This window comes from Pinus tabuliformis, chromosome 8, assembly GCF_031772625.1.
Source record: "Pinus tabuliformis cultivar Carrire ecotype Pingquan chromosome 8, CPIR1, whole genome shotgun sequence".
Taxonomy (NCBI): domain Eukaryota; kingdom Viridiplantae; phylum Streptophyta; class Pinopsida; order Pinales; family Pinaceae; genus Pinus; species Pinus tabuliformis.
This window is the reverse complement of record NC_142294.1, coordinates 1050494998-1050639176: the sequence shown is the minus strand read 5'-3', so window position 1 is coordinate 1050639176 and position 144179 is coordinate 1050494998. Positions and strand designations below refer to the sequence as shown.

Below are 144179 nucleotides of genomic sequence, written 5' to 3'. Positions count from 1 at the left end.
AGTAATTGACCCAAATCAACCATCGATCAAACTCACTATCTCTGAATGTGAATCCCATGAGTCTATACTTGACCCACCACAGGTCGAGGTAACAGTTGACCCGATTTCACCTTCAATTAATCGTACCGTTCTCGTAGAGAGTGATTATGATACCACTCAAGTTCTTTTTATTTCTTCAGATTCCAATGAGCTTAGAGACAACCCTCCTGTTCCATTAAGACAGGAGGAAACTCCTCCCATTCCCATAACTCAAGGGGATAATTCTCTTATTCTTACAGTACCCCCTCCAAGTAGTCTAGTCACTTCCATTGATTGGAATCGACTGGAAGGATTCTATTTTCCTTCTTATGTGCCTTTTAAGATCATAGTACAGGTTTGTAATATGATTGTACCTAGAACTATTATATATGAAGGTGCATCTGTGAGTATCATTTCCTCCACTACTTGGCAAGCGCTCAGTTCACCGCCATTGGTGCCTATTACCCGAAATTTTTTGGCTATTAACAGAGGAACCAGTCAACCATTAGGGATCCTTCCTCAGTTTCCTAATACTTTGGGAGGAAATTTTTTTTATCTCAATGTGATGGTAGTCCCAAGCCCTTTAGATTGCAATTTACTTCTCGGGCGCGACTATGTTTATGACATGGGAGCTATTGTTTCAACACTCTTTTGAGTGACGTGTTTCCCACATGAAGGCAGAATTGTCACCATTGACCAGCTTTCATTTCCCAGTCCAAATATGGCTTAACCATCTTCCTTAAATGGTCATATTGTCCCAATGGTATCTTCCCCACCATGGGTCAATTATGTGGCAACCAGTTCCATGCCTACATCAACAGACAATCAATTCCATGATGTTGTATATGATGTGCTGGGGGCATTGGAACTAGATCTCTCTAATGGATTCCTCGCTACGTATCCCTTCCATACCATTGTTCTCCCATCTGATGAGAACCTCTTGGAAGTCATGACCTCTTATTGGTCGTGATCAAGGAATATGAGGATAGTTCCTTGTCTTGTGTCAACCTTGTTAAAAAATGAAACAAGGAATATGAGGATAGTTCCTAATATTGTGTCAACGTTGTTAAAAAATGAAACAAAGGGAATGAGGACAGTTCCTTGTCTTGTGTCAACCTCATTAAAAAATGAAACAAGGAATATGAGGATAGTTCTTTTACTGTGTCAACCTCATTAAAAAATGAAATTGGTCCCTGAGCAGAGTTCCTTGTCTTGTGTCAAGCTCATTAAAAAATGAAGCAAGGACCCTTGGAGCAATGTTCCAATTCGAGTTTTGATTAGATCTTGTAAAATCCCAGTCGATTCTTTCATTTGATCTCATAAATGAACCTTCATTCCATCCACCTGATAGCCACAAGTAGCCTACTTAGGTGAATGCATCTAGAATCAAATCATCATGCTAGGGGCATGTAAACCAATCTCAAGCATTGTTTTTCGTTTCAAGCTTGTGCAAAAACGAAACTGAATCCAATCATAGTTTTTCATTTCAATCTTGTGTAAAAATGAAACTAAATCCAAGCATAGTTCCCTATGGTTCAAGCTTGTGTAAAAATGAACCCATTGTTACCGGGAATAGTGTCTATGCAGAACTTCTAATCCCACTAAGGTTGGTAGCTACCTTAGAAACAAACAAACTAAAACTACTTTTATTTTCCTTTATGAAAGATAGATGAGAGAAGAATAAAGGAGACCAACCTCTGTCTTGCGCTTGGTTCCTTGTTCCATTCCTCTCTCTTCTGATAGTCCTTTGCTACTTGTTTTCGTATCCAGCTTCACAGAATACCTATAGAATCAAAGCAGCATAACACTATATGAGAACATGGATCTATTATCATAAGCAATATAGGATCAGATGTATATTAACCACACAAATGCATAAAACATCAATCACACAAGTGTATGGAGGAAAACTTGAATAGTTTTATTGATAATCAAGAAAGAGCGAAGAGAATTACAACCAATTGTTTTGACCTAGCATCATCCTCTCAGCAAGTAAGCCCTTCTTCACCTAATGAAAAGCTTAGATCACCCAACACTATGATGTTGTCTAAAGAAACCAACAGCAATTCCTTACAAGATGCAAAATTCCAGCCTCTGGATCTCTGGGATGAGGGATCCATACATAGATGTCTACAAGGGAGGTGAGTCAGCTTGAGATTTGATTAGTGTCTTCCCTTTGATAGTTCTTGATTGCACTTGGAGATTGATGATCTCTTACTCATCCCTAGTCGAATTCAGAGAGGCAAGTGTCATAGGAGAAGTTTCTGGAAGATTCCATGCTTCTCCACCTTGAGGATTGACCCTGCCATTTGTCCCTTCTCGCCCATCGCACCCCATAGAAGGGATTTTTGAAATGCAACGCACCTACTGTGTGTATTTAGGTGGGATGCAATGCACTTTGCCTATGGAGCAGATGAAATGGTCCAATTTTGACCAGTTCTGAGTAGTTTTTCATGGAGAACTTCTGGGAGATGCTGTAATCAGTTGACCTTGTTCGTTTAGGGGTTGGAACAACACCTTTAGGGACTTAGGAGCCCTTTGTTTATGGATGTTTATGTTTGGGGTTGCAGTGCGCAAAAATGTCTATAACAGTTGCCCCCTAAAGCATGAGGTCGTTAATCTTTTGATGTCGGGTGAAATGCTTTATCATGAGGATCCGAAGTTCTTTCAAGCTGGAAGGAGACCTATAATAAGATACAATACAATATATTATCTTCATAATATTTTCATGATCTAGCTGAGGCGGGCATTCCCATGCTCATCTTTATAAATTCATTTTCATCTATATAGGACAGACAATCGTCTGAGTGTAGACTGATGATTCTGGTAGAGCCATCATCCCTTAGATTGGATGATTATCTGTGCAACAATGATGTACATTTGATGTCTTTATTTTCCTGAATATATATCGCAACCCCAATGGATGAAACTAGATCTGGGGTCTTCAATCTCGTTCAATCTTCACTTAAAGTACAAGTCGATCCATGTGAGAGATGTTCTGGAGTCGAACATGAAAAGACATCGCCTGATTACCAACCAATGATGTAAGTTGTTAACAGGCGCGAGAGGAATCACTGATAATGATAATGATCCTGAAGGTACTGTAGTACAATTCACGTGGTGTGAATAAGGGACTTGGCGTCGAACACCACGTAAAATCTTTCGTTCGAAGGCCATTGATGTAATCCTGTCACCGGAAGTGAGAAACTTGCCATTGAGGCATGCAAGCTTCAAAGTACTGAAAGGGTTGTTCCTAGATCGACTTCTTGGATAATGAGCTGATGTCAACAAGAATCGATCCGTCATAGGAGGGCCTTAATGAATTCCAAATCAATGACACGGAACAGAGCAAATGATTTTAATGGAGGTGAAAACAATCTGGTGATATACGGTTCAGGGTGGCGGTCATGAAAGAATGGAGCGAAAATGTATTATAGTGGGTGAGACACAGGTGAATTCTCTGAGTGACTTCTCTTGAACATATTGGCAACACTGACATGATGGATTGGTAGCATTAACCCCAAATGTGGATGGTGTGATGGAACCATGGTGATATGACCAGTGAATGGAACAACCCAACCCGAATAGGATGTGGAGTGAAAGTGTCATGTTCAAGAGTGACTTGCTACCAACAAAGTTTCTTCAAGTTTTCTTCCCAATTTTTCCCCAGTCATTGCTGACCAGTACCTCTTTATTTTTGTCAAGCTTGAGGAGGATAACATATGCTTATTCTATAATTTTCCCTTCGGGAAACCCATCGCTATGTTTTAACGAGCCTAGCGATAGTGAAACTCATTCTTGTCTGTTATGGACAAGTTTGTCGCTATTAGGTTTTAACGAGTTTAACGACAAAGATAACTCGGTCCTTTTCAATTTTAGAGAGTCTGAAAAGGGACATAAAGGAAACTCTAAAAAATCCTTTCTTGTCATCTAATCCCTTAAGTCTGAAAAAGTATAAAATAATACGAAAGGGATGAATTTTCAGTAATTTTAATGAGCCGAACAAAACAAGCGCTCGATCTTTTTGTGTAATAATCCCTCAGGTCCAAAAAGATTAAAATTTGAAGGAGGGATAGCACTTCCGGTCACTTTAACGAGCTGGAGAGGCCAATAGCTCGGCAATCTTTTCATATTTTACGAGTCAGTTTAAAATAGCTTAAAGGAGACTCGTTTTTTGAGGAACGAGTGATAGGTTCGGGTAGCAGCTGATTCCAGGTAAGGTTTGGAATTTTCTAATCATAGCAGTGTCACAAGGATGGCTAACAAGATCACTCTTTGGAGCTATTCCTCAAAAGGGGTAAACAATCAAGTGGAGGTGAATGATTGGCCAATATAGAGTGGAGGTGATGATGAGAACATGACCAAGGCTTTAAAGGCTGAAGTACTACATTCACGATGGTTATTTACCAGAAATCGGTTCATTTTTTATTTTAAAATGAGCTTAAACGCTGGTGGAAACACTTGCTCATTGCTTATGTTTATTTTTTAACGAGCATGAAGTCTGTGTTAAAACTGCTCGATATAATGGTCATTTCCTGACTTTACCATTAATGACTTTGTTCTTTCAAAGGTTGTGCTGCATGCTCAATTGCTTCATCAAACTAGTTAGAAATGAACAATACACGTTTAGAAAATGAGTTAAGACACTAAAATTTTACTTGAATTACGTAAAAAGTAATTTAAAAGTGCTTTTACCCCTCATTTTACCATTTTGTTTGAACTTTGGCTTGTTGGAGCTTTGGAGGTGTTTTCCCCCTTTGATTTTCACCAGCTGATTCTAGGAGATTCTGCGGACGATTTTTGGCACCGTCTGGACCAGGTAGGAGCTAAACCTGAGCTCTTTCATTTCATCCTTTCCATTTTGCATTCTGAGCTTGATTTCTGGTTTTTCTGAGTCCCTGGGGTTTGAAAAACTCACCCTGGCTCCATCGCACCCTTTCTATATCGAAAGGTGTGTTGCATGTTGGTCTACCCACTGGACAGTTAGCATGCAATGCACCCAGAACACTGCTGGAGGTGCGATGGGCGCAAGGAGGGAAATTTGTGCACAGTTTTCAATGGAAATTTTTGCCTGTTTCTCACCAAATCAGGATCTAACTCCTCTCTTGTTTGTTTTCAGAGATTTATTGGAGCAAAATGACTATTACATGGTGAGAACGTGAGCATGAAGAAGAGGACATGCTTGCTTTACATGATCCGGTTACAGTAAACGCACTGCGGAACTATGGCCTGTTGAAGTTTTTCCGCATTTCTAGCATGAGGCAACAAATCAACTTGCTGCAGTATTTGCTCGATGCTTGGGATCCTATCAGCCAGGTGTTCCAGATTAGGGGCAAATCCATCCCCTTGACTGTTGTGGACATCTATTTTTTGACCGGCTTATCAAGGCGGGGTGCCCCTATCTCTTTATCAGGTTCGGCCCGTGGAGGCGAATCTGTGAGAGATTATGTTCGCAGGTATTGCAGAGAGGGATCTTAGCTGAGTAAAGATGGCAAGATCATCATCCGAGATGTCACTGACAAGTCTTTGAGGACCATTCTGTTCACTTTTGGTAGGATGGCTGGTGGTGCGACTCTCCATGTGGCCAACCGGTCTTATATGTAGTACGCCTTAGAATGTCTTGAACGGAAGGTGTTCAACTGGTGTGATGCAGTACTCCTTGTGATGAAAGAATAGTTGACCAAGGTGAAAAATGGGAGATTGAAGAACTTTGGATATGGTTCTATTTTGACCGCCTTCGCCTTGGAAAAGATCCCGCTGATGCAGCCGCAGTATATTTTACTTGGTTTACCTCCACCGACTGAACCACGGATGCAGAGATGTGTCGACCATATGTCCAGACATGCTGGTCAGTCTCAGATTTCCTTTTCTGATACCTTCTTCGAGTGATTCGATCATAAGGAGATGGTTTTTTCCGAGTATCCATATGCTGGTATGGACTTCCGGGGTGACCCGGATTTGGTACTGCCAGCTGACGAGCAGTGGGGTTCCATTGGTAAATTTTTTGACCATTTTTCTTTTTATCGTTTCTCTTTATAATGTCCTTGTGCTTTATTCTATCAAGACTTATCAGAACTCATGTGCTCATGTAGATATTGGTCCCGTCCGGCCAGTAGTACGCCTGAGAGTGTCGGCCGCCGCTCCGACAGGAGAGGCTATGGGAATGGCTATCCTTCGCGACCTTGATGTGGCCGAGACTCTTTCAGCATTACAGGATCAGGTCGAGGGCCTCACTCTCGGTATTCTAGATGTGAGGACTGACGAGCTGCCTCTGAGGTTGCAGCGACTGTTAGGTCTCTAAATAATGAATCCATACAGGTGAGGATCGTTTTATAGATGAGGAATGAGGAATGACCTGTTATAGAGTTTTTTGAACCCAACGTTTCGGACTACCAAGTGAGTCCATCATCAGGGGATGCGTCAATAGATATTCACTAGATTTTAATGATTTATCCAAGAGCTCAATTTAGGGTATATATAGGTTTTTAAAGGAAAGATATATGAAATTTAGTCGGCCATTATCTTATTAATTTTTCATTTATTATTATTATTATTATTTAATTAATTTATTAATTTGTTTAATTAATTAGTTAATTAATAAGATTAAAGGGATAAATTAATTAATTAATTTTATTCTCTATTGGATTAATTATTATGTTTATTAATTTTATATAAAATTAATTATTTAAATAATTTGTTTAGTTAATTCATTAATTTGTTTAGATGATTAATTAATTTATCTCATTAATTAGATAAAATAATAGATTAATTAATTACTTTTATTATTTATTATTTTAATCTGTTTATTAATTATTAATTTATTAGTTTGATTAATTAATTAATTAATGAGGTAAAGGGATAAACTAATTGAATTTTTTTTATTATTTATTGATTTAATTAAATTTTTTTTTATTAATAATTTTATGTAAAATTAATTTGCTTAAAAGTTTCAATGCTTTGTTTGATTAATTAGCTAATTTATTTGATTAATTTATTTTATTGATTAATTAATTTAAGTAATTAATTGTTATTTAATAAATTAATCAATTAATAACTTAATTAATTAATTGATTGATTGATAAATTAATTGATAAATAATTAATTAATTAATTAATTGATGACCTAATAATGAGTTATTTATTGATTTTTTATGATTTCAAGTAAAGGTTTCCATGTGTTGCTTAGCTTTAAACCATCATCCCGGTTTAGGTTATTCTTCCTTTTTTCCTCATCTATAAGACTGTTAGGTCCCTATACTACTAGTGTAACCCCTTATTGTTATTAGTACAACCCACTTATTATATTGATGTACCCATGTAATGCCCATATTGTTACTATTGTGCCACATAGAAGCCCACTATTGTTATTATTGTGTCCTTACATTATTATTGTTATGTCGGCTCTAATTATGTTATGACCCCTTAGACTCCTATATATAGAAAGGAGGTCTTTTCATTTGTATCATCGAAGAATTGTTCATTTATGTAATGTAAAGGAGGTTGCCCCCTCGAAGAGGCTGAATTCTAAGGTGTTGATCTATCTTTTCTATCTTTTCTTGAGCTGATTTCATAACATTTGGTATCAGAGATTTGGATTCTAGGGTTTAGCTGCTCCAAACAGGTCATCGTGGCATTTTCGCTATAAACTTTTTCTGCGATGTTTCAGAATTTGCAAAAATAACCCATTTGAGAAGAAATTGTGCTGAACCTCACTTCCGAATTTCAAAGCTTTTTGCGTTATATTTGGGGAAATATGATCTGAGGAAGTTGGTCTTTTTGCAGACTCCTGAATGACATTCCAAACAGGTGACTTGGGAAAAATCGTCATAACTTTCTTTCTGAGGATCAGATTGAAATTTCATAAGAAGGTACAGAAAGAGGACGGACTGTAGTTTCTTGTATGCATTTTTCAAATCCAAAGGTTGAAACAGTGACTCGTGGCATGCCATACAAGTTCGCTCTACTGAAATAGTCTATAATCAAGTCATTGTGGGAGATTTCGCATAACTCTTCCTTGGAGAATCCAATTTGGGTCAGACTTGTGGCATTTGAAAGAGCACACAGAGGACTACTACAAGTTGTAATTTCAGAACTTAAAGATCCAAAAGTACAGAATTACAGTAATTTCAAGATTGAGCTCCTAAAATCAAGAAAAAGCAAGATGAGGAAGTTTGATGGCAAGGATCTGGTAAATTGGATACTTCAGATGGAGCAATATTTTGACCTACATGGTGTACCACTATTACAAAAGGTATGTATTGCATCTTCATATTTAGAACCGGATCAATTTTTATGGTATGAAGGGCTTTGTTCTCGTAAAAAACTTGTTACATGGTCAATTTTCACAGAGGAAATGATAGCACCTTATGAGGATACAAAGAGCAACACCTTCTTTAGAGCAACACCACAACAATTGGAAAGAGTAAAAGGGCTTTGTAACATAGTGGAAAGAAAAATTATGGAAACCAAGAAGCATACCCCTCACAACTATAAAGGTGGAAGTGTTGTTTCTCCTAGCCTTCCACAACCTACAAGGGTTACACCACAACAATTGGAAGAAAAGAGAGAAAAAGGGCTTTGTTACAATTGTGATAGCAAATGCACTAAAGGTCATAAGTGTGCTGAGAGGAAATTATTTTACATAGAATATGAAGAGGAGGAAGAAAAGGATCAAGAAACATCAAAAGAAGAAGATATACACCAGGACCCCACCCCAAAGAAAGAAGAAATGAATCAGACCATATCTTGTAAGGCATTGGCAAGAATTACCAATCCTCAAGCTCTCAAGAAAGAAGGACATATCAAGAAGAAAAAGGTGCAAGAAGTGAAAGATCACATTGAGAAATAAGAAATGAACCCAACCATATCTTGTAATTCATTGGTCGAAATTACCACTCCTCAAACTATCAAGATAGAAGGACATATCAAGAAGAAAAAGGTGAAAGGAGTGAAAGATAACATCGAGAAAGAAGAAATGAATCCAACCATATCTTGTAATTCATTGGTCGAAATTACCACTCCTCAAACTATCAAGATAGAAGGACATATCAAGAAGAAAAATGTTCAAGAAGTGAAAGTTCACATTGAGCATCAAGAAATGAATCCGACCATATCTTGTAAAGGATTGGAAGAAATTACCACTCCTCAAAATCTAGAGATAGAAGGATATATCAAGAAGAAAAAGGTTCAAGCAGAGAAAGATCACATCGAGCATCAACAACAAGTTCTCCAACTTTTAAAGGATAAGGCCACTTCAGTGCAAAATCAAACGAAACAACAGGTAGATCAACATCGTAGTGAAAAATGTTTTGATGTAGGTGATTGGGTATTTTTACTGCTACATCTCAATAAAGCTACTTATGAGAAGGAAATGTTGGCAATACTACATGCACTTAAAAAATGGCGACCTTACCGAATGGGAAGACTCTTCAAGGATGAGGATGTGGAAGCATTGTTTTGTGCTATTTCTATTATCCAACCAGATTGGATAAACGAAGCAAGGCATGAATGGAAGAAGGACGAAGAAGTATGGCCATTCATTCAAAAGTTGCAAAAGATCCCAATTCAAACAATATTTCCAGAAATTGAAGAAGAAGGAAAAATCGTATTGGAACTTGGAGCAGTCATAGAAGCAAGAACCCAACAGCTATGAAAACGATTAATTTCAGAGTATCTCATCAAGTGGAAGAACTTTCCCGCTGAAGATTGCACATGGGAGGACAAGAATTTTATAAAGAAGCATCAAGAACTACTCAAACGTTGAGGACAATGCTTTTTGAAGGAGAGGGGTATGTTAGGTCCATATACTACTAGTGTAACCCCTTATTGTTATTAGTACAACCCACTTATTATATTGATGTACCCATGTAGTGCCCATATTGTTACTATTGTGCCACATAGAAGCCCCCTATTGTTATTATTGTGCCGTTACATTATTATTGTTATGTCGGCTCTAATTATGTTATGACCCCTTAGACTCCTATATATAGAAAGGAGGTCTTTTCATTTGTATCATCGAAGAATTGTTCATTTATGTAATGTAAAGGAGGTTGCCCCCTCGAAGAGGCTGAATTCTAAGGCATTGATCTATCTTTTCTATCTTTTCTTGAGCTGGTTTCATAAAAGTGACATACTACTAGCGTGCCAAGTCGATGGACTAGGCTTTTACACATGATTGCACAGGTGATGACTTGTTATCACCAACATCATTAGACTAGGCTGCCCCCTAGCGTTTTGAGTTTTGGGTCATTTGACCAATTTTGTCTTGGTTACAGAAAATTATGTATAAACCATAAACAGTTATATATATATATTTTTGATTTTCGGAGTTTTATTTTGGTTAAGTTATATGACCCGCATGCAAATATTGATGAAATGCTTCTTTTTATAAATGTTGCAAATGACTATCTAATACATAATTTGCCAATGAGTCAGTTAATGTGTTTAAGCTTCTAGAAATATGCTGATATTGAATAAAATCAAATTGCCTTTCCAAAATCTTGACCCTTAGGAACATGCAATAGATAGTTGGATTTCAGATAGAGTAGATACCAGTGAGTTGTAGTATGACGAGCTGTCAGTCTAGCCTAACCACAAGTCGGCGTATGCCATGTGTGATGGCATCAGAGAGAAGTTCTATCAACGCGCTATATTTAGCGATGTTATTCGTTGATTGACCAATACATACCCCTCTGAAACTTACTAACTCGCTGCTTGGATCAAAAATGGCCCAGGCTGCAGAAGATAGGTTTCATGAACTACGACTTGCTCCGTCGGCATATCCAACAAAAGATTCCAATAGGTTCGACATCTGCGAAAAATGTAAAAAGTGGATTTAATTGACCAAAACAATTACCCTTAGTGAAAAGAAAAATGTAACAAAAGCATATAGGTTACCATACTGATTATGCATAGTAACGCTTAAGGTACAACCCGTTACAGGGTTGCGCCAGTGGAATTCCATCGTAATCCATTAACTCGTAGGCTCCTCTTACTAATACACGTTTAACAATATAGGGGCCCATCCATAAAGACTTGAATTTACCTGCTCCCAATTTATCAAATTCTTGGTCATAAAGTAAGACCAGGTCACCTTTTGAGAAGACACGGGGTTTGAAATTCTTGTCGAACTGCGCCTTGACTTGTTTCTTATGGGCTTCGTTAGCCAAAGCGGCATCACGACGGGTTTCATCCAATTGGATTAGTTCCAATAAACGAGCCTCCTCTTCTGAAATTGTGGGGGGAAGGTCGATTGCGAGTTTGAGGGACGCGATTTCACACTGAACTGGTAAGATTGCTTCTAGGCCATACACCAGTTGGAAGGGTGTAAACCGGTTGCATTCCTTACCGATGTTCGGTATGCCCACAAGGCTGAGTACAGGATCAGGTGCCAACTCCTTTTGTGGACTCCAATCATCCTTTGCAGCATGTGCTTCAGGACTTTGTTGATTGCTTCAACTTGTTCGTTGGCCTGCGGGTAGTATGGAGTAGAGCTGTCGTGAGACAACCCTAATTTGGCAGCTAATTCAGCCATCATGTGATTGCGAAAATGCGATCCATGATCTATGACTATAGCTTGTGGGACGCCGAATCTGGCGACTACATGATTGAAAAAGAAAAGGGCAACTATTTCACCAGTGTTATCTAATGTAGGAATCGCCTCGGCCCATTTGGTAAAATAGTCCATTGCGACTATGATATACCCATGCCGCCCGGTCAAGGTGGGGTTACATGTCACGAAATCAATGCCCCATTTGGCGAATGGCCCAACAACAACTATTCGCTGCAGAGGTGCAGATGGTCTTCTAGTTTTGCTATCGAAAATTTGACAGGCATGGCAACTTCTGACTGCGGTTATGCAATCTTTGAACATTGTTGGTCAGAAGTACCCTGCTCGTAAAATTTTTGTGCCGTAGCGTAACCGGATTGATGCCCCCCACACGTGCCTGAATAGCAATCATTCAGGACTTTTTCGGCTTCCTCATGGGTGAGGCACCTCCTTAGAACTGTATCAACACCACGACGGTAAAGCGTGTCACTGACGATCATGTAGTCTTTTGATTGGTATTTAATACGTTTTTGTTCGGAGCAGGAGGTATTAGGCCTATATTTTTGGGTTTGGAGATAAATGATTATATCTCCATACCACGGATTTCTTGAAGATATCAAAAACAAAGATTAGTCCATGATTGTTTCTTCGGATTTTTCATCGTTGGACGACGATGGGAGATCAAATAATAATTTTGCGAAAACTAGGGCTTTCTTTGACTTGGATTTTACAAATTCCAAATCAAACTCTTGTAGAATTGCTATCCATTTTGAATATTTGCCCCCCAGCAACTGTCGCGACAATATATAAGTCATGGGGTTGCAATATGACAGAATGGTAGTTTTTCGAAAGAGGACATAGTGTCGAAATCTCTGTATCGCTTGAATAGCTGCGAGCGCTAGCTTTTCAACATAAGAATATTTTCTTTCTATATCATTTAAGTTCTTACTTAAATAATATATAGGATGTTCAATTCCGTTATCTTCTTGAACTAAAACCATTGCGATGGTTGTATCCGCTGCAGCCAGATACAGGTTAAAGTATTTTTGATAATCAGGAGCGTACATTAATGATGCTTTCATTAGGGTTTCCTTTAAAGCATCAAAGGAAGCTTGCACGACCTAATCCCAGACGAAGGGCACTTCCTTTTTCAATAGACGTGTATAACCTTTAGCAAGTTTGGCGTAATTTGGAATGAACCTCCTCAGAAAGTTTGATTTCCCTTGGAGTTTCTGAATCTGAAGCAAATTTGAAGGTGGAGGCAAATTTATGATTGCCTGAACCTTGCATGGGTCGAGACGAATCCCATCCTTTGAGACTACAAAGCCAAGTAAGCGACCAAAACTGACACAGAACACACATTTGTGTGGATTGAGTCGTATCTTGTAGTGTCGGCAACGTACAAATATCGCTCTTAAATGTTGCGGATGATCAGTCCGCTTTCGCAAATGAGCCAGAAGGTCGTTGAGATATGGTTGAACGATGTTTTTGATGTCATGGACGGCATAATTCATTTCCCTCTGAAACGTTGCCCCTGCGTTCTTTAAACCAAAGGGTAATTTGCGGTATGCGAATGTGCCCCACGAAAAAATAAATGCAGTCTTTGACTGGTCCTGTGGGCGGATATTTATTTGATTATACCCGAAGAATCCATCCATGAATGAAAAGATTTCACATCCAGCGCATTCATCAATTATCTGGTCAATAAAGGGTGTAGGGTAGTTGTCTTTTGGACAAGCTTGATTTACATCCCTATAATTGACGCAGACTCTAATCGTTCCTTGTTTTTTCATAACAGGAACAATGTTCGATACCCAATCGGTTAGAGGAACCAGGTAAATGAAACCAGCATGGAGAAGCTTTTCAACTTCTGCTTTGATGGCAGCGGCTTTCTTGGGGTGCACTTGCCGTAGCCGTTGTCGTACTAGTTTGACATCTGGATACATCTTGATTTCGTGTTCAACTATACTTGAGTCAATGCCTGGCATTTCATCATATGACCAAGCAAAGACATCTCTGAATTCGCGAAAAAGAGCGTTATATATTTCTAGTTCTGAAGGAGAACAACATTTTCCAACATAAATATTCTCTACAACATCTGTTTTGGTGGAGATATTTATGGCGATAGTCTCTTCAATGTTGGACAAGTTTCGCTCGAAATCCACCGTGTTTACAGTATTTGATAGGAAATCAAAAACTGAAGGATGATGAAGGTCATAAGGAGTATCTTCTTTATAATCTAGAACATGGGTACAATGGTTTTAATCATCCCATGGTGCCCCTTCAATTACCATTGATTGAACGATTCCTTCGTCGGTGTAATGCACTTGCAACCAAGGATCTGAAGGGGTGCCATATTCCTTAGACCTATCTATCCAAACGCTTGATGAGCGTTGATTTGGGTTTGCCTCCCATGCCAAAAACATTGATTGCTACAATATTTCTATTGGGCTTGGAGGCAATACCTGCGTATGATCCATGTTTATATTGTTTTCTGAGATCTTTTCAATTGAAGATATCATATTGCAAGTTCCTACCGATGCTACTTCCGCCAGATTGATTGGAGGTGGAAGGGCAAAAGTTCCCATTAATATAGGGTTTTTTAGTAGGCCTACTCCGATATTTTGAAGTGAATGGGGGCTTCCATGGATCATCAGAATGCTTCCTGTAACTTCGGAACCATTGGGGAGGAAAGTTTGTTGATCGACGATTGTAATCCCTCCTTGAAAGGGAAATGCAATCTTTCTAAAGTAGGTCGACACAACCGCAGCCATAGCATATATCCATGGTCTTCCCAGTAGGATGTTGTAATCGAGGTTTCTGTCGATTACTTCGACATCTATTTCTACTGTTTTCCCTCCTAGTTCAACTTGCAAGTTACTTAGAATACCATATGGGGTATATGTTCGTCCGTCAAATGCTTTTAATGTTGTTGAAGACCTCGACAAGGTTGGAGATCCTAAGGTTTTCCGGCAACTCATTGACATAATATATGTAGATGCCCCCTCATCAATAATTGTTCGATGAACAGTTTTGTTGAGGGCTTTCACTTGAATGAGGAAAGCTAGTTGAGCTGGTAACTGAGGATCGTATCCTTTATGATTAAAGGACACAAGATTAGAATCCTTTGGGTCTATCCCACTGATAGCTGATAATAAAGCCTGCTTTTGGGATGGGCAATTTTGCAGTACCTCAAGTGTCGACATAGCGGATGGCGATTGGGCCAGATCTTCCACTATATTATAATGTTGTGCTGCTCTGGCACGAGGATTAAATGTCGACTTGTGTACTACTCCCTTTGGCGGTTTTATTGTCAGTTCAGGAATGATGGGTGGCGCAACTTTTGTCGAAGTTGTTGTCGAACTACTAGGTTGATCTTTATCCTTGTTGTTCGACAGCTGTGGATTCCCATAATCTTTATTCCTTGTCGATATCAAAGCATAATTTTGTTGTTTCGAGACCGACAACATCAGCACTTGAGACGGGGAAGCATTTCCACTGTCAACTAGATTTGTTCCTGGATTTGGAAACGGATCAGTTAATACAACTGAGTTTTTTGAATTCTTGCAGAATTTTTTAAGCTCAGCGTTAAATGGACAAGTTTTCATCCAATGATCCTCATCACATATTATGCATGGATTTCTTGGTTTCCTATCTCTAGGAGGGTTTGCAGAAGATTTTTCAGGCGATGATTCCTTCTGTTTCTTCTTCTTCCCTTTGTTTTTCTTCTTGCCTCCTGGTTGCTTGGTTTCTTTGCCTTTATTAGTCGAGATGGCATTTACTTCCGAGGCAAGAAGTTCTTCTTTTGCATTTTGACTGGAAATCTTACGGGCCTTTTTAGATGTAGCCTTTGTCGATTTCGTGTCTGTCGCGCCAATCACGCCATCGCCGGCATGAGAGTCATTGTTTGATTTAGGAGGAGGGGGGACCGAAAATTCTGGTCTGGGAGCATCAGGTATTTTATCGTAGAGCATGCCAGACTGAGTGTAAATCAAGTCTAAATATTGCGCACGAGCAATAACTTGCTCTTCGGTGACGACTCCTCCTTTTTCCACATCTTCCGTGATGGAAGGTAATAATGACTTAATAAAACATTCAGCCAAAAGTTGATCGGGAAGATACGTTTTTATCATTCTACGATGACGTCGCCACTCATGAATATGATCGGATATGTGAGTGGCTGTTGTTTGCTTGAAATTGGTAAGAAGTTCTGTTCCCGTTTCGTACCTTGTCGGTAACTGAAAATGGGTTAAAACGGTTGTGGCTAGGGCACTGAAGTTGTCAAACGAAGCTCTGGGTAATTCGATATACCATTTTGTTGTCGGACCAGTTAACATCATTTGAAAAAGGTGAAGCCTAATCGAATCATTGTTTAGGGTGTTTGATGAACACCATAGATGTAAGGTCATCACATGATTCGACGGATCTTCACCCGGATTTCCATTAAATTTAGGAATATTTGACAGAAGTTTATGCAGAATCGTTGGCTACCAAGGGGCGTAGGCGATTGGATCGTTTGTTAACCGATTTAGATCCCGTAACTCTAAAGTTACCACGAAGGGTAACTGTTGATTCAGGTTAGGTGAAGCATACCCAGGATAAGATGGAATCGCCTGAGCAGTTGGTCTCTGCATACCAGCATAATGCATTTGATGCTGGTAACTTTGGTAAGGTTGATGGGCATAACCATTGTAGAATGATTGATTTTGACCATTTTGAATATACGGTTGCCTACTATTTGGAAAGATTTGTTGCTCAAATCCTTGGTATACCTGTTGGAATTACGGTTGTTGGTATTGTACCAGCCATGGTTGCGAAGCCATGTGCTGTTGTCCAATACTAACTGTTTGACCAACATGAGGGGTAATTGTACCCGTTTGGGCCTGTGTCATTCCACTAGTTGGCGATTGTGGCTGAGTCACAGGGATAAGAGGTTGTTGCATTACCACCTGAGAAACCTGAGGTTGGCATACAACAGGCAGCGCTTGTACTTGAGACACCGTCACAATAGCTAGCGTAGTCGGTATATTTGACATAGGTAAGCATTGTTGCATCAAATATACAACTCTTGGTTATTGAGGTAGTATCGGCACCCAACCGCTAGATGTAATTCTAGCATAACCTGAATTTTGTTGTGAACTCCCGTACGGTTGTCCTCCCGGAGGAGACAATGAAAGGGTATATTGCCCCACATACTGCGGTAATCTGGTACTTAAAGGAATTATTTTCCCTTGAGGACCAGACTGCCCAAATTGACACCCTGAAGGATCAATTTGCTGAGACTCAACATAAGAGTTTCCGAATACTATTCTGGATGAACAAACAAGAACGGACCATACTGTCAAAATAGCCCCTGAGTGGGCCCCTTCTAGCAATTGAGAACTAGTTGGGACAGATGGTATACCGGCAAACATTGTTGTAGTGACAGCAGGAAGTTCTACCGTCGCTGTGTCGGATGACACAGTCCTAGATGTTGACAGTTGTTTAGACATTTCTAGTCTATCCAAAAAATTGCCTAGAGATTCTACAGGAGCTTCCGATGGCGGTCGACTAATTTCTAATGAAGAAGGATACAGAGTGATCCCAACTCCAAATTGTGATGGAGTACTAGATGGAGGATCCTCCACAATCTCTTCTATAGCAATCAGACCAGGTGGAAGAGGTAGACCGTCTGGTCCGTAAAATATTTCTGGTGCCGAAGAAGGTATGGAATCTGCAGTGATAGATGCTTGGGGAATAACACCCTCCGAATCAGTTGTAGATGGAACTAGTTCAGTAACACAAGTGTTTACCCTCACACTAGGATCAGTGCTACTGTCCTTCGGTGGCTGCTAAACTTCTTCTGTAAAGGCAGGGATACCAGAAATGTTTGGAGTAACCGGAGTCTCTGATGGTGTTGGAACACTTGTTCTAACTTTACCAGGGGATTTGGAACCGGTTAAACGAGTTCGCTTTGTCCGTAACAGTTTCAATTCCGGAGACAAAGACGGTTGACTTGTAAGCCTCCGCGAACGACAGGGTTTCAATTGACTTTCTTCCATGATTTCGGATTACTCGATCAACTAAAAATCAAGGGGAAGTATTTTTCTGAATTAGATGAATTTTAGACGCTTTGACACAACTTGTTTTTTCAATTTTTAAGAGTCGAGAAAAAACAAAAGATGACTCTAGTCGCCTTCGATTTTTAATGAGCCTGCAGTGACAAGTGCTCAGATGGACCTTTTCCGTTAAGGAGTCTGAAAAGGAACGAAAGGGACTGCTCTAGAAATCTAGACAGAGGGATTACCAAACCAATTGCAAAACTGCAAAATACTTTTTATGGTACGGCAGTCAATCTTCCCGAATGCTGTGTTCAATGCATTGCGATCGATAGGGTGGCAGACACGGCTTCCTATGGATAAAGGATTAAGCCTATTGTGGTCTCCCAAAATATACTCGATGGTACGTGGGAGCACAAATCTGTACTAGCACTTATCGTCTCAAAGTGGAGGAATCACCCAACCAACAGTGAAAGCAACAGTTACCAAGCTTTACGACGCCGAAATACGTCTCTAGCCTAGACTTCTAGATGTTGTGCGTTAGGTTCCAAAGCGTTTTTAGATTCATTAAATTTATTTTATAGTTGATCTTGCTTAAGAAATTTTCCTTTTAGGTTCACCGCGTGATGTAGATGTACAATTCCTAAAATGAAATCTAAGATGATAAACAATTGTTTAATCTTCTTTTTGCAAATGAAAATCCTAGCTACTAAGGAAAGAGAGATGGCGTTCTTTCAACAAAGAGCAAAGAGCACACACTATATGCATTGTCCTAAATCAAACCAACAAACAATCTAAATGCAAATGCACGTGCATGTATTTGTTTTCAGACTTCTTAATGTGTAAATGATAGAAAGAAAGCTAATGCACAAATCTGAATTATTTTTCAAAGCGACAATTACTAACAAGCTTCTTTTCAAAACAAAATGAGGACAATGACAACACTTTGCGATTTGGAATTGAAAATTTTCTTTTGACACTAGACAAACTACTACTTCAGATCACATACAATAGTAACAGGGTAATCAACTATCAAGAGCAATCAGACTCTCTTCTATGACTGAAAACGACACTTGCAACACTTTCAAATCAAGAAACGACAGTACAATTACACTACTTCTTTGTAAAGGAGAATTGAAAATGACTCAAAAAATACATAAAAAAATTTATAGTTCTTTGCACAATGGAGGCGGAATATCAGTAAGGAAAGGGGTTTCAAACAGAGGTATACTGACTACAGGCAGCAAAACTCCTGAATAGATCTGAAAATAGTGAACACAGAGACCAAAATTTAGAAACAAGGCCTTGTCTGATCAGCACACCTGTAACACAGTGAAACTGAAATGCAACGCAGCTACTACACTCGGGAAGTGCGCTACATTTGAAGTTCAGAGAACAGACAATGCACTGGACCAGGGACGAGACTTTGATTGGATTCCGGGTCACAGTTTGCAGTTCAGTTCAGGGATTTTGGCCGAGCAAGTGGTAATCAGTAAGTCAATCACAGGGGTAGATCTAAGGAGGTTACTAGAGCCACCACAAGGGCAATTCGAGAGCTTGTAAATCAATTGTTTAATTCATAAAAAAAACCCAGAGAATGACTGAAGCAGTGTTGATCTACTTTGCACTTGCATAGCAAATGCAGTTCGAAGGCTAGCTGGCTTGACTTTAGGCTCCGTCTGTAAGTTTATAAAGTAAAAAAATGTAGATGAACAAACAATCTACTCACTCCCCAGCGGAGTCGCCATTTTGTTATCGAGAATAGTGTCTATGCAGAACTGCTAATCCCACTAAGGTTGGTAGCTACCTTAGAAACAAACAAACTAAAACTACTTTCGTTTTCCTTTATGAAAGATAGATGAGAGAAGAATAAAGGAGACCAACCTCTATCTTGCGCTTGGTTCTTTGTTCGGTTCCTCTCTCTTCTGATAGTCCTTTGCTACTTGTTTTCGTATCCAGCTTCACAGAATACCTGTAGAATCAAAGCAGCATAACACTATACAAGAACATGGATCTATTATCATAAGCAATATAGGATCAGATGTATATTAACCACACAAATGCATAAAACATCAATCACACAAGTGTATGGAGGAAAACTTGAATAGTTTTATTGATAATCAAGAAAGAGCCAAGAGAATTACAACCAATTGTTCTGACCCAGCATCATCCTCTCAGCAAGTAAGCCCTTCTTCACCTCATGAAAAGCTTAGATCACCCAACACTATGATGTTGTCTCAAGAAACCAACAGCAATTCCTTACAAGATGCAAAATTCCAGCCTCTGGATCTCTGGGATGAGGGATCCATATATAGATGTCTGCAAGGGAGGTGAGTCAGCTTGAGATTTGATTAGTGTCTTCCCTTTGATAGTTCTTGATTCCACTTGGAGATTGATGATCTCTTACTCATCCCTGGTCGAATTTAAAGAGGCAAGTGTCACAGGAGAAGTTTCTGGAAGATTCCATGCTTCTCCACCTTGCAGATTGACCCTACCATTTGTCCCTTCTCGCCCATCGCACCCCATAGAAGGGTTTTTTCAAATGTAATGCACCTACTGTGTGTATTTAGGTGGGATGCAATGCACTTTGCCTATGGAGTAGGTGAAATGGTCCAGTTTTGACTAGTTCTGAGTAGTTTTTCATGGAGAACTTCTGGGAGATGTTGTAATTAGTTGACCTTGTTCTTTTAGGGGTTGGAAGAACACCTTTAGGGACTTAGGAGCCCTTGGTTTATGGACATTTATTCTTTGGGTTGTAGTGCCCAAAAATGTCTATAACACCCATCTCCATTTTAACCCTAATGATTACCATTCTATCAGCCTCTTCCATCATATGAGCCTTGGTTTTTTCTCCTTCCATCATCACTATATGCTTGGCCGATCATACACTTTCACATGGTTGTTTTACCCTTTTCGAGGAACAGTTGCAATGAGTGGTCTTATTAGCCAGCCTCTTCACAAAAATCAACATGTTTTGAGAAGTTCCAACATCACTGGAACTAGTTGTTATCCTAGAAACCACTCATTCCTCAAAGTGGAGTCCTCTTTAAGCTCTTTTCAGACTCTCTAAATATGAAAATATTGTCGGGCGCTTGTCCTTTTTAGCTCATTAACGGATTGGAAATGATATCCACTCAGTATAAGTTTAACCCTTTTTCAAGCTAAGATAGATTATTTACGAAAAAGGAATACATTGACCAAACATGGTCAATAGGTTCTCTCTCATATTGTTTTACGCTTTTTCGGGCTTGAGAGACAAATCTACGAAAAAGAACTTATGGAGTTTTCTTTTCATCCTTTTCAAACTCTCTAAACATGAAAAGGACTGAGTTATCTTTGTCATTAAACTCGTTAAAACACCAAATAGTGACAAACTTGTCCATCTAGACAAGACAACTCATTAAAACATCACATAGCGATGGATTCACCCGAAGGGTGGAATTATACAACAAGCATATGTTATCCTCCTCAAGCTTGATAAAAAATAAAGAGGTATTGGTCAAGAATGACTGGGGAAAATGGAAAAAGGGGTAAACCACTTTATGGTAGCAGGTCACTTTGAACATATCACTTTCACTTCATCACTGTGACTACTTGGGTTGGGTTATCAGCTTGATGCTTATCATACCATTGGCCTCTCATACCATCCATCACTTTGTTTTGGGTCAATACTACCAATCATTTCAGTGTCGCCGACATGTTCAAGAGAAGTCATCTAGTTAAAATTCATCATTTGCAATACCATAAGCCTTCATTTTCATGACCGCCATTCTTGAACCTTGTGCCATCAATCAAATTCTGTCTCCAAAATCATTACACTCATTTCGTGTCATTGATGTGGGATACATCAAGGCCCTCCTGCGACAAGTCGCTTCTTGTCTACATCAGCACATTATCCAAGAAGTTGACTTAGAAACACCGTTCCAATACCTTGAGGCTTGCATATGTCAATGGCAAGTTTCTTGCTTCTGACGATAGGTTGACATCACTGGCCTTCGATCGAAAGACTTTGTATAGTGTTCGGCATCAAAACATCCATTCACACCATGTAGAATGTACTGCAGTACCTTGAGGATCATTATCATTATCATTGATTTCTCTCGCGTCTGTTAACATTTTACATCATTAGCTGGTAATCAGATGGTGTCTTTCCATGTTCGACTTCAAATCACATATTCGCATGGTTAGACTTTTACTTAAGCGAATGATTGAACGAGATATAAGACCCCAAATCTAGTTTCATCCATCTAGGCTGCGATTGCAGGAGTACTAAATCATATGTACAATGGCCTTACACTGATAGTCATCCATTCATGGGTTTATATCTATAGACGACTGTCTCTGTACATGTAATGAAATTTTATATGTTGAGCATGGGTATGCCTTCCCTCAGTGATTCATGAAAAAATCAAAATATCATGATATATGTATTGTAATTGATGCATGTCACCTTCCACTTCGAAACCTCCTCATCACATCATAAAGCATTTCATTCAACATTTATATTTTTTCGACTTCATTCTTTAGGGGGAATTTGTTACAGATCCATCATCCAAATCAGTGTTTTAGGGCTCATTAAACCCTAATTTCAGTTGCTACATGCCCTAAAAAAGTCAACCTTTTGAATGCTTCCTTCCCAGACAGTTTCATGACTTGAATACATCCTGACATGATCTTTAAAGGGACCAACATAGGTAGGCCCATGTAAGGGTGTGTTGCAGAGTAGTTAAGTCCATGCCAGGGTGCTCTGCAGAGCACTTAGGCCCTCCTTGACCTACGCTGGGCGAGATTGAGTGAAATTCGCATAGGGTTTGGGAAATATTATTATCTCTTAGAGTCTTCTAGAAGTTTCCCTCACTTATCAACTCCTATGAGCTCAAAAATGGATGAGGAATGAGTTAAGATGTATCCTATCCTCTCATCCCTTCCTCCATGGAACTAATTCTAAGTATGGAAGGCCATTAAATACCCTCATTTATGACATAACCTCCTCCATCTTCCTATAAATTGAGAACTCATCTAAGTGATAAAGGGTTGGACTTTGATGAATTGTAAGGAGATAATGTTTCTATGAGAAATGACTTTGAGAGAAGTATTGTTATGCTACCGAAGTGTCATGCTTTTGATGTGATGTGGATGGGATCAAAGCTGGAGGAGTGACTTCAAATCAGACTTCATGGTTGTAATTATTCCTTCTATTCAATAAAGTATTTTAACCCTTTTCCCATATGCTTATCTTGTTATATGATGCTTATATGTGTGAATGTATCTGATTCCATTTAATTGTAATCAATAGATCTTTTTCTTTGATTGGTTCTTTGTCTTATGTTGATGTTTACAAGTACTTCTCAAGCGTGTTAAGTATGGGAAGGAGCGACGGGAATGATATAAAGGAGACAAGAGGAAAGCGAAACTACAAGTAGGTCTTATCATCCTCTTTGTCTTATATATTTCTTATAGTAAAAGGCTAAAGTGCTTTAAACTGTTGTTCTAGATATGCCTACTTATGTAGGGAATTAGTATTTATCCGTGGATACCAAATTCTCCAAAACAGGTCATGATGAAGACCACTGCTGGAAATTACATCTAGAATTGAGACCAAAGAAGTTCAACAACAAGGGGAAACAAAAGACTAATGCTACAAATCAATAATATCTAGGATCTAATTCAGGTGATGAAACCAAAATGAAAGCCATGGGAATGAAAGGTATAACTTCTAATGCAAGTAATAGTTATTCTAGCAAGCTTATTGAATCTCAAAATGATAAATAAAGAAGTGAGTTTTTCCATATCCAGGTCATTACAAAACATACAATTATTGATACATTATTTTATAGTGGATCTCAATTCAATCTTCTCTCTCAAGAAATTATCAAGAAACTTAATTTAGAGACTACACTCATGTGAGACCTTACCCTTTGGGTTGGGTATGTGATGATGCCAAATTGAAAGTGAATGTAAACTCAAATTTTGTATCACTTCTAATTTTATGGATGAGGTAGAGCTTGAAGTTATACTACTTGATATTTGTGGGATTGTCTTAGGGAGTCCATATTTATATGACCGAAAAGCCATATTCTATCGGCATAAGAAAAAATATCATATTTTTAAATATGGAGTTGAGTATATTGTTAGATCACATCACAAGAAGATGAATTCGTCTCCTGTCAGCGTTGATCAAATGAAAAGGCTTGTGAATGCTATTAATACTTTTGTGTTGTTGATGATTAAAGCTAAAGATATTGTTGCATCTGAAGCTTTCTTAGGATTTTATTCTAAACTCAAGCATGAATTGGTTGAAGTTGTTAGCACTTATGACAAGATGTTTCAGTAACCTAAAGGGTTACCTCTAAAAAGAGGAATCCAAAATGAGATTCAATTGCAACAAGATACACCACTCTTGAATATTGGCATGTATAGAATGTCAGTTTTGGAGAATGTAGAGATTAAGAAGAAAATTCAAGGGTTGCTTGACAAATGGGTCATTAGACCTAGTACATCTATTTATGGTTCTCCTATTGGTTTTGTTTCAAAGAAATATGGTACATGATGCATGTGTGTGGATTTCCGAGCTTTGAACAAGATCATGGTAAAGAATTGTCATCCTCTTCCTCACATTGATGATTTTCTAGATTAGTTAAAGGATGATGTTTATTTTACCAAGTTAGACTTGAGAAGTGGTTATCATCATATAAGGATTGTTGAAGATGATATTTGGAAAACAACTTTTGTTATCACCAAAAATTGATCACTAGCCGTAACCTACTAGATGGATCGAAGTACACCATGTAAGGAAAATTTTACCATAGTAAAATTGCTTTCACTATAAGAAATTACTTAATAAACCACATTTGTTAAGTTATTTCTCGTGAAACCCATGAAGAATAATTAAATAAATCATTATTTGTTTAATTATCATCTAGGAATAATTAATTAAACCACTGTTTAACTAATCTTCCTTGTTATATTTGACCCAATCATGAGAAATAATTAGATAAATCATTATTTTTCTTATTTTTCTTTAGGAATAATTAATTAATCATCATTTAGTTATTATTCCTTGTCAAGTTTGACTAAATCCTCTAGGAATACTTAAACAAATCATTATTTATTTATTATTCCTTAACCACATTCCTTGAGATGATAAATAAATCATTTATTTATTTATTATTTCTAAATAAAAGTATTTAACCAATTTAAATACTTTTTCCCTCCAACCGAATATAATAAAATATTCCAAACGATTAATTTTAGATTTTGGTTAATAATATTATATCATTTTCCATTATTCGAGAATAACCCAATATTTTGTTATAATTGGAGGGTTTTACATCCATTCTTCACTTTGGATCATTTTCATTGTTGCATTCACTGTATTAACTTTGATTATAATCATTGTCACTTACCATTTTCTTTTTCCATTTGAGCTCCCATCGAGCTCAAACATTTTTTGTTGTATTTACACATTGTAGAGAAGAGAGACTCTATAGAGTTGAAGACATTGAGGATAGCCAAGAACCCATCCCACAGAGGGGGACTGGTAACATCATTTGTTCCCTTCACAGGTGTCATATAAGAAAATCTATTATTTATATCTGGTTTCCATTGAGTTATTTGAGTTATTTGCGCTTAATTCCTTATTTCATCTTGTTGTTTAACTATTTCGGTTGCATTGATCAAGACTTTGCTAGGTTTTGTTTCTATCATTTGTTATAGATCCACACTGTTTTACAACCATTTTTACTGTTAAGGCTATTTGTCATTCGTAGTCTAAAGTGGTTTCTTTTCATACACTCTCGATAAGAAAACACTCCAATAAATGGCCACTCCACTGGGGATTTCATTTTGATTCAGAAACCTAGGTGACCTTCAGTTTTTAGCTTATGGATTTTATCTTTTCAGTCCCTTAATGTTGTTTACTATCATTCTAACCATAGATCAGTCAAATTTCTAACTTTTGAAATTTTTCTGGCTATTTTCGCATGTGACAGGAAACAACCGCACCAGAGACGACAAATTTTTTCGCGACTTGCCACCCAAGAACTGAGGAGAAAAAACCACACTTTTCAGCCCCAAACCTACAATCTGGAGGTCCATAGCACACTTTCTGGCCCAAAAAGTGTGATATCCCCTAAAACAGGTCAATACCTACGATTTTAGGGTTTCGGGGAAATTTTCTGATCATTTTATGGGTTTTGCTGAGAGCACTCTGCTGGGTTGGTTGACCACTATCTTAGCCCGCTTAGGCCTTGATCTACTCTGTTTTGCTAGTCAAAGTGGAATTTAGCCCCCTAGGGCTTCTACTAATCTTCCACCTTTATAGGAGGAGTTCAGCTGAGTAAGAAGTCTGAGTTTTTGCAGAGCTTTCAACCATACATTTTAGATTTGTACCTTTCTTTTTTAGATCTTTAAAGATATGTTGTTTCCATCCAAAGTTCCCTCTTGAAACTTGTTTGGTCATTTTCCTTAGGGTGCCATAGTTTTCCCTTGATTCCACACTCATCGCCCTATCTTTTGCAACAATGTTTCCACTAGTTTTTTGTTGTTGTTGCACCACTTTCCAACAACATAGTGTCATTTGATCCCAGACACACTGACGCTTAGATATCTTAGCCATTTTAGTGTGTTTTCAATTGATTTCACCACCAACCAACACAGTTTTTGCAAACCCAGTTTGGGTGGGGTTTAGATCGTTGATTTTCTATTTATTTTATGTTTTTAATTTCAGTTTATTTATAGTATTTCAGCAATATTTTTCTTTTTCTTTTTTTCAAACATGATTTGGGCTTAATTAATAAACAGACACACAATCACACCTTAAGTTAAGGGCGTTTGGTTAACAGCCCTAAGCCAAGACTTAACTTAATTAATTTATCTCCCCAACAGAGACAGAGACATTTTGTTTATCTCCCTTTATCATTTCCATGTCACTTATGTCTTACAACCATTGTGCCACCAAGGTGTTTTTCGGAGAGACTTTTAGGTCTTCATCCCCATTTTCCACTTGGACATATTACTCCTCCTCGCAAGGTTCAAGTTAGTCCTCCCCCGAGTCCCCATATCGACTCTTCTTCTGGGTCATCTGATTCCTCATATGATTCTAAGCCTCCTTCATCGCATACCATCATCACGTCAGGACTCGTTGTAGGTGCAAGAAACGGGCCTGGTGGTGGCTCCAGTTCTACCTTGGTAGTCACATCCAGAGGAACCATTACAAGAACCATCCCGACAGCTCCTTTTCTACCTTTCATGGCTGGGTCATGTCTCTCAGATTTTCGCCAATTGATTAACAACCCCATACACCACATCGTTGGTTGGCCATCTATGCTGACTAAGCTTCCCTCAGACATTCCCAAGTTTGAGGGTAATTCTGGAGAGGACCCCACTAATTACGTCCACTCCTTCCATATGTGTTGTTTGTCTAATTCCATCACCGATGACTCCATTCATCTTTGGTTGTTCCAATGCACGCTCATTGGAGATGTTGCGAAGTGGTACATTGATCATCCCTCCACTTCTCATTCCACTTTTACGATGCTTCCTAAAGAGTTCCTTTCATATTTTTAGTTACCTCTCTGATACGATGCTGGTACGGAGCTCTTGCCCACATTTTGTCAGTCCTTTTCCACCCGTCTTTCTGACCATGTCCAAGAATGGCGTAGAAGGAGGAGCATGTGTCATGCTCCTTCCTTCAAAGACCATGTCTACCTCGATTGGTTTCTTAGGACTCTTTTAGCACCCATTGCCAAAGATCTCGCATCTCACTTTCCTCAAACAGAGGAAGAGGCTCTCTAGACTACTCTAAGATATGACTTGATTTATGCTCAATCCGGTTATGTCTATACCATTATACCATACCTCCCTCGTCCTAGTGGTGCCAATGCACCAGGGGCATTTTTCGTCGTCGACGGTATAATTGGAGCTATTTCACATCCTTCACCATATACTCAACAGAATTATGGCTATCCGTAGGTTAGCACCAGTTCCTTGAAAACGTATCCCCCTCCTGCCAACAACGTGTATTCAGGACAAAGCACATCATATGCATTCACTCAACCACATCAACAAATGTCAGGGCTAGCTAGTGCTCAACCTATCTAGCAGACTGTTTCCCCTTCACCATCTTACACCTATGCACTGCTGAGTACTCTATCCCCTCAGGCTTTAGCGTAGCCTCCCATGCATCCGCAACCCCAGCAGCCACCGCCCCCTCAGGGTCAAGCGTATGCACAGTAGAGTGCGACCAATCCACAAAATTTGAAGAAAAAGAATAAGGGGAAAGGTAACAAAGGTAACCAAGATAACCAAGGTAATTAACCTAATCAATCCCATGGGAACCAACCTAACACCAACAACCAGCAACAAGGAAACCAGCCCAAGCAGAACAAGGTTGTTCGTATGAACAAGCCTTGTGCATGTTGTGGTGTACATGGCCATTATACTCATGAGTGTCCCCTCTTACCTCAGATGCGCCAAATGTCGGAAGCCTAAGCAACTTCTAGAGGTCAACTACCCATGCAACAACCGCCTCAGAATCCTATGCCATATCAATTGATCGTGCTTACAAATCCTTTCCCTCAGCAAGGATTTTTTGCTGCTCAACCTCAACAAGGTCAAGCAACCCACCCTCCCAAACCTTCTGGTCCTAGTGACTACCAGATTCTCATGATGAATTTTGACGGGGTCAGCACCTTCGATGTCAACTTGCAAACTCGCTCACATCAACATGACAAGCCATCGACTTCATCCACAACCGAGCCCAAAACCAAAGAATCTAATGAGTTTCTTACGACATCAAATGGTCCTTTACAAATCCATCAGCCCAAGTTTGATTCAATTCCCAAGATCCCCAAAGGGCCATTGCATTGTAATGCGGCTTCTAACTGAGTTGCCCACGCGTACAGTATAGTAGATGACTTGGCACAATCACCTACCACCATGTCGACACTGGAGGTCCCCCAGTCATGCCCATCTCAGAAGAAAGCTCTAATAACTACTTTGGGCACATAGATCCTTCAGAAAATTGTTTGATTGTCTTTCCTATTGATGCGTCATAACATCCTCCATTACCATCATCTGTTGCCTTCCAGATACTAGTCTGAGTCCGTAATGCCATCATCTCCTAATGCATTATTGATGAAGGTGCATCCACCTGCGTGATGTCCATTGTCATTTGGAGGAAACTCAAGTCACCTAAATTCTCCCCATCCACCATCACTTTGCGTGTTTGGGATGGTCACCCCTCCCAAACTCTCGGCATGTATCGCAATTTTCTAGTGACTCTTGCAGGAAATATTGTTTCTGTAGACATTAAGGTTATCGATGCCTCTCTAGACTACAACATTCTATTAGGTTGTAGTTACACTTATGCCATGTCATCCATCGTGTCTGCTACTTTCGCATGATGTGCTTCCCCCATGAACAGAAGATCATCACTATCGATTAGTTGACGTACTTCGAGCCGTCATCCTTGACCTCACCTAATTCCATTATATCATCAATGTTCGACAAGCAGTCTTCCACCCCTCTCACAAGTGTTTCACCTGGAGTCTACAAAGATTCCACCTTGTTGGGTTCCTTCCCTGGTCCTCCCCCTCCCATCTTTAAGCCCATCTCATTGAGTGTTTACATGTTACAAGCATCATGGGCTGCTCAAAAGCAGTCTGGTACCTCTGGTCAACAGTCAGTTCCACAACACCCTATTGTTGCGACTTTAGCTGAGCCATCAGGATCTACCCCTCTAGGACCTCCTCCTTTTGTGGGTGCCTCTCCTTTGTTCCCACTAGCAACTCTTCCTCCAGGTCTTAACCATCTAGGAACCATTCTGCCGGGACATTATCCTGCAGGAAAAATACCCTTCTTGTTTCCACCTCCTGGAATCTTTTTTGTCCCTGTCATGGGTTCACTGAGTCTCCCTAATATGACTTTGGGGATTCGAGTCTAGTACATTGATCCTCCAAGGAGCACTCTGCCTAGTCAGCTCATACCATATCATGCTTTGACCCCAGTTCAACCGGTCCCTATGACCCCTGCTGCTACTTCAGTTCCACCGCAACCTCAACAAGAACGCACTCCTATTGCGAAAGATTCCAGATAGGGGTGCAAAGCCAAGAAGAAGGAACCTAAGTAAAAGGCTCCCCATACAACATCAACTGCTCCCAAGCCTCCAAATTCGACACCTCCGTGTGCTTTGTGTGATTTTGTTGGGCATGCCACAAATAACTGTATGGAACTTCCCCACCTCAAACCCTTGGTTGATGAAACGTTTCCTGAATCTAACATACTTGAGGTCCAAGTTACCTTACCTGATTCAACCAAGAAAATTAAATTGTTGTGTACAAATCACCTGTGTGCTTTGTGCGATCATTACAGCTGTTAGTGTCAGTCTTTCCAGCCTTCCTCCAGTGATCAAATATGCTCTTACAAAGTGGTCTCAGAGTGTCAAGGTCAAATTTTGTCATTTCAAAGAGTTTTCAAGCAAAATTTGGTCACTAGGCATTAGGTCTAGGGTTTGCTTTCACTCCTTCTAAAGTTGTCCAAATGTCAGTCTATGTCATCATTCAGCTGATTCTATCATCATTCATAGGGTTGTCACTATCATGTCAATGTCTAATGAGTCATTTTACATCTTGTTCATGCTTCAGTTGCACCTAGGCAAGGTCATTTTCCTCTCCTAGGGTTTTGAAGCCATTTTCTCTTGGACGATCAAATCATCGAAAAAACTTGTTTCCTGATGTTCATACACCTTCCCCTATCCTTAAAGTACCTTATCAAACACTTCCCATCCCTTAGATCCGCCAAATTCCTCATTTTTGCACAAACCCTAGTTTCTAGCTACAACTTGGCAATTTTCTAGGTTTGGCCTGTGTTTTTCCCTTTTGGACCCCTTCCCCTCACTCAATCTCTGAGATTCCACTATCCCCTGCTTCCTAACATCCCTCCCCACTCCCAAAAATTTCCCCAAGAATTTAGAAGCCTCTTATCCCCTTCATTTCGCTCCATTTCGACAAAATTCCTTGTTTCACACATCGGGACAAGTCACACTCAAATGATGTTCCAGAGAAATCAAAGATGAATTTTGGAAAACTGAGAGAGGTTTTTGTCCAAAATATGCCAAAGAAGAAAAACCTCCTTCATTTTTTTCACCGGTGTCATGGTTTTAGAGAAATGTCAAAATTACAATCGCCGGATCCAAGGAGGTTGGCCAAGGCACTAAAACGACAGAAAAGGCCCGATCCACTCCAAATTTTGGCCAAAGCCTCTTTGACTGAGCATGGTACTTTATTGGGGACTCTCAGCCCAAATTTCAAGAAATTTGGAGAAAATTTTGTCAATTGTGAATTTTTTGTGCCATTTACAGGTTTTCTCCATTAACGGGTCTCACCCCCCGCGCGACCCTTCATCATGGCAACTCCATTTTGCAAAAACTCAGCATTTCCAGATTTTTCATGAGAAGTTACATATTCTCATCAATGGACTTGAGATTTTATGAAGTTTTGGGCCTCCAGAAAGTCAAAAAACAAGCAAAAAATGACTTTCTGCCACATTTTTGAGTTGCAGAAATTAGTCTTGGGAGATTGAAATTTTGGAGGAGAAAATGACCACCAAATTCAGAAATTCCAGTTGGGTTGGAAAGTAGACTCATAGACCTTTCCAACAAGCCTACTCTTGCTCAATTTGGACACCAGGAAGTGCCCCAAATGTGGTCCCAAAGGCGCGCAACCTGTCAGGCAAACTTTTCCAAATTTCACTGTACAGCTCAGAAAAACGCAGTTTGACCCTGTTTGACTTTTTGGAGTGGATTATTATGTTATTTGATGAAATTAATGTAATTTTATGACACTTTTACTCTTATGTACCTCTTCTAGAAGATTCATTCATGAAAAAGGTGAAAATTAAATGAATGAATTGGTTTCCTAGCTTATAGAGGCAAGTTGTTTTGACTGCCTAGATTTTAGTGCTCAGTTTAGAATTGGTTGAAACAGCTCCTAGAAGGATGAGCTCGACCCCTAGAGGAAAGGGAAGAGGTTGGCTTGCCTATATTATGTATTTTCTCAATCATTTTCAGAGGTTGGAAGGTTGGACTCTTGAGGGATAAGCTATCATTGTATTATTCACTGTATCTCTGCAATTTTTGGCTAAGGATGACCAGGGTTTTGCAGTCCTCTTTGGGATTGTGGACTCATGTGTTGATGGTGTGTTTCTCAATGTACTTGTAAGTGTGTTATGTGACTCACTTCCTTTCTTTAACTTCTTCACATTAAACAAATGAAGTGTTAAAGTAAGAATTCATGCCTGCCATGCTCTGCTTTTAAGTTTGTTTAAATTCAATGTTTTCTACTGTCTAAAGAGAATTCAAAGTTATTGTTTGCTCTCTTTAGCTCTTCACCTTTCATTCCTGACCATCCACCTCAATCAAAGGCATCAATACTGTCTCCTACCTCGCCCCAAGGAACCCCCTGCAGAAACTGTGTCCAATCCCCGCACCCAAAATTGCCCTCTCCTCAATTTGCCACCAAAAACCCAAAAAACCCCAAATCAAACTCTTTGATTAGTTTACTAGCCTAATATCAGTGTTACCTTATTGGTCATCTCATCTATTGAAGATTTTACCGAGATAGACCAGAGAGAGCCTTCTCCTGCCCCGTAGGGCTAGCTACGAGGCTAAATGGTTTGATGTTGCCTTGAGGTTTACCTTTCTCAGCCTGAGGTGAAATTTCAAGCGCTAACAACAGCCATTATTCCCATTGTTTACCTCGTCTCAATGAATTTCACGATTTCCTCCATGTGCTTTGTGACTTCGAGGCCACTCATAGTGGATCATCTATTCCTCTACCTATGGATTCTGGTACCACTAGTACACCAGAACAGGGGGAATATGGTACACCATTGTGATCCCTCCCCTCCATGTCGAGATGATGAAATCCACAGTCCATATCCTTTACCTGTCATCATCCTTGAGATCCTCGCAGGAAAACCTCTCTGAGTTTCCTACGTGTGCTTTTGTCGAACCTCCCTGATTAGAAACTCAGGTCTCAACATTGGTAGATCTTCCATCTACTATATTTTCATCGACCACCTCAGACAATGCGTATGTGAACCTTCTTTCTCAGGATAATGCACCAGGTACTACTGCCGCATCATGTAGTCAATCTTCTTCCCATCCACCCATATTCCATTTTGATGAGGACATCGCAGAAGCCATGTCTACCCCTGATTACCATTGGGATGATATGCACCATCGTACATACTTCCTTCCGTAGCAGTCTCATGACCAATATGATGTGGAATCTAAAGACTTCATTCATGGTGAAGTCGATTGGTTTAGAAATCCCATCCTTGCACTAGACGCTTTCGAAGAAGGGAATATGGCCAACGTCTCTCCTACTATCAAAATAAATATTTCCGATAAACCAAGAATCAAAGAAAACATTACCTTGGGGGCATAGTGCACCCTGGAAGAAATTGAGGCTTACACCAAGCTCTTCAAAGAATTCTGTGATGTTTTTTCTTATTCTTACTTAGATATACCTAGACTTGATCCTGCCATTTTTGAACACCATGTCGACACATGGCCTGATGTCACTCCTTCCCGTTAGAAGTTGAGACCCATTCACCCTTCTCGTTTTGAGGCCATCAAAACCGAGATCAACAAGCTCAAGCAGGTTGGTTTCATCTATCCCATCGAGTATACCACATGGGTATCCAACCTGGTTCCTGTTCTCAAGAAGCAAGGCACCATTCGTGTCTACACAGATTTTCACAACCTAAACAAAACACTTCCCAAAGAAAACTTTACCACACCCTTTATTGATCATATCATTGATGAGTGTGTGGGGCACGAGGTTCTATCCTTTATGGATGGATTCTCAGGGTACAACCAGATTAGTATCCGACATGTCAATCAGTTAAAAATTGCATTCATTAGTCCATGGGTAACCTTTGCGTATTGGGTCATGTCATTCGATTTGAAGAATGTCGGCGAGCCACGTCATATTTCTTTCATAACTTGGCACGTATTATACTTGCTTACCTTGACGATCTCACTGCTCGTTCTAGGTCTCGGGCGCAACATATTCACAATTTGTGTACCATTTTCCTCTGATGTCGCAAGTATAACATCCACCTTAATCCATTGAAATGTGTCTTTTTTGTTCCTATCGGCCATCTATTAGGCTTCATTGTGTTGAAATATGGTATCACACTTGACCCCCTTAAATTTCAAGCCATTCTTGAGTTGCCACCTCCTCGTACCTTGCGCCAGTTACAAAGCCTCCAAGGCAAAGCCAACTTCCTTCACAGTTTTGTCCCTGACTATGCGACCACCGCACATGGGTTTCTTAGGCTCCTTTGCTCAACCATTCCATTTGTTTGGGATGATTACACTCAATAATCTTTTGATTCCCTGAAGCATGCTCTCACTTCTGCTCCCTTGATTAGTCCCCCTGACTTCACGAGGGATTCCATCATGTACATCTCAGCTTCAACCTATTCGGTAGCTAGGGTCCTTATTCAGGAATATGACAATCAGAGTGAGCACATTAGCTACTATGTCAGTAAGAATCTCATAGGTCCCCCCGTGAACTAATTTCATGAAGAGAAGTTGTTGTTGGCTATTGTGTTCTCGAACCAGAAGCTTCATCACTATAACCTTACACGTACCACCATGGTCGTGACAAACTCCAACCCCATGACCTTCCTATTGAGTAGATGGAAAATTAATGGGAAGTATGCCCATTGGGTCACAAGAAAGGTTTGGCCCTTGCCGAATTCATTTATGAATTCCCCACTGGTGCATGTGATCCATCGATTAATGACGATCTCCCTGATGAACATTTATTTGCTATCACTTTGGATGATCCTTGGTACGGGTATATTCTCATATATTTGTGAACCCAAAAGTTCCCCCCCATCTCACTCATGATGATTGATGATGAATTCAATACCAAGCCCCTCGCTACCTACTCATCGGAGATGATATTTATCGCCGTAGTGTTGATAATATCCTTCGTCATTGTCTCACCCATCCTGAAGTAGAGCAAGTGCTCCATGCCTGTCACAATGGCGCTTGTGGTGGTCACCTCTCTGGTATTGCCACTTCCCATAAAATCATGCGCGCTTGTTACTTTTGGCCTTCTCTCTTCAGTGATTGCATTGAGGCAATCAAACATTGCCCCAATTGCCAACATTTTTCCCCCAAGGCAAGAGCCCCACCGACTCCCTTTCATCCTGTCATCGCAGCCAATCCTTTCTGCAAATGGGCCATTGATTTTATGGAGTGTTGAACACCATTTGTTAATAACCATAAGTATATTATCGTGTTAGTTGACTATTTTACCAAATGGGTTAAGGCCATTGTTAACGGGAAAAGTGTCTACTCAGAACGACCCTATCCCACTAAGGTGTGACAGTGACCTTAGAAACAAACAAGGAAAACTACTTTCGTGTTCTTCTTTATCAACTATAAACGAAGAGGATTAGGATGAACCAACCTATGTCTTGCGCTAGTCCTTTGATCCAATCTCTCTCCTCTTTGACAGCTTCCAGCTACCTGCTCCCTTACTTTCCCAGCTTCACCAAGTTCCTGTAAGATCATAGAAGAAGAAAACTACACAAAAACATGGATTTATATTCATAAATAGCTTAGGATCAGATTTAAGCTAAACATACAAATGTAACAGACATCAATGATACACAAGCATGTAGGAGAAACTCAAATAGTTTTATTGATATAACAAGAAGATCCAGGAGGAGTTACAACCGATGATTCTTGATCCAGCATCAACCTCCCAGCAAAGAATCCCCTCTTCACCTCCAACAAAGCATAAATCACCCAATACTCTGATATCTATCTCAAAACCAACAGAAATTCTCTGCAATGTACAAAATTCCAGCCTCTGGATCTCTAGGATGAGGGATCCATATATAGATGTATGCAAAGAGGATGAGACAGCTTATGATCTAACTAGTGTCTTCTCTCTGTCAGTTCTTGCTTCCACTTGGAGACTAAGAGCCTCTTACTCATCCTTGGTCGAACTCAGTGAGGCAAGTGTCATTGGGGAAGATTCTGGAAGCTTCCATTGTCTGTCCACCTTGCAGAATGACACTGCCATTTGTCATTTCCCACTCAACGCACCTTGGTAGTGCATTTAGGTGCATTGCAACGCACCTAGCTAGTGTACTTGGGTGCTATGCAACGCAGCTAGCTAGTGGAGCAGCTGAAATGATCCTGATTTGACTGATTCTGAGCAGTTTCTGGTGGAGAACTTCTGGGAGAAGCTGTAATTTGTTGACCCTGTTCCTTTAGGGGTCAGAACAACACTTTTAGGGACTTAGGATCCCTTGGTTTATGGACATTTCATGCTTAGAGTTGTAAGGCACAAAAATGTCTATAACAGTTGCCCCCCTAAAGTATGAGGCCGTTTATCGGGTGAAATGCTTTATTAGGAGGATCTGAAGTTCTTTCAATGCTGGGAGGAGACCTGTAATAAGATACAATACAATACATTATCTTCATACTGTTTTCATGATCTAGCTGAGGCGGGCATTCCCATGCTCAGCTTTATAAATTGATTTTCATGTACATAGGACAGACAATCGTCTGATGGTAGACTAATGATTCTGATAGAGCCATCATCCTTTTGGTAGGATGATTATCTGTGTTGCAATGTTGTAAATTTCAATGTCTTTATTTCCTGAATATATATCGCAGCCCGGATGGATGAAACTAGATCCGGGGTCTTCAATCTCGTCTGATCTTCACTCGAAGTACAAGTCGATCCATGTGAGAAATGTTTTGAAGTCGAACATGGAAAGACATCGCTTGATTACTAGTCAATGATGTAAATTGTTAACAAGCGCGAGAGGAATCACCGATAATGATGATGACCCTCAAGGTACTGCAGTACAATTCACGTGGTGTGAATAAAGGATTTGGCGTCGAACACCACGCAAAATCTTTCGGTCGAAGGTCATTGATGTATACCTGTTGCCGGAAGTGAGAAACTTGTCATTGAGGCATGCAAGCTTCAAAGTACTGAATGGGGTGTTCCTAGGTCAACTTCTTGGATAATGAGCTGGTGTCGACAAGAAGCGATCCATCAAAGGAGTGCCTTAATGAATCCCACATCAATGACACGGAACAAAGCAAATGATTTTGATGGAGGTGAAAACGATCTGATGATATATGGTTCAAGATGGCGGTCATGAAAGAATGAAGTATAATGTATGGTAGTGGATGGGACACGGGTGACTTCTCTGGATGACTTCTCTTGAACATGTCGACGACACTTATGTGATGGATTGGTAGCATTTACCCCAAATGTGGATGGTATGGCGTGACCATGGTGATGTGACCGGTGAATGAAACAACCCAACCCGACTCAGGCACGGAGTGGAAGTGTCATGTTCAAGAGCGACTTGCTACCAATAAAGATTCTTTGAGTTTTCTTCCCAATTTTTCCCCAGTCATTGCTGACCAGTACCTCTTTATTTTTGTCAAGCTTGAGGAGGATAACATATGCTTGTTCTATAATTTTCCCTTTGGGCAAACCCATCGCTATGTTTTAACGAGCCTAGCGATAGTGAAACTCGTTCTCGTCTAAAGACAAGTTTATCGCTATTAATCTTTTTAACGCGTTTAACGACAAAGATAACTCAGTCCTTTTCATTTTTAGAGAGTCTAAAAAGGTATGTAAAGGTAACTCCAAAATTCCTTTTTCGTCATCTAATCCCTTAAGTCCGAAAAAGTATAAAACAATACAGAAGGGATGAATTTTCGATAGTTTTAACGAGCCGAAAAAAACAAGCGCTCGATCTTTTTTGTGCAATAATCCCTCAGGTCCAAAAAGATTAAAATCTAGAGGAGGGATAGCACTTCATGTCGCTTTAACAAGCTGGAAGACCAAAACTCGGCAATCTTTTCATATTTTACGAGTCAGTTGAAAAGAGCTTAAAGAAGACTCGTCTTTTGAGGAACGACTGATAAAATGGGTAGCAGCTAATACCAGGTAAGGTTTGGAATTTTCCAATCACGGCAGTGTCACAAGGATGGCTAGTGAAATCACTCTTCGCAGCTGTTCCTCAAAATGGGTAAACAATCAAATGGAGGTGAATGATCGGCCAATGGAAAAGTGGAGGTGACGGTGCAAACACGACCAAGGCTTTAATGGCTGAAATGTTACATTCACGGTGGTTATTTACCGGGGAATAGTTCATTTTTTAACGAGCTTAAACGCGGGTGGAAACATTTGCTCATGTCTTATGTTTATTTTTTAACGAGCTTGAACTATGCGCTAAAACTGCTCGATGATAAGTTTGCATGCCCCCAGCATAATAACGCAAATCGAGGTGCATGCCCCCCAAGCTTCATTGCATTCAACTCAGTGGTTGGAATGAATGTTTACCTTTGAGATTTGAAAAGGGGATTTGTTTCATTTTTTAATGAGGTTGACACAGTAAAAGAACTATCCTCATGACTCCTTGTTTCATTTTTTAACGAGGTTGACACGAGATAAGAACCGTCCTCGGAGTCCAAATCCATTAGATATAGAAGGTTTCATATTCCACTGTGGCCACTTCTGCCAGATTACTCGGAGGCGGTAGGGAAAACGTACCTATTAAGGCAGGGTCTTTTAGGAGACCTACTTCGATATTTTGGAGTGAATGATTGCTTCCATGGATCATTGGAATGCTTCCCGTAACTTGTGAACTGTTGGGGAGAAATGTTTGTTGGTCGACGACTGTAATTCCTCCTTGGAAGGGAAATGTAATCTTCCTGAAGTAGGTCGACACAACTGCGGCCATGGCATATATCCAGGGTCTTCCCAATAGGATGTTGTAATCAAGGTTTCCGTCGATTACTTCAACATCAATTTCTATTGTTTTCCCTCCTAGTTCAACTTTCAAGTTACTTAGGATACCATATGGTGTATATGTCCTTCCGTCGAATGCTTTTAATGTCGTCGAAGATCGCGACAAGGTTGGAGATCCTAAAGTTTTCCAGCAACTCATCGACATAATGCATGTAGATTCCCCCTCATCAATAATTGTTCGATGAACAGTTTTGTTGAGGGCTTTCACTTGAATAAGGAAAGCTAGTTGAGCTGGTAACTGAGGGTCATATCCTTTATGATCAAAGGCCACAAGATTGGAATCCATTGGGTCAATCCCACCAATGGTCGATAATAAAGCCTGCCTTTGGGATGGGCAATTTTGTAGTACTTCAAGAGTCGACATAGCGGATGGCGATTGGGCCAAATCTTCCACTATGTTATAATGTTGCGCTGCTCTAGCACGGGGATTAAATGTCGACTTGTGTACTACTCCCTTCGGCGGTTTTATCGTCAATTCAGGAATGTTGGGTGGTACAACTTCTGTTGAAGTTGTTATCGAACTACTTGGTTGATCTTTATCCTTGTTGTTCGACAGCTGCGGATTCCCGTAATCTTTGTTCCTTGTCGAAATCAAAGCATCATTCTGCTGTTTTGAAACCGACAACATTAGCACTTGAGACGGGGAAGCATTTCCACTTTCAACCAGATTCGTTCCTGGGTTTGGAAAGGGATCAGTCAACACTGCTGAGGTTTTTGAACTTTTAAAGAATTTCTTAAGCTCAGCTTTCTATGGACACTCTCTCGTCCAATGATCCTCATCACATATATGACACCCTGCAAGGGGTTTCCTATTTCCAGGAGGGTTTGAAGAAGATTTTTCAGGAGATGACTCATCCTGTTTCTTCTTCTTCCCTTTGCCTTTCTTCTTGCTTCCTGGTTGTTTGGTTTCTTTGCCCTTATCTGTCGATACGGCATTTACTTCCGAAGCAAGAGGTTCGTCTTTTGCATTTTGATCTGAAATCTTACGGGCCTTCTTGGATGTAGCCTTTTTCGATTTCGTGTCTGTTGTGCCAATCATGCCATCGCCGACGTGAGAGTCATTGTTCGATTTAGGAGAAGGAGGAATTGAGAATTCTGGTCTAGGGGCGTCAAGTATTTTGTCGTAGAGCGTGCTGGACTGAGTATAGATCAAGTCCAGATATTGTGCACGAGCGATAACTTGCTCTTCCGTTACGACTCCCCCCTTTGCCACATCTTCCGTGATGGAAGGTAGTAATGACTTGATAAACCATTCAGCTAATAGCTGATCGGGAACGTACATTTTTACCATCCTACGACGACGTCGCCACTCATGTATATGATCTGATATGTGAGTGTCCGTTGTCTGTTTGAAGTTGGTAAGGAGTTTTGTTCCCGTTTCGTACCTTATTGGTAATTGAAAATGGGTTAAAAAGGTTGTGGCTAAGGTACTGAAGTTGTCAAACAAAGCTCTAGGAAATTCAATGTACCATTTTGCCGCTGGACCCGTTAACATCCTCTGAAAGAGGCGAAGTCTTATCGAATCATCATTTAGGGTGTTTGATGAACACCATAGATGAAATGTCATCACGTGATTCGATGGATCTTCACCCGGATTTCCATTAAATTTAGGAATATCTGATGGAAGTTTATGTGGAATCGCTGGCCACCAAGGGGCGTAAGCAATTGGATCGTTTGTTAACCGGTTTAAATCAGGCAACTCTAAAGTTGCCACGAATGGTAACTGCTGATTCAGATTAGGTGAAGCATACCCAGGGTAAGATGGGATTGCCTGAGTAGTTGGTCTTTGCATGCCAGCATAATGCATTTGATGCTGGTATGACTGATAAGGTTGGTGGACATGACCATTATAAAATGGTTGATTTTGACCGTTTTGAATGTACGGCTGTCCACTGTTCGCAAAGATTTGCTGCTCAGAACCTTGGTATACTTGTTGGAATTATGGTTGTTGGTATTGCACCAGCCATGGTTGAGAAGCCATGTGCTGTTGCGCTATACTAACCGTTGGACCAAGGTGTGGGGTAATTGTACCTGTCTGGACCTGTGTTGCCCCACTAGCTGGCGATTGTGGTTGAGTCGCAGGGTCAAGGGGCTGTTGCATTACAACCTGAGAAATTTGAGGTTGGCATACAACAGGCAGCGTTTGAACTTGTGACACCGTCACAATAGCTGGTGTAGTCGGGATATTCGACATAGGTACACATTGTTGCATCGAATACACAACCCTTTGTTGTTGAGGTATTATAGGTACCCAACCACTTGAGGTAATTCCAGTATAACTTGAATATTGTTGTGAACTCCCGTATGGATATCCTCCCGGAGGGGATAATGAAAGGGCATACTGCCCCCCATACTGTGGTAATCCAGAACTGAAGGGGATTGTTTGCCCTTTGGGACTGGACTGCCAAAATTGTCCTCCAAACGGATTGATTTGTTGAGACTCAACATAAGAGTTTCCAGATATTATTCCGGATGAACAAACAGGAATGGACCAGACTGTCGAAATAGCCCCTGAGTGGGCTCCTTCTAGCGGTTGAGAGCTAGTCGGGACAGATGGTATGCCGACGAACATTGTCGGAGTGACAGCAGGGAGTTCTACTGTCGCTGTGTCAGATGACACAGTCCTAGATATTGACGGTTGTTCAGACATTTGTAGTCTATCCAATAGATTACCTAGCGATTCTACAGGAACTTCCGTTGGTGGTAGACTAACTTCTGATGAAGAAGGATATAGAGTGATCCTGACTCCAAAGTGCGTTGGAGTACTTGTTTGAGGATCTTCTACAATTTCTTCAATTGCAATCAGACCAGGTGGAAGGGGAAGACCTTCAGGTCCGTAAAATATTTCTGGTGCCGAAGAAGGTGTGGAATTGACAGCGACAGATGTTTGAAGAGTGTTTACTCTCAGACTAGGATCAGTATCATTGTCCCTCTGTGGACGTTGAACTTCTTCTGTAGAGGCAGGGATTCCAGAAATGTTTGGAGTAACCGGAATCTCTGATGTCGTTGGAACACTTGTTCTAACTTTAGTAGGAGATTTTGAACCGGTTAAATGAGTTCGCTTTGTTCGTACTGGTTTCAATTCCGGAGACAAAGACGGTTGACTCGTAAGCCTCCGCGAACGACGGGGTTTCAATTGACTTTCTTCCACGATTGCGGATTACTCGATCAACTAAAATAAAAAGGGGAAGTATGTTTCCGAATTAAATGAATTTTAGACGCTTTTGACACAACTTGTTTTTTCAGTTTTTAAGAGTCGAGAAAAAACAAAAGATGACTCTAGTCTCCTTCGATTTTTAATGAGCCTGAAGTGACAAGTGCTCAGATGGACCTTTTCCATTAAGGAGTCTGAAAAGGAACGAAAGGGACTGCTCTGGAGATCTAGGTAGAGGGAGTACCAAACCAATCACAAAACTACAAAATACTTTTTACGGTACGGCAGTCAATCTTCCCGAATGCTGTGTTCGGTGCATTGCGATCAGTAGGGTGGCCGACATGGCTTCCTATGGATAAAAGGTTTTAAGCCTATAGGGGTCTCCCAATATATACTCGACGGTACGTGGGAGCACAAGTCCGTACTGGAACTTATCGTCTCAAAGTGGAGGAATCACCCAACCATCAGTGAGGACAACAGTTACCAGGATTTACGACGCCGGAATACGTCTCTAGCCTAGACCTATAAATGTTGTGCGTTAAGTTCCAATGCGTTGTTAGATTCATTCAATTTATTTTAAGTTGATCTTTCTTATGAATTTTTCCTTTTGGGATCACCACGAGATGTAGATATAATTCCTAAAATGCAATCTAAAGATGATAAGCAAACTTTTATCTCTTTTTAGCAATGAAATCCTAGCTACAAGGGGAAAAGAAAGACACAATCTTTTCTGAAAGAGCAAAGAGCACACTGTAAATGCACTTTTCCTAAATCAAGCCAAACAGATTGTCAATATGCAAATGCACATGTGCATGTATTTGTTTTTCACTTTCTTAATATTGATGCCTAAAAAGAAAGTTGATGTACAAATCTGAATTTGCTTTCAAATGACAAACACAAACAAGCTTCTTTTTGAAATAAAAAGGTAGAGATGATTACGACACTTTACGATTTTGAAATAAATACTCGTTTCGACACTAGAAAGTCACAAATTCAAACCAAAGGCAAAAGTAAAAGTATAATCGACTGTCAACAACAAATAAACTTTCTCCTAAGATCAAAATCGACAGTTACGACAGATTTAAATCAAAGGACGACAGTATGACTATTCTACTTTGGCAATGGAAAACTGTAAATGATGTAACAAACACACAAAAACATCTACAGTCTTTTTGTACAAAGGAGGCAGAATTAAGGCAAAGAAAAGGGGTTTTTAAACAGACACATATACTAATCACAGGCTACAAAAATCAGAGACAAAACTGAAAAATGAAGCAAAGAACCTCAGCTGCACAAGGCTAGGCTAATCAGCACACCTGTTACACAGAGAAACTGCATTTCAGCGCAGGTAGCCCTCTCGGGAAGTGCTTTGAAATGCAGAACCTCTTCACAGAGCCTACGCTGGGGCAGAAACGAGAATTCTATCCAGGTTCTAGGTCACGGTTTGCAGTTTAACCTATGGTTTTTGGCCGAGTAAAAGCAATCAGTAATGCACAATCAGAGGGTAGATTTAAAGGAGGTCTAAGAGCTATCACAAAGGGCAATCAGATCATTTGTGAATCAGCTGTTTAAATCATAAACAAATCCAATGAATGGATTGAAGTAGCAGATGTCTACTTTGCATTTGTTAATGGCAAATGCAGTTCGATTGCTACTTCTATGTTTATGAAACAAACAACAAGAGAAACACAAACAAACTAATTAGACACGATCCCCAACGGAGTTGCCATTTTGTTAACGGGAAAAGTGTCTACTCAGAACGACCCTATCCCACTAAGGTGTGACAGTGACCTTAGAAACAAACAAGGAAAACTACTTTCGTGTTCTTCTTTATGAACTATAAACAAAGAGGAATAGGATGAACCAACCTGTGTCTTGCACTAGTCCTTTGATCCAATCTCTCTCCTCTTTGACAGCTTCCAGGTACCTGCTCCCTTATTTGCCCAGCTTCACCAAGTTCCTGTAAGATCACAGAAGAAGAAAACTACACAAAGACATGGATTTATATTCATAAATAGCTTAGGATCAGATTTAAGCTAAACATACAAATGTAACAGACATCAATGATACACAAGCATGTAGGAGAAACTCAAATAGTTTTATTCATATAACAAGAAGATCCAGGAGGAGTCACAACCGATGATTCCTGATCCAGCATCAACCTCCCAGCAAAGAATCCCCTCTTCACCTCCAACAAAGCATAAATCACCCAATACTCTGATATCTATCTCAAAACCAACAACAATTCTCTGCAATGTAAAAAATTCCAGCCTCTGGATCTCTGGGATGAGGGATCCATATATAGATGTATGCAAAGAGGATGAGACAGCTTATGATTTGACTAGTGTCTTCTCTCTGTCAGTTCTTGCTTCCACTTGGAGACTGAGAGCCTCTTACTCATCCTTGGTCGAACTCAGTGAGGCAAGTGTCATTGGGGAAGATTCTGGAAGCTTCCATTGTCTGTCCACCTCGCGGAATGACACCGCCATTTGTCATTTCCCGCTCAACGCACCCTGGTAGTGCATTTAGGTGCGTTGCAATGCACCTAGCTAGTGTACTTGGGTGCTATGCAACGCAGCTAGCTAGTGGAGCAGCTGAAATGATCATGATTTGACTGATTCTGAGCAGTTTCTGGTGGAGAACTTCTGGGAGAAGCTGTAATTTGTTGACCCTGTTCCTTTAGGGGTCGGAACAACACTTTTAGGGACTTAGGATCCCTTGGTTTATGGACATTTCATGCTTAGAGCTGTAAGGCACAAAAATGTCTATAACATCCATGCCTACATTCGGCAACATGGCGGCTACCGTGGCCCTTTTATTTTTTCACCATGTTATCGCTCGATTCGGGGTTTCAAAATAATTGGTCTCTGACCATGGCCGACATTTTGAAGATGGGGTATTGCGTGAGCTATCCTTGTTTTTGGGCTTCTAGCACCAGTGTTCATCATCTTATCACCCCCAAGGTAATGGACAAGTTGAAGCAATCAACAATATTCTCAAAACAATGCTTCAGCGGATGGTGAATAAGCACAAGACCAATTGGTACCTTATGCTCTTCCTAGATTTGTGGGCTTATAGAACTTCTATTAAAACCGTGACCGAGTTTACTCCTTTACACCTTGTTTTTGGAAAGGAGGCAATCTTATCGATCGAGTGTGAGATCCTTTCCCTTCACTCAGTTGTCGAACTTCTCCCTGACACCCAACCATTAGCACAAAGACTTATCATGCTTGAGTGCACCTTTGAAGACCGTCATGTTTCTTTGAAAACCATTGAAGCAGCCAAAAAGTGACCCAAAGCCCAATATGACCGAAATGTCCATCCTCGTACCTTCCACGAAGGTGATCTTGTTCTGGTGTATGAGCAGGTCCACGATGTCCTGGGTCATGGGAAGTTCGAATCATTATAGCTAGGACCTTACATCATTCGTAAGGACTTAAGCAAGGGGGCATATCTCTTAGAGGATTTTGAAGACCAACTTCTTCGTAATCCTCACAATGCACTCTACCTCAAGAAATTTTACCCATAGCATATCCCATTGATTTGCATGTATTTATTTTTTTCATGCAATTAGGTAGGTTGCATCCTCTCATTTTTTGTATTTTTCACCTTTCATATGGATTCATCATCCACACTGTATATCAGTTATGTCAATAGTGTGAATCACTTCTCCAGCAATCTAGCCTCGAAAACATGGGCCATTTTCACCCCCTTGCATACATTATTCCATGCTAACGGCGTGTGCATTAGATATTCACCAATAACCAGGCCGAATATGATGCAGTGATAGGTTTGTTAGTCGATGGCCTTGCTCGTTGCATCCTTCATCTTCATGTTCATTTAGATTCCTTGCTTCTCATCATACAATTAAATGGTGTGTATCATGTGCATAAACAAGTCCTATTTAGAAAACATCTATGATTTAAGTTGTTGGTACGTGAATTTGAAACCATTACTTTCAGTCATGTTCCTAGAGCCCAAAATAACTATGTAGATACCATTGCAAACAATATTCTAGATTGGCATTTATCACATGTATACCACAGAAGACAACCATAACCAAAACAAATGGTGAACCACAATCGTCATATAAAATATGCATAACCACATTATGTATCGACATATAAAAATAAATGTGTTTGGAGTCTACCACTCTAAATACATCCAATATGCCCATAATATACTAGGCGACACATAGGCTCCTACATCTCCTTATCATCCTTTGGAGGGTCTCGTGCCAAGTTGGGCCTAGATGCTTGAATCCCTTTTTTGAGCACTCGAAACACAATGGCGCTCCACAACCCCCTCTTACTAGGGGCCATCATTCCCACCTTTTCATGCCAGATCAGTCCCCTCCATCATATATGCTTGCGCGAAGTATCCCATGATTGGGGGCATGATGGTTTTACCCTGGCCATCTTCTCAATTGATTAACATAAGTCTTGGCCTAGATCCCACCCGATCTAGGTATGGTTGATTATCCTCCCATTCCTTGGATAGTTTGTCCTACAGGGCTCTCCGGCGAGCCATATTCACATCGCATATTGTAGAAGTTTGATCCCATATCTTCAAATATTCTACTTTATGTCATACCACCTTTACCACATAGTCCCCATTATTGACTTAGTGGGTGAGGATGATTCTAGACCTCCTCTAGTAGTTCATTCTCGTTTTCCTCTTCCCTTAATTCTTCATCAGGAACCATCGGTCCAAGAAGCATTAACACCATCTTTAGACAAGTAAGGCCATTTTCCTGAAAGTCACAAATCCTTATTCAGATGGTTGGTTTGTCCTCTACAATCTCCATAAGGTTTAGGGCCTTTTCCTCCTCTCCAAATTCACCAAATCTCAGTGTGCAAATTAATTAAATTAGAGGGAAAATTCCCTTTTATAAGAAAACCCCTAGTTTTTTTGTCACCCATTGTCACCAAACCGCAACTTGATTTAACAAACCATTAACACCATTATAAATCTCTCATCGAGTAATATAATGGGTCTCTCTTCATTTTTGATGATTTGACACTTCACCCGGAAGCCATTTTTCCAAGAAGGGTCACTTCGTCGCCTCTCAAAATCGAATTTATTCATATGTGATGCCTGTACTTTTGGGACCACCTTCCCTTGGCACTTGTCATCTCACAGGTCTATTTTCCGCATGAGAAACCATTATATTCTCATGTTTTCATGGTCCCTACCGGGCCTATTCTGTGTGGCAACATCATCGAGTCACCCTTGTTCATAGCATCCGTGGTGAGTCACCTTTGCATCCATGGAGTCTGTTTCACGTCCCATTGTATCATGTCACAATATTCCATCGATATTTGCATACCATTCATCTTGTGTTGCCCATTTTGGCCTTCAGTCACAATGTCCACCATCCCCTTCAGAGTCGAGTCAACCGCTGCCAGGTCAACCATGCACTTTATGCTCTAACAAGGGAAGTCGTTTGTTTTTCCCTTAGTCCCATTTTCCCTTTTTCCTTAGTTGAGTATCCTCATTGCCTCACCTATTGCAGGCCCTATTCGGTCGACATTAGCACATCTATTCCAGAAGAACAACCTAGAGGGCAGTGTATATTGGTTCCATCTTCCACTCTTGTTTGGTGCCTCAGATCAAGCAAAGGGAATAATTATTTCCCTTTGACTTGATTGTTTCATGCTTGTGATTCATACACTTAATGGTCCAGTGATGCAACAAATTGTACCAGTGATTCCCAGATGTGTGTGAGATGTTTCAGACCTCATGAGGGGGTGGCCCTTCAGGTAGCCCCCACATGCCCGAATGACTTCATATTATGCTACAGCCTCAGATGCAGTTCTGCAAATTTGATGGGTTTGATTCATGTCGCTTATAGTGCGCATAGCATGCATCTCTCCTTTAGATGATCCATTCAGTTTTGTAGAGCCCTTTCCTATTCAGCAGGGCTTCTTTGGTTGTTATACCCTCCCTCCCACCCATTTTTTGAGGGAAGGGCCATTATGTCTCATGTACTCAGATGCTATTGTATTCAGTCCTGGCTCATGTTTTTTCAAGTGTATTATGTATATGGGATACCTTGTATTATTTTATGGCTCATTTATGCCAGCATGTCATGTACCATTCAACATGTACTTTAGTGCTCAGTTTCATTGTGTTGGACACACCATTATTATTTGTACTCATTTATCTCAATGGGTATGGGTATGCCTCCCCCGCCTCATTTGATATCAGGTACCACAGCATAAAAGGAGATTTACATCAATTAGTTGGTCTCACCCCCTCAGTCATTATCCTCTTTCCTTTCAACTCCATTGGTCTCTCTCCCTCCCTGACACCCCTTCGTGTCTAGTGATTGTATTCTTACATCGTACTTTGGTCATACGTTTTGCTCCTAACACTTGTACGTTGGGGAGAAATCTGTTATCACAAAAAATTGATCATCTAGCCATAACCTACTAGATGGATCAAATTACACCATGTAGGGCCAATTTTACCATAGTAAAATTGCTTTCACTATAATAAATTGCTCTATAAACCATATTCGTTAAGTTATTTCTCGTGAAACCCATGAAGAATAATTAAATAATTCATTATTTATTTAATTATCTTCTAGGAATAATTAATTAAACCACTATTTAACTAATATTCCTTGTCATATTTGACCCAATCATTATAATTAATTAGATAAATCAGTATTTTTCTTATTTTTCTCTAGGAATAACTAATTAATCATCATTTAGTTATTATTCCTTGTCAAGTTTGACTAAATCCTCTAGGAATACTTAAACAAATCATTATTTCTTTATTATTCCTTAACCACATCCCTTGAGATGATAAATAAATCATTTATTTATTTATTATTTCTAAAATAAAAGTATCTAACCAATTTAAATACTTTTTCCCTGCAACCAAATATAATAAAACATTCCAAACAATTAATTTTAGATTTTGGTTATTCGAGAATAACCCAGTATTTTGTAATAAATTGGAGGGTTTTACACCCATTCTTCACTTTGGATCAATTTCACTGTTGCACTCACTATTGTAACTTTGATTATAATCACTCTTGCTTACCATTTTATTTTTCCATTTGAGTTCCCATTGAGCTCAAAAAAATTTGTTGGGTTTACACATTGTAGAGAATAGAGACTCGACAGAGCTAAAGACATTGAGGATAGCCAAGAACCCATCCCATAGAGGGGGACTAGTAACATCATTGTTCCCTTCACAGGTGTCATATAATAAAATCTATTCTTTATATATGCTTTCCATTGAGTTATTGGAGTTATTTGCACTTAATTCCTTATTTCATATTGTTGTTTAACTATTTCTGTTGCATAGATCAGGACTCTGGCAAGTTTTGTTTCTATTATTTGTTGCATATCCACACTATTTTACAACCATTTTTACTGTTAAGGTTGTTTGTCACCCACATTCTAAAGTGGTTTATTTTCATACACTCTCGATAAGAAAACACTCCAATAGCTTTCAAGAAAAAACAAGGTCAGTTTGAATGGTTAGTTATGTCATTTGGGCTTTGTAATGCACCTTGGCACATTCATGAGAGTTATGAATGATGTATTGCAACAATTCCTTCATGATTTTTTCATATTCTACTTAGATGGTATTCTAATTTTCAATAAGACTTGTGAAGAGCATGTCAAGCATGTAAAGCAAGTTCTAGATGTATTGAAAAATAAAGAGTTGTATTTGAAGATGTCTAAATGTGAATTTGGGAGGACCACTTTGGTTTATTTGGGTCATATTGTAGAAGGTGGTGAACTGAAGATTGATCCCTCCAAAGTTGATGTTATTGTGAATTGTCCTAAACCCAACAATGTAACATAATTTAGGAACTCTGACACTTTGAAAGAGAAAATTAGTAGAACTCTAGTTCTATCACTTCCAGATCTTAAGCATCCATTTGAAATTCAAACCGATGCAAGAGAATATGTTATGGGAGCAGCTTTGATGCAGCATTGTAAGCCAATATGTTATCATTTTGAAACATTTTCCAATGCAGTGATTAACTATCCAACTTATGATAAAGAGTTGTATGCTTTGGTACAAATCATGCAGAAATGGAAGCACTATTTGATGGGTAAAGAAATGATTATTCATACTAACCATCAACCTTTGAAATATTTACAATCGCAAACCAAGCTACAACAAGCTAAACATTTTAGATTGATGGGAATCTTGCAACAATTTAATTTGGTAACCAAGTATAAGAAAGGTATATACAACAAAGTTGTAGATAAGTTATCAAGGCCTATTGTTAATGCATCTATCATTCTTAAGCATAACTCAATCATGCATGAAAGTTATATTGAACAGTGTGCTCAAGATGAAGATTTTAACGATGTTTATGAAATTTTGAGTCAAGGAAACCATGTTGAAGAGTTGGATTATCATGTTCATAACAAATTGTTGTATCATCTTGGCAAGTTAATGTTCCAATGGATGAAAGAGTCAATGTCATAAGGGAAGCCCATCTCTTATTATTGGTCATTTTGGTGTAGGAAAAAAAATTGGTCAATTACAAAAGTATTGGTATTGGCCTCACATGAATGAAACTATATCAAGATATGTAAAAGGATGTTCTATGTGTGCTACTAGCAAGCCAAGCAATAGTTTGGGTTTGTACACTCCACTTCCTATCCCTTCTCATCCTTGGGAAAGTATTTCTATGGATTTTGTTGGGGGACTACCAATGTTTAGGAAAGGTCATGATTATTTATATGTTGCAGTGGATCTATTGTAGTAGCTACAACCACCCTCCAAAATTTTTCCTTCACTTCATTTTGGAGCCTCCCTCCTTAAATCTTAGCATCTTGTCTTACATTGCTAGGGTACTTGTGCTTTCATTTGAATTTATCTCTCTCTTTGCAATTTGTGTTCACCTACTTGATTTTCTATCTAACCACAAGATAAGCCCCTGTGACTTGGTTGATCAGGTTCTTATACTGCCTTGGAAAACTGTGCAATCCTAGAGGGCAACGAACCTTGCTCTCAAGAATTAATCAGAGCAGCCCAACAGTGAGCCTTACTCTCAAGAATTATGTATATTATCCCAACAGTGAGCTTCGGCTCTAGAAATGCATAGACCCAGCTGACAACGTGTCTTCAATTAGGAAATTGCACAAAGCATGAGAGGAAGTTAGAGCCACTTAGCCCAAGAATTGTACAGAATCATTCCTTCAATTGTTGTCCAATTCATGTGCCAGTAGGTTGCCGGTTCCCTCTAGAACTATGCAATCTCTCCATGCATGGATGGAAGCCCTTTCTTGAAAAATAAAAAAAAATCTAAAAGAAAAAAAGCATCCCTAAAAAATAGGGATCTATTTTTAGTAGTGGGAGTTATAGTCGAGCTATATAGAAACTTCTACGACTTGTCGCTTTTTCCTAGATTTTTAGCATGCGCATCATAAACTCTAAATCGGCCAAATCTATTTAATGGACACTGCCAAAGTTCATTTTCACATTTGATATTGGAGCTATGGAATTCCTGAGGCATCTAGGAACCTCCAGCATGATCGGCACAACTTTTCTAGGTAAGTTTTTCTTTTCAAGTCTTTTGTTTCTTTTTCTGTTGCTTTTGTTTCCTTGGCTTGTGTGAGTGTTGTTTTGCATGTTTTTTTGTTTCAATGTTGGCATGTTAGTAATTTTTTAACTTGTAGAAGTGTTGTTTCAAGTTTTTCATTGTCTTTTTTGAGCGTCACATTCATGATCATGTTTATGCACTAACGGTCTTCGTTGCGTGGACTCTCCCCACTAGCTTCATTGTTTGCTCATTTGATTGATTTTTTCACTTGCTTTGATTGCATGCATGACCATTCACTCAGATCTGCACCATCCTTTGCTCATGCATTCAAATCTACTCATTTTCAAGTTTCCCTTAGGCAGATCCGGGTTGCCTTAGCTTAGATCTAGCTTCTCCCAGCATGCGATGTGCATTTATGGAACTCAAGGCTCTGTCTTGGCTCCAGGGATTGCATAGAGGCTACCAATGACTAGCTCCAACTGCACTCTGTGTAGTTCTAAGAGATAATCTCGAGTCTTTCCCACTGGGATTGCGTAATACGCAGTCCCATCCAACATCAAGCCAGACTGAACTACGTGTTGCGCAGTTACACTCCACAACTAGCCATACTGGATTGTACTCTGCGTAATTCTAGTCAGTATTACATCTCATTGGTAGCTGAGACTACGCAATGCACAGATCTAGCTGAGACTCTCTCACATCTCAAAGTCACAACTGCGCAATCTTTCCCAACAGTTGTCCAGTTTGTTGAATGATCTATCCTTGTAGTGCTTTGTGTTTTTTAGCTGACATTTTCTCGCTGTGAGTGTCCACTCTATCTCCAGGTACATCAGTTGTTGAGAATCTTCTCAATAGTACACACATCATGGTTTCCAAGAGAGATGGATCAAAGGATATTGTAGAGAGGAGCACTGGAGATATGGTTGAACAGGTTCCAATGAACTTTTCTATCTATACAAAGATGCAACTTTTTGTAGAGAAGGACATGAATATTACATGGAAGGAAATAAAGGACATATTTATAAGCATTTTCAAGGAAGATTTGGAATACCAACAAGTCTATGTCAACATTCACAAGTTAGGCTTATACAGGGTTTCATGCAGGTACCCCACCTTCCCGTACATGGATATCATTCACTAGATTGTCTCACATACCGATCCTGAGACAATAACACTGAGAAGTACTAGTGGAACACATATTTCCACCTTCAGGATGAAAAACTACCATCAAATGTATCACTTTCTGTAGCCATTGAACTACATGGATGCAATGTTATTCACTCCCAACAACAATGTGACCACTAGAGACATCATGAAGAATTGGGTAAAAGACCCATCGAATTCTGGAGCGGCAACCAACTAGGTCTACAAGATGAAGTCACTCAGGAAGGCTTACCAATTCTTGGTCATCTTTGCATGCCGCTTGTATGGCCAAGAGAGCACAAAGACCTTCCTACAAAGTTGGGTGAGTTGGAAAATGAAGGAAGGAAATTCAATTGGTCTAACATGCTACCTCTTTAGTTGAAAGTGCATATTTCTAATGCCCGGAGTCCACCTAAGAATGAGAAAGCAATATTCTTTATGACTGTGTACCTGCTTGATGAAATGTGTGCCCAACAGTAGTTCCTTGGCATGGGTTGGACATGGACACCATCAGATGAGGTTGTGAACATCTATTGCAAGTTTCTCTCTGAGTGCAGCTACTGAGGAGTCATGGTGATGTTGTCTAACCACTTCATCACCCCATTGTATAGGATCATTAACAGGATCCACCTTGCATGTCCCAGGAAGTGATGCAGGCATTGCTTAACATTGCAGATGAGTATGCCTCACCCGGTGGCAGTGGGCACCTTCATCAGGATGTTTGGAGAGGTGAAGCCTCTGCATGAGCTACCAAGGTTTTCCACGGAAAAGATGGTTATGCAAGAGGTTACATACCACATCTCCATAAGGTTATTAGCAGGACTGCACATGAAGAAGAAGGCACCTTGGCCTACTCTTCCTTTACAGATTGGGCTGTACGAGATCTATACCTTGAAGGATGCAGATGTTGAGGCCGAGAACTTTTGGGTTTGGCACCAAGAGTTTTAATCTATATGATCCCCACTATATATGCAAGAACCACTGTGAAAAGGTGTATTACCCATGGATCCACGGGGCATGTCATTGGCCAGAGGAAGATCCTTGGAGGTATTTCTATAAATCTTATAGGCTCGATGAATTGGTCAACATAGATGTAGAATGGAAAGAAACACCGTAGTCAACAGCACCACAAGAAGCAACAACAACAGTGAGAAGAAAACTGGCACAAGACAAAGGTAATAGGAAGATTTCCCAGAGCGTAGAGGTTGAGAAAAGTTACAAGTTCAGAGAAGATACTCTTGTTGAGAGAGTAGCTTTGGAGATAGACGTAAAGAGGCAACAGCGTGAAAGGAGAGTAGAATGGAGGAAGAGAGATAACAAAAAGGTTGGAAGATATAGAGAGGAAGTCACACGAAACAAAAATGAAGTTGAAAGAAGAGAAAAAGCTCAGGAGGAGAGAATGGGAGGAAAAGCAGAAACAAGAATAGGATGAAAGGCGAGGCGCACTGACAGAGAAAATTGTGCCTGTACAGGTTGAGATAGGAGAGTAGCCAGCAAATCAAGAAGAGGGTGAGCAAGTGCAGGTTCGGGAATTTTCTCAGTAGGTTGAGCAGATGGTTGAAACAATGGACATGGAAATGAAACAAAGTCCGTAGGACTAAGACACCAATCTCATGCGAAGGGCATCCGAGGTCGCACCTTAATCTCTTTCACTTCCAAAATCACAACCTGTCCCGAGTGAGCAAGGAGAGGTTGTTCTCCTTGATGACGATTCAGAGATGGATGTGTACAATCTATCATTCGACAAGTCACAACACATGATTGTACAAGCACGTAGAAAGCAGCTCCCAGATGATCACACATCACCTATGCACATAGAGGAAAGGGTGATTGTATCAGATGTTAGAAGACATCCAACTACCATGGTTGAGGCTTCTCAGGCTTATGCAGAAGCCACGAGTTCAACGGTCAAGTTCTTGATAGAAGAGAATGATCAGATGGCAAAGGACTTGTAAGAGGCTAGGCAGAGAATAGAGCAGTCTGCAGGATCCACTATGGCAGAAATGAAGAAATAAATACTTGTGGAGATATCATCTTTGGATACCACCATGCATACGTTGTATATAATATTTGTCACCATGCACAAAGTGATTGTCCATCTATACGGCTTTCAACAATAGTGCACAAAGACAACCCAAACTCTTAAAGACATCCATGATGCCATTATGCATGTATAGGAATGGACAATGAGGTATAAGGGGACCCCACTTTACCTGCACAAGATGATGAAGCCACAGGCAGAGATAGACAAAGTACAGATTTAGATGTTGATCCAGAACTATGACCAGCTCCCTCTTCTCATCACAAGAATTAAGGATTCTTATGCACAGTTGTATAGGAGTCTGGATGTCATAGTGAGGATGCACAGGATCCCTTCCATTAGAACCCTCACTCAAGCCATGAGGAATAACTAATTCATGCTAGAGGTCGATGGCTAAATAGAGCAGTTGATGCATGAAGCCACTAGTGATGACTTATAGTTGAGAGTAGAGAACATGCAGAAATACATCAGTGGTCCAACAACACTCAAGAAAGTGTTGTACATGATTCAGGATGAGCTAGACAAGGGTTTCAGAACCATATACTTGGAAGCCATGGAGGCAAGAGTCCACTTCAATAAAGACATCATCAAATATTATGGGGACATGATAGTGTAGTACCAACCTTGGTATCAGTTAGTCACCAAAGATCACCACGATGAGGTTACTGAGTTGGTCTTTCCCCAAGGCCCTGAGTGATGTTGTTTGTCTTGTTACGCTGAATCAAGCCTATTTTGTCCCACATGGATATTTGTGGAATTTGTATTATTGTAAATATGTTGTAATTAAAATTCCAAGTCTCACTAGTGGAATGTGAACAGTCACTATGTAATGTGAAGAGTCATGAGGGTAGTCCAAGAGTCAAAGGGGAATGTTAAGGGTCATGCCACCCTTTTCTATATATAGAACCTCATAACTCATAGTACAGGCTTTTGGGAGCCAACCGTTTGGCTAAGAATTGCTTATAGAAGGCTTGGAGAGTATTGTGATGAGCCTTGGCTCTTCCACAGCGTAGAGAAAGTACATCTCTTTGGAGAAGTAGGCAATGTTGACTATAATGTTCCACTATTGGGGCTAGTGGTTGTCAATGGTGTAGGTATGGATGGAACTTTCACTTAATATATATAACTGAGCCAACACATTTTCATTCATATATTGTTATTGTAGTATGACTATTATGGTTACTTTAGCAATGTATGTTATTTCACTTACACATTTGTGTATGAACTATTTTGTATACGACTTTACGAATCTTTTTGAAGACATGTTGTTGTATGAATCTGTCACTTTGGATTTTAGACTATTATGCTTCCAGCCTATGATGTCATTTAGCTCATGTGTTCCTTTCAGGCTACGTACTATTAGAAGCTTCTAAGGGGCACACTTCCTTCCCCCATTTGTGTGTTAGAACCCCACATACATCTAACTTGATTCGTTGCAAGGTCACACACTTGCTTCTGACAAAGTTATCATACTGAACTCTGCGCGCTACCGTAGTCAAGGAACTACTGAACTACGCAGTGCTAGGACTCCTACTCCAAATGTTCTAAGGTCTAGTTGAGAATTATTACTGGGGAGATCCCCTAATACGTTCAACAAGATCATTTCAATAAATTGTGTGTGTTGATGCCTTGCAAGAAACAAGTTACAACTAAACAAAATGCAAATATTTTCTTCCAAAATGTATGGGTTCATTTTAGGTTACCTACTTTGATTATTTTTTTTCGAGATTCTCAATTTATCGGGAAGTTTTGGTCAAGTTTATGAGAACTCATGGACACAAAGTTGAAGAAGAGTACAACATTTCATCCACAAACTGGCAGCTAGAGTGAACAAAACAGTAGTGCATATCCTTCGAGGATATTGTGGTAAGCATCCTAAACTTTGGGATGAGCATTTGCATTGCATCTAACATGCCTACAATTGTGCCAAGCATTCATCTACACAAGTATCTCCATTTGAAGAATTTTTGTGTAATTTTCCAAAGTCCCCTTTAGATTTCATCTTTGTTTAAAGATATTACAGCAGATGGGCATAGTGATGTGGACAAAGCCAAGCATTTCATTAAACAAATCCAATTAGTGCATCAAAGGGTACAAGAACAACTTGAGAAAAGCCAAGCCAAGTACAAAGCAAGACATGATAAGAATCAGACTGATCATGATTTCCAAATGGGAGATCAATTTTGGTTGTACATCAATAAGGAAATATTACAAAGTGAAGGTAAAAATCTCAAGCCAATTAGATATGGTCCTTTCAAAATTTTGGAGAAGATTGGTAAAAACGTTTTCCAATTAGATTTGCCACATTATATGCAAATTTATTCTATTGAAAATGTGAAAAAATTGAGATTGTATGAGCCTCATATGATCGTTTATCAAGAAGAGAATGTTTATATTCCATCTATAGAAGATTTTTCTCTTGAATATTTAAATGAGTTGCGGGAAGACTCCATTCTTGATAGGAGGATAAGAACTTCATGCAGAGGCAATGTGGAGTATCTTCGTGTGGGGCTCAAAGGTACCAATCCAACCAAAGAAAGGTGGATATAGATCAAGAAAGTGGAGGAGTTATACCCTCACTTACTTTCTAAGTAAAAAAATACTTTTGGTGGTCCAAAAGCTTCCTTTGGGGAGGAGTGATCCAAGTGATAAAAAATATGCTAAAAAATGAAAGTACTCAAATTCTCTAAAAACTAACACCAAATTGTAGATCTCATCGCTCTGAATCCAACGACGCTTGAATCGTCTCAATCTAACACCGTATGAGGAAGTTATCGTGTTATGACATTTTTGATAAATAATTAAAAAGCCAAAGTTCGGGGATGACTGTGCAGAACATACGTTGATTCCATCAAGGTGAATGGGATGTATGGGTTGGAAAGTGGACCAATTCCATGATTACATGTAGCATACTGGTATTTTTTGGAAGGTTTGTAATATGGGCTAATCCATGGCCACCATGTGGGCCAACTAAAGGGTGCCACATGGCCCAATGAGAGGTTGCGACATGGCCTCGGGAATGGTGCCAAAAATTTCTTTGGTCGGTTGACCAGATCCATGGGGTTCAATCCCATGACTAATCGGGCTACAAGTGTTTCTTGTTAGACATGGGCACACGATTTTATTTAAGTTTTAATGGTGGAGAGGTTGGGGGTAAGGGCAGGTTGGCGAGCGTGGCCAACTAACCTAACCCTTGGTTATTAGTATCACATAGACCGTAGGCAGAGAGTTCGGGGGGGTGGGTGTGTGGCACCCTACCACGATGGCTCTGGGACATATGTAGACTATAAGATCAGGAGCAATTCTAGGGAAAGCATGTGGCCTATGGCCCATGTGCCCCATTCCCAAGGGATCACACAACCATCAACGTGGGTATTAGAAAAGGGCTTTGGCCATTAAACTTTTTTTTTAATATTTAAACCAACCACCAAAAACAATGACGGGAGGTGCGAGTCAAACTGTTGGCCTCCACCTTACCACTCCAACACGCCGACCAATTGGGCTATCACTATTTTGTTGAAAGTTTTGACAGGGCGAAGAGCTAATATATGAAGTTGCAGACCAATTTTGGAAAAACGAGGGTTTCTTGCTCATTTTTAATCCTTTTTAAGCTCAAGAAGAGCCTAGACAAGGGTTTTTGGGCATTTTGGATGCAATGGAAATGTTATTTTTGTATATTGAAGCTTTTATGATTATGTATTGAGAATTTGAGCATATAAATAAAAAGACCACCATTGGAAACTGAACCCGTAGACGTAGCCTAGGATGGGTGAACTCCATTATCAATTTGTTATATTTAATGCTACATGTTTTTCCATTTTTAACTGTTTAAATTCTACAAAATTTACTTAAGTTTTTGTGCTTTCACAATCATGATCCATTACCTAAAATACATAAATTAGCTTGCAAATCATTTTATGAAACCTTCACATTTTAATTTAGGATCAATCGTTAATTCTAGATTCACATTATTTATCTATTGAAAGAAAACCCGATAAATACAAATCCTTTACATTCATATTTATTCCTTATGTTTGTAACATGTAAATCTATTATATGAGAGCTTGTTGCAAGATTTGTTGGGGTTTTCTCTTTAGCACTCATCCATTGGATTCATTTGAGGATATAAGAAGAACCTTCCATGTATCAAGAAAGGAGTACCATATCTATAAAAATGAGAAGAGTATTTCTTGTTCCTCACAAGATTTTGTTTCAATTTTCATTATTTTCTCCTCAAGGAAAAAGTGATTGAAATTTCTCCAAGTTGTTGTTGTCATATATGAAAGGATTATATATGTTCTTTCTGGATTTGATTATTATTTATTTTGGTTTTTCAGTATTAACAATCATACCTATATTAGAATATAAATCCCAGAGAATTCTTAGTTGCTTGCCAAGATTGTAAGGCCTCTTCATGAAAAGAACAATATCACCAACATAAAGAAGAAGACTCATGACTATACTAGTGAGAGTGGGGCCAATAAAGCCTGCTTCTTCCAAACACTCTTCTAGCTTATTTGTGTATATGCCAAAAATGGTAGGGGACAAGAGATGTGCTTTCTTGAATTTGATATTGCAATTAATTTCTTTTAACCAACACTTTGTAGTCTTATACTTGCAAATAAAATTATCATAAAACCTTGTCACAACAACCCTCAACTCAAGAGGAATCGATATCTCTTCCAACCTCTTGTAAAGATTTGTCCTAGGAACAATGTCAAAATATTTTCTAAAGTCAAAAAAACAAGAAAGGAAATTAGTTTTATGATTGTGACACTCCTTCGTAATTAGCTTGAGAGTAACAAGGTGGTCCAAAGTTGAATGATATCTTATAAACTCAACTTTTCCTCTATGTTGGTGATATTTTTCTTTTCGTGAACTAAACTTTTCACGGCCTTTATGATAGAAACTAAGAATTCTAGCCTTTCTAGCCATAAGATAATCATTTTTTCCAAAATAACCCCATACAACTTGGCTAAGATAAGGATAATCATAATGGTCCTATAATTAGAGAGGATTTTTCTATCCCCACTTTTAAAGATAGGTACATTGAGGCTCTATGTCCAAGGTTTAGGGGAGCCTTGCTCACTACCAAATTAAAGAGCTTGTGTATATGAGGGATGAGGATAGGCTTATCTAAATCTTGGGGGGTTATAGTCTAAGTTCAAATGTATAAGTAATAAATTCATATTTCAATGTAAAAGGAAACTTGATAAATATTAATTGACAGAGTAACCCCTAGTTAAAGTCAACTCTATCAAAAAGACAACTTATCAGAAGACAATAGGAATATAGTGAAGGTATAGAAGGAGAAATCCCAAAATTGGCCTCATTGCATGTAATGGTTCTTCTTAATGGAATTCTTCTTCTTTTGTGTGTGTGTGTGTGTATTTGATGTATTCTATTCTTTCATTTTTATAAGTATTCTTATGACTAGTTTTATAGAAGATTTGTATGTTTCACTCCTCCTTTCTCGACATTCAAACCTCCAGGATCTTAGCCACCAAGTCCGGATCAATGGAATCATAGTAGGTTACAAATCCATGGGAATGAGGGTTTGAAGAATATTTCAGTTTAAATTGTTGCAGTAATATCCAACTTACTTTTGGCACTTTTGGAGTCCATTTACTTGACCATACATTGTAAGTATCATAGTTGGTCCATAAACATTATAGGGTTTTCTACCCTTCAATATTCATTCACCATTGTAGGAACATTTTTACATGGATTCACTGCATCCATTCATATGAAGCACAGAGGTTCCATAACCTCTACAACAACCCATGTTGCTCTACAAGCGCTTGGCATCTTTTGTGGACCTCTTCATTTGGTATTATCACATTCATTGTTATTGTATATTTATACAACCATGTCATAGATTAAAAAATTTGTCTGCAACACATAGAATATTGGACAACCTCATTTTAGCTACATCTCAACTTGTACATGGTGGTATAGCCGTCATAGAAGCACAATAATGGATGGAACACAAGGCAACAATATTTAGTGAACTTCATGCATGTACCACGACCTATACAAAGCACTTCAAAGGGTGCACAATAACTCATTTTAAAGGATTTTTTGTTGTTTCAAATTGGTGTTTTATGGAATTTTATTTGGCTTCATGGATTGAGAGATATCATCAATTGAAGTCATGTTTGTAAAGAATCGTGACCTACATACTTTAAGTTCTAGGAATTATATTCTCACTCCACAGATCATTATAGGGGATGTATCTTATATCAATGGAAAGATATACTCAATACCTCAAATGCGTCATTGATGGAATCTTGTTTCATTATCTATAGAAAAAGTTATTGGCAAAGTTGCAGTAAGAGGTCCATTGTTAGAGAAAATAAAAAAATAAACAGTGATTGTTTTGGGTCATCCACAAACCCACAATTGTGGGTAAACCTCACAAAACCCTTCTCCAAACTTACTATTTCCAATCCAATTATGGGTCATCCACAAATCCATGGCTATAGATTAACCATACAAAACCATTCTCTTCATTTCCACTTGACACATTGTAATCATGATGGTTATGGGTCATCCATAAACCCACAATTATGGGTAAAACAAATTAAACCCTTCTCTTCATTGTCTCATGGCATATTGTAATCATGGTGGTACATTAATCATAAAGGAGCCCCTCTTTTAATAGCATTTTGAATGATGGGGACCATCACTATAACAACCTTGGTGAAAAGTTCATGTAATAAAAGTTAATAAAGGTGAAATAAAACCGTGGGTAAGGAACACTTATTCCAAGTTGAATGTTGGGAAAATATATCCTAGTGGGAATCATTGGATGTGTGTTTTGGCTAAAGAAAATTGGCAAAGGCTAAGGAAAAGGCATTTTTGGCACATTTATTCATGAAAATAAAGGAAATTAGGAGAAAAGTAAGGTGAAAGTCACAGGTTGCATGTGAGGGAAATGAAAGAAAATAATGGAAAATGAAGAAAATAGAGGCCTCATTCATAAAAAGGCTTCTGAGGATTAGTTTATGGCTTTTGTCACTTCAACCTTTTGTCAGTTCAAATTTGGAGCTCTCTCATTATTATCTCTCTCTCTCTCACTCTTAGTCACTTAAAGTTTTCTTGGAGCACTCTAGTTTGGAGCAAGGAAATGAAAAGCAAGAAAATGAAAGGAAAAGAAAGCAAGGATCAAGGAAAGGAAAGAAGGATCCATCAGCTTCAACAGGAATACTTGCAGGTAACCTTTTACATGTGTGATTTCCTAACTGGTTTGGACATGCGGGATTTTCATGTTGGTGTCTGGTTCTCTTGCTATCATTGGAATGGTTTTGTCGGATTATGATAGTGGATTTCAGCCTAGCCTATCCCTTTTCCGTATGCCATGGTATCATGGGATGCGTATTTCTATTTTTGAGCTTTGGTTTGCTGGATGGATTTCAGAATCCGAGGTGGAGGTCGTCTCAAGTTTCATTCCCAAAGGCCTAGGAATCCCTTGATTCGTTTTGGTGGGATACATGGTAAAGCCTAATGGAGAAGTCTCGGTTTAGGGCCCAGTGATCTGGGTTTGGATTGCGGTAAAACTTGAGAGACAAGGAGACTAAAATTTCCTCAAGGATAGCGATGGATTCTAGATGGCATTCCAAGTTCTGTTCAATTGTGATTGGGGCACCGGTTTTTGTATGATCATGGTTTTATGTGGGTGGAGGTGGTTTAACCTCTGGATTCCCTTAGTTGTTCTTGGATTGGTTATTCTACGAGATCCCACATTCATTCTTGGAATATGGCACGAGGGTGACTGGTTGAAAGAGAGATTTGGTTCAGCCATGTCTATGGTCGGATGGTATGTGGAAGTCCCAAACATGGTCATATTTGCCTATGATTAATAAAAGATAAGTTATCTTACTTTTCACTCATTTATATGTGGATTTAATGGTTGTCATATATCTCATATTTACATGGTTTAATGTTGGTTATAAGCATGGTTGAATGACTGGTTTATGTCATGGTTATTTCATATATTTACTTGTATTTGTTAAATGGATGAATGCAAGACCTAATTAATGATGTTGTAGTTCAATGGAGAAGGAGGTGATCCTTTTGGTTATGTTTCATCAGTTGTTTCAATCATTTATGATATGTCTTGTATCCTAGACCTGTAGGTTGCATTGATGCCAAGTGTTTGACAAAATATCAGTCCCGGCAGGGGATGCTCAAGCCTAGTCCTGAGAGTGATTTTTTATTGATCAACATTGTTATCATGTTTTTAATGAATTATGGAAGTTACAATAAGTTTTGGGTAGAGGCTAGGATTTTGGGCTAGAAAAGTGGTTTAAATCCCAGGGTCACTAGCACAGAACTAGTAATTTTGGTCCACTGTCACTATCAGGCAGGCCTGTGAGAGAGACTTTGGGTTTTTGGTCGCTCCCTTTCCCATAGCATGAGAGGGACTACAGCCTAAGAGGTTCAGAATAGCAGTGGGACCCAGGAACAGGTTGTCTGAGTGGTTGACTTGTCTCCTTAGGGTTTTTTTAATGATGTTGGATGATTGTATGTCATGTTTCATCGATTCCACTTCCTTAAGGTGACATAGGAGGTTGAATTTGATTGTAGTAGCATCTCTCCTCATGTTTACCCTGGTTGGCATGGTTACTTTAGGTAGACCTGGGAGGGGGTGTTACAAATTGGTATTGGAGCATGTTTGCACTCTCTTTAGGTCATATCTGGTGCTACAGATATGGGTGAATGTGTTTGTCATGCATGCATGTGAGTTATGTGTGTGGTTCTTACACTTGCATTCCATGTGCTTGTTTCACTACATCATATTGATCATGGTAGTAGTAAGGTTATCGTGAGGAACTTGATGTCGGTTTTATGGAATGCATCGTCATGAGTATATGACTATTTATACAATTATATGTAGCTTGATTACATCCTTGTACGTTGGGTTTCATTCTTGGTTATTTGATTACATGCATCAGACTTGTAGGTTGATTACAAAGATTGATCGCTTATTCTCGACTACATACAATTATGCATGTGTAGTTGATTAGGCATTGCTTATGTAGGTGGATAGTTGCATGAGGCAATGTGTATACTCGAGTAATGGTTGTTGTCATGCATGAGGTCATAGCATGCATTGTTGATATGGCCTTCCATTGATGACTGGACCTGACTAGAATGATGGATATGAGTTGATGCACTTATTGATATATGTCTATATGTTATTATGGTTATGTTATAAATGCATCACACTGCTTTGATGATCTTGCATAAAAGGTATCCTCCTCAAGTTATGCTAAGGTATGTTGATTTATGGTGATTTGGTTTAGCTGACATAATATGTCTTGCAGGAAAGAGATCATATGGCTAACAAGGTGGTAGACTACATAGAATCTCCCTATGCATTAGATGGGAAACGTGGTTTGGGGCACTCTTCTGACTTGGTAGACACATTGAGAAGCTTGAAGGAAGAAATAAGGAGTTGCAAAGCAGATAATGACAAAATCATGTAGGCACAAGAGAAACAACCAGAGGTGAATGCGATACTACTTTAGAGTTTATCAGATTTGCAGCGACAGGGACCTCTTCGGATCAGCCATGGACATGAGGATAGAACTAATAGGGCATATGGTAGCAGGTCTCATAGTAGACATAGGTCAGATAGATTTGACACTATTAGAGATGGAAGGATGTTGGAAACTCCAAATAGGAGGGGTGATAGACACGGGTATTAATCTAGTTCTGGTTCTGATAGACATCATGATTGTCATCACTATCGTCCGTACAAGAAGAATGATAGGGGATACTTGCCGAATGAGTTAAGAAGGAAAAGCCACCTACCTTTGATGGAGAGATGAAGAAATTGCAAGATGTGAAGGCTTGGTTGCTTAGAATGAGGAAATTCTTTAGATTTCATGATTACTCAAAAAACATGAAAGCAAGGATAAGCCTTTTCAATTTCAAAGGTAAAGTGGATATTTGGTGGGAATACGTGAAGAATTTCAAGGACATACATGAGGATGAATTGACTTGGCATGTGTTTGAAAGGCTCTTCAAGAATAAATACTTGTCTGATAGGTATTATGGTGACAGAGCTAAGGGGTTTTATGAGTTGCGGATGGGTTCTATGACAAATGAGGAGTATACTAGCAGATTTTTGGAGTTGTTGAGATATGTGCCTTACCTCAGAGAGGATAAGGCCAAGGTTCAAAGATTCATCACTGGATTGCCAATTGCATATAAAACTGAATTGAGTACGATGAGCCTAGATTGTTGGAGGTGTTGGGCGCGGGATCCCCCAAGGGCAGTTTTTGGGCTTAAAGCCCATATTTTGGGCCAACTTTTGTAAATACTCTACAATTTGTGGTCATGGAGCACGTAGATGTTAAATATTCATAGCATTTTCTGCCCTTATTTTGATAATGTAATGTCGGTTGTAAAAGATCTACCCATGGTCCGCGGACCATGGGATTGTATAAATAGAGCGAAGCTCTAAGTAGATAGATAGATACAACATGAAGAATGATATGATGTATGAGAGATATCTCTGAGTAAAAGTCTATGTTTGGGTCATAGCGTAGGTAGAGGCTCTGTAGTTGAGTGCGGAGAGGCCTAGAAGTCCGCAACTGAGTGCGCAGGGCAAGTCGAGTTTGTAATCATCTGGAATTATCAATAAAGAGAAGTATTCTATAATTTTGGCGTCTTTATTTCCTGTTTATGCATATGTTATATTGGGTATCAATTTCACTTCTAAAGCTTATATGATGCTCAAATGTGTATAATTGTATTGTTTAAGTGAACGCAAGTGAGAACCACTGTTTTGCGAAGCTAACTAAGATCTGTTAATAAGATAAGTAAGATTCTTAGCGTAGTTAGGGAAATTTCACAGTTCGCTACCCTAGCAGCGCGAAAGCATATCAACCCCTGGTTAGGGCTGCACGGAAGCCAATTGTAACATTTCGCGAAGGCACTGAAGGGTAGAATAGAGGGATAAGTAACCTACGCGAAGGGAAGCATAGTTGGAATAAACCGGCATCACATCCATCTCAATGGTGCAGAAACATGGTTCCAACATCCCCCCATTCTGCTTTGAGTGAGACTTCAGTCCGCGCTCCGCGGGCTGATGCTGAAAGGGCTACTATCGCAACAGAAGATAACAACTCAAGCAGAGGCCCTGGAGATTGCCATGAGACTACACAATACTCCGATGCAATATCCTAATCTAGGAGTTCAGTAGATCCACGCACGGCTGAAGAATCTGTACCTTGAGATGCAAAGCTTGAAGCAGGATAGGATGGTTTGGCCAGAGGTACGCGAATAAGTATGGTGCGTGAATTGCAAGAGTCAGGGTCATGACAAAGACCACTGCCCAGTCTTTACAAATTACCTTGCAGGAGCGATGCCTTTCAGACTACAAACTTAAGTAGGACCTAGCACAACACCTGCTTTATGGTGTGCTATCTATCAAATAGTTGGAAAACATGCCACGATAACTGCCATCGGTTACAAAAGTATATGCAAACTCCACAATATTTGTTCCGCAACTTTTGCAGATCAATGGGACATGACGAGCGTACCTTCATGAGCTATGAATTGATGATGGATAGAACTCCCACCTACAGGGTTCAGGCCGAAACGCGGCCCCTTGACCAGAATGTAGGGATGGAGCGGACAAGATTTCAGGGGCACGGAGGAGGCTGGCGCAGAGGAGGACTTGATAGAGTTCGCGGATAGTTGATTTACTAGAATTGCATAGGGCCGAGACACTATGCCCGTAATTGCACTAATCCAACGCACCCATCGTGCAAGTATTACACGTTGTTTGACCATGAAACAAAAGATTGTCCTACGCTGATAGCCAGGATATGTGACAAAGGCGCGCTACCGCCTCCCTTGACTCAAAACGTGCAGATGATGAGGTCATAGCCGCGTGAGGAAGATCCGAATGTAAATATAGTGCTCTAAAGTGGAATCGCAACAGGAGATGATAAGAGAAAAAAGTCAGAAGGCAGTACATGGGTTCACAAAGCCCTAGCGAAAGAGGCCAAGTTCGATTTGGGGCGCGCTCAGGAAACTTTCGTGGAAGCTAAGAAGAGCTTCACTCAGGCCTCCACTTCAGGAAGCAAAGATAAATCGGAGTCGGAGATGGACCCATCCATGCTCACAACTTTCCTGGAGACCTGTATGAAGTTACTGCATGACAGTAAGGTTGTGAAAGGGTTAGCTCATCAACAGATGTGTTGGGACTGTGCCAGGTGAACCACGCGTAGTCTGAAAGATTAGAAAGCATAAGACAAGGACGGGATGGGAAATGAGACTCACCGCGCAGATCGGAGAATATGAAATGGATCAAGTCATTCTGGATTTGGAATCAAATGTGAATGTTCTACCGAAACAGACATGGGAATGAATGGGGAGGCCTACACTGCAATGGTCTCCAATTTAGCTAAGGGTGGCGAATCAATGGAAAATCATACCCATGGGGCGGCTGCAGGGAGTGACTATGGATATTGAGGGAATGAGCATGCTGGGAAATTTTGAAGTAATAAAGATTTTTTATGACAGCAATCCCTACCCCGCGCTCTTGGGAATTGATTGGGCTAATGATATGAATGTGGTAATCAATCTGAAGAAGTGAATGATGATTTTTGAGAAGAAGTCACTACGCATAATAATACCCCTGGATCCTACTGAAGGATCGCGCTATATAGAGTCAGTCTACGACTATGAGAGCGATGATGATCTGTACTGCATCTATAAGATAACAACGCGAGATCAAGACTGGGTGAATCCCACCACAGATGGGTGGATTACATGGGAGCCTGAGAGCTCCTGCACTTCAGACTCCGACGAAGAAATAGAATGCCAGAAGAATCGGTTACACGAAGTAACTACGCTGAATTTCAACATGATGACCCGGTCGTTGCGTTGTGTGTCATCGGAGGAAAGAAACTTTCCTATTTATGATGGAATGAATGAGGTCGATGTCTTTTTGGATGCGTTTGAAAGAGAGGTTCCAGAAAAATAACACTTTGAGGCCTTGAACTGGGCACTGCATGCTACGCCTGCAAGATGGTGGGGTACACACAAGGGGAGTTTTGATGATTGGCACAAATGTAGGAAAATGATGCGAACGCGATTTGTGAAGCCTAAGATGCAACTGACAGACAAGTATGATGGGCAGAATGATCTACGCGTGCATCTGGCCAAATGGACACAGGCTTATGGAGAAAAGCCACAACCTGAGTGGGTTCACCTATTTTGTCATACCTTGGATGTTATCCCAATGAATTGGTATGTAGAAACAGAGCTTCGCCAAGGGACAAGTGAATGGGATATCCTGTGTGAAGGATTCATGATGACATTTAGTTTTGAGGATGGGTTTGACAGTATCGAGGAAGCTCAACAAGAGGTGAAAGCATCCATATTTAGGATACCACAGGATCCTTTAGACCTGACGCAGCCTGAATGGGTTACTCAACAGAGTCGCACCTTGGAATGTTATAATGTTACTGTTGAAGAAGAGGATGAGGATCTGAGGAAGATTAATATTCCAGAGATAGAAGGCCACTGCGAGGTTTAGGGACCACAGATTGAGAACCCTAATATAACCGCGCCAATGAAAACTAGATAGGTGAACATTGGTACAGAGGCAGAACCCAAGATCGCGAAGATCAAAGACTACTGGGATGACGTGATGATGGATAAGGTCACTAAATTACTCCACGAATATTAGGACTTATTCCCTACCAAGTTTACGGAGTTGAAAGGAATAATCCGAGACCTGGGAGTGATGAAGATCGTGCTAAAGCCTGACGTGAATCTAGTTAAGCAGAGGCCTTACCGCTTAAATCCGAAGTACAAGGAAAAGGTTCGCTTAGAGCTAGACAAAATGCTAGTAGCAGGCATCATTGAGCCTATGGAAGATTTTGATTGGGTAAGCCCAATGGTGGTGCAAGAGAAGAAGCAAAAGGATGAGATAAGGATATGCATGGATCTTAGAAAGCTGAATGATGCTTGTGTGCATGATCCTTTCCCAACTTCATTCACAGATGAAGTGTTGGACAATGTAGGTGGCCAGGAAGCATACTCCTTCACTGATGGGTTCTCTGGGTACCACCAAATCAAAATCGTGTTAGAGGATAGGAGCAAGACAACCTTTGTGACTGAGTGGGGTTGCTTTCAATATAATGTAATGTTGTTTGGGTTGAAGAATGCGCCAGCTATCTTTTCGCGCGTAGTTGTTGCGGCATTCAAGGAATTTATTCATAAGTTCCTGGAGGTCTATTTGATGACTTGACTATATTTGGACTGGTTAAGCGCCATGTAGCGAGCTTGCGCTTGATGTTGGATACCTATCAAAGATACTAGATCGTGCTCAACCTCAAGAAGTGTTTGTTTTTCATTCCTTTTGGGCACTTACTGGGGCATGTGGTTTGTAGGCAAGGGCTGATGGTAGACCCCATGAAGATCGCAGTGATTCTAAACTTAGAACCACCGAGAAGTGTAAAACAGTTGTGTGCTACTCGGGGACATACGAGATATTACAGAAAGTTTATCAAAGGATATGCCCAGATCACCACACCAATGGAAAAATTGTTGAAGAAGGATGTCTCGTTCTGCTGGAACAATGACTACAAGAAAAGCCTGGATATATTGAAAGAAAAGATGGTTACCGTGCCAATTGTAGTCTTCCCGAACTAGAAGAAAGAATTTCGTGTACATGTTGACGTGTCATGTATAGCGCTGGGGGTAGTACAAATACAGGATGGCGAAGAAGGCTTGGACCACCTTATCACATTCACAAGTCACAGATTATCCAAAGCAGAGAAGAACTATTCCACCACTGAACGCGAGGGGCTAGCTATGGTGTATGCACTCCAGAAGTACCGACACTACTTGCTAGGAGGCCACTTCAAGATGTATACGGATCACTCTGTGCTAAAGTACCTGGTTAATAAGCCTGTGTTGGGGGGCGCGCATATGCAGATGGCTCTTATTGTTCCAGGAATATGATTTCGAAGTTGTTGTGAAGTCTGGATGATTGAACACGGGACCTAAACACTTGTCGAACATCAAGATAGGGGAGGAACCTACTAATTTGGAGGAGGGATTACTTGACACGCAGCTTTTTGCTATGCATGTCACGGATGGACATTTCAAGGATATAATACACTTGCCAACAACTAGAACTGCACCGAAAGGATACTTTGTCCAACAAAAGAAGGAATTAGTGGTGCGCGCAGAAGATTTCTCTGTCATTGTTGGGCATCTATAAAAGATGGGGAATGATGAAATATTGTGAAGGTACCTGAGTTTGAACGAAGCAGCATCCTCACGGATGCTCATGGGGGTGACGCGGGAGGACATTATGTATGCAGGGAGAGCAACCACGCAGAATATTCTACACACAAGGTTGTGGTGGCCAACCCTTCATCAGGATTCAAAAGTATATTGCAAGGCGTGTGACGTATGTCAAAAAACAGATAGGCCATCGTGGAGGGATGAGATGCCTTTGAATCCACAAATGACGTTGCAACCTTTTGAAAAGTGGACAATAGATTTTGTAGGACCAATTCAGCCACAAGGAAAGACAAACACGAGCTACATTATCACTATGATGGAATATTTGACTCGTTGGGCAGAAGCACAACTGGTGAAGGATTGCATAGGTGCGACTGCCGCGAAGTTTCTATTTGAACATGTACTGACGCGATTTGGATGCCTAAAGATTTTGATGAGTGATCGGGGTACGCACTTTCTAAATGAAACGATCAGCACACTGATGAAAGAATTTTAGGTGTATCATCAAAAGAGGACACCTTATCACCCACAGGCTAATAGGACAGTGGAGGCATTCAACAAAGTGCTTGAAAATGTGTTGACCAAGGTATGCAATGCTCAACGAAGTGATTGGGACCTACGCATACCTGTAGTATTGTGGGCTCATCGGACAACATGCAAGAATTTAATGAGACAGACACCCTTTAGGCTGGTATACGGGATTGAAGTTGTGATGCCTATGGAATACATTGTGCCTAGCCTATGCAGAGTAGTTCTCACAGGTATGACAGATTTTGGAGCCCTAGAAGAGAGGCTCGCGCAGTTGGATGAGTTGGAAGAAGAGATATTTTTGGCTGGATTTCACCAGCAGGTCTAAAAGCAGTGTGAAAAGGCATGGCATGATCGACATATTAAGTTGTGCACCTTTAATGTGAATGACTTGGTGCTATTATATGACACTAAGTTTGATAAATTTCTAGGCAAACTCATTATGCATTGGCTGGGGCCGTTTGTTATTAAGGAGATTACCGACGGTGGCGCGGTCTAGCTGGTTAAGTTAAATGGAGATCCCTTCCAAGGAAAAGTGATTGGAAGTCATTTAAATCCATACACAGGAGGCCTATCCATCTAACTAGCCGACAGAAGCATAGTCTTAGTGCTCCAAGCAGCTGAAAGGACGCGTGGGACTACAAACTACACTGCCTGGGAGCTGCATGATTTCAGGATAGCGCAAAGCAGCGAAGTGTCATAGGGTCTGTGATAGCGCGAAGACAACTACACTCACACGTAGGTCAGCTGGAAAGTGACCATTAAAATCACTCACGAGTTGATGGTTGGTTTGAGGCCAAATAGAGTGGGCGGAAGGCATTTGAGGCAAAATTTATGGGCTAGATTCTTGAAAATCTGCCGCCAACCTAGCATTAATGGACCGAATGTGGGGGGAACGGTTGAATTCAAATTCAAAAGGCCCTATAAATTACAAGTGGTTGTATAGCAAAAAACACTTTGCATTTTGAGAACTGGGTTGTTGCGCTATCAAGTGTGTATGGACCTTTCGAACTTTGAGGCTTTGAGAGCAAGTTCAGTGTTCGAAACATTGCCGAAGGAGATGCAATACCTCCTGGCTAGATTGATGTCCACACCTGAGGAAGTCGCATAGGGAGTTGCAGATGTGGAAGCCCCAGAGAGCATCAGAGCGATATTTGAGGTCCCTAAATCACCCAGATCACCGCAATGTAAGAAGGATAATCAGGCCATGATCTTGGTGCGCGTCTCACCCAGAAATCCACTGAGGACCAAGCTCACCTTGCAGGAAAAGGGGAAGGCCATTAATCTGGAGGCCGATGAGGAGGATTTTGAAGAAATCCTAGTGGAGGAAGAGGATGTAGAGATGGACGTTGAAATGTAGGGTGCGGACCCTATTACCTGGTTACCTGAATATGTTCCTTCGTGCAATGGTAAAACCAAGGTTCCAAAGGACATAGATGATAGGAAGATCTCTCTGCAAACTCCGCTGCTCCTAGACGACATTGTTTTTGAGGGACTGCACTTAGGGCAGGTTCCTATGTTGAAGTTTGAAGATTGGGACCTCGCAGACCATGAGAAGTTCCCACATTTAGCGACTGCCAAGCTAATGCACCAGAGGATTGATGAGACTGCTATAACAATTCAATTGGAGCCACACACATGGCTCAGAGGTGTAGGAAAGTCGAGTTGCTTAACCTGCTCTGGGTGCCACATTACCACCGTGCCCCAGTGACTATCTTCTTCATCAGGCAGCTACTCTACCTAGTGCATGATGGGTGCTTATGGCTGGAGGAGCCCATTCCCATCACAGACCATCTGATTCACCAAATTACATGGTTGACTTACTCCAGGAAGGATCCAGCCAATATTTCCAAAGGAAAAGGTGGCAAGTTGGACCTCGTGGAAGAAATGAAGAAGAGGTTCAAGTTGGAGAAGAAGAAACAAGGATACGCCATCTCCAGCATTAACAACCCTGCCATCAAGGTCGTGACACAAATCGTAGTAGGGAAGGTGATGCGGAAGTGCCGCATGGAGGAGGTGTCGGCGCCCATGATTGCACTAGCAGCCTAATGTGTAGAAGGAGTCCAGTTCAACTGGGGGAACTATTTATACGATGAGTTCCTTGTGAACTATCGCAAGGCATAGGAGCAGGGAAAAATATTTCATTACACATGGCTCCTGTTATTGATTGTATTGGTGGCATGGGAGTTGCCTGAAGATAGCTAGTTCCCTTTCGTCGCTTCGGACCTTCCAGAGGCAGCGAAGTATGCTTCACTATGGGCAACCAGGGACATGAAATGTATCATAGAAAGCAAGATATTTTGTATACTAATGGAGATGAATATCCGAATGGGGATCAATCGAAAGCCGCGGTTGTCGCCCACATTCTATGCCAATTTACATAGCTTTGCAGAGTTCAAAGTAGATTTTCACCATTTTTTATCAAGGTGCAGAAGGACCCTACGAAGACATGGCATAACCTACCGTACCAAGCAACAGATGATGTCATTTTCGCAATCCTTGAGTCTTGGCCGTCAGAGTGGTGCACTCCAATTGGCTCCGCGGTGGAAACAAACAATTCTACTGCACAGCGCAAGAAGGAAGAGACAAAGCTTTGAATGGTGCAGTTGGCGGAAAAGTGCAGAAAAGAGGAAGCAGCAGCTAAGGCCCAGCAACGTGCGATGTTACGAAGCTAGTGGAACAACAAAAAACAAGAGAAGAAGAGCACGAAGGATAGAAGTCACCTTCACCCGAACTCGAGACAGACATAGAACAAGGTGGCACAGACTCGTAGATGACATCCACCCAGCTTAAGCGTTCGTGGCCACGAGAGCAGATAGTGCCACAAAAGAAAACAAAGGCATCAAAGACTTCTTTTGACCCAATCACCCTCACTGAGGGGGATTTTCACGATATTGGAAAAACGATGAGGGATTTCACCGCGAAGGCCCCTCCAACAATTTGAAGAACAACAGCAGCTGGTATTGAGGGCTCTTTGAATAGAGTTGCAGGAGTTGTAGGTTCGCACTCCACAGGCTGGCACAGTGTCCACCAGCCTCATGATCAGCACTTCGGTTGCCGAGGAGATGTTGCACACAAGTGTGACCAACATGATAGTGCTACCAGATGGGGTACTTACTACAAAGAAGGAAGTCGACAGACCCATGGTGAGCAGTTTGAAAGGGGTAGGGCTGAACATGGCCACACTCCCTCAGGAGATGCTCTACCTACTACAAGATGGAGTCACCGGTAAAACATCAGGGCAGGGAGAGTCGTGATCTACAGGTAATGAGCGAGCTGTGCATCAACATTGAGAAGTTGGGCCTGTAGCGCAATGAGGCAGTGGAGCAGAAAAAACAGATAATCCAGGTCGTAGAGGAAGCCTACTGGATGGTCCCAGATTTGGACATTCAAGCAGAAGAACCGATGGAGGTGCACGTCCATAAGCTAGCCACAAGGGTGCACGACACAAGAGTAGAGATGGCCAGGGTTCAGCTGGAGCTGAACCTACAAATCGCAGAACTACAGTTGAAGGCTCAGCCTTCAACTCCTCCGAAGATCAAGGAACTATTGGCATTATGATACAGGTGTTGTCATTGATGGAAACTCACTTAGATAAAAGATCACAATACGACAGGTTAATAGCAAAGAATTACAAATCAGGCTACACAGAATGAAGAAAGAAAGGTATACACAGTTTCACCTTGACCAAGCTGTGTATACATGCAGGTTCACTGACCACAAGTAGCGTATACGTACACATGCACTTTCACAAAAGGAAAAGCACGTATACCTTGGAAAAGTAAGTTTTTGGTCCGAGGTATTTGGTCCATGGTATTGAGAAAGGCCTAAAACTATAAAAGGAGGAGAAGATCATTATGCCAAGTGTGCAAGTATCAAATATCTGATGAAGTGTTAGATCTAGTATGCAGGTTATTGGCTTATGGTGCTTTGCTTGATTCTAACCAAGGATGATCCTTAGCAGTTGATGAGCGATAAAATCTAACAATGGATCAGGATCTTAAGGCTTGAAATGAATTATCATTATATGGTTTTATCATGTATAGTCTAGATCTGAATACTGATGCATGTGTTGTTCTATAAATGTTATGATCTCGGTATGGCTGAAGTCTTGAATAGCAGCAAAATTATGAATTAATACTTGCAGACATATACGCTGGTTGGATTTGATAAAATCACGTATACATGCTAGTTCAACACATCTAAGTAGCATATACATTATGAAATATGATATTTGAAGTTACAATTGGATCTGGCTGTTGTTGTAGAATTCTGGGTTCTACTCTGTGTTCTAGCGACTATGTTTTGATGACAATATACTGAATGTTTAGATTGATTGACTGTGATTTGCTTCACTGGCGATGGGCTTTCAGTGATTCAGTTGTGGGTGATTCAGAAATTTATGATTGAGTTTCAATGATTGGTTAATTCATATGTATTTGATGGTTGTAGTGCAGTGGTGATTTATTTTGAGCTTAAATGTTGATAATGGGTCCAGTATGAAAATTACATGAAACGTGGCCTTCATGTGTATTGTTGTGTACCAGGAGCATCCAGTCTAAAAATTTATGAAACATGGTCCTTGGAGGAAGAGAGATGGTTGTAGCCTTCTATAGGTCGGCGCCTACATACTAGTAAACATATGGGCTAGTACAAGAGCTAGGGCGTTGTAGCTCCCTTCCAGTAGAAGCTAGAGAACGAGAGAAGGTAGTAACCTTCTACAGGTAGAAGTATGTGTACTGGTATGAGTCTGCACCAATACAATGTTGTAAACTGATGCAGGAGCATTCAGCACAAGGAGAATCATTGTAAATAGTAGACATAGGGGGTCATGCATTTTAGGAAATAGTTTTCCTAAGTTTCAAGTTAATGCAATATTTAGGCCTTTAAGTGTGATTTAATTAGATAATGGGAGAATATGTAAATGCTCTCAAAATAAATAAATGAGAACATGAGTGGTAGAAGTCAAATCCAACTCTCTAGGAGTGAGAGAGAGCTTTTAGGAATTAATTAGAGTAGATATGGACCATTGAGCTGATAAGGAGACTTTTCTGTTTTAAAACAGAGAAAAGCTAGAGTGGATAAAGTCTGCCACATATGCATAAATGTAGCGAGCTTTAGGTTTTTTTTAAAGGATAGGATCAGGTCCTTCATAGTAATCCAATCCTAGTTTCCATATAAACATATGTAAGCCTACGGGCATAAGGAAGAGGCCACCAATACTAGAATCAGGCTTGTGTGTGTGTGTGCGAGACCGAGGAGTCTTGAATGTAATCTTTGTCTTTTGTCTTAATATATATTCAAAGTTTATTTATGACTCTGTCAGAGTATTGTAGAATGTTTTCATGAATGAATTACTTGAATTGTAGGCTCTGTTGTAGGAGATTCTAGGCAGAATCCTAAAGGATACACAGAGGCGTAACATGATTCAGAAGAATCAAAAATGTTTCTTTGAATCTAATTAAGGAAGCGAAGAGAAGCTCTAGAGAGGTAACAGAGTGAGGGAGTAAAGCTCAGAGAAGTTGAGCAGCACAGCGGAAGAAAGAATCCCTTGAAGAAACAGGAGGAAAACCATTGAAAATGCGGAAAAACCCAAGTAAGAGAGGTGAGTGAGAAGTAGAGGTTTGATGCTCAGCAGCCGTTGGATCATTAAGATCAACGACCAAGATTAAGTCGCATCGGTGGAAGTCCCTTTTAAGTTATCGGAATGAGCCTTGGAGGTTTTAAAAGAGCGAACAATGATTAATCGTGGATTGTTGGATCGTGGCCAGATCAACGATCACGATTAAATCGCATATCGGCGATCGGAGGCACCAAGGGTCAGCAGTTTAGGAATGTTGCAATATCGCCGATAGCGATATATCGGCGATCGGAGGTTCGGAGATCGGGAATCAGCGGAAGTCACAGTGGAAGCGTTGTGGAGCGATAAGTTGTGGACCCGACAATAGCTATGAATGTGAATATATAGAATTTGAAATCCGTTATAAGGTCTCGGAGTGGGAATTCCTTTGTATTCCCAAGTATTTAATATTTCCGATAGTTTATATGGCGTAGGCCTTTTAACACAAAAGCATATGTTACATGACTAGATAGTCAGAGATCGGAGTCGGAGAGGGGTGATGGTTCATATGTATATGACCCGTTGATATAGCCGATAGCGACTACGATAAATTTAAAGCATCAAAATATGTGTTGATGCCGTACTTAAAGTAGAGAGGTATGTTTTAGGAGCGTTTTCCTTTGTAAATGGGTTTCAATAGGAAATAGCGCGAATGAAGGGTTTTTAAATCCCGATAGAAGGATTATGAATGAATACTTTAATAAAGTCTAGTTAAAGGTCTTGAAAGGAAGATTTGAGACAGCCTGTAATAAAAGAAGGCTTATAAGGATAGATTGAGTCCCCAGAGGAAGTATTGGCGGGGTGATTGAAGTTCCGTTATAAGGAACTGTGTAAGAGGGCCATTTGACCATTTATGGTCTGTAGATTTGACTCCATTGTAGAGTTAAATATCCTGGGACAATGTGGATGCATTACTGTGATAAATGCATACTGTGGGTCTGTGCGGGTGTTACCCTGGCATCAGTTTGGCTAAGGATGGTTATATTCCGGGACCCTACAGCAATAGATTTTATTATTATTAAAAGAATACAGAGACGACAGCAGCAGGTGGTTTTCACCCACATTGGGTTTCCACCTTAAATCTTGGTGTTCATGTGTGTTGCTTATGTGTGATGGTTCATTATGTTATTAACTGCACATGGTTACTGTTTAATGTTTAGTAAAGTACTGATACACAGATGAAATATCAACATATGATGAATTAACTTATATACATTGGTTTCCTTAAACACAGTTTCATGTACACGTGGGCTACCTTCATTGAAGTAGCGTATATAAATTTGAGTATGAAAATAAAAAGATTATTGACTTGAATAATACTGATTCACCCCCCCCCCTTAATATTATTTCCAACAATTGGTATCAGAGCAGGTCCTTCAGAAGAAGCTTGCACACTTGAAGGGAGATCCATCATCATGAGTTGATCTAAAAATGGATCCTGATAAACCTCTAAGTCGAAAAGACTTCATATAAGAGGTGAAAGGTGCCAAATGGCACAAATCCTTTGTAAATTAGAGGAAAATGAAAATTGCAGGTTGCTCTCAGAAATAGTCTCATTACAGAGATCTCCTCATTCTGAATCCAATGCAACTTGAATGGGCGAAAACAGACTTTAGATGAAGAAGTTATCATAAAAATAAGTTCCCCTTTGTTCTTTGGGAAAGAGGCAAAAATCTAAAGAAATAAGGTCTATCAGAGGCTTAAGTCAACAATAAACTGGCGTCGTCGGATCTGGCCGATCAACAATCCAGATTCGATCAGCAATCGCAATTGGCAATGGCAATCGGAGGCATAACATGCGATGGCATCGGGTTGAGCGATATGTCGATTGCTAATATCGGCGAATCGCAATCGCCGATGCCACAAGGCAAAGAAAGGACCCCGCGACGCGCGATGTGCTGATCGGAAATATCGATGGATCACAATCGGCGTTGGCATCAGTCACACCATATGGCTTACCTTGGGTCCCCTTGATACGCAACTTGCGATATATATATATATATATATATATATATATATATATATATATATATACATATATATATATATATATATATATATATATATATATATATGTATATATATATGTATATATGTATATATATATGTATATATATATATATATATATATATATATATGTATATATATGTATATATACACACAAACCCAACGGGACGATAAACGATATTTGAGATATTTTGTAGTCCAGAAAACGCCAATTCCCTTTGTATTTGTGTATTTCATTTATCAAACGAAATACAAAGGATAAAGCACCGATGCGATAAACCGGACCCGAAAGGGTTCCTTAAGGCTATTGAATGTCATTTCAAATCCGCCCAAGGCCATATTTGCAGGATTTTAGTGTTTTAATGTATTTTTAAAATACGAAGGAAAACCTTGGAACAGGCCATTTGCTACTTGTGACAGTGACTTGTGGGTGGAGCCGATAGGAGTATAGACCAGATTTGAGGACATTTGAAGTCCGGATGAACGATGTTTTTGTGGATTTTCCCGTGTCTGGGATATTTTCCTGTGTAAGCCGAGAATGCCAAAATTTGGGGATTTCAAGCACCCATTGCCCCTTCTGTTACAGAATAGGTGGCATCCATCCCCGAGGGCATTTAGCAATGATTGATAATCCTCAAAGAAGTGATTTGAGCAGAATGTGGCTGGAAGATAGAAAGCCGAGAAGCGGAAATGAACCAGCAACACTGATTTGGCTTAAAAAGACACAGAATAATAGAAACAAAAAGATTGTTGGTTGTTGATGTTGTTGTTGGGGTTTGGTTGCTGAAAGTGAAGCCAAAGCAGGAAGCTAAGGCGAAGAGGCAGCGCAAAAGCAAAAGAGAAGCCCAGGGAGTCACTTGGAAGCCAAGTGAAAAGTCAAGAGGGTTGTAAACTGATAGAGGGCAGAAAGAAGCCAGAGCTGAAGAGCCAGAGAGCTAGAGCTAGAGCCAGAGCCAGAGAGCTAGAGTCAGAGCCAAGAGCCAGAACCAAGAGCTAAAGAGCCAGAGTCAGAGCTAAGCGCCAGAACCAAGAGCCAAGAGCCAAAGCCAAGAGTCAGAACCAAGAGCCTAGAGCCAGAGCCAAGAGCCAAGGGATAACATGGTGTCTGAACCCTCTATTTCTGTGTAAAAATAGCAGGAGTTGAGCCAAGAGCTTGTAAAAAGGACCTATACTATAATCCCAGAGAGCTTAGTTGAGTTGACTAGAGCTCACTGAGATGTAGCCCAAGAGTTGTGGGTGAACTCCTAATTAATATTGGTGTTCATGTGTCTACTTTATTGTTGCATTGCCTCTGTTGCTTTATTTACTGTTATGCATATTTGTATATCAGTTCGAGCACATCAACTTACAGCACAGCAACAGAGTTTAAGGCATAATCAGTTGAAAACAAATACAAGCATACACCCATATTTTCAGGAACATTTTTAATTCCGCATTAGTTAATCAATACGACTTGGTAATATTAAAATCTTTGCAAGTGGGAGAGGTTCTTGTAAGCTAGACAAGAAGCCTAAGTGCCCCATTTTTAGGTCAAGTGGTATCAGAGCTTAATATTGATTAACCCCACCTTCAAGGAAGGTTATATCATAATGCTTGATTGATAGAGAAAATATTTCTTGTCTGAAAGGTGTTTGGGCAGTCAAGGATTGAATTTCTGACTGATTGTATGCTTGTTTGCATACTGACTATTTTCTCAGTTTACAGAGGTGAAGGGAAAGCTATTGATAGCTCAGTCCAACAAGGACAAATAGGAAGAAGGTATGAAGGCATTCTTATATCCCAAAGGACCTCAAGGCAATCCAAAGCATAGGAGGTTGCTTAAATAAGCTCTTTAGTTATCTTGTTGAAGTTGTTTTTGTTCATTGGCATAATGACAACTTCTACAAGTGGGCCCTCAAATTATGATCTCTTCATAAGATTCATTGATGAAGACATGAAGCAAGACTTGTCCATCATGATGGATATGGTGAGAGAAATGTATGAGGATGGAAGGAAGAGCAGCATGCTTAGACAACAGTTGAATTCCATGAAGGAAGAGAAGCAGTTGCTTGTTGACAAATTGCAGGAAATGGAGAGGCAACTTCATATCACAAATATGAACCTGAAAAGGATGCATGAGTTAGAGTCATAGCTCTTTGTTGCCCAAGAAACCTTAGTCAAGTATCAGCTTGAAGAAGAGGTAAGCTATTCCAGTTTGTCTTCAAATTCTTCTAATAATTCTTATATTGGTTCTTTTGAGAAACATACTAGAGGCATAGGTTCCAAGCTAATGTCCAAGATGGGCTATGAAGGAAAGGGCTTGGGAAAGCATGCACAAGGTACTGTTGAACCAATAATGGTTGAGGAAAGGCCTAAGTATCTGGGTCTTGGCTATGGAGAGTCTTATGGAGAAAGTTCCAAAGCTGCCATAAAGGCCATTGAAACAGCTCCAAGAGGGAGTTACATTACAGAGTGTGAAGATTATATTCAGGAGGAATGCAATAGCTTGAAACATCATTTGCAGGATGTAGGTGTTCAGAAACACACACTTGAACCAGAGAGTTGGGGAGACTTCAACAGCCTTGAAGAGATTGATGGTGTTCCAAAGGGAGCCACTTATTCATTTTCTTCACCTCCTCATGAAGGCAATAAAGGTGAAAGAGAAAGGTATAAATCTAGTTCTAAACACCTTCCTTTTGATTTTGCAAAGCATGATAAATTTCCACATAAGTATGAGGAAAGAGTTTCATGTTTCTTTTATGGTTTGGATAACCATAATGTTTCTAGATGTTGCAAGAGAATGACCACATACAGGAAACTTTTGAAGGAAAAGAAGCAGGCAACCAAAGGTCCATTGGACAAGGAAAATCATGCTATCGAGAGGAGGCACATGCAATGCACTTTCTGCCATAAGCAATGGCTTCTTTCTGCAAAATGTTGGACACTGAATCCAGCAATGCTTCCACCAAAGTTGAAGAAAGTGGAAAGAGAAGATGGCAGAAATGGAAGTGAAGATCCATGAATGATGTGTCTCAGAATGATTCACATGATGATGCTGATGTGCAGACAAAGGTAGTACCTTTGAAGGGGATTTGTAAGGAATGGTTAGAGTTCTTATCCGATTCAGATTGCATGTCTATTGATGCATCTACATTATATTTCATTTCAGCTCGAAAGTATAGTGTGCTTAAGTGAAAGTTGAAGGATGAAATGCATGCATGAGCATGAGATGCATGAACACAGGGATGTTGATGATTTCCTTGTTTTTGAACATGCATGTGTAATTAACTTGCAAGGTTGATTTATTTGACATGCATGTGATGCCATGTTGACTCGGGAGAAGTTAACTTGGTCTCCAAATGGAGATAATGATGAAGTGTTTCATCTTTTGAAAAAGAGTCCAAATGGTCTTTTTCTACATGCTTGAATTGAAGGGTCATTTGTTTAAAGGCATGTTTCGTGGGCTTGTTACCAAGTCCATCATTTGTATGCAATTTTAAGACATGGAGGTATTCACAAGATGTGAAAACCTATTTCTTTTGTTGAAGCGGGAGTTTAGGCCATCCAATTGTTGTCTGTATTTCTGTTGTTGTTAACAGTTGTTGTTCACAACTTGTCAAACGGGTGCAAATGAAAGTTTTGTGGAGCAGATGTACTTCACATTTGTTTGAGCCACCTTGGATTAATGACCAATGCAAAGAAGCTCAAACTACCTTCTATGACCATTTCAGCAGAAGTTCTACAGGAAGGAAAGGAGGAAGACAGTTCTTCCTAGGAAGACTAGCCCATCCAAAAAGGGAAGTGGTAAGAAATTTTGGTTCAAAGGAATTATGCAAAGGCAAGTGTAGGGAGGCTAAAAGAAGAGGGTGAGTCACTCTCATTTACTGCTCAGATCAGTATATCAGTCTTTTGGAGACCAAAAGTTCTCTTAGTGGGAAGGCGTGATCCAAAAATGGATCCTGGATAAACCTCTAAGTCTAAAAGACTTCACATAAGAAGTAAAAGGTGTGCACAAATCCTTTGTAAATTAGAGGCAAATGAAAATTGTAGGTTTCTCGCAAAAATAGTCTCATTGCAGAGATCTCCTCATTCTGAATCCAATGCAACTTCAATGGGTGAAAACAGACTTCAGATGAAGAAGTTATCATAAAAAGAAGGTCCCCTTTGTTCTTTGCGAAAGAGGAAAAAATCTAAAGAAATAAGGCCTATCGAAGGCTTAAGTCAACAATAAATAGGTGTCGTCAGATCTGGCCAATCAATGGTCTAGATCTGATCGGCAGTGGCAATCAGAGGCATAACATGTGATGGGATCAGGTCGAGCAATATTTCGATCACCGATATCGGAGGATCGAAATTGGCGATGCCACAAGGCAAAGACAGGACCCCGCGACACGTGATGTGCTGATCACCGATATCGGCGGATCGCAATCGGCATTGGCATCGGTAATGCCATATGGCTTACCCTGGGTCCCCCTGATATGCGACTTACGATATGTATATATATATATATATATATACACACACACACAGACTCGACGGGACGATAAACGATATTTGAGATATTTTGAAGTCTGAAAAATGCCAATTCCCTTTGTATTTTCATATTTCATTTATCAAACGAAATATAAAGGATAAAGCGCCGATGTGATAAACCGAACCCAAAAGGGTTCCTTAAGGCTATTGAATTCCATTTCAAATCCGCCCAAGGCCATATTTACGGGATTTTAGTGTTTTAACGTATTTTTAAAATACGAAGGAAAACCTTGGAACAGGCCATTTGCAACTTGCGACAGCAACTTGTGGGCAGACCCGATAGGAGTATAGACTAGATTTGAGGACATTTGATGTCTGGATGAACAGTGTTTTCTAAAGATTTTTCCTGTGTCTCGGATATTTTCTTATGTAAGTTGAAAATGCCAAAATTTGGGGATTTCAAGCACCAATTGCCCCTTCCGTTACAGAATAGGTGGCATCCATCCCCGAGGGAATTTAGCAATGATTTCTATGCTCAGAGAAGGGATTTGAGTGGACTGTGGTTGGAAGATAGAAAGCTGAGAAGCGGAAATGAACCAACAACGCCAATTTGGCTTAAAAAGCCACAGAACAACAAAAACAAAAAGATTGTTGGTTGTTGAGGGTGTTGTTGGGGTTTTGTTGCTGAAAGTGAAGCAAAAGTAGGAAGCTAAGGTGAAGAGGCAGTGCAGAAGCAAAAGAGCAGCCCAGGGAGTCACTTGGAAGCCAAGTGAAAAGCCAAGAGGGCTGTAAATTGTTGGAGGGCAGAAAGAAGCCAGAGCTGAAGAGCCAGAGAGCCAGAGCCAAAGAGCCAGAGAGCCAAAGCCAAAGCCAGAGAGCCAGAGTTAGAGCCAAGAGCCAGAACCAAGAGCCAAAGAGTGAGAGTTAGAGCCAAGAGCCAAAACCAAGAGGCAAGAGCCAGAGCCAAGAACCAGAGCTTCAAGAGCCAGGGGATAACATGGTGTCTGAACCCATTGTTTCTATGTAAAAACAGTAGGAGTTGAGCCAATAGCTTGTAAAAAGGACCTATACCATAATCCCAGAGAGCCTAATTGAGTTGACTAGAGCTCACGGAGACGTAGCCCAAGAGTTGTGGGTGAACTCCTAATTAATATTGTGGTTCATGTGTCTGCTTTATTGCTACATTGCCTCTACTGCTTTATTTATTGTTATTTATATTTGTATATCAGTTTGAGCACATCAACTTACAACACAACAACAAAATTTAAGGCATAATCAGTTGAAAACAAATACAAGCATACACCCATATTTTCAAGCACATTTTTGATTCCGCATTGGTTAATCAATAAGAATTGGGAATATTAAAAGCTTTGGAAGTTGCGGAGGTTCTTGTAAGTTAGACAAGAAGCCTAAGTGCCCCATTTTCAAATCATGAGTAATCAAGAAAGCATGGGATCCATTAGACTGCCAATATTTGATGGGACCAACTTTGTTTATTGGAATATATGAACCACAACTTATCTACAATCGCTTGGAACGGATGTCTGGGAAATTGTGGAAGGAGGATATACATTTCCATTAGCAATTCCTATAGATACAGTAGGTAAAAAGCAATATGAAACCAATGCCAGGGCTATCAATACATTATTAGGAAGTCTGTCACAATCAGATTTTGTCAAAGGTATGCACCTCAAATCAGCCAAAGAAATATGGGACAAAATCATTCTAAGATGCGAAGGAGACTCTCCGGTAAAACGTGCTAAACTACAAACTCTCAAAATTCAATATGAAACTCTTAAGATGCACAATGATGAAAGTATATCTAGTTACTTCTTACATATAGATGAGGTTGTTAATTGTATGAAGAATCTGGGTGAAGAGATAAAGGAAGTTACCTCAGTTGAGAAAGTTTTAAGATCCTTGTCTGCTAAATTTGAATCAAAAGTATCTGCCATAGAAGAAAAACAGGATCTACAAACTATCACTATGACACAGCTGCACGGAATCTTAACTGCCTTTGAGATGAGAAAAGAAGGCCCATCAGATATGAGAGAAGTTGCATTTAAATCTTTAGCAAAAGGAAAGGAAGAACTCAATGAATCAAGACATATTTCAGAAGAAGAAGATGAAGTAAACTTTGTCAAGAAGCTTCAACGAGGTTCCGAAAGATTTAGAGGTAAACTACCTTTCAAATGTTTTTCTTGTGGTAGAGTCAGTCATTATGCTGCCAAATGTCCTCATAAAGATAAATATGATAAAGGGAAGGAATCTGCAAAATGGAATAGAAAACAAAGTGTAAGTAAAAAGAGCTACTATACTCATGAAGATAGTGATGGTTTATCAAATAGTGATGAAGATGAAAATAGTAATGACTATAGACTGCTAATGGCTTATGATGATGATAATTTTTGGGATGCTTTAAAATAAGATGACCTTCATGAAGAAATCTCTAAACTCAAAATCTATTCAAAAGTAAAGAATATGATTATAGATACCTTGACATACCAACTTGCTAAAAAAGAAAAACACAATGAAAAACTAGAATGTGAAATTGTGGGTCTAAGAAAGGATCTTGAGAAAACAAAATCTCTCAATCTTAGATTTGCTAAAGGATCAGAAACCTTAAATGAAATTATCAAAGTGCAACGTTATCCTCTGATAAAGATGGGTCTTGGATATACTAAAGAAGCATCTCAAAAGTTGTCAATCTCCACTAAAAGCTATCTTGATGCAGCAAAGAACAGTGAACAGTATGACAATCGTTAGCAAAGGCATAAAGTAGATCACTAGGTAAATCAAGCTCAATTTGCTTCAATGATGAACATAAGCCACAACCAACCTCAGGTAAATCATACTCAATTTGCTTCAAAGATGAATATTAATAGAAACTACAATCACCAGGTCAATAGATTCGATAATCGCAGGAACTTCTTTAATGGTCAATGTTTCTCATGTCATAATTTTGGACACAAAGCTGCTCAATGTGTTGCTTACAAAACCATCATGACTAGAGAAGCACAAAATCAAAGGAATGCGACAGGGATCAAGAAAAGTTCCTATAATAACTTTTCTATTCTTGAAAATGAAATAGAATGCTCAATCTGTAACAAATTTGTCCATGAAGAATCTGAATGCAGGAGCAAATTTCGGCAAACATCTCAAAAGGAGAAAACTCCATTAAATCCCAACATATGGAGAAGGAAATAACCTCAAACAAAAAGATGTGGTATAGCCTTGTATGCAGAAGGACAAGAAAATTAGTGGTACATCGACAGTGGATGCTCAGAACACATGACAAGTGACAAAGAAAAATTTCACTCATATAATGCCTTAGAAAAGGAAAAGAATGTCTCATTTAGAAACGAAACTCCTGCTGTCATAAAAGGTAAAGGATCTGTTTTCTTGAAAGAAAAGGTAAAATTTGGGAATGTTATGTATGTAGACGATCTAAATCATAACCTGTTGAGTGTCAGTCAAATGTGTGATGAAAGAAATGAAGTGGTGTTTCAATCAAATAGATGTGTTGTTCGTGTCAAGATTGACACAGGAGAAACCATGATCAAAGGTACAAGAAATCCAAACAACTTATACATACTCAAGGGAGGACAACAACATTGCTATCTAAGAAAAAATGATGAAAACTGGCTATGGCATAGAATATTGGGACATCTAAGCTTTTCTCAAATAACAACAGCATGAAGATTCCAGGTTGTTCGTGATTTTCTAGATATCAGCATTCCTGAAAATACAATATGCAAACCATGTCAATTTGGTAAGAAAACCAGATCTCACTTCATTGAAAAGGAAGGGTTAGCTAGTAAGCCTCTTGAACTTGTTCATACTGATTTACATGGACCATCAAGGAAAAATTCACCTCGTGGAGAAGAATACTTTATTTTGTTCATTGATGATTTTTCCAGAATGTGTTGAATAGGTCTTCTAAAGCATAAAGATGAAGCATTTGAAAAGTTCAAAGCCTTCAAAGCTTTGGTTGAAAATGAATCATATCGCAAAATCAAATGCCTCGGATCTGATCGAGGAGGGGAATTTACCTCGGATGAATTCTTTGACTTTTGTGAACAACATGGAATAAAAGGGTAGTTCTCCACCACAAGGACTCCACAACGAAATGGAGTAGTAGAAAGAATGAATAGAACTGTTCAACAAATGGCTCAAGCTATGCTAGATGAATCTGGAAATCCTACAACCTTCTAGGGTTAAGCTGCATTCGCCACTGTAACTATTCTCAACCAAGCAAATGTTTGAGTAAACAACACTCAAACTCCACATGAACTTTGGTATGGTAAGACTCCTACTGTAAAATACTTTAAAGTTTTTGGAAGCAAATGTTATATCAAAAGGACTGATGAAAAACTTGGTAAGTTTGAGTCCAGAGCAGATGAAGGTATTCTTGTTGGTTACTCTTCCCAAAGCAAAGGATATAAATGTTACAAAAAAAGACTTGGGAAAATTGTTGAAAGTATTGATGTTGTAGTTGATGAATCATGCAAAAATCCAAAACAAATAAAAACCAAAGATTATGACAATGAAGAATATGGGGATTATTTTCCCACATCAAATCACAATGATTTTGAAGAAGAACCAATGAAGCACCAAAAGAAGAGATAATGTAGAATAAAAGACTCTGTCCAGGTATGTTCAGAAAAATCATCCAGAAACTCAAATTTTAGGAGAAAAAGAGGCAGGTGTTCAAACAATAAGAACTATTACAAAAACCTCAAGCTATCTAGCATTACTATCCTCCACCGAACCTCAAAACGTAAATGAAGCATGCAAAGATGAATGTTGGTTCAAGGCCATGAATGAAGAACTTGAGAAAATTGAAAAGAATAATACTTGGGAATTAGTCCTAGACCTCATGATAAAAATATCATAGGAACTAAATGGATATTCAAAAACAAGCTAAATGAAAATGGGGAATTTATTTGAAACAAGGCCAGACTTGCTTGTAAAGGGTTTGCTCAACAAGAAGGTATAGATTTTGAAGAAACTTTTGCACCTGTTGCTAGACTTGAAGCCATAAGGATGTTTCTTGCTCTTTCTAGCTTTCAGAAATGCAAAGTATACCAAATGGATGTAAAATCTGCTTTCCTTAATGGAGATTTAGAAGAAGAAGTCTATATTGAACAACCAGAAGGATTCATTCTTGGAAATGATGCAAAACTTGTATGCAGATGCAGAAAGGTTAAAACAGGCTCCAAGGGCCTCGTATTACCGCCTTGACAAATATCTACACCAATAGGGTTTTTCAAAAGGGTCAACAGATAGCAATCTATATACAAAGATTGACACTGATAAATTGCTAATAATTGTTGTTTATGTTATGATATCATTTTTGGTAGCAATGAAGAATCCACGAGTCAAAATTTTACTTCAGTAATGCAGCAAGAATTTGAAATGTCCTTGCTTGGTGAACTTACCTATTTTCTTGGTCTACAAGTTCGACAAAATAAAGATGGTATTTTTCTTTCACAAACCAAATATCTCAAACAGATCTTGAAAATGTACGACATTGAAGATTCTAAACATGTATGTACCCCAATGGTAACAAGATGCAGTCTCAGCTCAAATGATGAATCAACAACAGTACATCAACAAACTTATAGATCCATGATTGGCAGTCTGCTTTATCTAACAGGTACCTGACCTAACATAATGCATGAAGTAGGAATAGTTGGAAGATTCCAAGAAAATCCAAAGTAATCATACCTTCAAGCGGTCAAAAGGATTTTCAAATATCTTCAAGGAACACAGGACTTTGGTTTATGATATACTAGAGATACAGATCTTACTCTTCATGCATATACAGATGCAGATTGGGCAGGAAGTGTTGCTGACAGAAAAAGCACTAGTGGTGGTGCATTCTATATGGGTTCCAGGTTAGTGTCTTGGTTCAGCAAGAAAAAAAGTTCCATTGTGTTATCTACAACTGAAGCAGAATATGTGGTTGTTGCATCTTGCTGCACACAACTACTTTGGATGATGCAAAAATTGCAAGACATTCAGATCGCATGCAATCCACCCATCTCCATTCTATGTGATAATACAAGTGCCATCAGTATTTCAAAAAATGTAGTCATGCACTCCAAGACCAAGCACATACCCATCAAATACCATTTTCTATGTGAACAAGTGCTTGAACAAAAGGTAAAATTGGAATATGTTCCCTCCAAAGAATAGGTTGTTGATATATTCACTAAACCATTGCCCAGGGAGACATTTGAATATCTCAGACAAAAGTTGGGAGTAGTTGTTGTGTCATCCTGCGGTTAAATCAAACTTTTCAGAGAAAGGTGATTATACACGTGTTTCCTAAAGTGAAGTCGTGTACACACGCAAGTTTCTGTGGGTCAAGGAGTGTATATGTTTTTCAGGAAAGAAAAATAGTGGGGAAGGCTCTGATATGGGTGCTCTAACTGATATTGATGATATGCTCTATTCATTAATTTTATCTGACTAACAAAAATGCCTTGATCTTTGACTTGTTAAAAATGCACAAGTAGCACCGGTTCAGCGGGAGCATTAGCCTTCACGTACATTCAACATTGTTGGCATTATGGTTGCTGATTCCAGATATGGCTTCATATATTTATACCATTGGCTGCTTCAGTCATGTAAAAGTCTAGGATGAAATATGTCTTCTCATACATTTGAACTGGGTCCTCTTGGACAAATGATGTAATTTATATCCCCACTTTACATGGGATGGATGATGTAATGTTTCTTGTTTTTGTCATGTATAAACAAGTGGTATATCCCCACTTGGTTGGGTGGATAAGTCAAATTTGGTATATCCCCACTTGGTTGGGCGGATGCGTCAAATTTGGTATATCCCCACTTGGTTGGGAGATGGATGTATGTATGAGTAATTGGTGATAGAAAGGTCATTGGTGATGTATGTATAGAGTCATGTTATTCTTTTAGAAAATCTTTTTTCATACTTTTCTTGTGCTTAGGGGGAGCATGGACTCAATCATGGGAGCTCAATCAGTACACTTCAGCAGCATGATGTATGTCAAAGGGGGAGCATGACCCTTTACCCTTGATGTCAAAGGGGGAGAGTGACTTGGTGTTGTTGTTTCCATCAATTCCAAAGGGGGGGATTCTTGGAATTATGATATAGGTGTTGTCCTTGATGAAAACTCACTCAGATAAAAGATCACAGTATAGCAGGTTAACAAAAAAGAATTACATATCAGACTACACAGAATGAAGAAAGAAAGGTATATGCAGGTTCACCTTGACCAAGCTGCATGTACACGCAGGTTCACTAACCACAAGTAGCGTATACGTACACATGCACTTTCACAGAATGAAAAGCGTGTATACCTTGGAAAAATAAGTTTTTGGTCCGAGGTATTTGGTCCATGGTATTTTGGTCCATGGTATTGGTCCAAGGTATCTAGTCCGAGGTATTGACCCTAGGTATTTGGTCCAAGGTATTGGTCCTAAGTGGTTTTGGTCCATGGTATTGAGAAAGGCCTAAAACTATAAAAGGAGGAGAAGATCATTAGGCCAAGTGTGCAAGTATCGAATATCTGATGAAGTGTGAGATCTAGTATGTAGGTTATTGGCTTATGGTGCTATGCTTGATTCAAACCAAGGATGATCCTTAGCGGTTGATGATGGATAAGATCTAACGATGGATCGGGATCTTAAGGCTTGAAATGAATTATCATTATATGGTTTGATCATGTATAGTCTAGATATGAATACTGACGCGTGTTTTGTTCTGTAAATGTTATGATCTGGGTATGACTGAAGTCTGGAATAGTTGCAAAATTATGAATTAATACTTGCAGACATATACGATGGTTGGCTTTGATAAGAGCGCGTATACACGCTAGTTCAACACATATAAGTAGTGTATACATTATGAAATATGATATTTGAAGTTACAGCTGGATCTAGCTATTATTGCAGAATTCTAGGTTCTACTCTGTGTTCTGGTGATTGTGTTTTGATGACAATATACTGAATGTTCAAATTGATTGATTGTGATTTGCTTCAGTGATGATGGGCTTTCAATGATTCAGTTGAGGGTGATTCAGAAATTTATGATTGAGTTTCAATGATTGTCTAATGCAGATGTATTTGATGGTTGTAGTGCAATGGTGATTTATTTTGAGCTTCAATGTTGATAATGGGTCCAGTATGAAAATTAGATGAAATGTGGCCTTCATGTGTATTGTTGTGTACCAGGAGCATCCAGTCTTAAAATTTATGAAACATGGTCCCTGGAGGAAGAGAGATGGTTGTAGCCTTCTGTAGGTCGGCGCCTACGTACTAGTAAACATATTGGTTAGTACAAGAGCTAGGGGGTTGTAGCTCCCTTCCAGTAGAAGCTGGAGAACGAGAGAAGGAAGTAACCTTCTACAGGTAGAAGCCTACATACTGGTATGATTCTACACTAGTACGATGTTGTAAACAAATTTTCTTATTATTAAAAGAAGACAGAGACGACAACAGCAGGTGGTTTTCACCCACATTGGGTTTCCACCTTAAATCTTGGTGTTCATGTGTGTTTCTTATGTGTGATGGTTCATTATGTTATTAACTGCACATGGTTATTTTTTAATGTTTAATAAAGTATTGATGCACAGATTAAAGATCAACATATGATGAATTAACTGATATACGCTGGTTTCCTTAAACACAGTTGCGTGTACACGCGGGTTACCTTCATTGAATCAGCATATATAAATTTGTGTATGAAAAGAAAAAGATTATTGACTTGACTAATACTGATTCACCCCTCCCCCTCTCAGTATTATTTCCAACAGGAATAACGCACCACCATTGTTACAACAGTAATGGCGGCAGTTGACAGTGCAGTGGAAGACTGCATGCAGCTGTTCGAACAATCATTCGAGGGCCTAACCACCCTACAAGAGGACCCGAATGTAGAGCGCCTAGAGACAGAGCTGCACGAGCTATGGCAGAAGTATGATGAGGTAAAAGGGATTGTGCAGATGGTTTCCCTTATACAAAGGCTTGCACTGATGTAGGAGGCAAAGGCTCTCAAGGAACAAGTAGATGCCACTCGGCACAAAGAAGCGGTCTTAAAAGTGTGCCTACAGCCATGGATTGATGAGGCTTACGCGATCACAACCTCCATTGAAGGGAAGCTCGTGAAACTGCAAGTAGCTCAACAAAATATTCAGAGCAGCAGTTCAGCAGCAGTCACGGAACAACGCATGGAAGAAGTCCAATAAGCGGTCGCTCAGTGCGTTGTTGATGTTGCAGTGATCCAAACAGAGCTGGGAGGTCTTCACACTAAGATCTCCGCACCTGGAGAGTGACTCGAGGGCGAGTCACAATGTTTGTGTTGGGGGCCCGTTGGGCGCAGGATCCCCAAAGGGCAGTTTTGGGGCTTAAAGCCCATATTTTGGTCCAACTTTTGTAAAGACTCTGCATTTTGTGGTCGCAGATCACGTAGATGTTAAAGAGTCATAAGGTTGTCCACCATTATTTTAATAATGTAATGTTGGTTGTAAAGATCTACCCATGGTCTGCGGACCATGGGATTGTATAAATAGAGCAAAGGTCTAAGTATATAGATAGATACAACATGAAGAATGATATGATGTATGAGAGATAGCTCTGAGTAAAAGTCTAAGTTTGGGTCGAAGCATAGGTAGAGGCTCTGCAGCTGAGTGTGCAGAGGCTTAGAAGTCCACAGCTGAGAGTGTGGACCCTTGCAACTGAGTGCGCAAGGTGAGTCAAGTCTGTAATCATCTGGAATTATCAATAAAGAGAAGTATTCTATAATATCTGTGTCTTTATTTCCTTTTTATGCATCTGTTATATTGGGTATTAATTTCACTTCTAATGCTTATATGATGTGAAAATGTGTATAATTGTATTGGTTAAGTGAACGCAAGTGAGAACAACTGTTTATGTGAAGCTAACTAAGATCTGTTAATAAGATAAGTAAGATACTTAGCGTAGTTTGGGAAATATCACAGTTCGCTACCCTAGCAACACGAAGGCATATCAGCCCCTGGTTAGGGCTGCGCAGAAGCCAATTGTAACATTTCGCGAAGGTACTGAAGGGTAGAACATAGGGATACGTAACCTGCGCAAAGGCAAGTATAGTTGGAATAAATTGACATCACATCCATCTCAAGGGTATGGAAACTTGGTTCCATCATCCCCCCATACTGCTTCAGGTGAGACTTCAGTCCGCGCTCCACACGCTGATGCCCAAAGGGCCAGTAGTGTAGGGATTTGTTTCGCTAACTAACATTGAACTTGGGTCAAACCGCCATAAGCCAACAGGAGGAGGCCATCCGAAAGTTGAAGCATTTAGGAGCAGTTGAAGCGCAAATTTGAGCTGAAACATGACTTGAAGAGAAACGACAAAACTAAATGAAAATGGCCACCAAAGCGAGGAAGACCTCAAGATGCAAGTGATAAATATAATGTAGTTCCTTACAAGAGATTCAATACAACTAAGAAGGGACATGGAGAGCAGCAGGCTAGAGGAAGTGGTAGGGAACCATTGCAGTGTTGGATATGTTGTAAGGATCATCGTAAGAGGGATTGTTCACAGTACTAGAATGGTGGTAGACCCCAGATCTATAGTGCTCAAGAGCCACATATAGTTGGTGATGTTGGTCATATCATTCCTCATATTTATGCAGTTGTGGAAAACAGGGAGGTGAATCATCAGGCATCGATCATTGAGATGAACGGTAAGCTTTGTGATCATGTTGTTTCTATTTTCATTGATCTTATATCTACCTATAGTTATATTAATCCCGACCTGGTGGATAAGTGTGGTTTGAGAAAAGAAGTGCATGCAGAATCTTGGTTGGTATAATTGACTACAAGTACAAATAAGCAAGTTCACCATTGGGTAAGAGCTTGTGCATTTGAGTTAAATGATATGCCTATAGCAGCAAATTTGAATGTATTTCCATTGGGTTCCTATAGTATGCTTTTTGGTATGGATTGGCTATACCTTCATAGAAGCAAAGTGGATTTCTTCGACAAGGCTATTGAGTGTGTAGATGATAGTGGGGAAAAGAGGACCTTGCAGGGAAAGAAGAAACCTACATCAGTGAGAATGGTTACCACTATGTAGGCTAAGCGTAGTTGCAGAAAAGGTTGTGTGATGTTTGCAATACACATTTCTAGTGACATGGGTAAGGAGGTTGAGGATGTCGATGTGTTGAGCAGGTACCCAGTTCCACGACAATTTCAAGATGTATTTATGGAGGACATTACAAAGTTTCCCCGTCACAAGGAGGTATACTTTTCTATTGAGTTAGTGTCAGGGGCAACCCCAACATTGAATGCACCTTATAGGATGAGCACAACTGAGTTGGTAGAGTTGAAGTTGAATCTAAAGGAAATTTTGGACAAAGGATACATTAGACCCAATGTATCACCTTGGGGCGCACCAATGTTGTTTGTAAAGAATAAATATGGTACTCTTAGATTGTGCATTGATTACATGTAGTTGAACAAGGTAACGATCAAGAATAGGTACCCTTTGTCAAGGATTGATGATTTGTTTGATTAGTTGTAGGGAACAATAGTGTTCTCTAAGATCGACTTGAGATCGAGATACCATAAGGTATGTGATGGGCCTCTAAATTAGACATGAATTAAGGCCCATGCCTCTAAATTAAACAATAAATTAAGGCCCATCTGACCATCCTTCAACACATTAAACCTCTCTTTTTGCATTGGATAATGTATTTTTAACTTTAATATGTTCATTATGAAGGTTTACAGATAACTGCATATTTGTGCCTAATATTATTTATTTTTGTGGAATATTGTGAGAATATTGGGAAGATTATGAAGATTTCGAGGAGGAGATAATTTAGGGAATTTCTCCCTACTACAAGAGGATCAATATTAAATAATAAAACAACAATATATTCTGGAATTATGGCACAGATTGTGGAGCTCTAATGATTGAGAAAATCTAGGAATGTGTTCCCTGGCATTTAATGCAGATTCCTAGTATTGGGAACCAAATCCACTAATCAAGGGATTTTGGTGAGGAAAGCTTCCTCCTTTCATGGGAAATGATTCCTAATCACTTTGTATAAGTACCAAGTCGAATTTTCCTCTAGGGGTTGAATTTGATTAGTCTTCTTGTAGAGAGAACTCATATTTTTGCAGCTCCGCTTTCATTTTTTGTTGGGATGTAATTGTATTGATGGAAATAATGAAGGTTGGTGTCATGTTCAGCCTCTAAAACTTGGTTTCCTTCATAGGAATATGATTTTCCTTGGGATTGGCATCCTAGGAGCCCCAGATCCCTTTTGTATCATTTACTTTCCTTTCACTTCTTATTCAAATGTATCTCTTGTTCTTGTCTTTTTTCTATTTTTGAATTTAGTGTTAGTGATTTCTTGTTGTAGGATTGGGTTAAATGGTTGAAGTAAGTTCATTTGTAGAATCACAAGCATAAATTCATCCTTGGAATAGCTTTGGAAGGTCATAGTAATCATTGAGCTACTTGGATTAGTTTGCTTATTCCCAAATCTAGATTTCTGGAAGTCTTTGTGGCAAATAACAGTAAATTTCTGCTATTTTTTAGAACATGCTAATGAGCTTCAATCGAGTTGATTCCACTTGAATTAGATCACAAACTAATTCTATTTCATAACAAAAATTATTCCATTTCATTTTTACTTGATTAGGTTAGGCATTTGATAGATTTACTAGCTCACTAGTTCTCTAATTTCTAGATTTTAGACTAGTAATTTTTTGTCATTTTTTAGCATGGGTTAACGGAGGTATTTTTGAATGATTACACTTGAAATGGAGACCTAAGACATCCTAGTCAATAAAAAAAAATTTCCCATCCAATTTGGATTTTATTTGGTTGGTAATTCAGTGAATAATAACTCCCTATAGCAAATATGTTGTTTCATGTAGTAGTACTATAGGAAACCCTGTAGTAGCCTTCCAACATGCATATACTTGCCCAGATATGCTCAAGAAGTTTGGTTATTGTACATTATGGTTGAATCAAGACCCCTAGGATCTAAATCAATTATTAGGGAAGACTAAAGACCACTTAGGACTTGCCTCTTTACCCATGCAAAATGTTTCAGCGATTTGGGTTAATAGACAAATTTATGAATTGGATAATACAATGATATTTTCTTGATTGCCACATCCAATGAACTCTGTTAATGGATATAAACTCTTTGAAATGTAATGGTTGACATTTAGTTCATGTTCTTTACTTTATTCAATTAGAATAGGTTTCTTTCCTTGTACTTTCATTCTTGCAATAGGTTAAGGTTTCCATTTCGAGAATTCCATTTTCTGCAACTAGTTTAGGATTTGATTTCAGTACATGCACTCCATTACATCATGACAGTAAAGGAAGGATGCATTATATGCTGCAAATATAGTGTCGATGTCTCTTAATTTTGTACGAACCCCTGGTTAACAATTAAAGTTGGTAGCCTTGGGAGTTGCAGCGTTCGTGTTGCAATATGGAGGCTCATCACTTTTTGGTGCCATTGCCCAGGAGGTGTCAAAGTATGCATTGTTCTATTCCCTAGTTGATTCATTTCTTTTACTTTCTGCATAAACAAAAAAATTGCATTAGGCATATTTCGTTTCAGAAACAAAAAATTTCATTTCATTAATATTCTTATTCAAAAAAAATTAATAATACTTCTCTAACACCAACCCCTCCCTCCCCCCCCTTTTGATCACGTGGTGTAGTAAGAGCCACATCAGAATTCATTTTTGCAGGTAGAAGAATAAGAGGTGGTAGAGAAGGAAGAAGAAATTGATGTAAATTATGACAATGAAGAAGATCCTCTTGGATTTCCCATTCAAGATACTGATGTTAGTGTGCATATGAAGAACAACCCTTCATCTTTTCTTCCAAACTTTCATGGTCTAAGGGCAGAGGATCTGAAAACCTTTCTCTTTGAATTTGAAATCTTTGTAGATCTTATGGTTACTTATTAAACACTCAAAAACTGAGATTGTTTATGGAAACATTGAAGGATAGATCTCTTAAATGGTTCATGAATTTAGGGACTAATTCAATAAGATCGTGGAATCATATGCAAAAGATATTTCTAGAAAAATATAAACATCATGATCTTAATGAAGAAATATTTAGAATGAGCTTAATGTATAATGTTAAGAGGGAAAAAATACATCATTTAGGATCCAACACACTAAAAACCCTCTTACTTAGAACAAATAGGGAAGTATGGATTGATCTCCTTGATCTCATGAGTAGAGGTGATGTATACCAATTATCATTTGAAGAAATTTGTGAAACATGCAAACAGATATCAAGAGAAAGGCCAATAGTAAGTAAATCAACATCAAGATCGGTAAGTCAAGTTAAACTTGGAAATTTGTTTGATGGCTTTAAAACAGAAATTCTTAGCAATTTAACCAATCAAGTAGAAATGTTAAGAATGCAAGATGAGGAAAAAGAAGATGTTGATATTTGTGTTGTCCATTCTGAATCACGTGATGTTAAATATTTCCCCTCATTACCAAGGTTGAAGGAAGTTTACTAAGAGGACAATGGAGCAAGTCAATTGCCAATGCAGTTATGTTATGTAGCTCCAAGATGACCATGGTAGCCTATTCAACCTGATATGATGCAAGAACCTAGTTCACAATTTAAAGCTTATGCACATCCATCTCAAAGTAATTGGAAGACACCCTTTCCTTGGCAACCTTAGCCATCTCAACCCCAAAACCAATCTTGGCAACAAGGTTGGAAAGGAACTTATGGGAGTCATCCACAATATCCTCAATATCCTCCATACCCAACTCCATGTTATCCCTACCATCCACCTCCACCACAACCACAACCACAACCCCAACTACATCCATCTCAAATATCCACTCCCACTCAACTACCTATACCACCATTTCCAAACTCACACAAGGAAGTAGCTCAGCCCACTTACAATGTTGAGGCGCAAAACTTCTAAACATCTCTTCTTGACCTAAATGGTATTCATTTCAAATCAGGAAAGGTATTGCAAAAATGATATTTTATTGATGCCATTGAAGGAAAACATCCAGAAGAAGAATATTCAAATGAGAAGACCAAAGGATCATGGGCTACACTTAATGAAGATCAAACATTAGAATCAGAGATTGAGAAGGTCCCCTCATGTTCACCTTTAGATCCTCTATGCGTTCAAGAGAATAATCAGCAAAAAGAAGAAGACCTAAATTTCATGGAAGAAGAAGACATCCAAGATGATCCAAATCAACAGGTGGACCAGCGGCATCAAAACTATATTGAAATATGGTTCCAGACAGTCACTAAGTTGCAACAATACTCTCTTCTTCAACTGTGCTTGATATTGTCAAAGTCAAAGCATTTGGTCTTTGAAATCCAGATACATGTCAAAGCATAAATTTCAAGCCTACACATCATTTTATCTATCATCCTGATGGCCACATGGCTCCATTGGAAGTATTCTTATACTTAAAATATATTTTGTTTTCCGAGTAGAGTAGGGTAGACAAAAAATAAAAATGAAAATGAAAAATAAGAAAAAAAAAAAAAATTCTCAAGTGAAAACCTCCTTTGAGGTGCCTGAGATTTTCTCATTGATTGAAAACCTCCATGAGGCAGTAAATGGGTTGGAAAAAAAGAAAAAAGAAAAAGATCTTAGGTGAAAACCTCCTTTGTGGCACCTAGGCAGACTTACTAGTTGAAAACCTCATTGAGGCGGCTAGTAGGTCTAGAAGAAAAAAAAAGGAAAAAATAAAAAAGCTTTGCTCCATGTATCTCTCTGATGAATGTAGGTGCTATCCAACATCTGCAAACAACAAAAACAAGTTGACACCAAAGAAAAGAAAAAGTTGGTCAAAATTATAGTCAAAGTCAAACTTGGACTTTCTCCTCCTTTCTCATATGCTCTAGAAGGACCAAGGTCATGCAAATCCATCACCCTCATCTATTTCCACCATGCACTCATCATTCCCAAGATTTTACCACTCAATTTCCTTGTTGTCCTAAAATACTACAAGAATGTTTTGTTTTACTACAGGAAACATAAATACATAGAGCATAAATTTACTTTTGTCATATCTTGAAAACCATGCATCCATTTGCCAAGATGTTTCAGGTGGGGATGCATATGGATGATGGTAACATGCTCAAGTGATTTCAACAAATTCCAGAGTAAGTTTTCGAGAAATCGATCTCCACCACCTACAACCATTTTTTAATTTTCTCGATATTCGTGCATCCATTTTAAAAATTGTTTCATGGGGAGATGCATATGGATGATGGTAACATGTCCACACAATTTCAGCAAATTCTAGTGCATAGTTTCCAATAAATTAGCCTCCATCAACTTCATCCATTTTTTTTTCTCAAGATTTGTGCATCAATTGGCCAAATTTTATTTATGGGGAAGTGCATAAAGATGAAGGCAACATGCTCAGAAAATTTCAAGTCAATCCATCCTATTGTTTGGGAGATATGGACAAAACAAGACAAATTTGTTGTTTCCTGTAGTACTACTATAGGATGTCCTAGTTCTACTATAGGATGCCTTGTTTTACTATAGGAAACATGCCAAAAGCTTAGGAGATAATAGGAAAGGTAGAATAAAGTGTGGGAAAGGTGTCTAATGGTGGAATAAGGTATAGGGAAGGTGAACATCACCCATGGATAAACCCATCACTCCAAGAAGGTTGGATTTGACGAGGATATCTTGCTCATGGTAACTAGAAGACAAGGGTTTAGAATCACCAAGCTATGAAGACCTGTGCAGAAGCAAACAAAGGAAATTATCACCTCTAGAGGACCATGGATCAATCATCAACTCAGCAATAGAATGCATGTCTCTCCAACAACCATTAGGTAAGTACAGGTATGCAATATTATTCACCTCTTCTATTGAGCATATTATAGTTACAAATTTGTTTTCAATGCACGAGATATGAGGTTTTATAAGCTAAGGATGGGTCAGCGGTCTCAACTGCCTTCAACTAGTTAATTACAGCTCACTCCTTCACTCATGCAATGTGGAAAAGCCAAATTATGAAGGGTGATGATTTCGAGGAATGGGGATAATGGTTAAAAGAGGAATTTGTGCAAAGGCCAAGTCACCAAAGCACTCCAATCCCTCCATCCACTTCATATCCACTATATATCCATCATTCATCCATCCCATTTCATAAGAAAAAATTAATATTTTTCAAGAACAAACCCTACACTTTGTCTCACACTGAAAATTTCTTGAAAAAAACAAACTAAGCATCCTCTCCATTTTCACAAACCTACACTACTCCCTCTAAGCCCTAGAATCATCATCCAACCCCTCTACATCATTTCTCATCACTCCCATATAGTTAGAATACCCTGAGGTAAGAAGGAATGACTACTACAAGAAGGCAGAATGTTGCTACAAGAAGGAAGGAAGGAACAAATTGTGCTAAAACCCAAAATGGAAGTGCTTAAGAGAGACCTAATCACAACATATAACTCCAAGGCCATTAGGAAATCATATAGGCCACAAAAGATAAGCAAAGGAAAACAAAAGGAAAGAAGGAATTCACCATCAAAATAGAACTCAAATTGCATTGATGAAAAGAGGTTTTCCAAGAGGTCTCTAATCTCTTTCTAGCTTTTTTCGAAGGCCTAAAAGATGTTATAGAAATGGTAGAAAGGAATGGAAATCAAGTTGAGGGCCTACCCTTGACTCAGACTATTATTTCTACTCAAAACAAGTTTAAACAGGGTTTCCTGTAGTACTACAGGAACTGTTGCAGGGTTTCCTGTGGTACTACAGGAACCGCTACAAGGTTTCCTGTAGTTTTTACAGGGATTACTACAGGATGTCCTAGTCTCATCTAAAGGCTTTTTGAAGGTTTCGGAGGTGTCCAAATGGTGGAACAAGGTAGCAGAAGGTTGGAAAAGGATGTGGAAGACCTTCCCAAACTGAAAAATATTTAAGAACCCATATTGAATAAGGAGAAGAAGGCACACTAATGGTCTCAAGAAACACGTTGATTTTTTCTATGCACAAACAATTTTAGAAAAATAAGTGAAAATGGAATGAAGGCTTCAAGGGAGAGGATATGAATGAAATGGAAATACAAACCAACAAAGTTCACGTGCAAAGATGAAAGTTATGTTTTCTTGCTTGAAATACTGTTAAACAATCATGAAAAGAACAACTACATTTTTGTGTTTGTCCTTGCAGAACTTACAACCAAGGTTCTTAAGAGAAAGGACCGAGGAATGCACAAAAGAGATGCCACCAAGGCCATGAATGAGGCACAATGAGGTCACTAAGTTGCTCATAGGATGAGCAACACTTTCAACAGGGGGGTATGATGGGTCTCTAAATTAGACATAAATTAAGACCCATGCCTCTCAATTAAACATAAATTAAGGACCATCTAACCATCCTTCAACACATTAAACTCTATTTTTGCATTATATAATGTATTTTTAACTTTAATATGTTCATTAGGAAGGTTTATGGATAATTTCATATTTGTGCCTAATAATATTTATTTTTGTGGAATATTGTGAGAATATTGGGCAGATCATGAAGATTTGGAGGAGGAGATAATTTAGGGACTTGCTCCCTACTACAGGAGGAACAACATTAAATAATAAACCAACAAGATATTCTAGAATTATGGCACATATTGTGGAGCTCCAATGTTGAGAAAGTCTAGGAATGGGTTCCCTGCCATTTAATGCATATTCCTAGTATTAGAAACCAAATCCACTAATCAAGAGATTTTGGTGGGGAAAGCTTCATCTTTTCATGGGGAATGATTCCTAATCATTTTTTATAAGTACCAAGTAAATTTTTCCTCTAGGGGTTGATTTTGATTAGTCGTCTTGTGGAGAGAACTCATATTTTTGCAACTCCACTTTCATTTTCTGCAGGGATATAATTGTATTGATGGAAATAATGAAGATTGGTGTCATGTTCAGATTATAAACCTTGGTCACCTTCATAGGAATATAAGTTTCCTTGGGTTTTGACATCCCAAGAGCCTCAAATCCCTTTCATATCATTTACTTTCCTTCCTTTCACTTCTTATTCACATGCATCTCTTGTTCTTGTCTTTTTTCTATTTCTACATTTAGTGTTAATGATTTCTTGTTCTAGGATTGGCTTAAATGGTTGAAGTATGTTATTTTGCAGGATCAAAAGCATCATTTAATCCTTGGAACAACTTTGGTAGGTCATAGTAATCATTGAGATACTTGGATTAGTTTGCTTATTCCCAAATCTAGATTTCTGGAGTCTTTTGTGGCAAATAACAGTAAATTTCTGCTATTTTTTAGAGCATGCTAATGAGCTTCAATCGATTTGATTTCACTTGAATTATATCACAAAAAAATTCTAGTTAATAACAAAAATTATCCCATTGCATTTTCACTTGATTAGGTTAGGCATTTGATAGACTTACTAGCTCACTAGTTCTCGAATTTCTAGATTTTAGACTAGTAATTTTCTGCCATTTTTTAGCATGGGTTAATAGAGGTATTTTTGAGTGATTCCATTTGAAATGAAGACCTAAGGCATCCTAGTAAATAAAAAAATTTGTACTATCCAATTTGGATTTGATTTGGTTGGTAATTCGTTGAATTATAACTCCCTATAGCAAATATGTTGTTTCTTGTAGTAGTACTACAGGAAACCCTATAGTAGCCTTCCAACTTGCATATATTTGCCCAGATTCGCTCAAGAAGCTTGGGTATTGTCCCTTTGGGTTGAATCAAGACCCCTATGCTCTAAATCAATGATTAGGGAAGACTAAATACCGCTTATGACTTGTCTCTTCACACATGCAAAACATTTCAGCAATTTGGGTTAATGGACAAATTTATGAATTGGATAATACAATGATGATTTTATTGATTTCCACATCCAATGAACTCTATTAATGGATATAAACTCTTTTAAATGTAGTGATTGACATTTATTTCATGATATTTACTTTATTAAATTAGAATAGGTTTCTTTCCTTGTACTTTCTTTCTTGCAACAGGTTAAGGTTTCCATTTCGAGCATTTCATTTTCTGCAATTAGTTTAGGATTTGATTTCAGTACATGCACTCCATTACATCATGACATCAAAGGAAGGATGCATTTTATGCTACACATATAGTGCTTATACCTTTTAAGTTTTTATGAACCCCGGATTGATAATTAAAGTTGGTAGCCTTGGGAGTTGCAGCGTTCTTGTTGCAATACCAAGGCTCATCAGTATGCATCAAGGAAGAGGATATCTTCAAGATTGCGTTCAGGACAAGTATGGGCATTATGAGTTTGTTGTTGTTCCATTCAATTTGACTAATGCTCCAACTACATTCATGTGTTTGATGAATAGTGTGTTGTGTCCTTATTTGGATAAGTTTTTAATTGTATTCATTGATGACATACTGGTATATTCTAAGAATGAGGAAGAACATGTTGAACATTTAGTAGTAGTGTTGAGATTGCTAAGAGAGCATCAGTTGTATGCTAAGCTTAGAAAGTGAAACTTCTTTTAGAATAAGGCACACTACTTAAGACATGTTGGCTCCAAGGAAGGCATAGCGGTAAATCCAGAAATGACAAGGGCGATCATGGAATGGGAAATTCCTAAGAATGTAGATGAGGTGAGATCATTCATGGGATTGGTAGGTTACTACAGGAGGCTCATCAGGAACTTCTCACAAATTTCATATCCTATCACATAATTGCAGCGGAGAGGTAAGAATTTTGAATGGATGGTCAAATTTGAAGATAGTTTTGAGTAGCTTAAGCAGTTGTTGACACATGCACTAGTGCTAAAGGTTGCGGATCTAAACAAGGAGTTTGTAGTGTGTACATATGCTTGCAAGAGGGGACTTGATGGATTTCTCATGCAATAATGACAGCTAGTGTGCTATGAGTCATGGAAACTAAATGAGCACAAACAAAACTATCCAACACATGGTATTGAGCTAGCAGTGATTATACATGCATTGAAAATGTGGAGACATTATCTTCTGGGAAAGAGGTTTACATTGATGAGCAATCACAGTAGGTTGAGGTATTTGTTTGACCAGCTGAATCTGAATGCCAGGAAAGCTACATGGTTGGCTAGCCTTAGTGAGTTTGAATTTGAGGTCAGATACATCAAAGGGAAGGAGAACCAGGTTGCAGATTCTCTTAGCAGGAAGGTACAGGTAAATCATATAGTAGTTATAAGCTCCTATGGAATAGAGTTACAGGATAGGATCTTGCAGGCAGGACAGCGGGGTGAAAAATACATGGATATCATACCCAGGTTACAACAGAGTATAGGCATAGGTATAGGTTTTGGTTCAGGGGATCAGGATGCAGACTATCGTCTCACGGCAGATGACTTGGTGAGCTTTCGAGACAGGATCTATGTGTCGAATTGTAGTGAGATCAAGAAGCTTATCTTGAGGGAGTTTCATGCGAAACCATATTCAAGTCATCTAGGATATCAGAAGACATTAACAGTGGTGAAGGAGTTTTACTATTGGCCGAATCTGAAAAATGAAGTGGCAGAGTTCATGGCTATATGTTTAGACTCTCAGCAAGTAAAGGCAGAATGCAAGCATCCAGGTGGTCTACTATAGCCTATTGCAATTCCAGAATGGAAATGGGAGGTCATTTCCATGGATTTCATCACAGGTATTTTGAGGACAGTGAGGCAACATGATTCTATTATGGTTGTGGTTGACAGGTTGAGCAAGGTAGCTCACTTCATTCCATTAAAGACTACATATTTAGCTAGTGAGGTAGCACAAGTGTTCATCAAAGAGATAGTGAGACTAAAAGGTGTTCCAAAGAAGATTATGTCAGATAGGGATGCAAAGTTCACTTCCAAGTTTTGGAAGGAACTATTTGCAGGCTTGGGTACAAAGTTGACCTTCAGAACATCTTATCATCCGCAAATAGATGGTCAGATAGAGAGGGTCAACAGGAGCTTGGAAGATATGTTGAGGATGTACATGATGCACCAGCAGAGGAAATGGGAAGAGTATCTACCATTGATGGAGTTTGCATACAATAATGGTTATCAGGAATCATTGAGGATGAATCCTTTCAAGGCATTGTATGGACGGAGTTGTAACACTCCCATCAACTAGAGTGATCCAGTGAATAAGGTACTTATTAGACCATACATGTTGACAGACATGGAGCAGGAAATGTAGGTTATAAAGAAGAATCTAAAGTCGTCATAGGATAGACAGAAAATTTATGCAGATCAGCATAGGGTGTTCAAAGAGTTTCAGGTTTGGGAGCATGTTATTTTCGCATCAAGCCCAAGAACAACTCTTTGAGGATTGGTTCATGTGCCAAGTTAGCACCATGGTATTGTGGGTCTTTCGAGATCCTTGAGAGGATTGGACCAGTGGTATATCGACTTGCACTACCTCAAATAGTGAAGGTCCATGATGTTTTCCATATTTCATTGCTTAAGAAGTATATATAGGATGTTGATCATGTTATTGATTGGCCTGTATTTCAGGTGGAGCAAGAAGGAGAGTTCTAACCAGAACCTTAGTTCATATTGCAACGAAAACATCTCATGCTTAGGACCAGAGCCATAAAGCAAGTTAAATTACAGTGGAAGCAATTTGGGCATGAAGAAGCTACATGGGAGATGGCAGATCAGATGTGAGCCCTATATCCTTCATTGTTTTTCAGTTGAGACAAAGCAGTTTTGGTTTGATGTTGGTTTATGTTTGACATATGTTTTGCTGATGTTTTGGTATTTGTATATGTATATGTATATGGATGTAAATAATGCCATGAGATAAGTTAAAAAGATCCAATAAGTGGTATGGTTATTATTTTATCATGTTACCATGATTTTTTGAAGAATTCTTCAGCGAAAATCACATGGAGAAATTTTTATCGACGCGTTTCGAACCAACCAGTGTGGTTTATCATGATGTTTTGATTTTGGGGAGGTCCTTCATTGTAAATACTGCAATGAGCTAAGTTATAAAGCTCCATAGGTAGTATGTTTTCTCTTCAGCGGTTTGGTTAAGGTCTTGGTGTGGTTTAACACTGAGGATGGTGTTTCACAAGGGGGATGGATTTGTAATAGCCATGTTGAAAAGTTCATGTAATAAAAGTTAATAAAGGAAAAATAAGACCACGGGTAAGGGACACTTATTCCAATTTGAATGTTAGGAAAATATATACTAGTGGGCATCACTGGATGTGTGTTTTGGCTAAGGAAAATTGGCAAAGGCATTAAAAGGTAAAAAGGAATTTTTTGCACATTTATTCATGAAAATAAAGGAAATTTAGAGAAAAATAAGGTGAGAGGTCACAGGTTTCATGTGAGGAGGAAAATGAAGGAAAATAATGGAAAATTAAGAAAATAGAGGCCTCATTCATAAAAAGGTATTTGAGGATCAGTTTATGCCTTTTGTCAGTTCAACCTTTTGTCAGTTCAAGTTTGGAGTTATCTCATTATTCTGTCTCTCTCACGCACTATTGGTCACTTAGCGTTTTCCTGGACCACTCTAGTTTGGAGCGAGGAAAGGAAAAGCAAGCAAGAATCAAGGAAAGGAAAGCAGGATCCAACAGCTTCAGCAGGAATACTTGTAGGTAACCTTTTGCATGTGTGTTTGAGGAAAATGTTCCCCTAGGGCTTTTTGGATTGAAACCCTAGCAGACTGAAAGTTATCGATTCAAAGAAACAACATTCACATAGCCATTATGCTATTATAAGCAAACTCTATTGTAAAGGGGTAAGTACCTTAGGTCCTACGTTTGAGAAGGCCCTTAGGGTCCAAACCCTTCTTGGAGTTCCCTTCTTCTCTTTTGTCCTGCAAAACAACCAATTCCAAAGAACACAGCAGTATATGGACATAACCTTATAAAGAAACCATCTTCATGTTATAAATAAAGGTAGTTAGTTATGAAATCCAAACAACCATTTACATATGAATTCTGAACATGAATATCATTAACATAAAGAGGATTCATTTCGGGAACCAAGACATGTGTTTCTTTTATTATAGACAAATAAAGTACATAAAAACAAATGATTTCACCTGAGTCACCTTCAGCAGGCTCCAAGCAAAGCTTCCTTCCGGATCCGTTCCGACCTCAAGCCTTTAACAAACTCCTTCCATGACTCTCTCCATGATGTCACAAGTAATGGATGAACATCAACACACAAGGAAACAAGATTTTCCTGTACAAATTGGGGAAGTGCAGAAGGCACAAGGGACTTCAAACCTGGTCAGGGGAAAAATCTCAGCATAATAACCTTTCTATCCCTTCTCTCCTCTCTCCTCCTTTAGGCCTTCCCTTTGAGGTCTTTTTATACCCCTCCCAAAGTAGTTTTTTAGTTGGGAGTTGGTTGGGAATAGTTGGGCCACAGGCACTAACAGGTGATCAGCAGGTAAAACCCGCGATCTCCGCCAGAAAATAAGGAGTTTTATATTTTTTTAAGTGTTTTAATACATATACACGGGTTGGGTATATTTCTACCCGCGTATACACGCGTTTAACTCAGGGAAATGTCACGTATAAGGGATAAAACACTGTTTTTTAAATTGTAGGACCAGGTCTGGAAGGAGGGGTTGCCCTAGGCCATGAGTGCGGCATCACAAACCATAAGAGTGAGATTTGGAGCTACAACAGATGCCCCCTAATATATGAGGTCAGAAGCGGTACATGATGGCCGAAATATATTATGCAAGTACATGGAAAGGAAGTCTGTCAAAAATTGAGGAGGACTTCACCAGAATTCAGCCTGCCAAGCCACCAAAGGAGATCAGAAAGAAACACTGTCTGAGGCGGGCATACCCATGCTCAGAAAAAGTAAAGCATGTCTGCATATCAAGTACAAGCGGATCCACTAAGTATACAAGTATAAATGACTGAAAGATACATAATGGATCATCTGATCATAATGAACAAGTACATGTCTGAATATCACATATAAGACTGTCAATGATGCTGAAAGATGCAACGGATCACTGATATCAAAGACTGATCCCAAAAGGTACCAACTGAACATGATGGAATAGGATGGTACTACACTGCAAACTCAGGTGCCAGCATATAGAATGTCGCCATGACTGACTGCAACATATAAAGTGGAGTGGTATCAACCAGCAGCAACAGGAGAAACTGTCAAGTGAACCAATGAATGCTGATACAACCTGAGGTCTTCACTGACCGCCGTGGTACATTTCTTCACCATGGGAATAAATGATCTGAAGTCGAACATGTGAGAAATCGTTTGATTACCGGCCATTGATGTATAACGTTAACAAACGCGATACTACTCACCGATAATGATAATGAGCGTCAAGGTACCCAGTACAATCTAACAAGTGTGAATAGATGAGTTGGAGTCGAACACCTGTAAGAATCTATCGATTAGGAGACAATGATGGTTTCCCACTATCGATACGTAAGGATCTGCCACTAATGACTGCAAACCCAAAGGTACTGCCAAATGGAATCTAGATCTTTGCCCCAGAGCAATGAGTCAGAGTCGATAGGGAAAGATCCGCTAGAAGGAAGGCATTAAGGCATCCTTCATCAATCTAGCGCGAGTGTAACTTGTAGGCCAATAATGTGGAAGGAATCGGACGAAAGAGATGTAGTAACCCAACCGAAGTATGTTTCCGGCATACACAAGATGTGGCTAGAGCACGACAAACACCCTCTGAACCAACCAATAATGAAAGCTGACACAGAGGCGAGGTATCCACCAACAAGGTCAAATGGAAACCAAGGTACTGCACGAATCCCAATGTGTGATAATGTAAGCTGATGTCGAACACAAGGGAAACCACTCAGTCAAAGACCCATAATACTGATCGATGCTAAGAACAAGGTGACCTATCAATAATGAAAATAGGGCCAGGGTGCAGCTCTAGGCCTGTCCTCAGAGCAAGATGTCGTCGTCGATAAGGACAAGACTCGCCAGCAAGAATTCAATGGGGACCTTCTCAAACCAGCACGAGTAAAGGACCAATATAGCTGATGTGATGATAGACATGACACTGACAACCAGGGATGGCTGACTGAAAAATGAGTCAAGAGACACTGCAGAGAGGCCGACTCAGGCTAACTTCCCTTGAACAAAAGCACGACTCAATGTGACTATGTGGCAGCATATGATGACTCTGTATAAGTTCGCCATGCAGGAGGCACGAACGAACCCTCCATATGATTGGAATAGATAACCAATCGGGGGAGAACTGACTCAATAACAAGGTTAAGGCGTACCTAAGTCAAACTAAATCCCGCCCAAATGGAGGAGACTTTATTTTGAGTGCTTTGTTCAAGGGCGACACGACTGACTCTAGCTTCCAACAATAAATGGAAATATTGTCCTGTTCCCGCTCTTTTTTTGGAATATTTATTTTTTTTGTCTTTTTCTGTTAAGCCGGAAAAAGAATAAAAGAATGCTATAGTACAGTGGAAAGAATGAGTGCCGGTGAAACAGATGATCTAGTTCCTGGGAATGGAACGTTCCTATGCTCAATGCAGGGAGGTGAAAACTGGTCAGTGACACTCAAAGGTATGTTCCTTCCACGGGTCAAGGTGTGTCAAGCTGCAAAAGTCAAAGTTATTCAAGGTTGATTTTGCAGTCGTCATGGTCAAAAGTTGGCTTAAACATGAGTCCAAGTAAATCCGGCTCTAGGCCAAAAGGTGCAAGTGGTCAACATGCAATGCAGTAGTACAACTCAACACAAAGGAGCCTCTAGGGTATAAGGCCAGAACAAAGCGGAGAAGCTAAGAAGAATGAGTCTTCAACGCATAAGTCATGGCGGGACTACAGAGGACTCCCGAGCCTACTCAAATCGGAGCAGCATGGGCAACAAATCTCAGTGAGGTGCTAACTACGATGCCCATGTAAAGGATGGCTCTACCATCATGTCATGATTTAAAGAATCGGCGAGTGAAGATGGCTTACGAACCATAACATGATGGGATCGACCCTATGGCAGATGTATCGGAAAATGGAGGCTAGTATGCATAATGCAACGGAAATATGGTGTCCCTAACCTATATGCTAGTGAGAAAACGATACCTGCCATGACGGGTCAGCAGTCATGGAACTGTCTTGAAATTGAAAATCGTCCAAAATGTCCTGAAAAACAAACCAATCTCGACATTCCAAGCTCCCAAGTTAAAAGTCACATGAGGCCAAACAAAATAAAATTTTGAAAAAATTTTGCATTTTCAAAACTTATAAAAAGAATTTTGGACTCACCATTTGTACCATTTGAGTTTGAGAGCAAAGGATTTGGAGCAAAAGGAGCAAACTTCCCACAGCCAGATTCAACCGTTCAAATTCATCAAAAACCTCCAAGTAACTCTTATACTTAGCTTGCAATTGATGGTGACTGGTTTTAAGATTTTTGATTAATGTTTCACCGTTGAATTTTTGTCAAAAATTTCCCCGCGGTGTATACGTGGGTTGGTAATATGAAACTCGCGTACACGCGGGCCCTATACGCGACTGTGTGCACAGGGACCCGCGTATACGCCACGAACCATTTTTAAACAAAAACTAACAATTACAAATCATTTTTTTCTCAGAATGCTTGTCACGTGGCGTGAAAGAGAGCAAACAGTGGTGGATAATGAAGTTATGAACAGTCCAGAAGCTTTAGATGCCCTACGGGGATGCGGTTTGCTTAAATTTTTCAAACTACCAAATATGAAAGCGAACACGCGTCTGCTTGAGATGCTCAATGATTATTGGGACGTCGAGGAGGAAGCCTTTATGATCGATCAGATGCCACTCAGGGTAGAAGTGGAGGATATTTATTTTACCACGGGCCTTTTCTGAAGGGGAGAGGTAGTACATTCCCGGGGCAGGACACAGAGTAGCCTCACGATAGAGGACTATGTACAGATATACTGCTCGAGACATCCCAAGAAGGTTGGGAGCTAGATTTCCATCACACATGTGGCGAGTTTATCACTTAGGATAATCCTGTTCACCATAGCTCGAGTGAACGGATCATCCTCTCTGCATCAGGCGTCATGGCTAACCATGAGCGTGGCAATTGACTGTCTCACTACTGTGTTCGACTGGTGTACTCCTCTTCTAGCCAACATGAAGAGCCAGCTCACTTCTATCAGGAGGGGACAGACCAAAAACTTTGGATACGGGACTATCCTGTGCACTTTCTTTTTCGAGAAGGTTCCCGCACTCCGCCCTAGGGTAGCAGTTTCCATCAGCACCCCACGTGATCCACGCATGGGCCGGTGGGCTGATCTAATGAAACATCTGGGGGGTGGGGAGGTCCCAAGGACTTCCTTCGACGATGACTTCTTCACCTGGTGGGATCAACAGATCATCGTCGTTGATGACTACCCCCATGTTGGGCTAGATTTCCGAGGAGATCCTGATCTAGTGTTACCACCGAACGCAGCATGGGGCGAGATTGGTAAGAATTTTTTGATTTTAATTTTATGATATTTTTTTTTGGATTTTTCAAATATAATGATGATTTTTGAAAAATATTTTTGATGAGATTCAAATGACTAATATGATGACATGTTCCAGACATTGGGCCGATACGACCAGATGGGTTCCCGCGGCATGGACGGCACGGCCGAGGAGCCGAAGAGGCGGCTGCTGATACAGAACGGACTCTAAACAACGTCCAGCGAAACATTGCGAGACTGAGCTGCCGAGTACCGATGGCCGCCATAGAGGACCTTCCTGAGGATATGCAGCGTCATGTGGTTGGCATGCCACGTGACTGGGTTCGCACTTTTCGGCGTGTGGCCAATGCGATAGTTACATACTTAGACGCTCATCCTGAGCCGATGCATTAGATATGCCGGACATGATTATCGGCATTTGAGTCCCAATTTTGTATATTTTTGGACACACATATGTAAACTCGAGATGCTTTATGATATATATATATATATATATATATATATATATATATATATATATATATATACAGTTTGACTTTTTGATGCTTGATTTTATTATGATGAATGATTGATGTGCCAGTCTAATGCCTGATTAGCGATAGAATCAGCTAACCAATTATGAGATCTTGGAATGTGCAAATAATTAATATAAGTAAATGATCTTTGCAAAAACCTCACCCTTAAATACTGGCGATATAAAGATGGATCCCTTACCCAATAAATGTTATTTAATTGAGACACTATCAATTGAGAATCAAGATACACTACCAACGAGTTGATCCCATGAGAGATTGCCTCGGATAATAAATTAATAACGGCATTATACTCAGCCATATTGTTTGAAGCTGGACCGATGCATACGCCTCTTGATACCATCAATTGACCAATTGGATAATAGAGTACCCAAGCTGCAGAAGCAAGATTCCGAGTGTGCCGACTAGCACCATCGGCGAACCCAAAATAGACCAAGTCATCCATCAACACCTGCCACAGCAGACCAAAAAGTGATGATATCAAAAAACTCTCGATGATATATGTACAAATATACATAAAGTACAAAGAAGCCATTGCTTGGCCAAAGCTAAGCAAAGCACTTCCTGAGGTAGAGCCCATCAGGGGGCTCCGCCACCTTACTCCTAGGGATGTTTATAGGTACAATTATCGAACCAATCAATATACTTCCTTCGGCGAATAACTATGTTGGAGCCAAAGGGACCGTACAAACATCGCTAGTCGAACTGGAGGACCGAGATTCGACTTCATGCACAGGGGAATGAAAACATGACCGACGATGTAGATCATCCAAAGGTTGATCTACAGCCGTCATTTCTTCGAATATTGCTTCATTTGATGGAAAAAAAATATCTGAGCAATTCGATGCAGAGGTGGAATCAAGGGTCCGAAAATGAGCCACATCACCATCTATCTCTTTCCCAGAGGAAGTAGTAGAATGGTTATCTGCAGAGTTATCGATAGATTCACATCTAAGCTCTACTGCAGACATAAGAGATTCTATTCCACCCGCCTTGTCGTCATCTGGTGTGGTCACAGATGAAGCTAAGGTTCCAGGATCCAAAAAATAAGGAGTTTGAACAAACTCTCTCCGTAAAGGGTCCCTGGAGGATGAAATTGTATCTATTCCAGCTGTAGGAGGGGGAAGATTAAACGTACCCATCAATGAAGAGTACATCCCGACTCCTAGATTCTCAATAGGCGGACGGGGGTTACCCACTAAAGGAACAGTAGAGTCAGAGATTTCTTGAGGATCGACTAGACAATAATCCAATTGATCAACCTTAATGATTTTCCCTTCATGAGGAAAGCAAACGGCACGAAATAGAGTCGAAACAACAGCATCCATTTCGTATACCCAGTTCCTTCCTAAGAGGAGATTGTAGTCTAGGTTAGCATCTATGACCTCTACTTCGATATTAACGACCTTTCCTCCAACACATATAGGAAAGGCCGGGATAATCCCGTGTGGCCTATGAGAATTACCATCAAACGCTGTCAAGAGGGTGGGTGAAGGAACAACTGACGGTGATCCAATGGCCTTCCAGCATGACATAGACATGACAAACATGGAAGCTCCCTCATCTATAACCGTCCAAAAAATATTCGTTTTCTGGTAGGTAGACTTTATCTGGAAAGCCATGTGATGAGGAAGTCTCTTTTTGACATTATTCATATCAAAGGTGAGAGCTAAGGAATTACTTGGATCCACTGCCCCCATTGCCGATAGCAAGGCACTTCTTTGAGCAGGACATGACTGGAGAACCTCTAAAGCAGACATAGCACATGGACTCTGAGCCAGATCCTCAACAATGGAGTAATTTTGGGCTGCCCTAATATTAGGGTTGATAGTCACGTGTTTAGCGGAACCTTTTGGTACCCGAGGTATAGTCTCAACAGAAGGTCGCTCAATATGAAGTGGGTTGTTAGTTTCGGGAACTGATTTACCCTTGGAAGTTTCACCTTCACCATAATCGCGTGACCGTGTGGCCACATTAGCGTGAGAACCCATCATGAAAACATTTGACGACTTGTCCCCTTCCTGGTTACCCCCTGCGGAGGTACCAGGATTTGAACTCGCACCAGCAAGAAGTTGCTGCCCTTGGGGAAAAGGGTTTGTTAACACAGCCTGAGAACTAGAAGTCCCTTGCTGTCCTAACAAGTGCTGAGTGTCTTCGATCTTAGGGCAGAGATGAGTTAAATGGTCTCCACTACACAACTTTCATGGAAACTTGACTTTCTTTCTAGACTCATTTCTACCACCACCAGCGTTGTTGTCGGACTTATTTGCATCAGGCTTCCCATCCTGGTTCTTTTTCTTACCTCGTCCTTTCTTTTTCCCATTGGAATTTTGATTTCCTTTGGGGTTGTCGGATTGGATGGCATTAATTGAAGAAGTTTGGGAAGCCGGGGGATTAGACGATGTGACTTGGTTGTTAGAAGCAGTTTGTAAGGACAACTACTGCAATTGGTTCAACAAGTTCATGGTAGTTGTGTCTACCGACCCAACGATACCATCCGCGTGGGGACCTGGCTTCGACTTAGCTACGTCAAACTTAGACCCAGGAGCATCTGGCAAGTATTTTTGTAGGATCCCAGACTGAGAGTAGATCAATTCTAATTGTTCGGCCCTAAAAATGGCTTGCTCCTCAGAATAGACCCCAGACATGGAGACATCCTTCGAGATCTCGGGTTGTAAAGATTTCAAAAACCACTCGAGACGGTACTCTAGAGGGATTTTAGCTTTAATGAGCCTCTTTCTCCATCTCCATTCCTGAATATGGTCAGAGATGTGAGTTGCCTTATCTTGACGAAAAGTAGCCAGAAGTTCAGTTCTGGCATCATAACAAACAGGCAACTGGAAATGGTTTAAGAAAATATTGGCTAAGTCAGCGAAAGATGTAAAGCTGCGCCCTGGCAACTCTATATACCATTTGGCCACATTACCAGTCAAGGTGCATTGAAAAAGTCTCAACCTGATCGAGTCATCGATAAGGGAGTTAGATGAGCACCACAAATGGAATGTGGTTACATGGTCGCCTGGGTCCTCACCACTCTTCCCTTCGAATTTTGGAATGTCCGAAGGGAGTTTGGTTGGGACCAGAGGCCAGGCCAGATTGTATTTGATTGGGTCATTTGTTAACTTAGTGGGATCTGGCAAGTTCAACGTTGCTAGAAATGGAAGCCTAGGAGGACCTTGGGGATTCCACCCAGACTGGGCAGAACTCCCAAAGATCTAAAAAGATTGTCCTGGATTTTGGGAGGCACCAGGCTGCCCGAAGTAACCCGTAGAACCGGCTGAACCAAAAGGCAAGCCTTGTGATCCAGCAAAATTCGGAGTTTGACCAACTCCGGCCGCAAAGCCTCCATAACCAACAAAGTTTCCTCCTAAAGGATTGTAAGGAGTTGATAACCCTTGATATGGATTCCAAGCCGAAGCTAAGGGAGGAATACTTTGAAACGAACTAACCGTGGAGTACGGCCTATTCCCTTGTTGGCCGATAAATGGATTCCCAGTTCCCGCGCCACTAACCCCAGGGTTAGTCCAACCTTGGAAAGGATTACTGCTTTGTCCTACAGAAGAAAAAGGCATGGATCCTATCATCGGGTTGGAATGTGGTATATGACCACTTCCGAAAGGAAAACCCTAGAATGAAGCCGATCCGCCCATCATGGACGTAGCAGCACTAAACAGAACCAGTGGAATACCCTGTGAGTCGGTGCCAAATGGGAAGAATCCAGTACCAAAAGCATTGGTTTGGGCATTTCCACTCATGGACAGAATGGAGGTAGACCCAACTAAAGATGTGCTAGAAAAAGATCCAAACAAGGAAGCAGAGGAGATGGAAATCGTTCCTCCCCCTTGCACCGATGTTGGCGTTTGCATAGTCGTAGCACTTGTAGAAGCCATGCTTCCAGTAGTGGTCATCAATGGTAAGCGCATAACGTAACCTGGACTTGACGGTCTATGCGTCAGAGTCCCAACGTATTGTAATACGTCTAGATGACTAGATGGTAGTGGAGAATTCAAAGCCGCTAACAACTCTGAGAGTTCTTCTACCTCTATGTTATTCTCCGCTTGAAAGAGAACTCGAGAAAGGACTGGAGTGTCCCTCTCTTGTTCGGAAGTGCCAGGCCTTGCTTGAACACTAATGCCCCCGAGAGGAGGATCAATCCCCGATGCGTCAACCGGCGTGGGACGAAACCCACCGGTAGTATTACCTCTGCGCCTTCTAGGAGAAGGCTCTAAACTTGGTGGTGAAAGACCACGAAGTCTTCGAGACCGTCTGGGAGATCGGTCAGCCACTTTGAATTTTTTGTTATGATCTAACTAAAGACTCAAAAAAATTGAAAGCTAGGCCAACTAAGAGCACAGAGCACACACTATAAAGTCCCTAAAGATAACAGCCAGTCAAACAACTTCCAAGTATTTCCGCTCCGGGTGATTAGGACCGGACACCAAAATACAAGAAAGTGAATTAAGGGGCCTTCCGAAGATAGTCTAGGATGATGAGGGCCCAGTCCTATCAGCGAAGGAAGTTACGATGACCTCCTAACAAAAGCCTGCGCCGGTGCAAGCCCCCAAGCTTCGCAAGGTTGCCCTCCAGTAGTACTGTTGAGAGTGATGCAACGTCGACCTCAGGTGCCACGGGATTCCCCTTCGCAGCCACCTGTGTAGATCCCTAGGAGTAGCAACTATGGATACCAACTCATCGCAGAAGCCAGGAGGAACAGTCGTGAGGTAAGTTCGGATAAGTAGGAGAGGGGGTATCTCTCTTCCCTATCTTCACAGACCCTCGTGCTTAACTCCCAGATCCGGAGCTTTCCTGGTCTTCCTAACGCTATTGAATTTTCTCTCGTTATTCAGACTCCAACGTTTGACATTTATATGGCCTTGGAGAGTTAACTCTCCACTCGCCTAATCCAAGGCCCTAAAATCCTAAACTTGTTGGTGTAACTGACTTAAACAAAAAGTTCTAGTGAATTTTAGTTAGCGCTTGATTTTAAAATAGGTTGTTCTTTAAGTCACAAGGTAACGAAAGTGAAACTAGTGGTTTTTTTTACGGCAAAAGAAATTAATAAAAACTTAACTACATGCACATGCACTTTTTTCGTTTTTCGATGAAGAGCAATTTCTATAGGGTTCAGAGGAACTTCTAATAAAACAATTTTTTCTTTTCTTTTCGTTAATTCATGCTTTACACTCACAAAAGCTAACAAAGCTATATATGCCTAAAAAGATATGCAAATCTATCCTAATGCAACAAATATATGCGGATGCAAGATTCAGAACTACTCTAAAAACAAGAAATGAAAGTTGCTTGCTTATCACTTTATCTTGCCACTTAAAATGTCTAGATGGAATATGAGATGCTACCATTCATTTCATCTAAACACTAAAAACAAGTTCTAAGACAAACATAAAGCACTTTCATTCACTAAAAAGGAAACCAAATGAAAACCAAGTTCAAGAAAGCAAAAACTAAGCTTTTAAAAAAGATTTTCTTCAAAAGTAACAACAAAAAAGTCTTTTCAAAAATGCTCTCAACAACACTGAAACTTGTGATTGAAGAATAGGCAACAAACACTTTTGCAAATTGACACCACTCAATGGATGAAAACTCAACAAAAATAAATGTGTTTAAAAGTGCTCTTAACAATCAAAAGCAGCAATGAAAGCTTTGGCAATGAAAACCAAAAAGATCAAAAAGACAAATTCCAAGAAAGTGTCAATCAACAACTTTCATGAAACAAAGAAGCGGATGGTCACAAAAGCGGTTTTGTCAAGAAAACAAAAAGTCACCAAAAGCAAGATTTGACACGAAGATTGAGATCAATCTCCCTACCATGATGAATCAGAGTAGCCAAGATTCCTAGCAAGAAATCTTGCGTGATTTAGTAAAAAACGATGACGCTTACAATCAACAAAAAACAAGACCAATACTCCTTATAATCAGAGAGAATTTGGAACAAGATGCTTGCTGTAAAAACAAAAACTGATACTAGAAAATGACTGTTTCAAACTGACTCAAACTACCAGACAGACCTTCAGAGACAAAAATATTTACAAATCTTGAAAATTGCAAGATATACGCGACTGTACTTATGTACATAATGTGTGTATATGCTATTGTAACTAAGGAAACCTGCGTATACGTGGGTTCACATAAAGCAACATGCGTACATACGCCTCTGTAACTAAGAAAAACAGTGTATATAAAAGGTTTCAAGAAAAATAAAAAACAAACTGAAGAAAGTGGCAAAACTTAAAGTTCAAAAACAGACCAGACAGCAACAACAAACAAGCAGGCAGCTGAGCCCTGATTGGCTTGAAAAACACCCAAACTAGGAAAAACAAGAGTGTTGTCCCCAGTGGAGTCGCCAATTCTGTTTGAGGGAAATGTTCCCCTAGGGATTTTTGGGTTGAAACCCTAGCAGACTGAAAGCTATCTATTCAAAGAAACACACATTCACACAGCCATTATGCTATTATAAGCAAATTCTATTGTAAAAGGGTACGTACCTTAGGTCCTACGTTTGAGAAGGCCCTTAGTGTCCAAACCCTTCTTAGAGTTCCCTTCTTCTCTTTTGTCCTGCAAAACAACCAATTCCAAAGAACACAGCAGTATATGGACAAAACCTTATAAAGAAACCATATTCATGTTATAAATAAAGGTAGTTAGTTATGAAATCCAAACAACAATTTACATATGAATTCTAAACATGAATATCATTAACATAAAGAGGATTCATTTTGGGAACCAAGACATGTGTTACTTTTATTATAGACAAATAAAGTACATAAAAACGAATGATTTCACCTGAGTCACCTTCAGCAGGCTCCAAGCAAAGCTTCCTTCCGGATCTGTCCAGCCTCAAGCCTTTAACAAACTCCTTCCATGACTCTCTCCATGATGTCACAAGTAATGGATGAACATCAACACACAAGGAAACAAGAGTTTCCTGTACAAATGGGGGAAGTGCAGAAGGCACAAGGGACTTCAAACCTGGTCAGGGGAAAAATCTCAGCATAATAACCTTTCTCTCTCTTCTCTCCTCTCTCCTCCTTTAGGCCTTCCCTTTGAGGTATTTTTATACCTCTCCCAAAGTAGTTTTTTAGTTGGGAGTTGGTTGGGAACAGTTGGGCCACATGCACTAACAGGTGATCAGCAGGTAAAACTAGCGATCTCCGCCCGAAAATAAGGAGTTTTATATTTTTTTAAGTGTTTTAATACATATACGTGGGTTGGGTATATGCCTACCCGCGTATACACGCGTTTAACTCAGGGCAATGTCGCGTATAAGGGATAAAACACTGTTTTTTAAATTTTAGGACCAGGTCTGGAAGGAGCGGTTGCCCTAGGCCATGATGCAGCATCACAAACCATAAGAGTGAGATTTGGAGCTACAACAATGTGTGATTTCCTAGATAGTTTGGACATGCATGGCTTTGCATGTTGGTGTCTAGTTATCTTGTTATTGGTGGCATGGTTTTGCTGGGTTACAACAGTGGATTTCAGCTTAGCCTAGCCTTTTTCCAGATGCCATGCTATGTTGGGATGTTTATTTCGGTTTTCGAGCTTTGGTTTGTCAGATGGATTTCGGAATTCGAGGCAGAGGTGGTCTCAAGGTTCATTCCCAAAGGCTTAGGAATTCCTTGACCAGTTTTGGGGGGATATATGGTAAAGCCTGAGGGAGTAATATCGGTTTAGGGCCTAGTGATTTGGGTTTGGATTGCGGTAAAGCCCGAAAGACAAGGAGATGAAAAATTAATCAAGCATAGAGATGGATTCCAAATGGCATTCCAAGTTATGTTCGATTGTGATCGGAGCACAATTTTTTGTGTGATCACGGTTTGATGAGTATGGAGGTGGTCTAACCTCTGGATTTCCTTGGCAGTTCTTGGATTGGTTATACTATGAGATCCCACATTCATGCTTGGAATATGGCATGAGGGTGACTAGCTGAAAGAGAGATTTGGTTCAGCCATGTCTATGGTCAGGTGGTATGTGGAAGTCACAAACCTGGTCATATTTACCTACAATTAATAAAATTTAAGTTCTCTTACTTTTGCACTGATTTATATGTGGATTTAATGACTGGCATATCTCTGATATTTATATGGTTTTATGTTGGTTATAAGCATGGTTGAATGACTGGTTTATGTCATCGTTATGTCATATATTTACTTATATATGTTAAATGTGTGGATACAAGATAAGTTGATGATGTATTAGTTAAATGGAGAAGGAGGTGATCCTTCTGGTTATGTTTCATCAGTTGTTTCAGTCATTTATGCTTTGTCTTGTATCCTAGACTTGTAGGTTACATTGATGACAAGTGTTTGACAAAATTTTAGTCTCGATTGGGGATGCTCAGGCCTAGTCCGGAGGATGAATTTTGATTGATCAGCATTGTTATCAAGCTTTTAATGAATTATGGAAGTTACAACAAGTTTTGGGCAAAGGCCAAGATTCTGGGCTAGAAAAGTGGCTTAAATCCCAGAGTCGCTGGCACAAAACTAGAAGTTTTGTGTTATGAAACCAAATCACAAAAAGATATAAAGATATATAAACAATTTAAAAACCAGCCTCTTCGAGGGGGCAACCTCCTTTACATTACACAAATGAACAATTCTTGGATGATACAAATGACAAGACCTCCTTTCTATATATAGGAGTCTAAGGGGTCCCAATACAATCAAAGCCTACATAACAGTAATATTGTAGGGGCACAACAATAACAATGGTGGGCTTCTATGGGGAATAATAATAACGACATGGGGACTATATGGCCACAATAATACAATAAGGGGGTTTCACTAATAACAATAAGGAGCTACACTAGTAGTATAGGGACCTAACATGCCCCTCTCCTTCAAAAATTATTGTCCTCAATGCTTGAGTAGTTTTGGATGCTTCTCTATAAAATTCTCATCCTCCCATGTGGAATCTGCATCATGTAAGTTCTTCCACTTGATGAGATACTCTAAAATTGATCGATTTCATAGCTGCCGATTTCTTATTTTTGTGACTTCTTTTGGTTCCAATATGATTTTTCCTTCCTCATCAAGTTCTAGAAATATTGTTGAACTAGGATCTTCTCACCTATAACCTTCTTTAAGCGTGAAACATGGAAAACTGGGGGCAGTCGGGAAGATGAATGAAGCTCCAATTTGTATGCCATAGTACCAATATTTTGTAACACCTTGTACAGACCATGATACTTTGGTGATAATTTATTATCCTTCTTAGCTTGCTTGAGGGGCATTTGTTTGTATGGTTGTAGTCGTAGAAATACCCAGTCACCTACATCAAAACTTCTTTCATTAAAATGTTGATCTGGCTATTGTTTCATTCTATTATGCTCCAAAGTGAGGTTATCCTTTAAGAGTTTGAGAACTTGTTGTTAGTGCTCAATGTGATCTTCCCCTGCTTGAACCTTAGAATTTTCTCTTAAAGATGATGTGATAGATGGTGGATGATATCCATAAAGTGCCATAAATGGGGTCATTTTTGTTGCAGTATGGAGGGAAGTGTTACACCACCATTGATCCGGATTTAAATAGGAATGCAAAAAATTACAGATATAACCATAAATATAGAGATGCAATGGAAATAATGTTTCGTTCCATTAATTTAAAATACTAAAATATGCTTACAAACAGAAATGGAAATAAACCAGCTAGGGCGATAGTAGCTTATCTCTAAGAAGAGAAGTGGTGGCTACATGCCTCTAAACTGTCTTACAATGAGGCTCAAAGGGCTATTTATTGTTGAGAAACAATGGAAAACCCTAAACATCCAAAACCCTAACCCTATGAGATGAAGCGCCAAACTATGGGCCCCGTTTTGGGTAAATTGGTACATCAACTTCCCAGGGTCGTAACTTTGGCATACGATCTCCGCTTGACGTGCACAATACCTCGTTAGAAAGATATATCTGAGGAATACAACTTTTGGAAGAGCAACATCAGTCCATGGACGCATGTTTCTCCCATTTTTTTCCAAAAAATGTCGTTTAGGGCCTCAAAACAACTAAAAATAGTAAATTGTGCTACAAATAAGGAAACTGAAAAACAGAAAGAGACAGTTTGTGGGGGTCCAAGTGGGATAGGTGGGTGGCCACCAACATCCACCTAGACCATTCCTCCCCCCTTAGGAAGCAATGGTCCCCATTGTGTTGAGTTCCTCCATTAGATGAGGAAACTTCTACTAAACTTAGTCCTCGGTGAGTTGTTTAGCAACCTCTGATGTGTCCAGTAATGGTGGGAAGCTTGGTCAAGGGCAGTCTACATTGAACACTCGGCGCAAGCAAAGGAATGGGGAAATGTTGTGCTCCAAAGGATTGTTTCACACAGCCTTGGTACTGGTGTAAGGAACTTGTGTGGCACTCGATGTTGAGCATGTCGTTGCTTGTACTTGTCATTTTTCATAACGGAGTGGTGATGTATTAACCCGTTGGGTAGAGGTGCTCTGGGAGTCGCATCGAATGAATGCTTGACCTGACAGTGCAACGGTACCCCTGTGGGTGAGGAGAAGATGTCCCTGTCTTCTTTCATGACTGTATCCACCTGATTCTGCTGCATGGAGGAACCCTTCCTAGGGGCCATGGATGTGGCTACGATCTTCCCCTTACATTGAGGGCGAACCAGACAAAATATAAATTTCCTAGTATGGTAGATGATCTTACTGCCTTTCTTAGCAGAGATCAAAGAAATGGCGGTAGGTGGGGCTACCTTCGGTATCCTCTATAATGTATTACACAAAGAAATAATAATAGTGCAAGGCCTTGATTCATACACAACATGTCACCTCCACAAGTATGGTTGGCCTAATAATACATCACAAACATCAAGCGGTGCAACATCACATAATATCTCATCTGTGAAGGGCTTGATGTTGCAGGGAAGGTGACACCACTGGTAGACTCAAAGATTTCGTCCTTGGTGAAGACACCCGATATTGTACGGCTGCAGTGTGGTGTATTCGGTAGGCCCAACCGCTTCATGGCCTCTGTTGAAATGAGGTTCTTTTGGCTCTCACTGTCAACAATTAATTTCAGCGGCGAACCCTTCACCCACATTTGTGAGTGGAAAAGACGCTCCCCCTCCTCTAGATCTTTGGGCTCATTCTTCTGGATCTTGGCAGTGGAAACAATGGCGCTAGGCTCCGCATAAATGATCTACTTCCCTTTGTCATTCCCCTTGTCGGGTTCTAACTCAAGGTCGAAACATGCATCTGATTCTGAAGCCTTCAACTCAGCCACCAACGACTGCTTGGTCCGACACTCACTTGTGTTATGAGTGGGGCTCTTATGGAACTCACACCACTTTTCTGTGTCCTTCTTTGGCTTCATGGTGTTGCTCTTTTCTTGCAACTTCGACGGGTTGTCTTGGGTCACCCCACCTAGGCTTTGTCCTTTGTTCTTCAGATTCACAGATTCAAAGATTCGCTTCTTTTCTTTAAACTTCTGCTCAATCTTGACAGTGTATCGGTATGTCGTGCCAAGCAAGGAGATGTTCAAGAACTCCATATTGTCCTAGATGTATCTATGTAGGTAGCCGCAGTATTTAAGTACCAAATGTAGCTCAGAATCCTTGATACCCAACTTTGTGTGAAGGGTATGAAAAATATTTGTGAACTCTGACACATCTTGGTCCCTTCCCTGCCGTAGCATGGTCCATTTTATGTATTTGTCCTCATAGCTCTTGACAGGGTATTACTGCTCCTTGATGGCATCCCAGAATGAATTCCAAGTGGGTGTGGCTGAAAATAGTGAGCCTGTGTATTCATCCTTCTGGTCGTAGTATATTTCCCACCAATCCTTGACATTGGGGGTTGCTTTGAGAAGAGTGAAAGTAATCTTTTCCCGGCTGGAAAAATCATGAATATAAAAATACCCTTCTAATAGATTTATCCATTTATCTATAGCATCTGCATCTATCTGCCCTTGAATATGGGGATTTCAAAGTTAACTTGTACCTTAAACGGCATGGCGTTTCCAGAGTAGCTATTGGAAGCAGAAGTGTCGCCCCTGGGTAGCTGCTGAAGGATCTGGGAAAAATTTCCATCATCATGTTCCTTTGTCGCTCGAGGGATTCTTCGAGCAAGATTTTGATAGGATCTCCTACCCCCTCATCTTTCTTTTCATCCGCCATGTCAGGCCGTCAAGATTTGCAAGGCTGGTCTTGCAAAGTTTCGACCAGTTCCAGCCCTAACTCCTTATATCCCGACCTCGTTGGGGACATGCAAAGAAAAACAGAGAAAGAGCATACCCCTCTAATACCATTGATCTGGATTTAAACTATAATGCAACAAGTTACAGATATAACCATAAATACAAACATGCAACAAAAATAATGCTTCATTTCATTAATGTAAAATACTTTAATATGCTTACAAACAGAAATGGAAATAAACTAGCTAGGGCAATGGTAGCTTATCTCTGAGAAGAGATGTGGCGGCTACATGCCTCTGAACTGTCTTACAATGAGGCTCGAAGGCCTATTTAATGTTGATAAATAATGGAAAACCCTAAACATCCAAAACCCTAACCCTAGGAGATGAAGCGCCTAACTATGGGCCCCGTTTTGGGTAAATTGGTACATCAACTTCTCAGGGTCGTAACTTTGGCATACGATCTCCATTTTACGCACAAAATACCTCGTTAGAAAGATATATCCGAGGACTAAAACTTTAGGAGTATTAAAATTATTGCAATGCCCCATCTTACTCCCAGTTTTCCCAAAAAACGTCGTTTAGGGCCTCAAAACGGCTCCGAAAGTTTAGGACCCGAAAAACTACTAAAAATAGTAAATTGTGCTACAAATAAGAAAACTGAAAGAGACAGTTTGTGGGGGTCCAAGTGGGATAGGTGGGTGGCCACCAACATCCACCTGGATAAACCATTCAGCCATAGGAAACCACTTGACCCATTGTGTATGTTTATCATATACAAAGCAAATAAGATATCCTTCCAAACATTTGTTCACTATCTCAGTTTTCCCATCAGATTGAGGATGATAAGATGAGCTATGAGCTAATTGAGTACCCAAATATTCCACCTCTTGTACTCCAAAGAAACATTTGGAGCAGTTTTCATATAATTGTTTCTCCTCTAAAAGTTTGTGCACCCTGTCAACATGTTGAACATGATCCATACAAGACTTGTTGTAGATTAGTATATCATAAAAAAATACTGACACAAATTTTCTAAGGAAGGGTTTGAATATGGAATTCATCAAACCTTGAAATGTAGAAGGTGCATTGGTAAGGCCAAAAGGCATGACCAAAAATTCATAATGACCCTCATGAGTTCTAAATGTTGTTTTTGGAATGTCTTCAGTCTTCATTCTGATTTGATGATATCCTGAACAAAGATCCAACTTGGTGAAGTAAATTGCTCCATGTAATTCATCCAATAATTCATCAATGACAAGAATGGGAAATTTATCTTTAATAGTAAGCTTGTTGAAATCCCTATAATTCGGACACATGCACCATGATCCATCATTATTGTGTACCAATACCACTGGAGCAGAGAAAGAACTTTGACTAGGTTGAATTATACCAACCTCTAGCATTTTTGCAACCATACGTTCAATTTCACTCTTTTCGGCATATGGATATCTATAAGGCCTGATGTTTGGGGGAACACTTCCTAGAATCAAATGAATAGCATGATCATGATCATGAATAGGTGGGAGGCCTTTGGGAGTCTCAAATACCTTGGAATGATTGTCCAAAACGTTTTGGAGATCTGGAGAAATAGATGATTTCGATATGGGAACCTCTAGTGAACATAATTGTGCAATTACACCATGTTGTTATTTATTTAGAAGCTTTGTCATGTTGTTAGAATTGATTATCTTTCCTGGTTTTCCTACGATACCCCTTAATTCAACTTCCTTTCGTTCCCAAAAAAATTTCAAGAAAATTTCTTGAAAATTAAAAGCTATTGTACCCGAAGATTGTAGCCATTGGACTCCTAGTACAACATCTGCACCACCCACTGGAATGGAAAGCATTGGACTATTCAAGACATATTCTCCCATGGATAGCTTGATATTATGGCACTTTCCAGCGCAATTTATGGTCCCTCCATTTGCAACCATTACTTGACACTCTAGTGTTGGATATAGGAAGCAATTCAATTCCTTGGTTATCTTACAATGAATAAAAATATGGGTACTACTCGAATTAATCAACACTGTTACCTTTTTCTTCTTGATATGCCCTTCTATCTTTAGAGTTTGAGGAGTGGTAATTCCTATCAATGCATTACAAGATATGGTTAGATTCATTTGTTATTTCTCTGGGATTGGTTCCTGGTGTATATCTCTTTTGACATTTCTTGTTCCTTTTCTTGCACCTCTTCCCCATCTATGTAAATAAATTTCTTCTCGACGCACTTATGACCTTTAGTGTATTTTCTATCACAATTGTAACAAAGACCTTTTTCTCTTTTTTCTTCCAATTTTTGTGGTGTCAACCTTGTAGGTGGTGAAAGGCTAGGAGCAACAACACTTCCATCTGTATAGTTGTGAGTGGTAGGCTTCCTTGTTGCCATAATTTTTCTTTCCATATTTCTTGCCAACCTGAATGCCTTCTTTAATGAATCAGGTTCCCAAAGGTGAACCTCATGTTGGATGTTATCCTTTAAAGCCTCTATGAACATATCAATCCTATGCTCCTCTGGAATATCTCTGACCCTTATATTCAATTTTTGGAAGTCCTCAATGTGATCCATCATTGAACCCCTTTGTTTGAGATTTATCAATTGGCTAAAAAAGGTGTTGCTTTTTGTATCCTCATAATGTGCTATCATTTCTTCCGTAAAAATTGCCCAAGTGACAAATTGTTTATGAGAGAAAAGCCATCGATACCATACAAGATGATTTGGTTCCAAATTTAAAGTTGCAATGCATAACTTTTGTGTGTTTTGCACATTGTGGAGATCGAAATATTGCTCCATCTCTAGTGTACATGTTACAGGATCTTTTCCATCAAACTTCCTCATATCGATCTTTGGAACATGGTGGTTCTTAAATCCACCATTAAAGTCTATTAAATCATGATTAACATTTCTTTTGTTCTCATCATGAGTTTCCTTTACTACCTTTTCGCCATTAGTAATCATTTCTTGTAGTAACTTTGTCAAATCTGTCTTCGAATCTTCCATGTTGTCTTTAAGTTTTTCTTCTATACCATCCATCTTAGCTTCCATATCATTCATCTTAGCTTCCACACCTTTATTTAAACCATCCATCTTAGCTTCCACGCCTTTCTTTAAACCATCCATCTTAGCTTCTTACTTTTTATGACAATGAATTTTGTTGCACTTGGTCTCGTAATTTTGATCTATCACACTACATTTCTTCCTCTTCTTCATGATTCATGCTAGAGATTTCAAGTTGCTTACTAGGTGTTTCCATTTTCTTTCTTTGGGGCATCACTTAATGATAATAATGCTTCATTGTGCCCTTTGAATTCCTTCAAACTAGTTTCTCAACCAAATTTATGCAAAATTTTAAAAAAACTACACACCTTTTTTCACTTTGTAGGAGCTTGATATTGAATCTGTTGTATCTCTATAATTTGGGATCTCCAAGGTCTGAAATTGCGTCCTACAGTAACTCTTTGTGCCCTGTTTCCAACCTCGCAAGTATGATCAATATTGGATTCTCCAAGGAAGATTTATGCCAAGTCTCCCACGATGACCTGATTATAGATTGGTTCATTAAAGTGAACTTGTACAAAATGCCATGTGTCACTATTTCGACCTTAGCACTTGAAACCTATACACAGAAAACTACAGGATGTCCTCTTTCTGTAAATGTTTACGAAATTTCAATCTAATTCTCATAGAGAAAGTTATTACGATTTTCCCAGGTCACTTGTTTGGTATGTAATTCGAGAGCTTGCAAAAACCCTAAATTTCTTGGATCATATCTCCAAAAATATAGCAAAACAAGATCTGAAATTTGGGCCCATGCTTCATCAAGCGTTTGGCTCAAATGGTTTTTAATTTCAAAGCGTGAATCTTCGTAGAAACACAATTATAGAGAAACTTCCACAATGACCTGTTTGCAATGGAATTCTGGAGCTTGTAAAAACCCTAACTTCCTCATATCATATGTCTGAAAATATAGCGAGACAAGAACTCGAATTTGGAATAGAGGTTCAGAATGATTTCGACTCAAATGGGTTTTTTGTAGCTTCCAAAACTTCATAAAGAAAAAGTTATAGCGAAAATGCCATGATGACCTCTTTGGAACAACGAAACCCTAGAATCCAAAGCTCTGATACCAAATTTTATGAAACCAGCTCACAAAAAGATAGAAAAGATAGATCAACGACTTAAAAATCAGCCTCTTCAAGGCGGAAACCTCCTTTGCATTACAAAAATGAACAATTCTTGGATGATACAAATGACAAGACCTACTTTCTATATATAGGAATCTAAGGGGTCCCAATACAATCAGAGCCTACATAATAGTAATATTGTAGGGGCACAATAATAACAATAGTGGGCTTCTATGGGGCATAATAATAACAACATGGGGACTATATGGGCACAATAATACAATAAGGTGGTTGCACTAATAACAATAAGGGGTTACACCAGTAGTATAGGGACCTAACATTTTGGTCCATAGTCACTGACAGGTAGGCCTGTGGGAGTGACTTTGGGTTTCTGGTCACTCCCTTTCCTATAACATGAGAGCGATTATGGCCTAAGAGTTGCAGAATAGTAGTGGGACCCAGGGATAGGCTATCTGAGTGGCTAACTTGTCTCTTGAGAGTTCTATTGATGATGTTGGATGATTGTATGTGATGTTCCACCGATTCTACTTCCTTAAAGTGTCATAGGAGGTCGAATCTGATTATAGTAGAATCTCTCCTCATGTTTACCCTGGTTGGCATGGTTACTTTGGGTAGACCTGGGAGGGGGTGTTACAATAATTTTCTAGTGGGAGGTGGGGAAGGATCGATCTGAATCTTTAGGGGTTATATTCTAAGTTTGGATATATAAGTCATAATGTAATATTTTAATGTAAAATATAACCTGATAGATATATAGCTAACTCAGTATACACTAGCTAAAGTTGACTCCCTAAAAAAGTGCCTTATAAGAAGGAAATAGGAAGAGAGTGGAGGTCATTGGGAAAATTGTATGCTTTATATTTCAAACATTAAATTATTGAACCGAATTCATGGACTTAGAGATGAATGCAAAGTATATGTAGGATTAAAGCCCTAATATATCCTAATTTAATGTTGACAACTATTGCTATAAATTAACAATTAAATGACATGTTCATAAAAGAAAATATTGAATGTTGATAAACACTAAGACTAAAATATGTTTGGCTAGTCCTTGTCTTAAATCCCCTGGAACAACCCTTCAGTGCAATATTTCGCTCGATGAGACAATGTTCATGCACTCAATAAAAGGTTGGATTTAAGGAGTGAAGGGTTCTATTTCTTGTTTTTAGTCTCTCAAAAATCAGATGATGGAAATTTAAGGCAAGGAATTAAAACATAAAGCAATGTAAAGGCATTAAATCTAAACTAAGCTAACCTAAACTAAACTAACAAAGTAAAGAGGAAGAACATTATCCACAATTGAGGGCCCCTTCCCAACCTGAATAATGTTGCCAAAAAAATCAAATTAGGTTGAAGTGATGCACCAAAAGTGAGAACAATAAACATTCATTAAAGGAAGGTCGACTCTATTTACAAGAGGGCATCACAAAAACTTGCTTCCACAATGAATCTCTTAATCGACTACCATTTCCCAAGCATATTATAGAATGAACCATTATATTCCCCAAGTATATCATATGTGTAAGAATTTGTACATGAGGAGCATTAGGGTGCATAAAAACCAATTCCCTCAGTCTTAGATTTGCTTAACTATAGAATACAATCAAGATAGAAAATAATAACACCTAAGACAAATTGGGTCATTTTCCACCCATAATACAAATAAGCTAAAACAAATCATTTCTATAATTCAAGGTGGTCGAGATTCATTTCCCCTTTGTTGACTTGACAATTGATTTGGTGTTTTCCTCAAATCTGGGCACTAGTTATGAATCTGGGAAAATTTTTGCATTTTGGGCAAATTCACTTTGATGAAATGAGCATATCTCTCAAATCATATTGTATTTTAGAAAATGGCCAAGGACTTGCTTATTTTTCCATACTGAGAACAAAATCCATGTTCCAAGATAATCAAATTCGCCCTCATTACATCAAAATTTGTACCCAAATTTTCTTATTTGGAAACTTTGACCTGTAACGTTGATTTATAGTTGGAGGCTTGCACATGCAACCTAGGTGCAATATGAACAACATGAAATTATATTGCCACCTCATCCTTCAAAACCAATGTGACCGAATTCCAACTAGAAGGGTCCAAATATGTTAAATAACAATCAGGTACTAAAAGTGAATTGTTGGTACATGTGTTGATTTGGGGTAGCATCAAATGCGCTCTAGGCCTCAAATTGTAGGGAGGTTTGAGCACATGTATTCCAAAGAACCTAGAAAGTGTTTTTGGAAATGCCACCCAAAAGTGATTTTATTAAAATAATTAATATTTTTAATGGGGTTCTTAAGTCTAAACTTAGGAAAATTAAAATATTAATGGGTATTAATCTAATCAAGGGTGAAACTTCTAGAAAAAGCCATGGATCAAGGAAAAATGATCTGATCCTTTGATTATGATTTAATCTGGGTAGTTGGTTGCCCAATAGGAGGATATAAGAAGGGGCTTCAGGGCCATTTGGAAGACACACCAGGCAGATACTTAGTTGCCCAAGTAAAATCGATTTTCTCACTGGTCAAAGTTTGGTAAGAAAAAATCAATTCAGAGGGAGAGTTGCAGGTGGAGGAGAGACAGAGAGGGTTCAACATCAGTCAGGGAGAAATAGACGAATACGCAAAGAAATATAAGGGACAACGCTGGGCAAGTTGACGCTTGGAGAGGCAACGCTGACTTGAGTGACACAGGAATTGTGCATGCTAGTCCAGAGGCCATAGAAAGTGATGTTAGGCAAGCCAGAGAGATGCAGAGGGTGGAGGAACCTCTCTCTCGGGTCAGATACTTGTTCAAGAACGTCTGTAAATATTTCTTAGAAAGCCTTGTTCTATATTGTTGGGTGTAATTCGTACATGTTGATTTTTGCTGAAGAATAATAAAACCCTCATTTGTTGCACCGATTTTCCTGCATTGGGTTTTTCTGGGGACAATTGACCAAAAATAATTGTGTTTCTATATGTGCCAACATTTTACTTACATTTACTTTCTGCAATGTTTTAATTGTGAAGGCTGCAGTAGAATATATTTCGATATTTTTTGTAAGAATACATTAGATAACTTATATCTGAATTAATAAGTAGAAGAAATCATATTAATCATTGCAGTAGGATTTCCATTTTAGAAATTTTCACATGGTATCGAAGCTGCAGGGAAGCAGGAAGAGATAAGCCTGAGGATCCAGTGCTAAGAAAAGAAGGAAATGAACTTCCTGCAAGGGTAGAAATTAGAATCTCCCAGAGGATTGTGCAGTTCAAACCAAAGAGATTGTATTTCATGGAAAAACTCTCTATGAGTGAGCCAACAGAGAGGTAAGTCTTTTCCAATCGAAATTTATCAGTGGTAGAAGGGACAGCGCAACAGAAGATTCAACAAGGAGGATTATTTCAGGTGGGAAATAGTTTTTCCTACAACAGTTGTTGGGATATTTTAGCATCAGAAATTAGCACAATATGGATACTAAAAGTGTCTCAAATTTATCTCCCAGATTAGATGAAGAATTCGCATGCCTAGTTAATTCAACATCAGTGAATGTTTGGTACATTGATAGTGGGGCTTCAGTGCATATGACTAGAGTACTAGAACATTTCTCGAGATATCAAGAAGAACATATGGACTTCCAAATAACTATGGGAAACAGAATGAAATGTACTCTAGTAGGGAGAGGCACCATAACATTTTAGACGAAAGCAGGGACCAACATTCGAGCCACCAATGTTCCGCATGTGTTAGGATGAGGAATGAATTTAATTTCGATTTCCCAATTACAGGACAAGGGATATGATGTATAATTCATCAGGAAGAAATTATATTTCAAGCATCTAAGTTGGAAGAAGAAAAAACAAATTGGGGTTCGAAGAAACGAGTTGTATAGGTCAGCTTGAATCACCAATGGCACTGATAGGAAGCAACTATAATGGTGAGAAGGATAAAAATGAATTATGGAACATGAAAATTGGGCACTTACACCATGGAGCACTGAGGATTCTCAAAGAAACTATTACAGGGGTACAAGTCCTAAGTAGTGAACATGATGACTTGTGCAGAGGATGTGTGCTAGGAAAGTATGCTAAAGCAACTTTTTCCAAAAGTAACAATAGAGCAAAGGATGTATTAGGATTAATACATTCAGATATATATGCGGTCCTATATCCACAAGGGCTCTTAGTGGTGGCGAATACTTCATCACTTTTATCGATGATCACTCCAAAAAAACTTGGATCTATTTCATAAAGACCAAGGATGAGGTCTTTGATCATTTTTGAGAGTTTGAGGCTCTTGTTAAAAATATGACAGGGAAAAATATAAAGGTATTGCATTCATATAATGGTGGAGAATATATAGACAAAGATTTTGTTAAACACACACATGGTAGAAAACGTATGAAAGATAAAACATGAGAGTAAATTTTTTATTAACAAAACATATACATTTATAGTACATGGTTTGACCATTGGGTTCCACATCCCAAGGTCTCTTGGACTTCCTTAGTCTATTCCGCTTCCACACTAACCCATAGAGAATTAGGTGTCCAACAGATTTCACAATTTTTTGTGCAAAGGAGGGCATCAAAAGAGAGTGGAAAACTCCATATAATCCGAAGTAGAATGAAGTGGCATAATGGAAGAACCAAAATATTTTTGGGGCAGCCAAAGCCATGTTGTATGATCACGATCTACCTAAGTATATATGAGCAGAAGCTTGCAACACAATAGTATATATCTAGAATAGAAATCCTCATAGAGCATTGGGGAAGAGAACGCCCGAAGGAGTATTCATAGGGAAGAAGCCGGAAGTTAGACATCTCAGGATATTCGGGAGCGTGGCTTATTTCCACATTCTAGACGAGAAGTGCAACAAACTGGATCAAACTGCAAAGAAGGGGCATCGCGTAGGATACAACGAGACCTCAAAGGAATATAGAATCTACATTCCAGGCAACAGGAATATTGTAGTAAGACGGGATGCAAAGTTCATGGAAGATAGAGCTTTAAGGAAATCTCGTGAAATACCGCAAAAGATCAGTCAGGAGATGTTCCGCTAGTCCAAGAGTAGCGGGGGAAGCAAGAAGGACAGACAAGAGAGCATACACCTAGGTCGAGTACAGTGACCAGTACCAGTGTTTCCTTAAAAATAGGAAATGAAAATGCTTCTTAACAGACGAAACAACAGGATCAGGAGGAAGAGTTGGTTGAATCTCCCACCACCAATGGTAGAATGAGTAGAGAGGTGCAGCAGACACTAAGGGATGCAGAGAAGTTTGTTGGAGCTCCTAGAGCCGAGAAGACGTAGTGTAGACAACTAAATAGATACCAAACATTGGTAGCTCAGGTTGGAGAACCCTCTATCTTTCAGGAAGTTGTTCAACACCAAGTATGGGTGGATGCCATGGTGGAAGAGTACAACTCCATCGTGACGAATGATGTCTGGGAAGTAGTACCTAGACCAGAAAATAAATCAGTTGTAGGATCACGATGGATCTACAAGATCAAGTATGATGCTGACGACAACATAGAGAAGTACAAGGCAAGGTTCATAGAAAAGGGGTATTCTCAGAAAGAAGAGATAGACTATAAAGAGACCTTCACCCCAGTTGCTTGTTACACCTCTATCAGATTTGTTATATCCCTAGCAGCTCAAATGGGATGGGAGATTCACCAGATGGATGTCAAGATAACATTCTGGAATAGAGTGATAGAAGAAGATGTGTTTGTAGAATAGCCTGAAGGCTTTGAAACTCATGAGAATAAGTCTCATGTTTGCAGGTTAAAGAAAGCCTTGTACGATCTCAAGTAGGCACCTAGAGCATGGAATGGTCGAATTGATAGCTACTTGTAGCAGTTGGGATTTGTCAAGAGTGATGTTGATCCCAATCTCTACTATTTATTGGTAGAGCATGAGCAAATTATTCTGGTAATACATGTAGATGACTTGCTCCTAATTGGATCATCTAGGCTCATCCAAGACTGTAAGAAGAATCTTGAAGTCGAATTCTACATGAATGACTTGGGATTGATGCTTCTGGGGTTGGAAGTTTAGTAGAAGAAAGGGGAGATATTCCTTGGACAAGGAAGGTATGCTATAGAGATTCTGAAGATATTCAGAATGCAGGATTGTCGACCCATGGCTACTCCCATGATCACCAACTGGAAGAAAGTAGATACATCAAAGGATAAAGAAGTAGATCCCACCTTGTACAAACAACTCACTGAGTCACTTATGTATCTGGTCAACACCAGGCCAGACATTTGTTTTGTTGTCAACACTCTTAGTCAATTCATGGTGGAACCAAAAAGGGTGCATTGGGAAGCAACAAGACACATACTTAGGTATGTACATGGAACAATCGAATATGGGTTGAATTACTCTAGAGGGGAGGATATCAGCTTGAATGGGTTCACCAATGCAGATTGGGCAAGTAATTCAGTAGACCAAAAATGTACCTCAGGGCACTACTTCAGTGTTGGATCAGGGATGATATCTTGGTGCAACAGGAAGCAGAAATCAGTAGCACTGAGTTCATCAGAAGCAAAATATATGGCAACCAACGTAGCTACATGTGAAGACATATGGATTAGAAAATTTCTTGTGAGCAAATTCAGAAAAAGGATGGAGGCGACAAAGGTTTACTGCGATAATCAAAGGTACATCAAACTCTCTAAGAATCTAGTATTTCATGATCGGTCAAAACATATAGATATCCATTGTCACTTTATCAAAGACTATGTTCAGTGTGGGGCAGTACAACTGCAATATGTTCCCACAGGAGAGAAGGTGGTCGATATACTCACAAATGCTCTTGAAAGAGCTAAGTATACTCAGTTCAGAGAATAGTTGGGTATGGTTAAAAATCTGTTTCAGTAGCAGCAACAAGTTTCAATGCAGGGACGGTTGGCAATGGAAGTGCCAACAACATCATAGATGTAGAAATTCAGAGGGAGTTGTTGTACAGATGTAGAATTGGCAGTGGTAGTGTCAAAGGCAACAGTACGATTGCAACAACAATGCAGTAGTTGGTGGACAGCATGTCAAATATTAGCAACGCAAAGGACGATGCTTCAGAGTCAGAGCGATATGCAGTAGTAGTATATTGCTAGAGCACATTCCTCGCTAAGAGGAAGTGTTGATTTTGGGTAGCATCAGATATGCTCAAGGCCTAAAATTTTGTAGGGAGGCTTGAGCACATGTATTCCAAAGAACCCAGAAGTGATTTTATTAAAATAATTAATATTTTTAATGGGGTTCCTAAGTCTAAACATGGGAAATTAAAATATTAATGGGTATTAATCTAATCAGGGGTGAAACTTCTAGAAAAAGCCACGGATCAAGCCAAAATGATCTGAGCCTTTGATTATGATTTAACCTAGGTCATTGGTTGCCCAACAAGAAGATATAAGAAGGGGCTTGAGGGTCATTTGGAAGACACACCAGGTAGATACTCAATTTCCCAAGTAAAATCCATTTTCTCACTGGTCAATGTTCGATAAGAGAAAATCGATTCAGAGGGAGAGTTGCAGGTGGAGGAGAGACAGAGAGGGTTCAACACCAGTTAGGGAGACATGGATGAAGATGTAGAGCAGTAGAAGGGAAAACTTTGGGCAGGTTGACGCTGGGAGAGGCAGCGCTGGCTTGAGTGACACAGGCATTGCGCAAGATAGTCCAGAGGCCAAAGAAAGTGACATTGGGAAAGCCAAAGAGACCAGGGGGTGGAGGAACCTTTCTCTCGGGTAAGATACTTGTTCAGGTATGGCTGTAATCTCAAAAATCCTTGTTCTATACTACTAGGTGTAATTTGTACATGTTGATTTTTGTTGAAGAATAATAAAACTCTCATCTACTGCATTGGGTTTTTCTAGGGACAATTGTCCAAAAATAACCGTGTCATTATTTTTGTATATGTGCTAGCATTTTACTTACATTTACTTTTTGTAATTCTTTAATTGTGTAGGCTGCAGTAGAATATGTTTCGATATTTGTTATAAGAATACAATAGATAACTTACTTCTAAAGTAATAAGTAGAAGAAATCATATTAATCATTGTAGTAGAATTTCCATTTTAGATTTTTTCACAACATGAACTAGGCTAAATGATTCATCATTAGAAAAATCAACTTGAAACTCATTTAATTCATTAGAGACTTAGGAATTAATAAAAGCAAATAACTATTAGATTTAGATGTGTGTCAAAGGGTTTTTGCTTCAAAGGGGTAGAAATGTATAATAGGATGGGAAATATGCAGTTATGAGGGTAGGATATGAGCAATAAAAAGTTAAATGAACCATTGAAAAATATGGTGAAATGGGAGCCCAAAAAAGGTAGAGAAGGAGAGGTCCTAAAATTGACCTCATTGCATGTAATGGTTCTTTTTAATGGAATTCTTCTTCTTCTCCAATCTCTCTCTCTCTCTCTCTCTCTCTCTCCATATTTTTGTGATGTATTCAATTCTTGCAATTCATAATGGTTCTTGAGATCAATTTGATGGAAAATGTGCATGTTTTCTCTCCTCCTCTCGACATTCAAGCCTCCTAGATCTTAGCCCCCAATATCTAGATCATAGGCCCTCCTATTTTAATGAATCCAACATAATGTCCTTAAATTTCCCAGTTGCAAGCCACTTAACCCCAAACCCAATGTCTTGTAAAGGAAAAAATTCATCCTCTATAGGGATATTCAAATCTTGTCAAAAGTGTCACAGGATTCATAAATATTTTTAAGGTAGGAATTCCAATTCTTAAATGGAATCATATTATTTTCTTTAGTTTTATGTATTTGAATTTTCCTCCAACATTTCTGAGGGTCTAATTTACATAGATGCAACAAAAAATCTTGCTTCCTTTTTATATGTTACAATTTCTTCCTTTTAATAATGACTTTGTACATATTTTTCTTATCGAGCTTTAAATATTCATTAGAGGCATCCCTAATTGCCTTTATAACAATTTTACAATCATTACCAAACCAATGGTTTGTTGTTCTATTATTCCTTTTAATTGAAACCTAGACAAAGAACTTGTTAATGAAGTAAAGAAGGTTGTACTAAAATTATGATAGGGGTCTTTGATGTTATCCTTATACGTTAATAGGTTCAAATCCCTATTTAAATCCTTTAAGAAGAGAACAATTTCACTTTTGTCAAAAGGCAGGTGACTTTGATTCTCACAATTCTCTTGTATGTGGCTTTTGTGCACAAAAAAGTTTAGAGTTAAGGTCTATGATCAAAGTCAAACTCATGGTCATTTAAGAGGTGAAAATTTATTGTTTGGTTGGAAATAGGGATTTATTGAATATCACATAATCCATATAACATAAGCAGTCTACAACTGAGTATTGGATATTATACTTTTATCTTGCAATTCACTATTAAAACATTATATTGTGATGATAGTGATATAATTTTGGGTTTGCCCTTGATGGAATCATTAAGATCCTCCATCCTAAATACGAATAAAAAGTTTTTAACATTTTCCTATCGAAAGAGAAAAAAAAAAAAAAAAAAAACACTACAGGACATTACATTGAAATGAGATGTAGTAACACTAGAATACAGACAAGATATATCAAAAGAAAATTGTTAAGAAAGTAAAAAAAATACAAATATGCAAAGGGAAGTTGACAAAATCATTGTTGAAAACAATGAATAAGTTTCTCGGTTTAAGGACTATAGTGAAAAATTACTAACACGAATTAAGAAGATTAAGAAGGATAAGCAATCATTGGAAAACAAGGTACAACAACTTATCGAGAATGAAGCATCGAAATCTTCAAATGTAGAAATTCAAGTTAAAGAAAAATGAATGAATATTGATCCAGTGAATATCAAAACTCAACAAGTTGACAACACAGTTGAAGTAAAACCATATTTAGATGTTGCAGTTCAGACGGTGAAAAATCCAAATGAAGATTCTATAACCGACTCAACAAAATCAATATTTGAAGTAAATCAAGAAATTGCCACAAACATGATAAGGGAAAATCAAACCACAAGAACTCCTTATCGACATCTGAATCACAAGAGAAGACAACTCAATCAATCTGCATATTTGTATCACTTAGAACAGAAACAACGAACTTATGTTCAAGAGACTACTAATGTCAATGCAATTAAGTCTTGTGATAAAAATTCACACAAAATATCAAATAACCACAAGATTCCACAAAAAAATTAATTTAGGATGGTCAATGCTCTTCTCAACAATTTTGTTTATCACTCAGAGGATCCTATCATCTTGTATCAACGAAGTGACAACTCCAAGAATTCATAGAAGATGTAAATATATTACACGACATGCAACATATGGCATGCATTGTCAACAATAAGTTTTAAGGACAAAGTTTTTTGAAGAGGAAGACAATGATATGAATGTAATTTATATAAAAATAATATAAATACAAATAAATAATAATAATCATAATAATTGATTAGTTAATGAAAAGGCATGTCCCTAAGGACATGATCGTTCATAAAGGAGCACCTGCCTAGGTATATCAGTGGGTCCTCATTTATAACCTAATCATCTCATATCTTCTCATATCTCATACCTTCTGTACATTTCTATATAATTATACTTCTTGTCCTATAATGAATATTTACATATTTTAGATCTTCTGAATATTCTACTATGTATATGAACTTTGTTCATAACAATTGAGCAGATCCAAAAATAATTTATAACCTACAACCTCAAAATTAAAGGAAATACTCGCTACCCTATCCTCTTGATTGAAGCAAGTCTTTTTCCAATGAAAGTGTGACCATGACTAGGTATCTAATGTATAAGAGGAAGTTGTTCAACATGGAAGCCAAAAGGTTTACTAAAATTGGTTCTAACTTTAGCCAAAACCCCCACCTTCAGCACAAGTGAGGATGACATAAGGATGCCTAGTCTTAACTAGACCACTAAAGGATAAAGGGAGAGATCATCTTGAAAAATAAGGGTAATATTTAAAATACTATTACTTCTAAATTTAACGATAATTTGTGGGGCAATTAAGAGATAGAGGGAAAAAAAACTAAGTTATTATAAGGAGATGATAAACCTCAATCTTGAAAACTAAAATTATCTATTTGTCTTTACTAATGTCAACAAGAAATTGAACAATGCTAAGATAAGAACTAATTCTCGTGAGCTTCAAAGTGAAATTAGGTGTTGGTCAATTCCCAAAATGCCATGGGATAAAAGACATTGTCACCTATGCATTACTAAGAGGGTTGAAGATGAAATTGCTTTTCAAAGTGAAATTAGGTGTTGGTCAGTTCCCAAAATGCCATGGGGTAAAAGACATTGTCACCTATGCATTACTAAGAGGGTTGAAGATGAAAAAAAATTTCTCTCGAATTATCCAGCTTTTATTCACATGCATTTTAATTTCAAAATATTTGTGACACTACCAACTTTCTTGACATTTCTGGAAATACTTCTCTCACTTTTTTCCGAGCATAACAAATGCTAAAGAATCTCAATTTATATCTTACCTTTTAAAATTCAATAAATCATATTAGTTTTATTAGAGATTAATTAATATCATCATTAAATTAAGAAAATATTAAATTTAAATTATATAATATATGAAATCTAAATGTCTTACATTCGAATAAATTTAAATATTAAAAAAAATACATTTTAAATAAGCCAAAAAATAAACTTAGATTTTAGCGAAAATTCTGGTCGCGATGGGGACAAAAAGGTCAAAACGTTTACGAGTACTAAGTAGTACTGCGCCAAAACATAGAAGGCAGCATTAAAGTGTTAGTTTTATGTTCCTTCGATCCTGACAAATGACACGTAGGATTTCTGCCGACAAAATTCCAAGCACTGGAAGGAGAAACGTCCTTCTTTTGCTTACCTGATTTACCTCCACTTCTTGGGCCTCCGCCCCCTCCACATCCCAACCAAAATCAGTCTTCATGGGTTTCGAGGATTAATCTCTGAAACTGTTCACAGTACATATATTTAGCATGGATTCCACAGCGGAGAGTAGTAAGCTGGGGCATGCAGGGACACTCGTGGGATTCAAAATTAAGAGGAGGATTCAACTTCACAGGTACCAACCCTCTGCAAAGGAACCGACATTCAAAATTAAGTGGAGAATTCAACTTCACAGGTGCCAACCCTCTGCAAAGGAACCAACATTCAAAATTAAGAGGAGAATTCAACTTCACAGGTGCCAACCCTCTGCAAAGGAACCAACATTAAAAATTGAGAGGAGGCTTCAACTTCACAGGTGCCAACCCTCTGCAAAGGAACCAACATCTTCATTGGATAGTGTTGAGACCTCCACAGCTTCTCCAATAACTTCAAAGGTACATATATTTGGCATGGATTCCACATCGGAGAGTAGTAAGCTCGGGCAAGCAGGTGCACGAGCGGGATTCAAAATTAAGAGGAGGATTCAACTACCCATCTGCCAATCCTCTGCAAAGGAACCAACATCTTCATTGGGTGGTGTTGAGACCTCCACTACTACTCCAAGAACTTCAAAGCCCTTGAAAGCTCGCTTTGCACTCTCTCTTGTTCAACTGAATGCACCAAAATCAAAACCTGATCAGAAGGAATTCAAACTACCAGACAAGCAATACCTTTTCCTTCCCCTTTGATTTTTGGCATCATTTATTTGTTTTGTAGATTGTATCTTTGCATATAATTTTTTTTTTCTGAGATGGTGACGGTGAATGTAAATGATACCTTTGATAGGTATGCCTTGCTGGGAGAGATTTTTGATCGTATGGAGGTCTCCATTAGACTGCTCAAACTCTGGAAACAAATGTGCACCTTCACCAATATATGCCCTAGAGTTGAACAAATGACACGCAGGTATGTATGTAGAAAAACCTTAATTCTCAACAGTCTTTTATCCTCCTTGAGATCGAAAGGGAGTTGCAATGCTTTAAAATTGAAGAAAATTCCATATATTATATGTCCTGAAGCAGGCCTATCCTCTTCATATCATCAGGCAATTTACTTACAGTCATCTGGCACAAATCAAGTACCTGCTGAATGAAGCAATGAAGGTAGAAAAGATATTGATACAGGATACGGATTCGGTCTGTATGAAGCGAGAGTTGCTTGTCACCCTTCAGCCCAATGCATTACAGTCCCACAAAGAGGGAGAGAGTAGAGTTAACCCCACTGCAATTGTGAGAAAAACATTCCATACGCGACTGCTGGAATTTGCAGAGTCTCATCCTGAGGTATCCCATTTCCTTTGCTGATTCATATGCATGTGAGGCCAAACATATAAAGAAGTGCACAGGTTAACTTCAAAAGGGTAGTGGTAGAACTGCTTCACTCTTGAAATTAACTTGTCTGCTGATTTCAGAAGATTCTGGGAAATTTGAAAGACAAAGAGCAGTTGACTTTGCTCCTATTCATTAGATTTACAGAATATTTCAGAATCTGCAATTTAAAAAAATGGCCCTTTGCAATTAAAAAAACTGACCCTTTGCAACCCAGGTGGGGGATGATCACCATATTTAAATATGCATACATCCATATTAACCTTGGAGTTAATATCCCAGCTGGGGTATGATCACCATATTTAAATATGCATAAATCCATATTAACCTTAGAGTTAATATTCAGTGTAAAAAAGAAAAAAGAAAAGGCCAGGTGAAGACATCTGTGTTTATTACATAGTATCAGCAGGTGCTAAAATTCAGAGGATTAACCCCATGGTATTTTAGGATGGTAAAAAAATTGAGGTTTGCACCTTGAGATTTTCAGTAGTTAAGACGAATCAATACTTAATATATTTAAATTAAGATGATCTATGCCAGTTCCTTACATGTGAGAGGAAAGAAATACAAATAGCACAGCAGCATTCAGAACAAGTATATGTTGAAGAGATGGAAGCATGTAAAACCAGCATATGATAAAAAGAAAACAGAATAATAATTTTGTATGTACACAAACCATTTTGGTTAATAGCTACAATTTCAAACTTAGCTGATTTAAAGTCAGACTACAAATAACATTTTACTGTTACCTTCGGTGCAGGAAGATGTTCCTGAGGCATTACTTCCAGAGCCTTTCAACAGAAAAGCTCTTTCAGAATCAGTTTTTGTTGCTTTGAAGTATCCCGACATTTCTGTTACAGCATCAAACAGTTTAGACTCCTTCAGCCCTGCTGTTAAGCCTAATCAGATACTTAAACAAATTTCAAGTCAAGGTAACACAGAGCCTCCTATTACTGGTTCTCATCTGCCCCCAACTTTTAAAAGGCACTTTTCCCAAAGAGCTTATTTGAGCGAGGAAGGTGTGAAGTTGTCCCCATTTGCTTCTATAACAGAACCAGCCTATTCCACTGGTGTCAAGGTATTGCCCTCCTATGTGCTTGATCATGTTCTTAATAGTAACCAGGGGGAAGCCTTCGAACAAGACAAGGAATTAGAGGAAAATAATTCTGAAGTTTCCCAGGACACTAATAGCTTGAGGGTTTCTGATGGTTCAAACCACTGTTTGTCCCCAAAAACCTGCTCATCTAACACAAAGACTTTTGAGAACCATTCCTCTGACCATGAAAATGCAAGTGGTTCATGTTATGGCACACCTTACAGCATGTTATACACCTCAACTGAAAACTCCTCTTTTGCAAGTGCCATGTTTCACAGCTGTTCCGAAGAAACACTAAGGGAGGATGGTTCTTCCTTTTCTTCAATTCCTGATTCAAGTATGTTTAGGACTCCTGGTTCTGGTGTTCCATCTGCATATGACCTTCCTACAGTCAAATCTTTGCAGAAATTGCTGCCAAGGAAGCTGACAAATTCGAAACCACTAGAATATGAATCTTCTTTGACACCATTGTCCACATTGGATAACACTGAATATTTTGCTTCTCCGTCTGTTTCTGCACCTAATAGTCCTATTGGGATGACATCTCCCATGCAAAATCTGGAAAATTCCCACGCCATGATGCAATTGGATATCAAATGTCCCGGCAAACAATGTGAACAGTTAAACTTAGTTGGTAAAGGTCCTTCCACTTTTTCAAAAACCAAGGAAACACAATTTGCTTTTGATGATCTTTCATCGGATGAATTTCAATCTGCACACTCTTCCAGACCCTCAACACCAGAGACTCTATATCATTCTGTTCATGCGTCATCCCCTTTGAGTCATTCTACCATCATAATTCCCAACAAGGATAAGGAGGATAAGAAGGTACTGGTAGCAGATTCTCTTTCTTTCTACTCGCCTCCACAAAATTTCAGCTCAGAAATCACTCAACAGGAATGCAAATGGGTCAAAAAGGTATCAGACTATACACAGCAGGGGCAAGCTGAGGAAGAAAGCACCAATGCAGTTATTGGTGTTACCTCTGAACATGACGAGGGGACAATTATTTGTCTTCCTGTAAGTATTCTACCATTTTTGAATTTTCATAATCTGAGATTGTGAATGCTTTCACTCTATGTTTATGAATTGAAGTTTATCTTATTTATGCATTTAGCTCAACCAGGTTTGGCGATCATTAAGTTGCTGCTTCAATGCCCTTTGCAATTGGTGAGTGCTTTCTTTTCATATATTCTGATCCCACTTGATATTCTTGAACTGCGAGTTGTTATAATAAATTAAAAATAATTAATTAATTGCACAGAAATGTAAGCTTGCAACCAAATCCTATTTTTGCTCCAGGTTCAAGAAAAGAAGAGATAAATCTTCAGAGCGAAGTACAAGTGCAAGAGCTGTGAAGAGGCATCTCACATGATTACATGCTTAGCTGAATGCTGTAACACACATCTTCATATTTCATATTATCAATAAAGAGGAGATGGTACACAAAACATCTTCAGATCACTATGATGCATTCCACTGAGAGAGGTGCAGTCACTATTTCAAATTAGTCATGTTTTCAATGATAAGAATTCATGTGATTTAAAGATTGTGAGACATCATTATCACATTCAATTATTTTGCATCTGCAGGAAATGCTGAGGAACTGTTGCAGGTCCTAGAAAAAGTTTTTCCTAATAGGAAGGCCTCTAATTTGGAGATTTGTTGGCTTTAACTACAATTCATCTACGGTTGAGTATGACAGACGCATCAAGATTTACATATTCTGAAATGCTTATTTGCAAAAGCAAGAATTTCGCATTATCATGAAGCCTTACTATCAATCACCTATATAACTATGGCTGCCTCCTGCACCAGGACTACTAAAGCCTATGCAGGACCTAGTTGTTGAGTATCGTCATTTCGTTATGAAGCTCTAAAATTCGTGACCCTAAGTGGTGTCTGTTCGCTTCTGCAGTCGCATGAATTAAACATAGATACCGGAATGGGCACAGACATTCAGCCACAACATAACCATGAACGCTAAGGCTTTGACCTTTCCATCTTATGGCCTTCTTTAAGCAAAGCCAAATTAATTCAGGGAAAAAAGCCATTAAAAACCAAATAATTTTGACAATTATTTTTACAATGCATGTTGTTATAATTATGTGGTTAAATTTAAAGGTATTATACATATCATTTGAATTGTCAGTCCCTAACATTGTATTATTTAATTTTTAATGCCACATTAATGTGTGATATGAATCATGACTTTTAGGGTAGTGAATATATCAACAACTTTTCCTTTCATAATACATAAATGATAATATATAAATGATATGGGTTATAATATGATATTATATATCATATGATATATTTGATTTTTTTTTAATATTTCATAATTTTATTTATGA

At 39.3% G+C, this 144179-nt stretch overlaps 1 protein-coding gene across 2 annotated transcripts; it reads left to right on the top strand.

The window, feature by feature from the left end:
- Nucleotides 1–139285: 139285 nt before the first annotated feature.
- Nucleotides 139286–143759, top strand: LOC149238957 (uncharacterized). Of its 2 annotated transcripts, none has more exons than XM_089373257.1 (7): nucleotides 139286–140065; nucleotides 140188–140307; nucleotides 140447–140684; nucleotides 141490–142845; nucleotides 142952–142995; nucleotides 143128–143313; nucleotides 143418–143759. In XM_089373257.1, the coding sequence occupies exons 1-6, from the start codon at nucleotides 139452–139454 to the stop codon at nucleotides 143198–143200; spliced, it is 2445 nt and encodes an 814-aa protein (XP_089229383.1). In that variant the 5' UTR covers nucleotides 139286–139451; the 3' UTR covers nucleotides 143201–143313; nucleotides 143418–143759. The 2 variants fall into 2 exon arrangements, with proteins under 2 accessions (XP_089229383.1, XP_089229382.1); XM_089373256.1 differs by having other exon boundaries at nucleotides 139288–140065; nucleotides 142943–142995.
- Nucleotides 143760–144179: the final 420 nt, after the last annotated feature.

Excerpts from the sequence above, each read along its gene's own strand:
- LOC149238957 (XM_089373256.1), top strand. The coding sequence starts at position 139,452 with ATGGATTCCACAGCGGAGAGTAGTAAGCTGGGGCATGCAGGGACACTC. Across the intron at positions 140,308-140,446 it reads GTTGAACAAATGACACGCAG|GCAATTTACTTACAGTCATC; the intron begins GTATGTATGTAG and ends TCATATCATCAG. Across the intron at positions 142,846-142,942 it reads GGACAATTATTTGTCTTCCT|CTCAACCAGGTTTGGCGATC; the intron begins GTAAGTATTCTA and ends TTATGCATTTAG.